General features: G+C 32.8%; 17 protein-coding genes across 17 annotated transcripts; 4 read left to right on the top strand and 13 right to left on the bottom strand.

Moving 5' to 3' along the window:
- Positions 1-1866: 1866 nt before the first annotated feature.
- HELRODRAFT_180933 (hypothetical protein) lies at positions 1867-2416 on the bottom strand (the record flags this gene model as incomplete). The annotated part of the gene is made up of 2 exons (XM_009030224.1): positions 1867-2180; positions 2281-2416. 2 exons carry the CDS (start codon positions 2414-2416, stop codon positions 1867-1869), a joined length of 450 nt encoding a protein of 149 aa, XP_009028472.1.
- Positions 2417-2998: 582 nt separating this feature from the next.
- Positions 2999-5201, top strand: HELRODRAFT_180932 (hypothetical protein; the record flags this gene model as incomplete). The annotated part of the gene is made up of 5 exons (XM_009030223.1): positions 2999-3002; positions 3328-3470; positions 3799-3909; positions 4690-4818; positions 5100-5201. 5 exons carry the CDS (start codon positions 2999-3001, stop codon positions 5199-5201), a joined length of 489 nt encoding a protein of 162 aa, XP_009028471.1.
- Positions 5202-8646: 3445 nt separating this feature from the next.
- HELRODRAFT_180931 (hypothetical protein) lies at positions 8647-11776 on the bottom strand (the record flags this gene model as incomplete). The annotated part of the gene is made up of 4 exons (XM_009030222.1): positions 8647-8930; positions 9404-9528; positions 9719-9788; positions 11701-11776. The coding sequence occupies 4 exons, from the start codon at positions 11774-11776 to the stop codon at positions 8647-8649; spliced, it is 555 nt and encodes a 184-aa protein (XP_009028470.1).
- A 1678-nt stretch (positions 11777-13454) lies between these two features.
- HELRODRAFT_194084 (hypothetical protein) lies at positions 13455-45786 on the top strand (the record flags this gene model as incomplete). The annotated part of the gene is made up of 77 exons (XM_009030221.1): positions 13455-13546; positions 13814-14034; positions 14197-14335; positions 14419-14528; positions 14621-14718; positions 16030-16177; positions 16281-16399; positions 16510-16756; positions 16858-17052; positions 17119-17145; positions 17237-17299; positions 17380-17439; positions 17579-17677; positions 17892-18218; positions 18369-18595; positions 18655-18915; positions 18988-19111; positions 19215-19523; positions 19951-20175; positions 20262-20485; positions 20798-20915; positions 21029-21228; positions 21495-21582; positions 21677-21964; positions 22635-22928; positions 23278-23568; positions 23630-23929; positions 23991-24115; positions 24494-24571; positions 24694-24781; positions 24923-25228; positions 25486-25779; positions 25847-26049; positions 26139-26226; positions 26298-26597; positions 27034-27327; positions 27396-27598; positions 28090-28177; positions 28251-28550; positions 28646-28939; positions 28997-29311; positions 29517-30197; positions 32738-32965; positions 33055-33505; positions 33590-33741; positions 33841-34017; positions 34132-34242; positions 34381-34593; positions 34818-35042; positions 35125-35248; positions 35640-35799; positions 35872-35931; positions 36027-36156; positions 36555-36643; positions 36725-36895; positions 36957-37122; positions 37208-37320; positions 37435-37591; positions 37753-37926; positions 38006-38115; positions 38215-38314; positions 38400-38530; positions 38601-38703; positions 39161-39283; positions 39530-39658; positions 40114-40278; positions 40504-40605; positions 40698-40835; positions 40940-41067; positions 41199-41316; positions 41472-41642; positions 41765-41875; positions 41950-42057; positions 42281-42478; positions 42603-42703; positions 45008-45209; positions 45716-45786. The coding sequence occupies 77 exons, from the start codon at positions 13455-13457 to the stop codon at positions 45784-45786; spliced, it is 13761 nt and encodes a 4586-aa protein (XP_009028469.1).
- A 3955-nt stretch (positions 45787-49741) lies between these two features.
- On the bottom strand, positions 49742-51549 carry HELRODRAFT_180929 (hypothetical protein; the record flags this gene model as incomplete). Its single annotated transcript, XM_009030220.1, has 2 exons — positions 49742-49968; positions 51012-51549. The coding sequence occupies 2 exons, from the start codon at positions 51547-51549 to the stop codon at positions 49742-49744; spliced, it is 765 nt and encodes a 254-aa protein (XP_009028468.1).
- A 2377-nt stretch (positions 51550-53926) lies between these two features.
- Positions 53927-55125, bottom strand: HELRODRAFT_180928 (hypothetical protein; the record flags this gene model as incomplete). The annotated part of the gene is made up of 2 exons (XM_009030219.1): positions 53927-54426; positions 54528-55125. The coding sequence occupies 2 exons, from the start codon at positions 55123-55125 to the stop codon at positions 53927-53929; spliced, it is 1098 nt and encodes a 365-aa protein (XP_009028467.1).
- Positions 55126-61169: 6044 nt separating this feature from the next.
- Positions 61170-62146, bottom strand: HELRODRAFT_180927 (hypothetical protein; the record flags this gene model as incomplete). The annotated part of the gene is made up of 3 exons (XM_009030218.1): positions 61170-61290; positions 61449-61558; positions 61766-62146. The coding sequence occupies 3 exons, from the start codon at positions 62144-62146 to the stop codon at positions 61170-61172; spliced, it is 612 nt and encodes a 203-aa protein (XP_009028466.1).
- Positions 62147-65774: 3628 nt separating this feature from the next.
- On the bottom strand, positions 65775-65960 carry HELRODRAFT_153203 (hypothetical protein; the record flags this gene model as incomplete). Its single annotated transcript, XM_009030217.1, has 1 exon — positions 65775-65960. A coding segment is annotated over one exon (186 nt), but the record flags the coding sequence as incomplete, so codon positions are not given.
- Positions 65961-69828: 3868 nt separating this feature from the next.
- Positions 69829-73165, bottom strand: HELRODRAFT_180925 (hypothetical protein; the record flags this gene model as incomplete). Its single annotated transcript, XM_009030216.1, has 4 exons — positions 69829-70019; positions 70122-70331; positions 72539-72670; positions 73087-73165. 4 exons carry the CDS (start codon positions 73163-73165, stop codon positions 69829-69831), a joined length of 612 nt encoding a protein of 203 aa, XP_009028464.1.
- A 9670-nt stretch (positions 73166-82835) lies between these two features.
- HELRODRAFT_180923 (hypothetical protein) lies at positions 82836-84591 on the bottom strand (the record flags this gene model as incomplete). The annotated part of the gene is made up of 5 exons (XM_009030215.1): positions 82836-83054; positions 83460-83763; positions 83835-83897; positions 84088-84191; positions 84544-84591. The coding sequence occupies 5 exons, from the start codon at positions 84589-84591 to the stop codon at positions 82836-82838; spliced, it is 738 nt and encodes a 245-aa protein (XP_009028463.1).
- Positions 84592-84979: 388 nt separating this feature from the next.
- On the top strand, positions 84980-91254 carry HELRODRAFT_180922 (hypothetical protein; the record flags this gene model as incomplete). The annotated part of the gene is made up of 9 exons (XM_009030214.1): positions 84980-85076; positions 85596-86002; positions 86061-86133; positions 86677-86816; positions 87428-87586; positions 88488-88663; positions 89361-89473; positions 90655-90779; positions 90973-91254. The coding sequence occupies 9 exons, from the start codon at positions 84980-84982 to the stop codon at positions 91252-91254; spliced, it is 1572 nt and encodes a 523-aa protein (XP_009028462.1).
- Positions 91255-95201: 3947 nt separating this feature from the next.
- Positions 95202-98493, bottom strand: HELRODRAFT_180921 (hypothetical protein; the record flags this gene model as incomplete). Its single annotated transcript, XM_009030213.1, has 7 exons — positions 95202-95321; positions 95653-95721; positions 95944-96057; positions 96499-96557; positions 97446-97560; positions 97796-97878; positions 98433-98493. The coding sequence occupies 7 exons, from the start codon at positions 98491-98493 to the stop codon at positions 95202-95204; spliced, it is 621 nt and encodes a 206-aa protein (XP_009028461.1).
- A 1541-nt stretch (positions 98494-100034) lies between these two features.
- On the bottom strand, positions 100035-103330 carry HELRODRAFT_180920 (hypothetical protein; the record flags this gene model as incomplete). Its single annotated transcript, XM_009030212.1, has 5 exons — positions 100035-100423; positions 100671-100752; positions 101030-101288; positions 101489-101736; positions 103172-103330. 5 exons carry the CDS (start codon positions 103328-103330, stop codon positions 100035-100037), a joined length of 1137 nt encoding a protein of 378 aa, XP_009028460.1.
- A 5703-nt stretch (positions 103331-109033) lies between these two features.
- HELRODRAFT_88758 (hypothetical protein) lies at positions 109034-112013 on the top strand (the record flags this gene model as incomplete). Its single annotated transcript, XM_009030187.1, has 7 exons — positions 109034-109113; positions 110340-110458; positions 110599-110754; positions 110815-110919; positions 110995-111207; positions 111562-111772; positions 111869-112013. The coding sequence occupies 7 exons, from the start codon at positions 109034-109036 to the stop codon at positions 112011-112013; spliced, it is 1029 nt and encodes a 342-aa protein (XP_009028435.1).
- Positions 112014-115076: 3063 nt separating this feature from the next.
- Positions 115077-115349, bottom strand: HELRODRAFT_153326 (hypothetical protein; the record flags this gene model as incomplete). Its single annotated transcript, XM_009030211.1, has 1 exon — positions 115077-115349. A coding segment is annotated over one exon (273 nt), but the record flags the coding sequence as incomplete, so codon positions are not given.
- Positions 115350-115702: 353 nt separating this feature from the next.
- Positions 115703-117781, bottom strand: HELRODRAFT_180917 (hypothetical protein; the record flags this gene model as incomplete). Its single annotated transcript, XM_009030210.1, has 5 exons — positions 115703-115873; positions 116085-116275; positions 116852-116959; positions 117101-117315; positions 117609-117781. 5 exons carry the CDS (start codon positions 117779-117781, stop codon positions 115703-115705), a joined length of 858 nt encoding a protein of 285 aa, XP_009028458.1.
- A 6002-nt stretch (positions 117782-123783) lies between these two features.
- Positions 123784-125789, bottom strand: HELRODRAFT_180916 (hypothetical protein; the record flags this gene model as incomplete). Its single annotated transcript, XM_009030209.1, has 2 exons — positions 123784-125654; positions 125726-125789. 2 exons carry the CDS (start codon positions 125787-125789, stop codon positions 123784-123786), a joined length of 1935 nt encoding a protein of 644 aa, XP_009028457.1.
- Positions 125790-135138: the final 9349 nt, after the last annotated feature.

The raw sequence follows: 135138 nt of genomic DNA, 5'->3' as shown, positions 1-135138 counted from the left end.
TAATAACGATACGATATTTTTAGAGTCTTTATTAAACCAAAGTCATTCAATTGGAAAAAATTAAATAAGTTTTAATATTTTATAATACTTTATTTTTTTACAATGTGCACTTTTACCATTTCCACACATTGAAATAATGGTACGAGACGAAAATTATGTCTTTCATTTTTTATTTCGATATGATAGACTTTCCTAAAAATGTCTTGTTTAAATAACGATAGGAGATCTCTGGTATTGTTATTAAAGGATACGAGATTTTTCGTATCGTTTTATAACGATACGAGATATTTTTTACCGTTATTATTTTTAAATCTCTGTCGATTGGTAACGAAAATAACGGTTCGAGACGCAGGTGCATAGTATAAGATTCTATATATTATTTTGTTGACATCATAATACAATTTAAAAATTGTACAGTATATTATATATTATCGAATATTTTAAAATTCTGTTACACTTTGATTTATAAATTAATTTTAATGAACTCGGTGAATTAAACAGGAACTGCAAAGAAGTATTGGACTTAATTATGGAAGTTTTTGGTCCTTGTTATTATCTCGCAAACAACCTAAGTGCACCACAGTTTTGAAGTTTCCTGTATTTGTTGTGTTACAACGTCATTCCTGCCTTTGCTTGTAGTATAGTTTATAATTTGATTAACACAAAATGGCAATACCAGAATAGAATACCGTGATTGTACTTTTTGGACTTTTTTAAATTTTAGATATTTTTCAGATTATGTTTTGAAACGGAATAAAATTAAAAAAAATACTTTTAAAATTATTCTGCATGTTTAAACTCTAGTGTTACTTTCGAAAGAAATGTTCATGTTTTAATTCTCGTGTTTTAATTCGCGGCACTCTTTTCTTTTTTTAAACGAGTTATTTGCTACAAATTTTTGTACCATATCCCCGTTTTTTGTTGGCTTCTCTAAAAAGAATTACATTTATACTAATATAAATTGTTTTAATTTCACACGTAGTGGTAGTTGATGACTCAACTTCCTTCATTGTTTTTTGGCCCAAGGTGACATAAAAATTACATCTCAAAACGGACCGGATTAGCGTCGATCCAGATGTTTATGTTTCGGCATTAAATACCGTCAGTGAAACAGCACGTTCAATCCAGGACATTGCTCGTCAATAGTTTTATTTTTCTGATGCTGCGTCACATCAGAATTTGTCAAATGGAGGCATTTGTCCATTGTTAACAGCTCAACGTAATCGACAAATTTTTAATGTTATTTTGGAACAGGAAATAGCGAAAGAGTAGTCCTGTTATTTCAAATCAGTTAAACCTGAAAACGAGAAAACGACGAAACCAAGTATTCATTTGTCATAACTATGGCGTGATGGCTCAATGGTTAAAGGCGCCTGGTCTTGCTATTGCATTGACTGGGTTCGAATACAAAGAGATCCCCGCCTATCATATGCAATGTGTATGATACGTGGTTTGCACGCGTATTCATATACGCTGTGTGTGTTGTTGAAACCTGAAGCAAACGCAAAAGAGAGAGAAACCTTTAACCTTTATGGTGAATATTTAATAACTTTCTTTTTCGTTGTAATGATATTTGATGCTAATAACATTCAACTCCAACCTGTGTATCAATCAACTTCGATATTGGGGTTTGTTTATGACATTTGTTTGTTACATTTTGAAACCGCAATTTTTTTTAACGTTAAATAAAAAAAGTTATAAATGTTTTAGTAAGTGAGTAATTAAGTCATACCACACACACAAACACATTTATATAAAAAAATGGATATATAGGTACATATATAATATATATATATACAAAGATATATTAAACAACAATGCATACTTTTTTATAAACTTTTTATTTCAAATAAAAACGTTAAAAATTTATTTCGTGCACTTTAGAGAATAAATGATATTTCTCTTAAAGTTCATCATTCCACGTTCATTTAGGTGGATGCCGTCAGGTCCTATATTATTACCTCCTCCCACTCTGTCAAGCCTCCAGAAATGAACAATGTTAGACTGGAATTGTTTCAATGAAACATTTAGTTTATCAACTTTCCATTTCTGAACGTCTTTTCTATAAACCAGGCTTAATATGATTATTCGGCGCGGTCTGATTTTGTTCTCTAACAGTCTGAGTAAGGATTCATATCTCGCGGCCACGAGTTCCGGGGTTTCAGTCGTCAAATCATTGCCTGGTATTTAATTTTAATGACTAAAAATTAAACAAAACTGTTATTATATTAAAAGAATAATGAACCAACATTAAACTATTTATTAAACAAATGAATCAACCTCCGATGTAAAGGATTATTGTTTCAATAGGAATGGCATGCTTCTGGAAGAAGTTAATCAATCCTCCGATCCTCCCACCAGGCTTTCCTTTTAATATGAAACGTTTATTACCGTGGGTAATAACGTCATTTTTCATTTTTTAAAAAAAATTCCATTCTACGCACATAACTGTCGCCAAACAACGAAATAGACATTGCTCGAACAGTTTTATAAATTTAACCTTGACAGCAAGTAACAAAATGCGAAACTTGTTTTAAAAAAATATATTTTGATTTTGCCTCTTTGGACAGTTCTTTTGAATAAAAACGGAGAACGAACAAGCAATAGCAAAGTTGAAAATTGTTTTAGGTTTATTAAACACCAATTGCTAAATGGATCGACAAATTTAAAAATAGGTCGTTTTGCGGAATTCTACTGCAAATACCCGCTTCTCGTAAAAGAAAAATAAAAACAGTGGTAAAAGAATGTGAGAAAAATTATTGGGGAATACAAAACCTTTCAAAAGTTATTTCAACAGCATAGTTACCGTTAAAATACCCACAATAATTTGCAACAATGATCAAAGTGCAAATGGCCACAGCAACATCTGTATAACAAATTCCAACATTCCGAGCAACAAATGCTATTACGAGCAAATAGTCAGTAGAAATTGTTACGTTGCCAAAAAAGGAAATGATAGGTTGTTGCTTTCGGATTTTCAGACTGTTATTGGAGAAAAATGGGTAAGTAGCGTTCTTTTAGATTATTTGTCTCACTGGTTTACAAATTCAATCTATATACCTTGTGACTTGTCCACTACTGTAATGTTTAAAAATTTTACTTGTTCTAGCCCCATCTTCCAATATTCTTTTAATGCTAATTACATATTTTTCTCACTCGTCGTCAACAACAATCATTACTGTTTAATAACTGTAGATAATCTAAACAAAATATTTTTCTACAACCCTCTTGGATCATCTATTTTGCAAATCAAACAATTTGAAAAAAGATTTAAACGTATGTCCCAAAGAATTAACAAACAATCATGGGAAAATTTCGACTTTGAAGCGCATTATGAACTGCCAAAGCAGATAGATGGCCACAACTGTGGAATTTTTATCTACATGGTCGTTAAATACACGTTAGATAAAAGCAAACCAATTGGAAACGAATTTGATCCAATAAGATGTAGATTAAAAATATTTGATGATGTGATTGCTAATTCCGATAACATGATAAATGAATGTTTATTTTGTTGTAATGAAAGCGCTGATGAGTTGTGTATATATATTGCCATAATGTGTATATATATTTATTTATTATTGATTTAATGTCTGAGTAAATCATTGCTGTATTTAGTATGGGTTCATTGTGGGCTGTTAAAGCTAATTGATCGGCCTTTTCATTGACAAGAATACCTATGTGACTTGGTATCCAGATTATTTTAATATAGCAGTTATTTTGTACAATGTTATGAATGTGATAATAATTGAAAAAATTTATTTTTATTTTTATGATTCTGCGTCAAATCAAAATTAGTCAAATGGAGGCATAAGTCCATTGTTAAAAGCTCAGCGTAATCGACAAATTTTTACTGTTAATTTGGAACAAGAAATAGCGAAAGGTATAGGCAGAGAAGAGTTACTTAAGGTGTTTTTATAACTAAAAATTGTACGAAGCCACAAAAATAAATGTTACGATAACTATATCTGTTAGCAATATTGATACCTGTAGCGTGCAATTACCAATTCATACACATAACATTATGATTTTCAGCACACACCACACACACACACACATATATATAGATATCATAATCCGTGGGCAAGTAATACTTGGTAAATATATATATATTTATTTATTCATTCGCTTGGGTTTGCACTTTTTTGGTGCTATACGTTTTTTTTTATTATTATAACGTATTATTATATTTTTTTGTGTTTTCATACATTGAAATTAAAGCTAAAACTTATATTTTATAAATATGCTATATTAATTTGTCTGTCGCAAAAACACTACAGTTTATTATATTTTACCTCGTATATATAGTTAAAATTTATACGCTTGTCAATCTGTACTATTCACATTATAGTCATCTTCATGGTCATCACAAAATTTTTTCCAATTTAAAATGTTTAAATTTCACTTTTTGCTGCAACTGCATTAGAATTTGTTAATTTTTAGCTAAAATAAAAAACATATTTTGTTTTTTTTTTGAATTAAAATGTTCACGCGTTAAAGAACTATAGTTCAATTACTGGGCAATGCATATTATTCTTTATACGAAATAACATTTTTATTAAATTACAGTCTAGTTTGAATGAACAGGGTTGGTTTGGGCAAGCTTGCAGGAGCCTATAACAGAGAAATAATTTCACCAATCGAAAATGTAAAAAACTAGTGATATCAATAAAAAATTGAAATTCACAGATTGACTTATTCTGGAAGAATAAATGCTTTTTAGGGTTAACTGAAAATGGTCCCAAAGGCAACGATGAATCTTTACAAAACCTAAAGAGCATAATAACAAGTAACTACAATGCTTTAGAAAGAAAAGAGGTTAGTTGCATGATGTAAACCAACTGCACGGTGCATCTATTAAGTAGTGCAGTTGAAGAAGAGGTGTACCAAGGTTACCGTTGACGCAAATATAGAAATGTATGGGTAACGCGTACAGACCAATATTTGGGGATGTGCACGAAACGGGAGATAGCTTTGTTATATATGTTATTTTTAGGAATAAAATTGTCTATTAGAATATGCAAATATTTTCCAGATGCACACATAAATGGATTTTTGGTGATTTTTTAACTTTCTCGTTACCGATGACGCAAATTTAGAAAAGTATGGTTAACGCGTTCAATCGAATTTTTGAGAATGTGCACAAAACGGGAGATAGTTTTGTTATATATGATATTTTTGGGAATAAAATTGTCTATTAGAATATGCAAATATTTTCCAGATGCACACATAAATGGATTTTTGGCGATTTTTTAACTTTCTCGTTACCGATGACGCAAATTTGGAAAAGTAGGGTTAACGCGTTCAATCGAATTTTTGAGAATGTGCAAAAAACGGGAGATAGTTTTGTTATATATGGTATTTTTATAAATAAAATTGTCTTATCAAAAAATGCAAATATATTTCAGATGCATACATAAATAAATTTTTGGCGATTTTTTTACTTTCTCCTTATCGTTGGTATCTTAATACATAGCGATTTTATGATGAAGTTTTTTTTATTGTTTTATGCAATTTTTAATCTGAATAAAGTTAAAATGTTATAAATAACAAAATAACAAATAAAAAACAATAATAAATCTTTTTTCATTTCATTAAACCTTTAAACATTTATTATTTAATCGGTTTTTTCATAATCCGCCTTTTACATATGCTTAATCGTCGCTGAGTTAAAACCGTCGCGAACATTACCTTCGTCGTTGTCATAGCGAGAGATTTTAAACAATTTAAAAGTTTATTGTTGCGTTAATTTGAATTTGCTAGAAATAAACGACTCAGCATTTGAAAAATTAAAAGTTGAACTATGTGATGCTCCTTTGCTAGCATATCCAGTTCGTGGCAAGACGTTTGTGTTAGATACTGATGCAAGTAACAACGGAATCGGAGCCGTTTTGTCACAGCATATAGACGGAGAAGAAAAGGTGCTAGCGTATTATAGCAGAGGATTCATAAAGCCCGAACGAAACTATTGTGTGACCAAGAAGGAGTTACTAGCAATAGTCAATGCAACAAAACACTTCCACAAGTACCTTTATGAACAGAAATTTCTTCTCCGCACTGATCACTCAGCGTTAAGATGGCTCCTCAACTTCAAGGATCTTGAAGGACAGATGGCCCGATGGTTGGAGCGTTTACAAATGTACGACTTCGAGATCGTGCACCGCAAAGGAGCAACTCATAGTAATGCTGATGCTCTCTCACGTTGACCATGTTTACCAGGATGCAAATATTGCTGTCGTCACGAGGAGAAGATACAATCGGAAGACATAAGAGCAACAACAATATCAGCGGATGACGGTTGAACACCGACGGATCTTGCTGATGCACAGTTTGCGGATGAGGACCTGCAACATTTTATCACATGGAAGAAGGAGGGCAAGCGACCGGACTGGCAAAGCATCTCAGAATATAGTGCCGTGTTAAAGGGTTATTGGGCTCAGTGGGACTCATTGTATTTGGAAGGGGATTTGCTGAAACGAAAATGGGAATCAGCTGATGGATCAAAACACCGCATGCAAGTTGTAGTACCAAGAAGTAGAACGACCGAAATTCTTGATGAAATGCATGGCGGCCCTTCTGGGGGACATTTAGGAGTGAACAAGACCCTTGACAAAATACGAGAAGAATTCTACTGGCTTCACGTTAGAGAAGATGTAGAGAGCTGGTGTCGAAAATGTAACACATGCGCTTCAGTTAAAGGACCCAAAAGAAGGCTAAAAGGAGCAATGCAAATCTACAATGTTGGTGTCCCCTTTGAACGGATTGCTATAGATATTGCTGGACCCTTTCCGGTATCAGATTATGGAAACCGTTACATTCTGGTTGTAGCGGACTATTTCAGCAAATGGCCTGAGGTGTTTCCAATACCCAACCAAGAAGCATGTACCGTCGCTGAGGAAATTGTACTCAATTGGATTAGTCGATATGGTGTCCCATTGGAACTCCACTCAGATCAAGGTCGAAATTTTGAGTCACAACTGTTTGGTGAAATGTACAAGCTGCTGGGTATAAACAAAACTCGAACGACACCTCTTCACCTACAGTCTGACGGTATGGTGGAACGATTTAACCAAACCCTGATTGAACATCTGGCTAAAGTAGTCGACGAAAATCAACGGGATTGGGATCGTCATATACCATTGTTTCTTATAGCATACCGGAGTGCTATCCACACAACTACTGGAGAAACGCCATCAAAAGTTCTGTTTGGGACTACCTTAAGAACTCCAGCTGATGTGAAATATGGCGTACCACCTGAACCACACCAACCATTAACAGAATACGTGGATAATCTTCGACAGCGATTAAACCATATCCACCGTTACGTACGCCTTAAAATTATGAAAAACACGGAGGTGGCCAAAACCAGATACGACATGAAAGGAAGCAGTGGCGGTTTTGCTGTCGACGAGTTAGTTTGGCTGTACAACCCACAGCGAAAGAAAGGACGTTCTCCAAAGCTCCAGCGAGGGTGGGAAGGACCTTATCAAGTCATCACCCGCTTAAATGACGTCGTCTACCGTATTCAGGAATATCGGAAGCCGAGAGCAAGAATGAAGATCGTTCATTTGGATAGACTGGCTCCGTACCATGCGGAGACCGGAACGAAAGCTGTTCGGGACGGACAGAACTAAGAAGGGGGTAATGTTATAACCGTGCTACCGAACGCACTAGATTCTAGCGTATGCTAGAATGTTCTAGTGACTGGAGCATTCCAGACTAGAGTATGCTAAAATCGGATCATCTAGAAGAACCTAGAAACGACGCTTGCGAAGAGTATATAAGCGCACGTCGCAAGAAGATTCGTGATTAGTGAAATCCGTGATTTTGTGATTTCGTGAATAGCGATTCGGTGAATTATTTAAAGCGATGTTTGATTTGTTTGTTGAAGTTGTCATAGCGATAGATTTTAAACAATTTAAAAGTTTATTGTTGCGTTAATTTGAATTTGCTAGAAATAAACGATTAGTTGATTTCTTCTGTAAATAAAGTTTAATAACTAATAACTGTTTGGAGTATTTTATTCAATCGAAGATTTGAACCCGTCGCATCGTAAATCGGTAACGACAGCGAGTATTATAACAATACGTTCACAAAAATAAATCATTACCAACCAAATAATTATAAGTGCAACACACACATACATATATTTATAAAACAAATATTAAAATAAAGGCATTAAATCAATCGTTCATATACCCATTCGTTACTGCCAAAAAATACCATACACAAAGGGGAAATTTGGATATTTGGAGAGTCAATCACGGATTGTGGGAGTCTATTCCAGTCTGCGACAACTCTGTTGCTGAAAAAATATTTGCTGACATCTTTATGAGACAGACCTGTAGATATCTTCATTTGATGCCCTCTTGTTCTTTCGTCACAACTGCGCAACAGAATTGAAAGATCAGCATCAGGATCGGTCACCAACATTTCATATAAAAAAAAATTAAGTCAGCTCTACTCCTTCGATATTTCGAAGAGTGCAAGTTCAATTTTTTAAATAATTTGTCACTATACTCTTAACCAAAACAAGAACGGATAGATCTAGTGGCTTTTTTTGAATCTTTTCAATCATGTTGATGAGATCCATGTGATATAGGTTCCAAACCTGAACTGCATACTCTAGATGTGAAACGCCTTGCTTCAGAACGGAGTTCTCCTATCGCTTAGGGCCGACTGACCCATGTTCAACTGCAGTTCACCCTTCTTCACTTCAGTCTTCAAAGTTCTCGTATGAATACTTGCTACTACCACCAAGATCTGCACCCGGGCTCGCGTCCAAAGCTTCCGTGCTACCGCCGCGGCCTGTCTACTCGTCGCCACATGGTTTTCGCTACCTTGCCTGTTGCGGCGAGGGCCCGGTATAGGCCCGATGCTAAAGCGCCATTCATTTTCAGGGCCATTTGCCTCACTATTCTTTAAAATGACTTAAAGAAACAAACAATTCGGGCTGATACGCAGTAAAATTTGAATGAAACAAAGAATAAAAGGTCATTCATTTTGTTTATGCGACGTCAGTGTTTTTGAAAACCTTTTGAAAAAAGGGTTTACAAACAAATTGTTAGTTGTTTTTTGTTCGTGCATCTCTGGTAAATTGTAATTTGCAAAATTTCTCGTTTAAAGAATATTTTTGTAAATAAATTAAATATAAAAAATTTTTTGTTTAAGCAAATTATGTTTTGAAGTTTTGGTAGGAATTTTGATATGAACCAGAGCAAGGTACCGGAATGTAATTGGATGCAAAAATGTAAATGAGTTAATTTAAACTATTTTGTGTTAACAGTTTTTTTTTACAAATTTCAATAAATAAATAAAATATGTAACATGAAATAAAAATCCCAAATGATGAACGACGAACAATGTGACGAACAACTTTCCGTGCCACAGTTCAGTCAACGACCACCCCCTGGCACGAACTCTCCGATTACTCCTATGCAGCCATCTTCTTCTTCGTACTTACCATTGCCCTTGTCCTCACTTTTCTCATCATTTACTCCCTTGTTAGGTCCAAACTGCTTAAAAAACCTAAACATTTAGGTAAGATTTCTAATAGATTGTTTGATTCATGTTAAATCAATTACTAAAATTTTAATTTTTGATCGTTTTAATTTTAATTACCAAAATAATGAATAATTACTTAGAGGTTCATTTTATTTATTATAGAACGTAAAGAGGTGCAGTTAGTTTAACTGCAAACAACGATTAACAGCCAGACCTTGGAGTCAGGAGGACTAATAAATTTGCTATCCATAGCGAACCTTCTTGTCCTTTTTTGTTGTTGGTACCTCTGAGAAATATTGAAGAGAGACTTGAATGACTATATAAATATATGTATTTATGTTTTTATTTTCAAAATTGCAATCGGTATGTGGTCCTATGAAACACTAACCCTCGAGTTAGTCATCTTACAGCATTTTGGAAGCGAGAACAACGTCACACATTTATTTCTCAATAAATCTCCACTTGTTAGCCATCTCGGTTAAGATTAAGTGCTATAGTTCATTTCCCATATTCCGGTTCCGTTGAGTTAAATTTTAATAAAACAATTAAAGCGGCAGTTTCAAAGCCAACGGGATGAACACATTGATGGGTTTAAACGTGATTGTTGTTAGTGTTTATTTCTGTAACGACAGCCTACCAATGAGCGAAACCAGCACACGTGAAATTTCTTTTTTATTATTGCAGAATATTGCGTCTTCAAAAATTTATTTTAAAAAATGTTTGTAAGATTGTTGGAAATTTTTGTTGAGGATTTAACACAAAATTTTTTGAACTATTGTTTCATTTTTAATTTTATTCGTTTATTAATGATTCGGCAGCAACTTTTTATATGCACTTCTTCATTGAGAAGCCCGGTGCTATCAAAGCAATCTTTCATTGATGAATGTTACCGTTGAATAATAATAATAATAATTTTAAATTATTGCGATCTATCTTGTGGCCGTTCAGTTGGTGTGTCGAAAGGATAATTAAGATTTCTCATTCAATTAACAACAACATGACGTAACTATCGTCGGTGCAAAACTAAAAATATGATTGAAACTGTGCTGCATTAAAATTTTAAAATTTATCCAACGATTAGTTCAATTCAATGAACTCCCCGACTGCACCATATCCCAGCGCAGCTGGTCTGAACAACTGAACATTTGTACACTCACACGAAATGTTTACAAACCAACAACACTTGCAATATATCATTATTTAGTGGATGCTTCTGTGGAGGCAACGAATTCTTTCGTATTATTCACTAAAAGTAACAACGTTACATTTCAATGAATTTAAAAACTATGTATTTGTATGAGGAAAACATGGTATTTGTAGGAAAACATGGTATTTGTATGTGAAGATTGTATTTGTATGAAAAGTTAGTTGGTGTTTGTGTGAAAACATTGTAGTTATTTTTATGAAAATAAGGTATTTGTATATGAAGATAGTATTTTGTATGAAATTGTTATTTGTTACTAATCTGAATATAACTGCCAATGAACGTTCACTGAAGTTTCCTATTATGTTAACGAAAGAGTTTTTAAAAGATATCATAAATTTAAACAATTTTATCAACAAGATTCAGATATATTCTATACATACATATATATTATTATGTCTTGGTAGCTTGAAAAACTCCTAGGTAACAAGTTCAGAAGTAACAAGTAACAATTTTATCAACAAGATTCAGATATATTCTATACATACATATATATTATTATGTCTTGGTAGCTTGAAAAACTCCTAGGTAACAAGTTCAGAAACAACGCCTGACCAAGCTGAAATGTTAGGAAATTTCTGCGCGTTGTATTCACGCACCTACACAAGTACATATATAATTTGTGGACGTGTTTGAATTGCTAGAGAAACTTTAGTTGAAGAAATTTCCTGGACAGCTACCATGGTTTGTAAATGATAACAGTGAAAAAGTGATTGCTTTCAATGTTCAAAATCGTTTCTGGGAGAAGTTTGTCAGGTTAATAGTGGCAAATATGATTAGTAGATTAGTAATAACAGAAAATATTAAATGTAAGGATGATTTCATAACTGTTTCAATTGAATCGATGATAATATGGATTTCAAATAAAAGGAAAAAAATTTATGATTTGAATTTTACATTCTTTAATGTCAACAAGTTGAAAAAAAATAATAAAATGAAGATCCAACTCAATTTTTGAATTTAAAAATTACATTAAAAATAATAACGTTCACCTTCGCGTTGCATCACTAATTTTGCTACATCAAGAAATGCCGTTATGTAAAAACATTTGTGGAAAGATCTAGACATTTTTTTTGGTACAGAAAGAAGACGTGTTGTTGTTAGGAGATGGAATGCGTGGATGTGGATACATACAAATAATACCAACGAAATTTATGCAGAGTAACACATTTACAATATTTCTGTAAATGTTTCAATTTAAATGATTAGTAAAATCTTGTTTTCCAAATTTGGGGATATTGCATACGAAAGGGCAAATCATAAAATTTTATGCGCAGCATTTGTTCATCGTGGAAATATCCTTCACTAGATGCTCATCATACAATAGATGGAATGAATTTATTTATTGCTAATACCATGCTTTATTTTTTATTGACAAACTCTATGTAAATTATTTGCATATAATTTGATGCTGCCACAAACATTCGAAAGCGTTCAATAACTGGTGTATTGTATATACATGTACAACTATTTCATACAAAAACAAAATGTTTCAAAAACAATTAAACACATCGCATGCATAGTGTCTGGCAAAATTGTATTAATGTTCATAATTCACATTCTGTAGGCACACACACACACACACACACACACACACACACACACACACACACGCACGCACATACACACACACACACATCACCATCTACTATAAACAAGTAAAATATATTTTTTTCAAAGATTTTAATGTATTTATATAATATATCTGGGCACATTAAATAATTTTTAAAGTAGATTTTGTATGTTGGTGATATAAGAAATAAAAAAATATGAGAAACATTAATAAAGCAATGGAGGTGCACTTCTCCAATAAGCTTCTCTCTGCTTCAAGCTGCTCCGGAATAACTTCAGTTCTGCTATATAGGATGTGCAAATTCTTGCATGCCTTATATTTACTAATAAAGGCATATGCCTACCTCTACGCTTTACATGTATACGTAATATATACATATATATATATATATATATATATATATATACACATACGTACAATCATACATATCTCTAATATATACATACATAGTGTATGTATATTATCAAAACGCTTTATGTGCATACTGCTAAAACTGTTTATATTCCATCGTTCTTTTCTATGTTTTTTACAAGGTCTATGTATATATATATATATATATATATATATATATATATATATATATATATATATATATATATAAGTATGCAAAATTTTAATACTTCTCATATATATCGAAAAATATTATATGTAAGGATGAATGTATATGTTACAAATATAATGTTGATGCAGACATACTTTTATATTGCTCCAGTTGATTGCCTGTATACTTTTAATATTAGCAAGTAACATTTGGTATAAATAGATTAGCGTAGAGTGATCAGCTCTATCGAATAGGCTTGTAGGAGGTGTAGCTTACCACTACCACTACCACCATCGCCACCGCCACTGGTTCTATGCGCTTTTCGACTTCACTTTATCGGCTTTCATTGGAATAAACATCGTCGTCGTCGTTGTTTTCAATAGTTTTTAAATCAGGTTATTTGCCATCTTTCTTGTTTTGTTGATGGATTTTTGCATTAAATCATGTTTAAAATATTTTACAATTTAAGGTGATTATTATATTAATTTTTTTGGCTTTAATTTAAAAATTCTGTCGAGTCAGCAAATGTTTATTGAAATAAATTTCACTTACTTTTAATTCTGAATGATAAGATTACAATAGAAATTATGAAACGTTGAAACTATTTGATGATGCAGCGCATAATAACGGACATGAGTGATCAGTACGAAGAAAATGTGGAGGCAGAGAGGGAACTGGCCGACAGTGCCATGTGGAAGGTCATCCAGAAAAACACATTTACAAGGTTGGAAGGTGCTTCTTGTGTTACTCCAATGCTCACAACATTCTAACTGCTTATCAAATTTATTCAATATTGGTATTATTGTTATTTTCGTTATTATTATTATATCATGGTTATTGTTGTTATTGTTTAAACTGTTAATATTAATAATATTTGAGGAAATATTATTTGGGAAAACAGGAGCGGCGAACACATAAATGACAAAAGATTTTTAATCAAGTTTTGATATGTAACATTTGAAAAATTTTAAATATTTTTATCCATATATAGATGGACAAACGAGCATTTAAAAGTTGCCAAACTTGAGATTAAGGACATGGAAAAGGATTTTGCAGACGGTTTGAAGTTGATAGCTTTGATCGAAGCTTTGTCAGGCAAAAAGTTCACAAAATACAACAAAAGACCAAGTTTTAGAACGCAAAAATTTGAAAATGTTACAATGTCGTTGAAATTTCTGGAAGAGAAAGAGGGCATCAAATTGGTGAACATAGGTTAGCTGCTGGCTCATAAATGATGTTTCAATAAATTTAATTTAATAACTGCTTCACTAAATTGATCAGATTAGACTGAATACGCTTTCGTTGGTCGTAATGGTTGTTCGAACATGATTAGTAGGATATTCATTCTCAAGACACTACATTGTAATTTTGCAGACAGTTCCGATATCGTAGACCAAAAGTTGAAGCTGATCATGGGTCTCATATGGACTCTTATTCTTCACTACTCCATCACCATGCCAGCGTGGGATGATGATAGTGGCCCATTTGGAAAAGACCAAACTCCAAAACAACGGTTGGAAACTTCAGATGTTAACATTATTCATTTAGTTTAAGATTGAAAATGTATTGATATAAAATTTAACAAATTTATGCCAGATTGCTGGCCTGGATTCAGAACAAAATTCCAGAAAAAAACATCACCAACTTCACTAGCGATTGGAACGATGGTACAGCCATAGCTGCCCTCGTAGATGCTCTTGCACCAGGTTCGTCGTAAAATCTTCCATTCATTTCTCTTTCACTTTCAAGGCAATCGATTCATAATGAAAATACAAAAATATCAAACATACGCTCTCAGGTTTATGCCCAGACTGGCACACATTGGATCCTAAAAATAAAGTACCTAACGCAAAAGAGGCAATGGATGCTGCTGAAAAATTCATGGATGTGCCACAGGTCAGCTAGCATAATTTAAACGATTTTTTATCAAAGTTGTTACGGGTCGTGTTACAATAATGAGGTGTTAATATTGCTATTGATTTTTGTTAAACTTTAAAATGTATGTTTTCGAATCGATTATGATTATATACATGGTAAATATATATAAAAAAAATTATTGTACCTACATTACGGCGATCACGTAGTTAATAATCACGGTGTTTGGTGTAGAAAATATATTGGAAATATGATATCCTATAAAAAATTGATATCCTATCTGATGGAGAGGAAGTGGTTGGTTCATTCTTGTAAAAAATAACATCAGTTTAAAAACTATATATTGTTTTCAATGCAATGACGATGATAATGAGGATGATGATGATAACGTCGATAAAAATTACTGCGGAAATTAAACGATGATGAAAATGATGATGTCAGAGATAATAGAATAGGAGCCGGATCAAAAACACACACTGAAAAAATCATGTGATGTTATATTTATGCATCTCTCGCTATTTTTTACGTCCTGATTTATTAGATTTGCAGCAAGTCCGGCGCTCTTTTAGAATTATTATCTTGCCATTCAAAAATTGTTTATAAATTTTTTTATATGGATGCGTTGAGACAATCTTTTTTATTATTTAAGTAATTAGCCAAATTGGGAAGAATATCAAAACCATTTTTAATTTTTTGTCGAACTGAGAATGAAATAACTGTTTCGCGGATTAAATTTTTTGTTTCCAAGCATTTTCTTAAAGCTTTGTTTATTATTGGTTCGAGGGTTTTCATATACGATTTTCTGGTGCCACCATACACTGGGCCGCCATAGTCTAATATCGATTTCACTCATGATCGTTAGATTGTTATTAACTGTTTCTCATGTTTCTGATGTTTTCCTATTATTATTATTAGTTTGAAACACATCATTCGGATATATAATGATACACTCAATTTTTTAAACTGAAAACCTAGTAAGCCTAATATCATACATTAAGGAAGTAAACATTTTCATTATCTGATTGCCCCGCTTTTCAAAAGATTCACAACAATGACCAAAGGCGTAAGATAGCCTATCAGTGCTAAAACGCCGCAAAACTGCAGAAGAAAAAATTTTATTGTCAGAAAATTTTATTGCTGAAGTTGTTAAAGCTATTTTGAACTGTTTCTAAATTTTTAATGATGTCTATTTTTAACTTTGAAGATAATTTTAAATTATATTAGGCAAGCTTATTTAAATCATGTTGATTATGGCAACATTTTGTTGCTCATGGTATTTAAACATAAATCAATCAACCGAAAAATAAATTTAACAATATTTTATGTAAATAGGTCATAAAACCAGAAGAAATGTGCAATCCCAACGTTGATGAACTCAGTATGATGACCTACCTCTCCAGGTTCCCCAGTGCAAAGTTGAAATCTGGAGCACCTGTCCAACAGAAGCCAAACGCTCAACGTATTAAAGCTTACGGTCCAGGTTGGGTGAAAATAATTTGATTTAAGTTAGAAATAGATGCGTTTCTAATAACTAATATGGAAAATAATTTAATCCAGTTGATTTAACCAGTTATAATTGACAGGTCTGGAACTTAATGGAAACGTAGTGGGAGCACCAGCAAGATTCATGGTCGAGACTGCTAATGCGGGTCCAGGTGAGCTAGAAGTTGTTGTTCTCAATCCAAAAAAAGCGCCAGAAAAGGTAAATATTTTTTTGCATTTTTCTTATTATCAATTTTTAATTTATTAAATTCTTTATAACATTATACTATGCAAACGAACGTTTTCAACAATTTTTTAAACACAACATAGGTTGAAATGTTTCCTAACAATGATCGAACAAAGTCCTTCAACTGTGTTTATACTCCGACTCTTGATGGCCAATACACTGTTTCTATTAAATGGGCTGGTCAACCAAGCACTAAGCAACCATATTTAGTTAACGTTGTTCCGAAAGCAAAATCTGGAGATCCAAAGAAAGTGATCGCTCAAGGACCCGGAGTTGAAAAGTCAGGAGTTCTTGTCAACAGGAAAACATATTTTGATGTCATCACTAAAGGTCTTTTAATAATTGTTTTTATATTCTTTCAAATAATGATTGACAAAATAAAACATTTAATTGATAACTTCAGCCATTTATAAACCACTTTGATTCTTCAGGCGCTGGAGTGGGAGTTGTTGACGTTGGAGTTTACGATCCACAAAACAGGCCAGTAAAAGCTATTGTAACCAAAAAATCAGATGATGTTTGGTATGTGGAATACACAGCCGAAGTTCCTGGCTTGCATTCCGTCAACGTAAATTTTGCTGGTCAGCCTATTCCAAAGAGTCCATATCCAGTCGGTGTTGGTGGAGGTTGGTCTTTATTTAGTTCAAAGAAAATAAATTATTGCTTTTTTAACAAATTTTAAAAATCTGCAGAGGGTGGTCCTCCAGTCGATGCATCCAGTTAGTATAAAATTTTAAATAAAATTTTAAATAATTAAGTAAATAAATTGATGACTACTAAAATTTATATTAACGAAATGATTTTCATTAGGACTTCCTGGAAAGCCTATTCTTGCATCTCCAAAGGACAACGCTGCCAATTCTTTGGCAACACGTAAATAATAAAAATTTCTTTAAAAATAACTAATTATTTCAAATTTATTTTTTAAATATTTACTTAAAATATACTTTCAGCTCTTAAGGCTGTCCCTGGCTCGACAGCACCAGTGGCTGAGCCAGAACAACCTCAAGCGAGTGAGTTTTAGTTTATTTTTATATTTTGTAAAAAATTTGGTGATAAATAAGCATATGTAGTAAATAAATTAGTAAATAATAGACAGTTATCTAACTTTATTATTTTAAATAAAAATGGTATTCAATAACGCAACTGCAGAGAAGCCTGTTGTTCCACTGCCTGATCAACCACAAGAAGCTGAAGCTGCCCCAGGAGTTAAACCAGTTGAACCAGCTCCAGGGGCTCCCAAACCTGCAGGTAGATAAAATTTAATTTATATATCGTATTAAATATCATGTCAATATGAAATTATATTCATCAGATAAACCTGCTGTTGCAACTCCTCAAGCTCAAATACGTAAGTTTCACTTAAACTAATGCTGTTTAGCAGAAGTAACGTAACAATTGTTTTAAATATTATTAAAATAATATTAATTTGTTTAAAAAAAATAAAATTATATTTTAAATACAGCAATTGACGCTAAAAAGTGCTGGGCAAGTGGAAGGGGTATCCAGCCAAAAGGTGTTCGTCTTGGTGATCTGGCAAGCTTTCTTATTCACACAGAAAATGCTGGAAACGCTGAACCCAGAGCTCTTGTCATGGGTCCAGGCGGTTCAGCCGTTCAAACTACTCTCAAAAAACTAGATGATGGCGTCACATATGAATGTGTATACAAACCGACAAAACCGGGTCTTCACATAATTAATGTTACTTTTGCTGGACAACAAATTCCAAAAAGTCCGTTTAAAGTCGACATTGGTCCAATGAAAAGCAGCAAAGTAGTTGCTTTTGGTCCAGGTTTAGAGTCTGGTGTGGTAAACCAACCAGCCAAATTCACTGTTCAACCAAACGGAGAAGGACCGATTGGTGGGTTGAATTTCATTTTAATATTTTCAAAATATTTTAATTATCTATAATAATATGCAATTCATTTGAACATCACTTTAGGGTTCAAAATTGAAGGACCATCTCAAGCAAAAATTGATGTAACTAAAAATCCACAGCAAACAGAAATGTACGTCACTTACTTGCCTACAGTTGCAGGGGAATATGCTGTCAGAATTTTATCAAATAACGATGATATACCAAAATCACCGTACATTGTGGACATTCGACCTGAGGGGGCACCTTTACCCGTTGCACCAAAGCCCTCAGCACAAATTGACGCTACTAAAGTAATAAATATAATTGTGCGTTATGATAGTTATTTATATAAACATTTTTTTAATCAAAGGTCGTTGCTTTCGGACCTGGTTTGGAAGCCGAAGGTAATATGGTAAACAAATGGGCGGAGTTTACTGTTGATGCAACCAAATCCGGAGGTCAAGCTCCTCTGCTTATTACGGCAACAGACAGCGATAAAAAGACTGTTGAAGTTACAATTGTTGACAACAAAAATCTTACTTTTTCATGCAAATACTTGCCAATAAAAGTTACAAAATATACAATCACTATCACTTATGGTGGAAAGCCGGTACCAAAAAGCCCATTTTTGGTCTGTTTATTTTGTTATGCCAAAAATTAATGTTTTAAACTTTATCCATGAAACATGTTTCTTGCTACTTAGGTAAATGTTAAAGATACTGGACTTGCGGCTTCAAAAGTCAAGGTCTATGGGCCTGCTATTGAAAAACCAGTTCAAGCTAAAATTCTCACTTACTTTACTATTGATTGCAAAGAAGCTGGTCCAGGTAGACTGTTCTTTAATGCAACTTTTCTTATAAAATTCAAAATGTTAAATAAGCAATTTAATATTTCTCAACATTGCTTTATCAAGTTTTGAAATAACTGCAGAAAATCTTTTAAATATTATAGGGGAACCTCAAGTTACACTGAAAAATGATAAAGGTCAACCATTGGTATTTATAAAGAAAGATCTCAAAGATCGCACCTACAGAGTTGAGTTTACAGCTCCAGTTGCTGGAATTTACAAGAGTGAAGTGACATTCGGAGGCCAACCTGTGCCAAGAAGTCCATTTAGCATTAACGTTCAGAGCGGGCCTGATGCCAGCAAGGTGAAAGTGTATGGTCCTGCACTGGAGAAACCAGTCAATGTCAATGAACCAACTCACTTCTTCGTCGATTGTAAAGAGGCAGGAGCAGGTGAAATATGTTTATTAATTTCTACTGTCTATCCAACAACAATAAAAAAAAACAGAGATGATAATGACAATTGTGGCTGTAATAATAAAATAGTTGGATTGGATAGTTAATTACATTTATCCTGATGCTGATATATGTGATATAATATATGACGTTATATAAAATAATATTTATGGTATAGAAAAATTTAACAAATATTTGCGTAAGTCTTGTGAAATTTACTTTATTTTGTGCTGATTGTTTTCAAATTAATTATTTAATTTTGTTTTACCCGTTTTTAAGCTAAGTTTAAAAAATGTAACAGTAACGCAAATTTGATCGTACAATCTTACATTGTTTTTACCAAATATTTGCAAAAAATTGCTGTTATGTGTTGAAAAAGTAAAAAATAAAATAATTTCAATTTGTATTTTTGATGACTAATAAGGTGAACCGAGGGTGGTGATAATTGGAGAAAAAGGTGGAAGTGTTCCCCTCAAACTTGTTGACCAAGGAGATCGTATTTTCAAAGTTGAATTCACAGCTCCAGTTGCTGGTGCATACAATGCCAATGTACAATTTGCCAGTGCTCCTGTCCCAAAAAGTCCTTTCCGTATAACGGCACAGGCTGCAATTGATATCAGACAAGTCTTTGTAAAAGATTTACCAGAATGTACGTACAATTTAAATAATTTAAAAAATTTCCTTAATTTATTGTTTCAAAAACGTAAAACACTAGTTAAAATAATCAATTTTCAGTTGTGCCAGTCAACAAAGAAGTCCCATTCGAAGTTGTGACGGCCGGGGCTGGTCCAGGTAAGGTGAAGGTCAATATTAAGAGTCTTTCTGGCAAGATGGTCCTAGCAAAACTGGAGGAGAAACCGGATGTCGCAACTGGAGTCAAATTTACTCCAACGGAACCTGGACCACACACAGTTGAAGTCTTCTTTGCTGATAACGCTGTTCCTAAAAGCCCATTCACGGTCAATCAAATTTTTATTACAAAATGTTTATTGGTAGATCGTATTATCATTTAATTGAATCTGTTTTAAATGTTATGTGGTAAAAAAAATTTAATTGAATTTTGTTAAATTTAGCTGAAGTTAAAAAACATGTTTTTAATTTTTTACGTGAAACCTTTTTAATCAAAACTTCATTCTAAATTGATTAAAGACTAAGATTCTACTGGTTATAAAAAGTTAATGTCAGTAACAGCTATTTTAAAATGAATGCAATAATTAATTATTATTTTATTCTTTTTTTGAATTTAACTGGTTTATTTTCATATTTTTTAGGTCACAGCTGAATCTGCAAAACCCGATAAGGTGCAAGTTTATGGACCGGCTGTTGAAAAACCAGTTTTTGTCAATGAAATCACTTATTTTATCGTTGATTTTAAAGAAGCTGGTCCAGGTAGTACACATGTAACTTTTGGTGTTATCCAAAATTTTGTTAAGTTGTTAACATTTCACAATAGACATTATAAATCACGTGTATCATTATCGTTTAACTCGTTTTAAATGAAGGCGAAGCCCAAGTTAAATTGCTGGATGAGAAAAGTGTGCCAGTTCCATTCAACTTGTTGGATCAAAAAAACAGAACTCACCGCATTGAATTTACTCCCGTGACGGTAGGAGCATATTCGGCTGTGGTTACTTACAGCGGCCAACCAGTTCCAAAGAGCCCATACAAAATTACTGTCCAGTTCAACATTGATGTGTCCAAGGTAGGCTGTTTTTAATTGAACACCATAAATAGTTCAAACCTAATTTTTAAATTATTCAAAATAACTAAATTAAAAAATAACAATAATGTCTTTACAACTGTGTTTATTAACAACTTAATCAAATACAACAATTACTCAAAACAGTCGGGTAAGCATTATTGCAAAAAAAATATTTGGCTTATTACATTCAAGTATGTTTATATGACTCATATAAAATTTAATCAAAGTTTTTAGTAAAAAAAACTTGGGTTTTTTTTGTTTGTCAGGTTAAAGTTTACGGACCAGCTATTGAGCATCCCGTACAATTGGCTCAATTGACTCACTTTATCATTGACTGCAAAGACGCTGGCCCAGGTATACGAAATGTTATAATTATGATGATATCAACGTCAATCACTATACAATATAAAAGATATATGAAAGTTTCTAAAATAAATTTAAAACTCAGGTACACCTACATTCACATTGGCAACGGAGGATGGAAGGCCAGTTCCTGCCAAATTTACTGATAACAAAGATGGAACATTCACCGTTGAATTCACTCCTGAATCTCTTACCCCAATCAGCGCTGAAGTCAAGTTTTCTGACCAGCCTGTGCCCAAGAGTCCTTTCAAGATTCAAATAAGTTCCGGATGCGACGCCGGTAAGGTTAAGGTTTATGGTCCTGCTGTAGAGAAGCCAGTGCCTGTTAAGCATGTTACTTATTTCATTATCGACTGCAAAGATGCTGGCCCAGGTTATTATTACTATTATTAAATATAAAACTGTTATTATATCATCTCTTTACAACAACAAACATTTTGATCAACAAAAATAACATAAATACTAATTGGAACTTTATTTTTTGAATTTGTATAGTTAGCTCCCTTTAAAAACAGTATCTCAAAAAAGCTTTCGAAACTAATTGAAATATCATAAATTAAGACACTATCACTTTCTTTTTTAGCAGTTTATGAACTTGAATCATACTTAGGTTGTTGTCGTTGTTGAATGTCTATTTTCTGATGCAAGTATAGTCACGAACTTTCTATGTTAACCATATTTGCACATTTGTCATCAATGCAGTTTAAACGGTTAAACAGATGGTCGGAGATCGTTAGATCATACCTATATTCCATTCACCCTTTTTTAAAGCGGGGTAGTGAGCTAAAAGCACAATCGTTTGAAAATGTACCAGACCACAAAAACAAAATTTATGTATAAAGAGTATGTATAATTCAATAATTGAACAAACATATTGTGATCAGTCGTCGACATTGTTTTAACTGCGTTGACAGCAGATTTTTCAAATTTTTGGTCAGCGAAACTTTCTAGCCAGAGTTTGTCCGCATCAGAAATTGAAAATTTGGTTAAGTGGATAAGTTTAAAAAAGATATTTTTTTAAATGGTGCGTTTTTAATTTTTAGGATCTCCAGCATATATGCTAAGTACGGAAGATGGGAAACCAGTGCCATCCAAACTTGTAGACAATAAAAATGGAACGTTCACTGTTGAGTTTGTTCCTGAATTTCTCATTCCCATAATTGCTGATGTCAAATTTTCAAACGTAGTCGTACCAAAAAGTCCATTTAAAGTTACCGTAACGAGTGGTGAAGTAGCTGAATCGAGCAAAGTGAAAGTATACGGACCGGCTGTCGAAAAACAAGTTGTTCCTAAGTTCACTACATATTTCGTCATTGACTGCAAAGAAGCATCTCCAGGTATATTTTTTATTTTTTATAATGCAGCTCTTTCAAAAACATTGCTGCTTACATGTTATTTTAGTCTATACTTTTCATTAAACTTTTGTGTCTAAAAGGTTTTACTATCCACACCACACGATACAGACATTAGGTATACATGCGCAAGCAACACATCTTACACGTATGATGGTTTTTGAATTTTGGGCAAAATGTATTTGAACCAGGTCATCGCGTAATAGCAGCGCGAGACATGACACTTGTAACGACTGAGCTAACTTGGTGATATTTAGTAACTCCATACTTATGCCGTATACGAATGTTTTTAAAATTTGCTCGCATATCTTGATTGATGAAATTATTTTAACAGGCAAACCGGAAGTGTTTTTAGTGGATGATAAACAGGCTCCAGTCCCTTTTATTCTTACCGACAATCAAGATAAGACTTTTAAGTGTGAATTTACCCCTGATAAATCAGAACCATTGACAGCTCATGTTAAATACTTTGGTCAGCCAGTACCAAAAAGTCCATTTAGAATTATTGTAGCAGGAGGAGCACCAGATTTATCAAAAGTTAAATTATCTGGACCAGCAGTTGAAGGCCCAGTTAAGTCTAACCTTCCAACCTTTTTTAACATTGATGCAAAAGAAGCCGGAAATGGTAAAATATTACTACAAAATTTTTATTTGTTTTATATTACTGGCAATTTGCTTGTTTACAGTTGGTAAACCAGAAATCGTTCTGGCAACAGAACAGGATCAAAAACCTGTAAAGTTCACCGTGAGTGACAACAAAGATGGTACTTACAAAGTTAATTTCACTCCCAAATCTATTCAACCAATTATTGCGCAAGTCAAGTTTGTGGGACAGCATGTACCAAAAAGTCCGTTGAAAGTATCAGTTGTTATGGGACCAAACGTCGATCCAACAAAGGTCAAAATATACGGACCAGCTGCTGAAGGTCCAGTCAAATCGAGCCAGCCAACATTTTTTATAGTTGACGCTAAAGAAGCTGGGCCGGGTAAAATTTACTTAATAGTTTTAATTTCACAGTTATTATAAAAAAAAAATTTATTTTGAAGGCGAACCTGAAATCATTCTTTCGACCGAAGATGGAACACCAATAAAACTGACGGTGACGGATCAGAAAGATGCCACGTTCAAAGTCGATTTCATTCCTGTTGGACATCATCCAATAACAGCACAAGTACGTTTATTTTTATTCATTTCTTGTTGGTCCTCGAGGTTGCGCAAGTCGTAAAATTTCTACGTTTGTCAGGACTGCGCAATGAAGAACATGCGCAGTTTAAATGATTAGACAATAAGTTAAGATGCATCATTTTTGTTAATTATTGTGGAGGGAAAAAAGATTTTGAAAATAACTTAATTTTCAAACATTACAAAAATTTTCCTAAACTTGCGACTGAAAACGTTTTTCAATGGTATAAATTAAAATGAATTAAATTAAAAGTATTTATCGTATCCAATTGAAATAATCACGCGTGTTTACAAAAATTGAGTTATTTAAACCAAAAATTATTAAAGTTATGTAAAAAATTAACTTATAAAATTATCTAACAATCAGGTAAAATTTGCTGAACAACAAGTTCCTAAAAGTCCATTTAAAATACCCATAGAACAAAGTCCTTCTGATGCCTCTAAAGTATTTATAAAACTGTTTTTTATTGACTTTGTTACAAGAAAATTTATTTCAATTTGATTAATTTTTTAACTTGCTTAATAAAAGTAAGTGTTAACTAATAATTTACCGCACATTAATTCTAGGTTAAATTGTATGGCCCAGCAGTTGAAGGACCGGTCAAATCTCACGAACCAACTCATTTTGTTGTTGATGCTAAAGAAGCCGGACCAGGTTTTAAACCCTGACACTTTTAAAGTTTCCAAATATTTTGAAAATACTTTTTGTATCTATTATAACCATTGAAATTTTTAAAAAATGTAACATAGTTTAAGTATAATAGGTATACAAATATTCATTAATATCTATCAAAAGGACACCCTGAAGTGAAATTGACGGTTGACGACGGCCAAAATACTCCGGTGTGCACCAAAGTCAAAGACAATCACGACGGCACCTATGTAGTTGACTTTGTTCCAGAACAAGTAGTGCCAATAACAGCCGAAGTTAAGTTTGCGGGAAATCAAGTTCCTAAAAGTCCTTTCAAAATTCCAGTTGAACTTGGCTCAGGAGTTAAGCCAGATGCATCAAAAGTTAAACTTTATGGGCCAGCTGTTGATGGACCAGTTCAGTCCAGTAAACCAACTCACTTTGTCATTGATGCCAAAGAGGCTGGACCAGGTAATTATTTGATTTTAAACTATTAATCAAATCAATTAGTTTGTATGGTTGATTAAAACTATTATTTTTTCAAAGAAAGATTTTCAAAAAAGTTTCATTCTTGATAGTCCTTAAAAATTGTTAATAACCTTAAAAACATTTATGTTATTTAAACCATCCGTTCAAAAAAAGAGATCAAACAAGTCTATCAAAAGTCCATAATTTTAATAAACTTGTTTAAATTTTTTAATAATTTTTAACATTTAAATTGAATGAAGGATTTCCTGAAGTAACCTTGACAAGCGAAAATGGAAGTTTGCTAAAACCAACTGTTACTGATAAAAAGGACGACACATATGTTGCTGAATTTGTTCCTGTTCTTGTTCAACCTATAACAGCTCAAGTCAAATATGCTGGACAACCTGTTCCAAAATCTCCATTTAAAATTTTAGTGCAGCCTTCATCTGATACCGATCCTAGCAAAGTAAAAGTTTATGGACCAGCTGTAGAGGGGCCCGTTCAAGCCAGCCAAACCACATATTTCGTTATTGACGCAAAAGAAGCAGGACCTGGTATTTGATCCATTTAAAATTAGAACTATTTTAATTTTATTAATATGATAATATGAACGTTTTAAAGGTCACCCTGATGTTGCATTGACAAGCGCTGATGGTAAAGTATTAAAACCTAAAATTATTGACAACAAAGACCACACATATACAGTCGAATTTGTTCCTGTATCTGTTGAATTAATTACTGCCTCAGTAAAGTTTGAAGGACAACCCGTACCAAAAAGCCCATTTAAAATAACCGTTAGTTCTGGAGTAACTAATCCTCTCAAGGTCAGTATATTTTATAGCAACATAAAAAAATCAACAATAAGAAAGTAGGTATAAAAAAAAACATTGAACTTATTTTAAATACTGTAAAGGTGAAATTACACGGACCGGCGGTCGAAGGTCCTGTTAAATCTCAAGAACCTACTTATTTTATCGTTGATGCCAAAGAAGCCGGCCCAGGTTTATCAACTATTTTTTGCCAATATATTTGTTTTAATGGATAATATATTAATTGTTCGATTTTTTTCTAGGTTTACCTGAAATTAAACTGGTTGCTGACAACGGAGCTACAGTACCAGCAAAAGTGAAGGACAATCATGACGGAACATACGTTGTTGACTTTGTTCCTGAAGCAGTCATCCCTATAACAGCCGAAGTCAAATTTGCAAATCAGCAAATTCCTAAGAGTCCATTCAAAATTCCAGTTGAACCTGCATCAGGAATCAAACCTGATGCGTCTAAGGTGAAACTTTTTGGACCTGCTGTTGAAGGACCAGTAAAAGCTAGCAAGCCCACATTTTTTGTTGTAGATGCTAAAGAAGCTGGCCCAGGTGAATGTTATGTTTAATGATAATTCTTAGCTAGACCGTAACCAAGATATTGATTTGCGGTGTTGTTTGGAGTTTTTCCTACACGAGGCAGCAATCAAAATAAGTTGAGTAGACGGAAATTTCTTTGCAATCGAATCCGGTTACAGGCACTTACACCACCGCGCCACTCAAACGGTATATCGTATATTATGTTTAAGAAATTGGGGGACTGAAGGCTTCTTACCCCTCTGGCTACGTTCTTTATTTAAATGTTTTTAATGATTTGTTTGCATGTTTGTTTGTTTTTATAACTTTAAATCTTTTTGAATATAATGATATAATATTTCAATTTTAATGTATAATAATTTAAAATCTATTTTAATATAATAATAATTATTATTATTATTTTATAATTGTTTGTTTATTATTTTAACATTTGATAATTTAAAAATTTTAGGTTTACCTGAAGTTTCTCTGCTTAGCGAAGATGGAACACCACTGAAACCAACAATAACAGACAATAAAGACGGCACATTTAAAGCGGATTTTGTACCAGTTTTAGTCCAGCCAATCACAGCTCAAGTTAAATTTGCTGGACAGCCGGTACCCAAAACTCCTTTCAAAATACCTGTTCATCCATCAGTAACCAGTGATGCAAGCAAGGTAAAGGTCTATGGACCCGCTGTTGACGGTCCAGTCCAGGCGCATCAGCCAACATTTTTCGTCGTTGATGCAAAAGAAGCTGGACCAGGTAGTACGAAATATATTATGACAAATTTCATCCAATTACTGATTTTTGAAAAACAAACATAAAAACAGGACAGCCTGAAGTTGCCTTGACAACAAAAGATGGCACCATAATCAAACCAAAGATCGTCGATGAACACAACAACACATACAAAGTTGAATTCGTTCCCGTATCAGGTCAACCAATCACGGCTGTCGTTAAATTTGCTGGCGCGGAAGTCCCAAGAAGTCCATTTACAATTTCAGTTTCTCCTGGAACAACCGACGTTTCAAAGGTTTCATTGTCTTATTTTTGTAATCACACACACATACTTTGTTAAATGTGTAGGCATGAGTGTGTAACTTATGTGTGTAACATTCCTTTCAACAGCCAGCATAGGGTGGTGCAATTTCAACAGCCAGTACTATGATGGTTGATGCTTCAACGTTTTTGTTCCCAAGCATTTATATTGTTTGAAATTTATAAATGTAATTTCAATGAAATGAATAAAATTAAATCTATTCATTTATTTTTTTTTACCCCTGATTTCTAGTTGTTGTTTTTTGTTGCATTAAAATTTATTTTATTAGTATTTTTCAATTTTTCTAAGCACATGATCTTTCTATTTATATTTTTCTGTGCATACATAAGTTTGTATGGGTGATCATTTTGTTTTTCAATCAAGAAAAAACTTTGTTATGAAGAAATTAATCTATTTTATATAATAAAAATATTACATGTATTATGATGTTGCTAAGAAAGTTTTAACAAAAATATCATAAATAGGTGAAACTGTTTGGTCCCGCCGTTGAAGGACCGGTCAAAACGAAGGAGCCCACGTACTTCGTCATTGACGCTAAAGAAGCTGGTCCAGGTATGGGTGTGAATTTAAATTTGAAAAGGTATGAATGTGATTTTCGAAACCATGTTACACCACACTCTATCAGGCCAGCCTGATGTGAAGTTGACTCCCGAGGGAGGAGCAGCAGTTCCGGTGAAAGTTAAAGACAACCACGACGGAACTTACCTAGCTGAGTTTGTTCCAGAAGCACTCGTTCCCTTAATTGCCGAAGTTAAATTTGCTGACCAGCAGGTTCCAAAAAGTCCTTTTAAAATTCCGGTTGAACCAGGATCCGGATTTAAACCGGATGCTTCCAAAGTAAAACTGTACGGACCAGCTGTTGAGGGACCCGTAAAATCCAACGTGCCAACATTTTTTGTTGTAGATGCAAAAGAAGCTGGACCAGGTTAACCTGAATAATAATAATAATAATGTTATGTTATGTTATGGCAACAATCAATGTATAATATATAACAGATACTACATAAAAACCTAATTTAGGTGCTCCAACCGTTAGCCTCGTTACTGAATCCGGAATTCCTTTGAAACCAATTTTATCTGACCACAAAGATAGGACTTTCAAAGTTGAGTTCATTCCAGTTTACACTCAACCAATCATATGCCAAGTTAAATACGCTGATCAACCGGTTCCAAAAACTCCTTTTAAAATTCCGGTGCTGCCAGCAGCTGGTACAGACCCATCAAAAGTTAAACTGTTTGGACCTGCCGTTGAAGGCCTTGTGAAATGTTGTGAACCGACATATTTTGTTGTTGATGCTAAAGAAGCTGGTCCTGGTACGTGTTGTTCATCACAAACTTTTTGTTTCGTTATTTTATAAACAGACAATTCAGAGTTTACACGGTCGTTTACGTTAGGTTTTCCGGAAGTGATTTTAGCCACCGAAGACAAATTGCCGGTCAAAGCCAAAGTTATTGATAACGGTGATGGCACATTCAAAGTGGAATTTGTACCCACCACCGGTAAACCAATTGTTGGCCAAGTCAAGTTTGCAGGTCAACAAATTCCAAAGAGTCCATTCAAAATTCCTGTTGAACCAGCTATTTGTGGAGCGGCAAATGTGAAAGTTTACGGACCAGCTGTGGAGCAACCCGTCAAACCTCATCAACCCACTTATTTTATGGTCAATGCTAAAGACGCTGGGCCAGGTTTGTTTGTCTGAGTTTTAAAGTGTAAAATCTTTTGCAAAACGTTTTCTTAAACAGCCCGAACGCTTAAGTTTAATTAAATGTATTTTTCTTTTATACGTGCATTGTAAATATATACATTTATTTACTATGTAATCAATAAAAACAAAGCGCAAGTTTTTTTATTTATTTTAAAGAAAATAAGCTTTAAAAATGGAAAATATAGGTAGTGTGACAGTAACTTTAGTAGAAGATGACAGCGCTCCACATCCCGAACACGTCCAGCCTCCTCAACCAACTATTCAAGGCCAGCAAGACGGCATTTTCAAAGTTGATTTCACTCCTCACACTCCTATTATTGCGCACGTGTCTTTTCAAGATAAGCCTATACTAAACAGTCCATTTAAGATTTCTTTTGTTTCGGAAATGGAAGAGCCCCAATTTGTTCCAAGCCAGGTTTTGCCTCAAGAAGCAGTTAAAGAACAAGAATTTCAACCACAACTTCAAAAACCTCTAGAAGTTCTGCCAGTTGTCGATATGACTCAGCCTCTTGCACCCCAACAGTTCCAATTTGTACCCACTCAGCAACCATATGATCAACCGCACCAACAAGCAACAGATCAACCATCGCAACAACAACCCACTCAACAACCCCCTCAACAACCTCCTCAACAACCCCCTCAACAATCCCCTCAACAACCTCTTCAACAACCCCCTCAACAACCTCCTCAACAACCTTCTCAACAACCTTCTTATCAACCTCCTCAACAACCTCCCCAACAACCTTCTGAACAACTTTCGCCTTTTCAACCTGAAAAAGTAAGAGTATATGGACCAGCGCTGGAAGGTCCAGTGTCTCCTTCAACGGGCACCTATTTTGCGGTTGACGCCAAAGATGCGGGTCCTGGTTGGTAACCTCTATCAATTTAGATTAGGAGTCAAGTGTTTTAGCTTTGCCTTTTATTTGCTTCTAATTAGTGACACAAGACTTATGCTTTTTTAATGAGATTGGTTAAAACCCAACCAAATGAATTTTGAGTTTTGTGAACTACACTTTAGATAGATAAATTTAATGCTGAATTGAAAAGTAGATAGATTTTTTTATTTTTGACTTAGAATCTCAAGGTTTTTTGCTGATAGTAGTATTTTCACGTGCGAATGCGTCCATTTACTTTTTGACTTAGAATCTCAAGGTTTTTTGCTGATAGTAGTATTTTCACGTGCGAATGCGTCCATTTACTTTTTGTTTGACATCAGCTAATGATAAAAACTTGTTACATTAGTAATCATGCTTGCTTGGTTCTTCTCATCAACTTTTGTACGTTTCACATTTTGATCAATTTTTATAGAATCATATTAACTCAGGTACAAATCTGAAAAAGTTTACATTTGCATTTGATTATCCTCATATTAGCAAACTTTTCGTCTATACAAGTTTTTGTCATGCTACATCTCGGTTTGATAAATTATTTATTTGCATTTAGATTCATTCTTTTAACTTATGCACCACTTTAACCATTTTGTATACTTTTTTTGTGATTCAAATTTCGGCAACAACCTTAAATATACGAAGCACGAATAAGTAACGAAACGTACAGTTTGCATTCCGAAGCAATTCTACCTCATAATATCACAATTTTTTAGGAATATGTGTGCCTGGTTTCTCAATTTTTTTATTTATATGAATAATTTTAGATTTTTTAATATGTAGCACCTTTTAATGTTTCAATTTTTTTCTCAATTTTCCACGATTCCATTTTTATATAAGTTAGATTTAATTATTTTTATACCTGTAAGGGTAATTTTATAAGTTATCAATATGCGCTAAAGAAATTAATTAACATTGTAGCTATAATATTAAAGTATAATCTAGCCGGTATATAAAGCAGCATAACATCTCAACATCAGAAGTATACTTTGCTGCCACTCGATGCACGCACAGCTCGTTGAAAAGTTTGTTGAATCCCCAATTAATTCAGTTTAATGTACTGAGATATTTCTCGCTTGCTGCAATACACGCCACACTGATGTTGCATAATAATTAAATAGATGCTTATTATCATACTTTATATTCATTAGAAATACGTTTATATGTTTTATAACGTACATAAAGAGGTTTTTTGGTCTAATTTAAAACCAGGTTTAGTTTTTTTTTATATATGTATTGTCATATATATATAAATATATACAAGTATGTGTGCTTATATCCATACCCACATATGCAATGCATTTACATATATACATTTGCACCTTTGAACGGTAGTTAAAATATTTCCTATTGAAAAGAACTTTAATTAAGTCTTTGAAATCCTCAGATGAAGGTTAAGTTATTAAACTTTGTGATTCAAAATATGCTGTGTTAATTGATGTCTTATTTAACACTTGTATGTAAATCTGTCGCACATTAAATATTACATGGCAGTTAAGTTTGGACGTAAATTTAACGTTTTTTGCTGTTTTTTATAATTCATTGTTTTAAATAGTAATTTTAATAACAGACTAATTTTATTTTATCCTTGGATTTCTTTTTTTTGAGTATGTGGAACAAATGTTCAAATCTTAACTTAAAGATTTTTGTATTTTTGTAATTGATATTGCTATTATGACACCTTATAACATGGCGTTTGGTGAATTCTCTCATTTTTATGTTGGCGGAGATTTAATATCTGTATAGTGTTATGTACGTTTGGCACTGTTAGTGCTTTAAGTGTCAATGATTTCGTTAGCAACAAAAACTGGTAGAAATAAACCAAATAATTTGTAGCAACCAGGTTTTAATGGATGTGGCTGCCAAATTTTCTGCCAGTTTTACTATCAATTGTTTAATTTTATGTACGAGGAATTTCTTTATAACAACTGAATTATAGCTATTGGACTTAACGTTGGTCTGATGCTCTAACGGCACCTGCGTCATGCTATCATCCACAACCAATATTCACCTCCAACCAATGCCGTCCTGTTTTCAAACAAAGCTTACAATTTGAATGCCATTTGGCAATTCCAATCTAAAACTTCATGTGTTATTTATATTTTTAATATTTAATATTTAAACAAATTCAGTGCATTTGTTACTGTTTGACAGTTTGCTTTCATTAAAATTAACATGTTGCATAATAACGAAATTTGTGAAAGTAGTCTGGTTTTTTTCTATTTGCAGTTCTTATTTCTAATGCTAAATTTTTTTTGAAATATAGGAGTAGATGCTTGAATATTTTTAAAAGTTTGTACCTCAATTTATGATGGGCTCATTGAAACTAACGCGTTAATGTTTAACTTTGTTCTAACCATCCATAAGTGCTATATTTGTACGCTAGATTAGTACAATACAATTCAAATCGGAATATAAATTAACTTACATTCTAATCAAAAACTTTACATATTTTCAGTTTTCAATTGTATATTTTACAATTTTAAAATGGCAACTACTGTCTGTCAACTACGTTGTAGGTGAACCAGCAGTTCAAGTGATCCCTCTGAAAGGTGGACCTGTGCCCGTTCAAAAGACTGACAACAAGGACGGTACTTATAGAATCGATTTCACCACTCCATCTGAAGTGGTTCCCACCATGGCCGACGTTAGGTACAATGGTACACCTGTTCCCGGCAGTCCATTCAAAATAAATGTTCAGCCTAAGTCTGAAGAACCGGCTGTTCATATACCTGATTTACCTCAAAGTATGGTGTCTTGTTTGGCGTTTTAAAAAATATGAAATATACTGGTTTATTTATTTATTAAATGGTAAAAAAAACTCTTTAAATTTCAGCGTTAACTGTTGGTCAGCCCACACCTTTCCATGTGAATGTTGCTGGAGCTAAACCAGTACCCGCCGCAGTTGAATTGATCACACCAAACGGAAGTTTAGGCCAAGCAAAAGTCATTGATACTCCCGAAGGATTCATTGGAGAAGTAGCTGCTCATGAAACTGGACCACACAAAATTGGAATAAAAATAGCAGGACAACCGATTCAAGGAAGTCCTTTTAATGTTGAGGCGGTTCCTGAATATTTGACATTCACTCCTACGAACAATGAAATTGATCCCTCAAAGGTTAAAGTTTACGGACCCGGGTTGACTGGTGGTACTACCAACAAGCCATGTGATTTTACTATTGATACAAGTGCAGCTGGGCCTGGCAATCTAGGCTTGACTATTGACGGGCCAACCGAAGCTAAAATTGAATGTTTCGACAAAGGCAACGGCGTTTTTGACGTCAGGTAAAAAATTTTCGATTTATTCAAATTTACTGTATAGCCTATTAGCTTGCATTGATAAATAATTTACCTATTTCTATTGCTTAGATATTTGCCGAACGAACCTGGAGAGTACACGATAAACGTCACATTTGAGGATCAATCTGTTCCTCATTCTCCATTCAAAGCTCAAATTAATCCTGAAATTTTGGTTGATGTTAGCAAAGTCAGAACGTTTGGTCCTGGCGTTGAACCTAAAGGTTGTTACATACACATTTGAATTAATTACATTTTGGTTGTTTACTTTGTAGTTTTTATTAAATAAATGTCCGTGAGAACATGTGAACTTTTTATTTCAGGAGTATTTTTGGATTCTGTAACCGAGTTCACTGTTGATACTGCATCCGTTCAGCCGAAGGGTTTGGGTAACGTGAAAGTCATTCTTACCAATCCATCTGGAACGCTGACAGAAGCAATTGTAATTAAGAATGAACAGGATAACACATACACTGTCTTGTACACGCCATTTGAACAAGGTTCGACCATATTTTATTTATTTAATTCGGTGGCAAACCTTTGATGGTAATTAATAATTATAGGATTAACAAAAATTGATGTCACATCCTAAATCTTATAATTAATAATTATAGGATTAACAAAAATTGATGTCACATACGATGGATTGAGAGTTCCGAGAAGTCCATTTGTAACTGATGTTCAACCCGGTTGCGATCCAACAAAAGTTAAAGTATATGGATCAGGTATTCAATCGATTAATCAATCAAACAAACAAACAATCATTTGTTCAATTCAATCAAAGTATTGATGATTTTGTAAACTGATGCATTTTTAGTGCAATCGAACGCACTAAGAATATAAATATTAAATTGAATATAAAGGAATTGTGAAAGGTGAGCCCAACAAACCACAAAAGTTCACGATCAACACAAGAAGCGCAGGAGTTGGTGGTGTTGGTCTTTCTGTGGTCGGTCCCACTGAGCCACATGTCGATTGTGTTGACAACCAGGATGGAACACTATCAGTTGAGTATCTTCCAGATTCTCCAGGAGATTATGAGATTGGTGTTACTTTTGCCGATCAACCAGTGCCAGGTTAACTTAATTTATACAAATAGTCGTAGGTAGAATTGTCAAATGTTTGTTTTGTGTTGAAATGTTTTATTTTGATAAAAATTTGACCATTCGTGTCTTTTATGTTTTAAATTCTTACAACGTCGTTATTAAAGTTTATTTCTATTTAAATTTTATATTAAAAATTAACCTAACTTAAGCTGTGTCATATTGATTAATAATTTATTTAAACTATCCACAAACAGGCAGTCCTTTCATTGTTCCAATTGTTGACCACAGTCAACCACAACAACAAATGCAGCAACCACAACAGCCCCAACAGCCAGGATTTTTTCCAGAAAGAGTGAAAGCGTTCGGACCGGGATTAAACCCACAAGGTGTTAAGAAGGATCAGAAAGCAATTTTCAGCGTAGTGACTGAACAGGCTGGCATCGCACCTCTCGAAGTTGTGGTCACTGACGTCAACTCAGGTCAGCTAATTAAAAATTTAACATCAAATAATAAAACTAATGAATTTTTCAGAAAATAAAGATGTATGTTAAAAAAATTAAGGTCAAAGAACTCCATCAAAGACAACTCAGTTGCCAAGTGGAAGTTACGATGTCGAGTATGAACCACACAACGAGGGGCCTCTGAAGGTTGATGTTCTGTATGGAGGGAAGCACGTGCCTGGCAGGTTTGTCATGCATTTATAATAATTTAATAAGTTATTATTTTATTCTAGCCGTTCTTTTTTACCAAATATGTACTAAGCAATGTTCATCTAACAAGAAAATTGCGGTGCGATTATGTCAAATAATTTTAATTTTTAAAAATTATTGTTAATTTATTGTTAAGCAGAAATTACTTTTTTAAAATTTATTTTTATTGGATAAAATATTTGAAATCGTAAATGAAGCTAAATGAAACAATTAACAAACTTAATTTGTATTAATTATTTAGGTATGTTGTAAAATTTTTTAGATGTTACATATTTGTAATAGAAGTTATAATTAGAAATATAATAATAATTGGAAGTTATAATTTAAAAAATGATAGCGTGAATTTAAAGAAAAATGATAATGCAGCCCGTTTAGTACGGTGTCGCGTCCATTTACTGATCTTTCAAAAGTTGTCGTGGGTGGTGATGGGATCAAACCTCAGGTGCCTGCCAGCTTACCTGTTGTTTTCTTCGTGGACACCCGTCAAGCAGGCCCTCATGATCTGCCTGTTGAAGTGGACGTCAAGGTAGGAACTTCATATGAACAGTAGACATCATGAACAATTTTCATTCAAACTAATATTTTATCACAATGTTAGAATCCTCAAGGAAGAGTAGTTAAGCCTGAACTTTTCCAAACCACTCCTGGAATAACTCAGGTATTCATGAAATTATGTTACTCTAAATGCCTTAATGTTGGCAATTTTTAATTAAACTTTAAATGTGAAATTAAAATGAAACTTTGAATTTGAAGGTGAAATACGTGCCTGAAGACGCCGGCGCACATCAAATTCAAGTTAAAGTTGCCAACCAAGAAGTTCCAAACTCTCCATTCAGAGTAGCTGCCGTGCCAACCGGAAATTCAGAAAATGTGGTTGTTCCGGGTAAAAATCATTTCAGAATTTTTGGTTTTATATCTAAACAAGCTATTTGTAACTTAATTTTGTCAAGAATCATATACAAGTCAAAGCGATGTTGAAATTGTTTTTATTGCTAAATGACTAATGTATCAAAAGCTGAAAATATGTTGGCTTTGAAAGTTGAGTGTAGTGCACAATAATTTTGATAAGTATTATAATAATGAAAATCATATCTAAAACATTTTGGATGCTCTTCATTAGAAAGGTTTTGATATTCTCACTCTGTGTTTTTGCAAAAAGTATTAATAGTTCAATTTATTTTATTATTTTGGATTATGAGGACGATTTGTTGAATAACTGGTTGGGTAAAATTAATTGTATTAGCTGTAAATGAAAATAACAATTCTGAATAAATTAACAAGATGTACCTGCAATGGCTCCTGCTGGCCAAATGTTTCAGTTCAAAGTTCAGAAACCAGCCACAACAGGTCTCGGAAACGTCACCTGCAAGGTCAGATGATACAAATTTACATCGTTTAAGGGTTAACCTTATTTACATAATTTCCAATAATTCAATAACATTTTTGCGTAGGTTTCAAAAGCCGGCCAACCTGGTTTCCCAGCAATTGAAGTTCCTTCAGAAGTTGTTGACAACCACGATGGCACTGTCACAATATCTTACCAAGTTCCAGAAGATGGAGTCCTTATAACGGAAGTTAAATTTGGAGGAGTGCTTGTTCCCAAAGGAAGATTCACACAAAAAGTCCGTTTAAATTCAACTAGGAAATTTACATAAAATTTATAATTGAAATTATTGATTATAGGTTGGTAAACCGGGAGAGCAGGGCCCTGCTAAACCAACAATCACCAAAGTTACTACGGGATCGGCTCCTCAATCACCACCCGGCCCATTATCGCCAACTGCTTCTCCCTACAAAATGGTTGAAGTACCATTTATTCCTGTGGGGCCAAACCTGGATCAAGTTTCTGGTGAAATATTACAATGATTTAACAGAATAACATATTAACACATATTTGTTTTTTAAATTTTTTAAACTCTTTTTTGTCTATTAAGCTGTCGTTGTGAAACCTTCTGGTGAGAGTGTGCCAGTTGAAGTTGTTGAGAACGGCACAGGTAATGTTAAAGTAGTCTTCCACCCAACAGAACCCGGACCTCACATATTAAAAGTTTGTTTACATTTTTGTTTTACCTCAATCTGTCAATTGACAATATTTTACTGTAAAAAAAATTTTAAAACTCGGTAGACAATTTATATAAAGGCCTAATTTTGTTTTTCGAAGGTTTTGTACGCAGGGGTGCCAGTTCCAGGGGATCCGTTCAGTTTCTTCGTTCATGCTCCCAAGCCGGGACAGGTTACAGCATATGGACCAGGGTTGGTGGCAGGAGTGGTCAATCAACCCTGCGTCTTCACTGTTGTCACTAAGAATGCCGGTCCAGGTTGAAAAAACTATAATTTTTACATATCTACTTTCAAGCACACATCAAGATACATTTTAACTCAGACATGCTATTGCAATAATTTGAATGTAGAGCTCCTGTTTTTATTAAAGATCATTTTTATACTATTTTTGCGTTCACTGTTTAATATAAATTTTTAGGAGGTCTTGCATTGGCAATTGAGGGTCCATCTAAGGCTGAAATCAAATGCAAAGACAACAAAGATGGCAGTGCTACTATCACATACACACCAACATCGCCTGGAGAATATAAGATTCTTATCAAACATGCAGGACAACCAATTCTTGGCGCTCCATTCATAGCTAAGATAATTGGTCTGTTTTTAGGCTACAAATAAAATATTTCCATTAGAACAAATTGAATGAAATCAATAATCAGTTGTAAACAATGCAGGTGAGGACAGATCTATTTTTACCAGATCAGTTCTGACGAGCAGTGAACAGTCTGCCATCACAAGACAATCACATGTTACTGTTGGCAGCACCAGGCATTTGACTATTCAGGTTAATGATTGCCTTCTAACAAATGTGTATTTTAAAAATTGGCTATAATCTATCCAAGTGACGCGCCTGTATTGCAGTTTTAATAAAATATTTTTACAGGTGACTGAAAGTGACCTAAGTAACTTATCGGCAGTTATCAGGTCTCCATCTGGACATGACGAACCATGTGGACTCAAGAGACAGCCAAACGGACAACTGGGTATGTTTATTTCTAAGGTTTCTTGACCTGTCAGTATCCGAATTAAATAAATTGAATGAAAAGCCAGTATTTTTTGTTGTTCCAGGCATTTCCTTTACGCCGAAGGAGTCAGGTGAGCACCTTGTGACCGTATTCAGAAACGGACAACCAATCCCTGGATCCCCGTTCCGTATCGTCATTCAAGCGCAGGAAGTTGGGGATGCGGACAGAGTTAAGGTCCGTAAATATTTTTGCGTATTTTTCGTATGAAAAAACTAAATTGTCAATTTTTTTAATTTCATTGAAGGTTTATGGAAGCAACATATCAAATGGCAACGCAAATGAATTGAATGAATTCATTATTAATACGAAAGAAGCTGGAGTGGCTGGCCTGTCTATTTCGGTGCAAGGTGAATAACTTTAAGTTACTTTTTATATCATATTGCCTACCTGAGCCATATTATCTTCGCCTAATATTTTAAAATAATTTCCACTTAACATACAAATCTCATCATAAGAACTGAAAACATTTGCGAAAGTAAATGAAGAGAAACTGTTTGAATAGCTAATAATATTAATAATATTAATAATAACCGTAATAAACATTTTATAAAATTTGGAAACTCTAAATGAAAATCAACGTTTGTTAAAAATAATATACGTCTTAGGTCAAAGTTTTGTTAGAGAAAAAAAACAGCAGATAACTTGAAATGCTTTGAAACAAATTTAAAGTGTAATATTTGAGTTGGTTTTTACTATAAGGCTTTATAAGATGGTTACAAAGGACGGTGAGGCCAATTTCAAAAGTTTTCAGTGTTTTTTTATAATGTAATTTTTGCAGAAATGTAATTTCTTTTTGCTACCAAGGTCCGGGGAAAGTGGAAATAAAATGCACAGAAAACGACGATGGCACAACTAAGGTTTCGTACAAGCCGACTGAGCCAGGAATCTACCACGTGACTATCAAGTATGGAGACAAGCCTGTTCCTGGTTGGTTCCGTTATGTCGTCTTGTTTCTTTTCAAGTTCAAAATTGTTTGTTGCTAATAGTGGTAGTGCCTGAAATTCTGACAGACAGATTTTATTATTATTACTGGCAACGCATATTTCAACATTAGTTGAATAAATGTTGGATAAATGTTCCAACCAGTGTATGTATACATCAAATTTAACATGCATATAATTTTGTAACGTTTAATAACTGTTATGTTAACTTTTTACATACTACCACAAACAGGAAGTCCTTTCAACATCCAGGTGGCGGGTATGCCATCAGGGCGGGTAAAGGAAAGGATTGTAAGGCAGCAACAAGCAGCTACCATCACCTCCGTTGGAACGACATGCGAACTCAACATCACAATGCCAGGTTAGGCAAAGGGAACTTATAAAAGTTAATTTGATTAAGGAATGTTCGTTTTTTCAAGTTGTTACACGAATTATTTGTTTTAAAACTTTTGTTTAAGCAACTATAATTTAACATTTTAAATACTTTTTGTGAAAACGTTTCTTAGGCTCATACAAATTTGTTTTCTCTCAAGTTTATTTAGCTTTGCTTCTTTTACCTATTTTTAAATAATGGAGTTTTTAACTGAACTTTAGTTCAACAACTAATAATATTTATTCTTCTTCATTTGGTCCTTTAATTTTATTTCTAGAAATGCAGCATACTTTGATTCTACTAAAAAAAAATTTGCTCAAACATCTTGCTGATATATTAAAAACTACCAAAGTTAATAATTATTTGTTGCAATTAAAATAAATGAAAAAGTTATTGAATTTTTTTTCGTTAATAAGCAAATTAACAATTTTTTCAAAATACAGGCATTAACGTCAATGAAATTGAAGGACAAGTAACAAGCCCATCAGGCCAAGTTGACAAATGCCAGGTCGTTGATTTGGGTAACAGCAAATTTAGAATAAGCTTTGCTCCTAAAGAATCTGGCGTACATTTTGTTAGTTTGAAGCACAAAGGAATGCATATCCCCGGTTAGATTATGTGTGTTGAAACAAGGATTCTGATGTTATTTGTTTTATAATCTGCAAAATTGATGTGACTTTATAGCGCTAGTTGAAAATTAAAAATTTCTCAAAATCTGCTTAACAACTATCCATTCGGCAAACACTCAAATTTTAATTAAAGCGTGTTGATATTTTCAGAACATAAACTGATCGATGAATTATTTTTATTTAAAATTAACATAAACTTTAAAGGAAGCCCCTTCCAGTTTACCGTTGGTCCCATTGTTGGAGGTGGACCCGAGAAGGTCAGGGCTGTAGGACCGGGACTTGAAAGAGGAGAGTCCAACAAACCTTGTACTGAATGCTTTTCGTTAATTAATTGTTTTCAACAAAATTAGCATTGAAGACTTTATTTTATTCTCATCAATGCAATTGTTGACTCTCAGGCCACTTCACAGTAATAACAAGAGAAGCAGGAGCTGGAAGTTTGTCGTTGGGAGTTGAAGGACCGAGCAAAGCCATCATTGATTTCCAGGATAGAAGAGATGGAACAAGCGACGTCAATTACGTCTGCTCAGAGCCTGGTATGCATTCAGGAATTTTTGTCATGTGTGGCTTTTTAATTCACTTTAAAAAAATAAACTTTTAGATGTTGCGTGAGTAAAAATGAAAAATTGATATTTTCAAGGCGAATACTTGGTCTCAGTTAAATTCAATGGTCAGCATATTACAGACTCCCCATTCAAAGTTTACATCTCGTCTACTGGTGACAGTCAAAAGTTACACGTTCAAAATCTTCAACAGCAAGGCCTCCCGGTTGGTCAAACCTGAAATTTAAACTTTCATAAAGTAATTAATTCACTTTTCAAACAATAAATTCTTCATTACACATTTCAACACTGAACGTTTTCATTTACATAACATTTTTTTTTCAAAATTTTATCCAGGTCAACACTCAAACAGAATTCCTCGTAGAATTCAATGGAGCACAAGGACAGCTGGATGCGAAGGTCGTCGCTCCATCTGGCATTGAATCCGTCGCACAAGTTCAGGAAGTTCAACCAGGTTTGTTAACTTTTTAGCCCTTTGTAGCACATGTGTATACTATCTGTTGCACGTGATCGAAATTAGTGATAACGCCAAACATAATTGTTAGATCATTTGATATTTTAAATTCAGATGAGGAAATCGAATCCATATTTTAAATATTCATACATTAGGTCGTTTCAGCGTGAACTTTGTGCCGAAAGAAGGAGGTGTACATTATATTCACCTGTTGTTGAATGGCAACCACGTTCCTGGATCCCCGTATCCTGTGCAAGTTGGAGTAATCAGTGCAGATCCCAGCAAAGTCAGAGCTTATGGAGATGGGCTTCACAGTGGACAATCTGGTAAATCTTTCTCACGACTTTAAATTTTTTATTCCTTCTAATGAAAATAATATGAATCTTGTAACGAGTGAATAAAAATATTTTTGCGATTTTAACGTTTACTTCATTAAATAATCATGCAGGCCAAGCTTGCAAATTTATTGTGAACACAACACAATCTGGCCCAGGAGCGTTGTCTGTTGGAATATCTGGTCCCTCTAAGGTTGAACTGCAAACAAAGGAAGTTGAAGAAGGTGTGAACAATTTTCTTTTCGAAACTTATTTTAAATTTGATTGTTATTTGAGAAATTCTATTTTTTCTCATCAGGTTATGAATTCACCTACACGCCACTTGCACCTGGTCCTTATTTAATTAACATAAAATATGCTGGCAACAACCATATTCCTGGCAGCCCTTTCAAGGCCCAAGTTGGAGGTTTGTTTTAATAGGCACCTTCTTCGTTAATTATCATTAATAATTTTATAATCATCTGTTATCATTAGTGTTTTATCTTAAATTGTAAAAAGAAGAATAAAAAATGTTAGTAATTCAACAGCCCGCAAATCTTGATTTTACACGCGCGCACACATACGCACAACATAGACACACTTACACACTGTGATATGAATAGACTGTGATATGTAAATGAATGTATCAGGTGTAGGCACACCAGCGGCATACACTGAGCAGTCACGAGTTGTCGTAGAAACGGTAACGAAGTCAACAACCTGCTCTATGACTCAACACCTCGGCGAATTTGTTAGTGACTACACAAAGGTCGTTGCGACAGGTAACGGACTGAACCAAGCATTCGTCAATCAAGAAGCTACTTTCTTAGTAGATGGGTCGCAAGCAGGTTTGCATTATAATCTAATTTTCAATTTTATACAATTCCAGATATAAGAATTTATTTTTATATTGAAAATGTTGTTGCGTTGGAAGCATTTTTTCATTAATTTTATAATTTGATATTGCTCCAGGTTACAACTTGTTTTGGGTTGGAATAGCTGGTCCTCACGTTCCTGCTGAAAAAATTCTGGTAACTCATCTTGGTGAGCTGCGTTATTCAGTTCGCTACCAAGTCAGTCAGCCAGGCACCTACAAAATCTACGTTAAGTGGGGAAATAAGTTAATTCAAGGATGCCCATACACCGTTGAAGTAAAATAAAAATATTATTTATTGATTATTTTGTTCTATAACTCGCTAAATTTTGGTTGTCCACTAAAAAAAGTATTATTTCACGTTATATATTATCATTTTGTCAAAATGACATTTGATTTGTGATGAAAGATGCAAACTTTTGAAAATAAGCATTGCTATTCATTAACTTTCATGCGTTTTATCTTTCTCTTCTTTATGTTTTATTTTCAAGTGTTTTGAGTTTTTTGGTTGCTATTCAAATGTTGTTTGTCTACAGCTTTATCAGTTTTAACTAATTTTCAATCTGCATTTACAAATTGTGTTTTGTGTATTTATTTATTAATTTATTATATAATTAATTTATTATTATTAATTTATTTAAAATTTTCATTTTGAATCTCATTCTTGCACTTCATATGATGATGTATCTACTTTTGATATGCATAAGAAAACAAATGTAAACATACATGGTACTATTGATGTGTCAATTTCTCTGACGGCGATCAATGTATTTTTTGTAATTCAAAAAATTCAATGCAATTCAAATGTAATTCAATGTAATGCAGTGGAGCTTGAATAATTTGGACGCAAGATATTATTATTATTATTGTCATTAATGATTAATGTTATATATTTCGGTCAGTCAGTCACTCGAATATTTCGAATTATAAATGATTTGAAATCGTTTTTATCGCTTCTCATATTAAATTTTTAAACGTATTTTTAAATGTTGTTTCTCGATCTTTTAGTAAAGTTGAAAAAGGCGGACATGAATGCAATGACTTCGACTGCAAGCCGAGATTGTAAGTCGAGTCAAGTGTATAAAATGTCAAACAAATTTTTCAATAATTTAATGTAATGTAGCAAATGAACATAATTACAAAAATTTTTTGTAGCATAAATTCTTAAAATTTTATGCGTAAAAATTTTTTTAGGTCATCAAATTACCAAAAAATTGTTTTACGTGGATATCCGTAAGAAGATATAAATTAAACAATAATGAAAATTATCAAGAAAAATATAAGTCGCCGTCTTTGCCAACGGTCTCCAAATCGACTTTATAAATTAGGAACAAGCAGACTATGTATTATTTATAATATGATTTAATTTACAAAAATTTTAGCGAGTGGATTTGCTTGTGTAAAAATTTATTCATGCAAATGTAAATCGTAACTTACAGATAAACCCCATAGATTTAATTAAAAATATTACCTGGGTAAGAAACATCGGTTTATGTTAAAAAATAGATTTTTTATCTGTTTTGCCTGAATGAATATTATTGAACGTGTTTCAAATCAGGAAGTAACTTAAACTGTACGACTTTGTTCATAGTTAAACTAGTACTATTAGCATTGTTATTCTAAGTGCTTCTAAAGATCGTTATTTAGAGGCACGCTAAAAGTATCCAACACTGTTCTATCGAGTACATACCACCGAATTTAGTATAGTCGAGACCTGTGGCACTTAAACTTGACATTAACGGGAAAACATTGACGTCATTACGCTACAACTCACAATCAATATATTCACCCTCCAATTGATGATTCCCTGCATAAAATTTAATGTATAGCGACAATGCTGCTCCAACATAATATAATTGCAACAATACGATACAAAAATTCCAGTCAGAATTAATAAATTTCTGCAATGAAGACTTAAGGACAACCGGATTAATATAAAAAGCGGAACGAATAGATCAACTTCTCGGCTGGATTATTAATTCTTGATCTCGGTCAAATTTTCTGAGCCAAAAAAATCTACTTTTATTTGTTTCACCCCTTTATTTACTTTCTTAATCAATCTTTTTTAAGGGGAACTTACCAAGTAGAAATAAGAATAGTTCTGAAAGTTAATCAATCAATAAGCTTCTTTAATCCCTAAAAAAACCATTGAAGCAAAGTACATACTTATCGATTTCCACAAGCTTTTCTATCTTTGGTCAATTTTATTAAATCCAAAGTCCCCGCGCCAGTCCATTCTGTTATGTCAATTACATCAAACTACTAGTCTACAAATCACTACGCACGGCACTTCGCCCACTCAAGTCCAACACTCTATTACAATTCTTCCTATTATTTTACCTGATTCTAAAACTCTTGATGTTCCTTGCTGTTTTAGACTTCGATTGCAAATATATTCCCGTCTAGACTATGTACTGCGTGTGTGTTATTGCCCCTGAAATATCAATCAATCAATCAATCAATCAATTAGCTTATAAAGCGCTATTTCCGCGATGTTCAACAGCGCTCTTCAATGAATTTTGAAAACAGATGGGTCTTGAGATCAGCTCTGAATTTCGCAAGTGATGGAGAAGTAGTCAGAGAAGTAGGTAGAAAGTTCCAGAGAAAAGGACCAGAAAAAGCAAAAGCAGATTTGGCAAAAGAGTGTTTAACACGAGTTAAGAAAAATCGAGAAGAAGAAGACGATCGTAAACCGGGGCGTTTAGGTTCAATTAATATATCTGATAAATACTTAGGAAATAATTTAGATTGAGACTTATACATGAACGTGCAAATTTTAAAAATTATTCTATATTTTATAGGTAGCCAGTGCAACAGAACAAGATATGGAGATATATGAGAAAAGAAAGGGGCACGAACAACTAGACGAGCAGCAGAGTTAAAAGCTTTACTTAAAGGATATAGTATAGATTCAGAAGACCATAGTAGAGCGAGTTACAATAATCAATCCTAGATAAGACTAACGAAGTAACAAAAAGGAGAAGAGTAGGATCATCAAGAAAAGGCAAAAGTTTTTTTATTCTACGTAGATGAAAGTAAGAGCTTCTAGCAACACTATTAATCTGAGAAGAGAGAGACATAGTAGAATCAAAGATAAAACCTAGACTACGAAACTTATGAGAGACATCAAGAGTTTTAGAATCAGGTAAGATAATAGGAGGAATAGTAATAGAGTGTTTAGATTTATTAAAACAAATTAATTCAAACTTAGAAGGATTAAGTTTAAGACACATAGAGTCAGACCAAGCGATAATTGAAGAAAGACATAGAGATAAATTATGAAGAACACTATTGAGATTAGATGGAGGAAAAGAAGTATAAATGTAAGAATCATCAGCATATAGTTGACTAGAGAAAGAAAAGTTATTAATAATACGAGGTAGTTCAGAAGTATAAAGTATAAATAGAAGAGGGCCAAGGGTAGAACCCTGAGGTACCCCGAAAGTAAAAGTAGAGGAGTTAGAAGTAGAATTATTGAGAACAACAGAAAAAAAACGATTACAGAGATAAGAAGAAAACCAAGATAGACAAGAATCAGTAATATTAAAAGAAAGATGCAGCAGTCTCAAGAGAATAGTATGGTCAACAGTATCAAAAGCTGAGGAAAAGTCAAGAGCAAGAAGAAGAGTAAGATTACTATTGTCACTAGAGAGAAGGATATCATTGTGTATTTTAAGTAAAGAAGTTTCAGTACTGTGAGCAGGTTTGAAACCAGATTGAGATACAGGTAGCAAAGAGTTAAAGTCTAAATAGGATGACAGTTGATTAAAAACAACTTTTTCTATTATTTTAGAGATGAAAGTAATACTAGTTACAGGTCTATAATTAGATAAAGAGGTAGGATCTAGGGATGAGTTTTTAAGAATAGGAATAACAATAGAATTCTTATAAGAAGTAGGAAATTTAGAGGTGGAAAGAGATAAATTAACTAATTTGAGAATGATTGGATAAAATATTGAAGAAAATTCTTTAAGTAAATTAGAAGGAAGTAGATCTAGAGAACAGGTTGTAGACGACATAGAATTAATAATTTTAGTTAGTTCTAAAAGATTTATTGGAGTAAATACAGAGAAAGATTCAGTAGTAAGTTTAGTAAAGTTATGAGAAGAAAAATTAGAATTAGATGTTCTTAAAGAAGTAATTTTATTTACAAAAAAGTCATGAAACTGTTGAGCAGAAAAAGATGAGTGAGAAGATTTCAAAAAATCTCTCCGAGTCGAAAAAAGTGTTAAAAAATTGTAAAAATTGAAAGAAATGAATTTGGTTGTTGGCGTTTCTCCTAAATAATATTTGTCATTCTGTTACGTTTTATTCTGGTTATTATTATGAAAACGAAATACCGCAAGGTAAATATCTAGCTGCGAACTTAATATTGCTATTTTTATTTTCGAGGTCTTATTTGATACTAACGTTTCATTTCATTTCATTTCGTTGGGTGAAGTAATGTGATGAAAAATTGTATACGTATGTAAATGATCGAATGTTTTAGTGTTAATAGCTTCGAATTTTCATTTAGTAAGCCTCGAATTTTCAGTTCTCATAGGATTAATCCAAATAATTTCATTGTTCTTTGGTTTATTATATTAAATCACAGTACAGATGTTTAACGTGCCACATCTAGGAGTATACGGGATGACCAGGTTATAGTTGTAGCTATTTACAAGCAAGCCTGGTAGCTAATTAGTCAGAAATCAGCAGCGAGTCCAAGCAGCTTACACAGCTGTTATAATTGTTTATATCAACAAATAAACATTGCATGTTTTGAATTTTATAGAGAGGTGTGTGTATGTGTAAGAGTGTATATGTGTGTGTGGGAGAGAGAGAGAGAGAGAGAGAGAGAGAAAGAGAATGTGTGTTTGTGTGTGTGTATGTGTATGTAAAAATATATAACATTTAATAAATACATGCCTTTTTATATATCTGACCATCAATAATAATAAGCAGTTCATACACATACATTCAATATATACGTACATGCATGGTCATCTTTGTTAACAAAAATGACCAAATTTTGTGTGTGCGTGTGTTTGTGTTTGTGTGCGTGTGTTTGTGTGAGCCTACGTTTACCTATTATATATTCATATATATATATATATACATATATATATATATATATATATATATATATATATATATATATATATATAGAGAGAGAGAGAGAGAGAGAGAGAGAGAGAGAGAAAAAGAAAGAAAGAGAGAGAGAGAGAGAGAGAGAGAGAGAGAGAGAGAGAGAGAGAGAGAGAGTAGACATTAATAAACAATGTGCGTAACAAAATATCGATAAACTTAACCATTAACTGATCAAAGGTGAAAAAGCGGTAATATTTTTTAATAAGACACATAATTATATATCATTCTAATATGGGAAATTTATGAAATATACATTAAATTTGAAGTTAGCAAACGCCGAACGTGCTACGATTTTCATCAATAAGTGCATTCCTGACAGTCTTAATGCAATGTATAATATATATGATGAAACGTATGAAATTGTATACAAATACATAAAGATACTTTTGACTTTTATGTATGTAATGTATAACCTGATGTATAATATAGACACATGTGTATAATATGTGAAAATGTATCTAGAAATATGTGTATCATATATGAAATGTATATTGATATATGTGTATCATATATGAAAATTTATATAGATAATGTGTGCCATATATGTTCATATGAGTTTAATATGCATATATAGTATAGAAATGTATACGATTCACATGATATCATTGTTCATAGTAGAACTTTTATTGTTGTTGTGGCTGTTGTTAAATGACCAGAACGTAGTAGACAAAGACGTAGTTGGTTTATAAGCCCTCCGATAGCACGAGTCTGCCCTTCTCTACTTGCAGGAAAAGTGAATGGCGTCGAGCGTGTTAAAGCTTTCCTAGAATGAGGTCAAAAAGGTATGAATTGAATGATTTGATTTAATAAATTAATTTTTGAGTAAATAAATTCTATATGAATGAATTAATAATTAAATGGATGTACGAATTAACGATTTAATCTTTAATGGGTTCTTTACGTTTGCATTTCGTTTGCTGTTGAAAATTAAATTTTCTAAATAATGAAACGAAATGAATGAATTAATGCATCAATATTTGAAGGAATGTTGATTGAATGAAAATGTATAAACGAATTACGAATTAATTAATGCATTCTTTACAAATCATTTAATTAATGTTAAAAATTAAATTTTTTTAGTAACTGAATGATTTTGTTGTTTAATTACAATGTTTGTCGCATGTTTCTTTCCGAATTGTTTCGTATATTCAATATTGTTGGTCGACTTGTTTGATGGTGTGTTTGACGTCTTATGATTTTTAGACTTTTGTTTCGCGTTTGTATTTTTATGAGACTGAACTTAGCCACAATGACTGACCTATATAATTTTATAAGCAATCTTCGATGCCAATTATACACATTTAAAAGAGATAAACGTAAAAGAGAGGGCACAGCAAGCCTGCATGCATATGCGATATATGTTATATTATGTTATATGATATGTGCTGTTTAAGTACCAGCTGACATGTAATGAATGTTATTATAAGCTTATATGCTATATTATGTTATGTTATATGCTGTTTAAGGTATGCATATATACATGTATATATAATTATATAGTTATATATTGATGCCATAAAAATATATAATACTGTAGTTGTGTGTATTTGATAATCCTATCAATTTCTATTATTTTTTAGTAAATTAACCCATTAATGCATGACATCTTTGATTTCACACCACATTGATGAACTTTGTTAACATTAGTAAATATGTTGTCAATTGAGGATGATGATGAGGAAGATGAAACTCTTGTTGGCAGATTAATTAACGGAGTAAAATTGTAACTTGAAAGAATATTTTGATACAGTAAATTGTTATTACTAGAATTGTTGTATAAGTCAACATTAAAATCACCAACAACATAAGAAAACAATTTACTGTTTTGAAAAATTGATTCTAGGCTGGAAAGAAAATCTTTAAAATTTGAATTTGGTGGTCTGTACACTAGGTATATGACTTCAGAACAACACATGCATGGCATACCATCAATTGATGACTTTTTATTGTAAAAACACAAAACCATATCAAAATTATTAAAAAGTTGAAAAATGTCACCCACTAAACATTTTAAAGTTTTAACCCATTAATGCATGACATCTTTGAGAGGCCGGTGTGTGATTATTGATTGGAGTTGGAGTACTATGTCATGTGTTTTCTGACTGCTTCAAATCACATTTAACCCACTGCCTTGGTGGTGGTGCAGTCCTTTTTTTCGACGATTGTTGTAGTGGGGTTGTTGCACATGCTGAGCTGTTGTGAGTGTTTGTGGCAGAATGTCTTCGCCGCTTTGATCTACTGACGTTAATTTCATCTTTATCAACTTTCCGTAGACTTCAACCATGGAATTCTCGATAGTACTACTGGAAACCAAGGTGATATTTGCGCGTTGACCTTATTAGGCCATTGGTTGAGGTGTTTGCAATGTAATAACAAGACGAAAATCGTGGTTATTTAATAGTTGTTTATTTATGCATAAAATACCATTAAAAATATATACATATACATATAAATTTATTCATTTATTTAAAAGATATCATTGAAATGTACATATAACATAATACTATCATGTTTATATAAAACTAGGAAACAAATGAACAAATAGAAAACTGTTAAAAACAAATTTCAATTTAATTTAGTTAACTTTCTTTTCTTACTAAGAGATGAACCGTTAATATTTTCATTTACACTTTTAACAAAGTTTTTTGTCAAGCAATTAAAAAACCGTTCAGCAATCATACGTTTACATCATGACTTTTAACACAGTAATTATTATCAATGATAATAGCATCCTCAATGACAAGCATATCAACAATTTTGCAAAAGACTCTTCTGGTTGGATGAAGTGAGAAAATTTTTCATGATGGCCTCAGACTGTTTCATTCCTGCAAATATCTTCCAACAGTCTATGCATGTCATGAATAGGTATTCCGATGGTTTTATTAGCGCTCCCCTGTTTACATCATTGAAAAATACTTGCTCTTTTAAATGGTGGACATCTACACAGATGGATTCATCATCAACTAATATTTCCTTGCAGTCATCACATCGTGTAGTATGAAGCACACTCAAATGCAGGTACCCGTCATTATTTAAGCCGCTATTTACTTTTACCTTCTTCGTTAATTTGTTCAATGTGTTTACTGATGGTAGGCACATAATATTCAATTCATACAACTTAACATAAACTGCATGACTAGCAGCATATAATAAATAGTTACTTTCACATGATCAGTTTGCAAATTTTTAAGTCTAGCCATCACATTCAATAGCTGATTCATGGTGTCAACTTTTTTGTTGATGATGCCTTCAACAAATGATTTTGAAACTTCTCGACCTTTGTTAAACAGGGATATATTTTTTTTGTTCATCTATGGTGATAGATGATTTGATATGAGGGCAACAGTTGTCAAAATGTATTTCATACAATACCAAACTGTTTTCGAAGATTTGACATTGGTATCCACTTGGAGCAGATGTTTCCTTTTTTAAACGATCTAGAATTTCTTCTAAACTCAAATTTATTATCTGATCACTTTTGTTGAATTCATTTTCAAGTTCATTCATTCTTTTTATTTCACCTTCTCGACGACACGCAGCAGATGAATTTGTTGCAGGTCTCGTTAGATGCTCGATTGTTGATGCGTATGATGGTACATTAAATATTGTTGGAATTGTTCCAGGCTTTAATTCTCGCTTGATTCTGGACTCACTATTGCTTGTTTTGTTTTTATATCTTGTTGAATTTGTATCAGAATATTTATCAACAAAATCCGAAGGTCGAAAATGCAAAGAGCACATCTTTGAATGTCTGCTTGGAATAAAATCCCTTCGTGGATTTGCCTTATTCCACTTTGCACAAAGTTCAGAATCATTGACTGGGTAGGAATGAAAAGACACTTTGTTTTCAGCATCTATCGCAGCATTTGATTTGTATCCTCTTTTGCAACCATAGGCAGCACACTTGTTCACCATTTTAGGTAGTAGTTTACTGTAATTGTAATGTTAGTTTAAAATCATATTTAATATAAATCTTGAATAAATGTAAAATTTAATATATTATATTCTCAAGTCGCCCTGGTTATGATGTTAAAACTAGAAATCCAAAAGAAAAAAGATTATATTCTCAAGTCGCCCTGGTTATGATGTTAAAACTAGAAATCCAAAAGAAAAAAGATAGCGGCAAGTCCACTACTGCATTTAAACTTAAACAGGTTTAGAGTATCATTTTCATTCATTCATAAAAATGCTCAACCTCATTTTTTTTTGTGATAATAAAATGGACGTCAAAGGAGAAATGACTAATGAAATATTCCTTAAATATACATATTAATTTTAGTAATTAAAAGTTTTAGGCAAAATTTACTTTACTTATCTTATTCTTAATACCTTAAAAATTAAAATGTTATTTATTTATGCAAAAAAACAAATCAAATAATAACCAATATTAGAAGTGCGGGTACAGATCAATAAATAAATTGTTGTTTAATAAATTCATTCATCTTCAACTTTTTAATCCAGAAATAGTTTTGTGTAAATTTAATTTAAGAAAATAAACCAATATATATAAAAATTAAATCTAAAATAAATGTTCTTTCTCTAAATAACTCCTAACTAACTAACCGACTGTGAAGAAATAATAATCTTCAACTTTTTAATCCAGAAATAGTTTTGTGTAAATTTAATTTAAGAAAATAAACCAATATATATAAAAATTAAATCTAAAATAAATGTTCTTTCTCTAAATAACTCCTAACTAACTAACCGACTGTGAAGAAATAATAATCGAAATTGCACTTTTAGCAAAAGTAAAAATTATATTGCTCCAAATTTAAAATGTTACGGAAATTTTTAAAATAATTAAAAAATGATTTAAGTTTGTTATAATACCTATTTTACACGATTTTATCACCAAAATAAAATTAAAACATTGGAAAATAGCAACAATCAACAAGAATATATAGGCATGCACGATCGGAACCAATAAAGAAAATTAAAGGAAGTAAAAAAAGATTAACAAAGAAATTTAACATGCTGCTAGTTATTAAACTACTGGAATTCATAGATGCAAGTAGACTATCAACCTATAAACTATATAATATGTATCTAATATTTATGTAATATATGTAAGATTGTTTCTAAATAAACCTGATTTATTAATCTGTAAAACAGTTTATTCAAACAAATTAAATGTCATATAATCAAATAATATAAAATAATACAGAGATATAAATTAAAGAAAACATACCTGTAAAACAGTAATCAATTACAGGCTTATTCATACGAAACTCATAAATCAAATAAATTATAAAATATGTCAATCACGTGGTGCAGCACATTTATCGAAGCACATTTATCGAAACCCAAACAAAGATCAAACATATATCAAAGATATTGAATATCATAGATATGAAATAAATACATAAATGTGGTTACATTTACATATATTATAAATGTAATAGCCTAATATGGTCAGAGTTGAAAAACGTTATGTATCTGCTTTTTTAAAATTTATTTGAGAGCAAAGTTCGTGAATCCATCTTTGACAAATTTGGCATTCAACCCATTCATCTGTTAATTGAGGAGTGCTAGCACACCAACAGTAAAGACATGTCTGTCTGTCTTGTCTGTCTAGTCATGTCTTCTGATGATTGCAACACCTCTTGTTGATAAGTGTAACGTAGATCAGCTGGATCAAATGTTTCAGTTAACTGCTGACCAGAATCTAGCATTCTTAACATACGAATTAAATATATGCCACAGTTCCATGTGTCTCTTTGTTCATATGATTTTGGTTGTGGTGTAAATATCCAATTAGCATTACAATTGACAAAGCTGTAGTAACATTTTAGAAATGAAAAAAACAGAGATTGCAATTTTTCATTACAAATATTTCCTGTAATAATCGGATTATAAACCGTACCCCTTTCAGCATCAGCAACAAAACAACAGTAGTGGTTATCGTTAAGCAAATAAGGCATGAAGGTGTATTTCTTAGAAAACAAGCATTGATATTAGGGTAGCATGGGGCAAAAAGCCACCTCTAACGTTTGGCGGTTGACCACACCCAACAACTCGAACATTTTTTAAAGTTTAATGTTGCCTTAGCTAGATTGGTATGTCCACTACCTAATTCTACAATTTAAATTATTCAAAAATACACTTTCTGTGTTTTATGAGGAAAACTATAGGGGTCTATCAAAAGGCCCAAATTAAGAAATTAACAAAACAAGCTGTGATTACAATGGTTATAGCTTTAATAGAAACAAAATGCATGAAAAAAAATGCTTTATTATTTTTAATGAAATGACAAAATAAAATTTATTAAAATTTTAATGTTTTGTTTGTAATTTTAATCATCACACTCAATACAAATAAAAATGTCATTATAATCCTCTTCTAATTTTTGGCATTTGATCCACTGACGCCCAGTTACATCTTTACAAAAAATTTGTGTGCAAGTCCCACATGGAGTTGTATCTTTGGTTCGTTTCACCGTTTTACTTTTTATATCTAATAAATCTTTAGAACGCTTTATCTTTTTACAATTTTGATCATCTTTTTCTTGTAGCAATTTTTTGTTTGGTGAGGACGTTAGCAAGGTAGCTCTTTCAGATTTTCTTTTTCTACCTCGTGGCGTTGATGATTTTATTGGTCCAACAATTGACTCCAAAAGGCTTTTTGAAGAAATTGATTGGTTTGGGTCATCTTCAACCACTGATTCAATGGTTTCAATCAATGAATTTGAATGTAAATTCAAATCTAAAGCAGATGATGGTAACGGTTCATCTGTCAAATTCGAAGGATGAAAATCTTCATCTGAAAATACGTTCATATTCGGTGGCCAAAGACCTGTAGAAGCAAAACCATTTACTGCTTTGTCAATGGTAACACTTTTGAAATAAGCTGTTGTCCACGTTCCCCGCTTGTAATTTTTCCTATTTGTCTGGAACCTTTGCTGCCAACAATTTTCACTGGTTTCTGAACAGTTGAGATTCCAGTTTCATCCACATTCCATATTTTCATAGCATTGTAATTTCCATTGTTGAGAGTTTCAAGATATATGTCGAAAAATATTTTTACCTGCTCTTTATTGAAGCCAACTAACCGTGATAAATTTATCGCTTCCGGCTTTCTAATAGATAGCGTTGGATGTCTTTTTAAAAAACCATACATCCAGTCTATCCCTGCCATTTTCATTTCAACCTTGAATGGATGGCTTAATTTCATTTTTTCGGCAAATTCAAAAGCCACTTTCCTGACGTCTGTTGTGGTCATTCCGAAGAGTGATTTTTCCATACTTTTAATAATTTCTACTAGTTCTAGTTCTTGGTCCTTTGTAAAAATTGAGTGAAAATGTCCCAGCCTAATTTTTCCAGGAAATTTGGTCATGGCCATCTGATGCCTTTTTAAAGTTCTTGCAGGGACCCCATATTTTTTGACAGCCGTTTTTAGTGGCATGCCATTCGTTACTGATTCAACAGCAATTTTCAATGATTCATCATTATAAGACGAACATCTGGTGGATTTTCTTATGTAATTTCTTACCATTTTCAATCTTCAAAAATTAAAATAATTTTAATTTAATTTTAAAAACTTATACAAAAACAAAAGTTTGAAAAAATTTTAAAAATATAATTTTAATTACAATTATTGGCTGCCTTAAGTGAAAATATCTAAAACTTGACAAATAGTTAAAACAATTAAAGTTAGCCTTCTTGCCCCAAAGTAAAAGAGGCGTTTTGCCCCAAAAGAGAGCGCGAAGAATAAATTAAATTTTAATTAACAAAAAATTGTTCTAACCAATTTGAAGTTGATTTTCTATATGTAAAAATGATTTCTCCTCACAACAAACTACTCCTAATCACAAAAAATTATGTTATTTTAACAAATTTTAAAAGAAATCGAAAAACAAAAATTATAACACGAGCGATATTTGACCTACAAATTCTTGAAACTTTTTTAATAAAATAACCAAAGCTCAATACCACGCGGTTTTTTATTATAAATAATGTGGGTGCGTTCTATTTTTCAAAAATTAATTTAAAAATTTTCGGACTTGAATTAATTCGGAGAAATTTGAAAAAGTGCTTTTTGCCCCACGTGGCGTTTTGCCCCACGCTACCCTATAGAACATTTATCATTAAAATCCTTGTTTAATACAGCGGTACTAATCGAAATTTTCATTTAGGTTTTTTCCAGTAGAATATTCTTTTTCATTGAGTGTTCGGAAATCTTCAAAATATATTAGATCACCAATTTTTGCCATAGCAGTTGCGTTGTCACCAAGATTGTGCATGTAAAATTGTGGATCAGAAACCAGTTTGTTTATTTCACTAATATTAGGAACCACGTCATTTCTCATAATTTGTTTAATTTTGGAAGGCAACAAGCATGTGTGTTGATTTTTTATAAAATTTTACGTCAGAGAGTTGTACTTCCGCTTCCCGAATGTAGTTATTTTTATCGAGGATTACGAAAACTGATCCTTTATCAGCTCTGCGGATGATAATGTTTTCATTGTTGATCAGAATTTTTAGATGTAGGTGTTGTTTTTTGCTGATGTGTTTTTTTGTGTTGTTGATTAATGTGTTGTTATTCGTGAAGTTTTTTGTGATGTATTTTTTTGTGATTTCCTCGATTTTGGTGATGCATCTGTGGGATAGTATGTTGTTGTGTGGTGTCCATGTGGATTTGATATGTTTGTTTAGTGTGTTGAGAAATACGTCGTGGTGGTTGTTGAGCTGGTGGGTGTTTGCAAAATTTCTTATCTTCAGGTCGCGAATGATCTTGTTGATGCTGTCTTCGATTCTGTGTTTGTGTATGATATTGTTGCTCGGAACGAAACCTAGTCCGTGGTTGAGGATGTTGGTTTGTTCTTCTGTGAGTGTTGCTCTGAAGAGGTTGATATTAGTGAGGATGTTGTTTAGTGTTCGTTTTTGTTGTTGTGCCTTGTTTAGTTGTTTTGGGAGTTGTAGTCGTGTATATGCTGTGTCATCGTTCGGTTGTTGAGTTTGTTGTCGTGATTGGTTTTGTGTCGGATGTGTTGATGCGTTCGTTGTTGTTGCTGTTGTGGATGGTGTTTGTTCTTTTGCTTTTCAACTCTGCGTGTATAACATTGTTAGTTTTTTTGGGGTTGGCGTAAAAGTTCCATGATGTGTTTTGTTAGTTTGCTGTTGGGTTGTAGTGATGATGATAGATTGTTTCCGTTTAAGTTGAATGTTTTGTTGATTTCCTTGCTGTACGGTGGGGTGTTGCTGATGATAGAGTTCATGTCAAATTCGTAGAGTAGATTATCATCGTCTTGATTTAAGAGGGAGCTGATGTTGGGGTTGACGTCGGTGGTTGATGGATCAGAGTGAGGTGTTATGTCGGTGTTGTTCGTTGTTGTAGGTGGTGTGTCTGGTTCCGTTTCGTCGATCGAGCGCTTGTATCTTCCGCTTGTTATGAACATAGGCTTTGCTACCAATGATTCGTAGATGTGTTATCTTAGGTTTTTTGTTAAACCACACTTCATACGGTGATTTTCCTTCTACAGAAGATGGTCCAGTTCGGTTGAGTATGTAAGCAGCAGTATTAATTAATTCAGACAAAGGGCCTGAGGCAGTTCTTCATGAGCCAGTCTCATGGCTCTTGCTGCTTCAACTAGCGTTCGATTATCACGCTCACTGCATCCATTCTGCTGAGGTGTATAAGGCATAGTTAGGCGTTGTCTAACTCCTTTTTGCAAAATTGATCTGACTTCTTTGATAAATTCACCTCCATTGTCACTTAATACTTCTGAGACTTTAAGACCAGCTGATCTTGACTCTGCAAGCATTTGTCTTAGTCTTTCTGGTACATCTGATTTTTGTTTAACAAAGTAAGCAAATCTGTAGCCTGTGAAATCATCTTTGAACAAAACAAAGTATCTGTAATTTTGAAATGAGAAGCAAAAAAGACCACATACATCTGTGTGAATTAATTCTCCTGGTCTCCGAGTTCCAAATTTCAATCGATGTAACTTTCCATAGACACATCCTTCACATAATTCACTGTCTACAGGTATATCGATGTTTAGTTCACGTTTCATGACCATTTTAACATGTTTCTTATTCTGATGTCCCATTCGTTCATAGTATAATTGCAATGCATCTTGATCGTTGACAAAGTTAACTTCGACTTCAGAATTTAGCGGTCTAACAATTTTTGCAACAAGTTTGAACAAACCCCCATTGTTGTTTCTTATTCCAACAACACTTATCATATTGTCAATAAGTAGATGACAACTTCTTGAGGTTGAAACAAAAGAGCTATTTCTGTTCTTATCTTGAGTTGCAAGTACTGAGAACAAATTTCTTTTTACTTTTGGCACATACAAGACATCTGTAAGTTTAACAGTTTGCCATTAATTTTTCGCTTTCTCTTGAAGATGAATAATTCCTTTTCCAAAAGCTTCTACAGTATCACCATTTGCAACATATAATTTACTCGGTTGAGATTTCAAAACTTTGAAATATGTCTCTTCGGAAAGTTAGATGACACGTTGCACCATTGTCAAAAAACCATTCACCAGTGTACGCTGACTCATCAATTGCAAAAATACTTGATTCCATAGCAACTAGTGATTTCTTATTATCTCTCAGTGTTTGATTACTGGCTGACGTGCACAAAACTACATTTGATGTTTCATCATATGCTTTTCTTGGTGTCGAGGAAACATTTTTGGAATTTTTAGAAGGTCTTCCATCACTGACCTACTTTCTACCAGTGATATTTAACTTGCAAAATTCATTCTACTTAAACTTTAGTTTTACTTACACAAAAATCATTTTACTCAAGTTTTACTTTTAGTTTTGGAATTCTTTTTACTTATACTTATACTTAATTTTAGAGTAATTCTTTCTACTTATACTTACATTTTACTTTTACTTAATTTGCAGTTACCAACTGGTTTTGTTTTTTTAGTGAAATCTCTTGATTTGTTGAAACTTGGCTTTTCAACATTTACAACTAATGCGTTCTGCCTTGATGATTTATCGATTGTGTCGAAAGTCTTTATCTCTCTTTCGAAAGCACAGAGATGAGTGATTAAATCATCTATCGACTGCTTTTCTTCACCTAGCATTAGCCAACTTATTTGAAGTATTGGAAACTATTTGGGAGAATCTGCATCGCTTTGCATACTAATAGCAGCTCTGGTAGTTTATTTTCTCCCGATGCCTGAAGCCCACTGTTTAATTTGTTCCATAAAGTCTTCAATCTTGCAATTTGGCCGGATACATCTACATCCGCTACCTAACTGAAATCGAAAAAATTGCTACAAACTTGGAACAGTTGGTCCTTAGTTGACGCTTCAAAATTTCTTTTTAATTCCTCCCAAACTTCAAACGCTGTGTTCTTGTCCATTATCTTTTGGTATGTATCTTCTGTGACTGCATTTGCAATTACTGATTTGGCATAACTGTTTGCCTTTCTAAACAGATCTGATTTATTTTTAAAATCTGTTGCCTGTTGCTGTTTGGTTTTCTAGTAATTCTGGTTTCGACAACTTCCCATCAATCACATCAATTGCGCCCTCATGGTAGTCCATGAAATCTCGAACACGACGTTTCCAAATGGGCCAATCGGCTGCGACAACTTCCCATCAATCACATCAAGTGCGCCCTCATGGTAGTCCATGAAATCTCGAACACGACGTTTCCAAATGGGCCAATCGGCTGCGCAACTTAACTGTTTTATTTGAAGCTTTGAATCCATTTCTTCCTTGTCTTTCAATTTGACCTTTTAATTGGAAGCAAAATATCGAATTTTAGAGAATGAAGAAGCACGTGTTTTTTCTTCACTTCATTTTTCACAAACACAAAGGAATCTTCTGATATTTTCTTCGTCAAATCAATTAATTAAGAAAAACGATATCTGGGCCTCATAACCTGTTAAATTTCTTGTTACGTAGATCGTTTAATTAATTGATATACTATTGAAAGACATTAAAAGAAGAGAAACAAACTAAGCAACGTTCTCGACTTGTTTATTATCAACCGGATCAACAGAAAAGGAAAAAGTGAAGTTACATACAAAGCAAAGAACATTTGGTCCAAAGAAAAATTAATTTATATTATAAATCATAATGTTTTAATATAAAACATAAAACTTAACACTCTTGAATGCCAACTGACTGCTTTGCAAAGCGGCATAGTTCACTAACTGCAGTTTCATATGATGCAGCCTCTGGCTCTTGCCGTCTAGTATCATTCCAAGCACACGTTAGGACAGTGTGCAAGCGATGACACATGCAGTCAACTCGAACCCCACACTTCAATGCAGCAACGATATTTGAGTCGTGATCAGTAGTGAATGGGACTTTATCAATTGGTATTTCATATTCACTAAGGATGTTGCTCATGACAGTGTATACATTTTGTGCAGTGTGTGAAGAGGTTCCGAAGTGACGAACGGCAAGTGCTGCATGGTGATTTGTAAAGTACCGATCAATCCAGGAGCAGTGCACATCTAGGTATGACTGTTTACGAAAGTTGTTTACGATGTTGCATCACGACTCACGGTTTTTCTTCCCACAACAACGTCAGAAACATCAAACTTTCCATATTTGGCACCTAACTCAACACAGCTCTGCATCAAATTGAGAAGCCCTTTATTTTCAACAGATTTGTATGAGTGGTAACCATCAACACAGAAAAAGATCTGCCTATGCTTCAACATCGTTAATTCTTGAGGGGACAGTTGAATTTTTCGTTTCAAGCATTGCTGGATTTTCAACTGTGACTTTAGCAAGACTACAGCACAATGTTTAATATGTTCTTGCTGATTTTTAGTGCCAAAGTTTTTACCTGATGAATCTTTAAACTGATATACCTTATTGCACTTAATACAAGCACAATAGTAATTCACAGGAATTTCGCTTTCATCATTTTCCTTTTTTTGAAAAACCATGCGAAATTTCTGCCAGATTTCTGATTTTAAATTTGTGGGTGCTTTTAATTTATACCACCCTGTTTTTTCTGGAAAGAATATATATTTAAATACTTAAGTATGTTCAATCAATCAATTAAATTTATCTAATGAATGTGATTTCTAAACTTCAACAGCGCCCAACTAAAATTTGAAAAATAAACCTTTTCTAGGTAGAAAAAAGAAAGAAAATGAAACATGAATATCAGGTAAATAAGTAAAATGAGCAATTGGGAAAAAATTCTGATATCTGTAAAGTGTAAATGTAAAGACTGAAGAGATTTGAAATTATGAAAAATAATTAAATCTTTAAAGGAATTAAAACATAAAAAATGTAAAAATGTTAATGTGAAATTTATTAGATTTTTTACTTTCGCAAACTTAGCAAATTTAAATCACACAAACCTCTCAAATGACGCTGAATTTTTTCGGATTCTGCCATACTTGTAAATAAAACTAATTTTCTCGATCGGAAAGAAGTTAACTTTTGCTCAACTCAATAATCACAAAAAGAAAGTGGAAACGATAGACCAAAGATACAATAATATTACAGCGATATAAAGTACACCGATTATTAACTAGTTAAAATGTTCGTTTAAGAATAAAAAAAATACAGAAATTATTTATAATAAAATTTGAAAATTTCAACCCAACCCATGTCCACCTCTGTTGTTTTTTGTATTGTTGTTGCTGTTGTCGTTGTTGTTAGAGATGACGGCTTTGATTATTTCGATTTCGTTTTTTATGATGTCATCTATATTGTTTCTGTGGTTATGAAAATTTTTTTCTTCTGGAGGAACCTGATGTGATCTTCGATTGGTTTTGTGTCGTCTATTAAGTCCATGTTTTTGTAGTGTATGGTGTTGTAGCTGGAAAGTTCGTTGTTGAGATGATTGATGATCGTGTTTTTGATGGTTTCATACGTGTTGTCGAGTATTTTTGTTATTGCTTGGTTGAATGTGTCGTTCTTGTTGAGTGGGTTGATGTTGTCTTTCAGGTTGTTGATTGTTGTTTTGAGGACCTTCGCCTTATCCTCTTTCCAGTTGTTGATGTGGTGGGTAATTTGTGTTTTTTTGTAAATGAGTTTAGCGGTTGTTGAAATTTGTTGTTGTCCATTCGATGATGATGATGTACGGTTTTGGTGTTGTTATTGTTGTTGTTGTTTGGGTTGCGTTTAGTGTTACTTTTCGTATTGTTGCTTTTTTTGCGGTTGTCGCCTGAGATGATGGGGTGTAGTGACCTGTATTTGAATTGAGTCCCTGGGTGATGGAGCTGTATTATTGGGTTGGTAGATTCGGCAGAAGTGGCATTCTTGTCGTTCCATGGCCCGACGGCAGAAGGGCGTTGTAGGGTGCGTTTTGATGTGTCGTGGAGAAGCCTCGAGGAAAAATAGTTGTTGTAGTTTGCCCGACGTGTTGTAGGTTAGGAGTAGATGTTGTTGGGGTGGTCTGGTATGGGAGGAATGCGTAGGTGCAGGTAAGTTTTTCATTAATGCATTTTTGTAGTTAAGCGGATTCGCGGGTCCATGTTGTATTGCGTTCTTCGTTGTTTCATGCCATTGGTCAACCTTGGCTTTAAATTCTTCAATTTGTTGAACCAGTTCGAACACAAACACATCCATTTTTTTGAGTTATGTTTTAATAAAAGCAAGACACAAGACAAGTAGATTTTTTAAATTTTTTCATATAATTTGTTTGTTTGAAAAAGTAGTAACAGTTTTGTTTAAGTTTAGTGGTAGAATCACATTGTCTTTTGAATTTAATTACATATTTTCAACAACCTTCACTTCACCAATATTAGGAACCACGTCATTGCTCATAATTTGTTTAATTTTGGAAGGTAACAAGCGTCCACTAAAAAAAAAATCTTTTTTTAGTTTTCTTTTACCCCACTTTTCTTCAAAAATGTTTTGCACTTTTAACTGTTTTTTTGCATATACTCGTTACTCTCTTTTTTCTAAATCAAAAAATCTACCAGCTTTAACGTTTGTTTTACCTTCAAGCAGGATAGTTTTGACGTACCTAAAATTGTTTTCAACAAGTGCATTAGATAATCTAGTTTGATCTGGATTCGAATAACTGCACCATAGTGGCAAGTAAGGGAGATATTCGCACAAAAAAGTCTCGCCGAACGATTTGCTAAAAACTGGGTTTACATCGTATTTATCTGAATCGTCCAAGTCATTTTTGAAATCGTCGTAATATTTTGCAAAATGTTTGTAAAAACAACTTTTTTGATACAGATTTTCGTAACGCCCGTCGTCATCAAAAAATAAATTTTCTTTTCTACTTCCTCATTGTCATCGACGCTTGTAATCGTATCGTCGCTTCAACTTTTGAAATATTTTCAATAACAATATTTGTTAATCTAAACATGTAATAGTGACTTTGTAGCAAATTGCAGTGATCCAAAAAATTTGAGTACTCTTACATTTAGTGTGTTTAAGCGTCTCTCTGTTTACCATTTTAACAAAATGACAACAACACAATTTCACTTGTACAATTTCAATAGGAAAGACGTCACTGGTTGCCCATTTCATTGCATATTGCAAATACGTCAAAATTTCCATCATGATAAACCTTTCAAAACAGCCTCAATAAGTGCCATAGAAAAATCGGTTACAACATTCGAATACAATGGCCATTCTTTCAATTTTCTGAGACGCAGTCGATCATTGGAATTATTCTATTATCTACTGAAATAACACCAGAGTAATAAAAAATTCTCGTCTGCTTTGAGCTGGTCCTTCTTATCACCGATCCTCTCGAATGTTAATACAAACCTGGCAATACTGGGGGTCTCGTGGCCGAGTGGTTAGCGTGTCCGTCTACCACTTCCACGACCCGGGTTCGAATTCTGCTGTTTCTACAGATTCATCCGGGTAGTCAATCCCCGGTCATCCCAGCCGTCCATTTTTTCGAGGTTGGTAAATGGGTAGACGACGTAAGTTTTCGCATGTTGGCCGGCGAGATGGCTCAGTGTTTCAAATGCGCGCTGAGTCAAACATCTCAATGGCTATCATATACTCAGCGTATATGATGCGGTGCTTGCGCGTGCACATAAATACATCGTGTGGAAAGGATGGCTGCTTCATATCACAAGGACTAAAAAAAATACGTTCTTTTTTTGTTTCGTTTAGCAACTTCAACCTGTTTGTATGAATATAAAACGATGCATAACGGATCACTAACATGTTGTATAAATCTATCACTATCTGAAACAAGTAGTTCTTTTCTTAGCTTACGTTGTATGTTATGGTGGTAGAACCATTTCGATTGGATATTTGATGCATTCGGTCAGCTATGGTCGCTAACCTTTGTAGCGTCTCGTCGGTTGAGACTGCTAGATGCATTTGTATTGCGGATGGTAGCTGGTCCAACCACAATTGTTTCAAAATGCTTTCGTCTCTATTGTTTGCCCTCCACAGGCTTTGCATGTGCCTCAATAGTTGTGATGGCGTTCTGTCTTCCATGGCCACGCCTCGGAGCAACGTGCGCAAATTTTCTTCGTCTGAAACCGAATATCTCTGCGTTAATACGCGCTTCAGTGAGGTGTAAGTTTGTGCCGACGCCAATTCCGTCTCCACATCTTTCAACCAACGTGGGGTACCCTTCATCTTCTTTTGAGAACCCTCGGCCCTTGAGCACATTTTCGAAAGATGTGAACCACGCTTTGGGGTTCGCCGTGCTGAATGTGTTTAGCTGGGGCTCTCGTCGCTGTTCTCTTTGTCGTGGTTTTGCAAGCCATTGCATTCGGGGTCACCAATTTGTTGCGAATTTCTTTAGATATAAGAAACAACAAGTAAGAATGTTTATAACGTATTTACGTAATGCAAAATAAATGAAAACGTGTTCGGCAATGCTATTAGACAAAGAGAAGTTCGATCGTAAAATGTCGCTAGAAGAAGGGCTGTTGTCTTTGTTTTGAAGCTATATATAGGAATTCGTCACATGCCTAGATTAGGAATGTGCGGTTCAACAATTATTACATTAAAAACGTCATCTTTATCCTCATCGTCAACACTCAATGACTCAGATCTAGCTTTAGCTAAAACGTCATTTGTTTGTTTTTAATATAATTGTTTATTAAAGAAACGTTAATTGAAATATTAGAAGACACGTTAGTCGACAAAAAGCGAAAAGCATACACGTGCAAGTTAGTCAAGTTAGCAATATACATATATTATTATTTCAATATTCAACACACATGGATTGCAAACAGGAAACAATAAATTTAACAGGAAATGGTTTCTAAAAACATTTGTTGAATTTATTAAAAAATCCCCATCACTTTTATGTAAAAGTTTACGTAATCAAAGATACAACATTCGTAACCTGATCTTTCTGATCTAGCAAACGGAAATATATTTGGGTCAAAAAGTATTAATGTTTGTTGCACTTCTTCAGTTTCCATCTTTAGCCTCTTGTTTATCACACTCATAGTTTATCACAACATTGTTTATCCATTGGTACTTCACTTCATCCGTAACATTGAATAACAACTTGTTGTCTTCACCTCGGTCAAAAAAACAAATGCTCGTACATTGTGAATTAATGTAGTACTTATCACCAAATGTTTTACACAACACCGCCACTCAGTCAGAAGTCATCGCAGAAAAATCATTCACCACACTCCTACGCTCGGTAACAGTTACTGTCGTAGAAGGTTCAGTTGTCTTATCAGGCAGCTTCAACTTCCACATCTTACTGATTTACGCACGCATCAATGAATGAATTTTTACTTGATTTGTTCAATTCAAGCAGTTGTTTCTAAGTTCTTTTTCCAAAAATCATAAAAATTACGACCACGATTGAGCGTATTTTCTTTTTTTAAAAAAAGGTAAGCCTGGCCATAGATCGAATGTTTTCAGTAGAGACCGACCGAAACTGTTTTTTTTCTTTCGGCCGAAACCGAAACAAAGCCGAAATTGAAATTTCAGTTTCGGCCGAAACCGAAATAAGGCCGAATCTAAAAAATAGGTTTCGGCCGAAACCGAAAAAAACCGAAACTAAAAAAATATTTTCGGCCGAAACCGAATATTGAAAATTTTAATAGAACATCATTTATATAACTTTTTACTTTAAAAATTTAGACAGTTACTTCAAAACATTTTTTTCAATGAAATCAAAAATAAATATAGCAAGTGTTATAAAAATAATAGCGGACACAAATGTTTATTCAATGCAAGAAAAAAAACAAAATACAATGAATCTGAAATATTGTTTGAAAGTGACTGTTTTGGTTTAATATTTAAATCCAAATATACGTATATTGTATGCAAGAAATAAAAGCTTCTCAACGTTTTCTCCAAGAAGATTGCTACGACGATCTGCGTAGATTTGTCCTGCAGAGCTGAATAGCTGTTCGCTTGCAACACTTGTTGGAGGTGCGGATAAGTACTTTCGAGCAGCAGGTTCAAGGCAAGGAAATTGGCTGCAATGCCAATAGGCAAAAATGTTAGCTGTTCTATTTATTCGAGGTTCTTTGAGATACGATTGCATTTGACGCTCATGATCAGGGATATCTGTATCAACATCAACGTCATTTTGTTTAGCTAGGCTCACTTTATCGTGGCTATCCCATAAAGATAATGAAGCTGAACTTTTAGAAACATTTTCATGAACCTTGATTATTTCTTTGGACTGGTTGCTACTTTCATTCAGTTCAACAAACTTTGGCTTTATAAATCTTAAAACTTCATTTTTGGCCTCTTCTTTTTCAAACTCGTCAAAATACATATCCTTAAAGCGTGGATCAAGCAAAGTTGCAGCAAGAATTTCAGGGGTTCTTTTAACAAATGCCAACCGTCTATCTATTGAATCTCGGAGAGCTGCCTTCATTTGAATTAATCCACGATCTTCCGAAGTTGTCTCCAATTTTGTTTTCAACATGAAAATAATTGGGATGACTATTGAAATGCAAGCATTATCGTGACATATTTCAATTGTTGCATCATAAAATGGTTTCAAAACAATACCCAAACGTTCTATAAGTTTCCATTCTTCTTTTGACAAAGATTCAATGTTTCCATATTCAACTGAATATAAGTTTATTGCTTTTTGTTGCTCATTCAACCTAGATAACATTAAATATGAGCTGTTCCATCGCGTTTCGACATCTTGAATCAGTGAATGTTGTGGAACATCAGTTGATTTTTGAATTTGAGAAAGATGTCGACAGGCTTGTTCGCTGTGCTTAAAATGGCAAACAATTTTTCTAGATTTTTTTAAAACAGTTTCAACGGAAGATTGGATAAAAATGGCATCTTTCACAACAAGTTGCAAATTATGAGAAAAGCATGCAAAATCTTTTATTCCGGCAATACACATTGATCTGACCATGTTGGATGCATTATCACGAACACCTAGATGTATCTTATCTTTAATATCCCAATTAGTGATTGCTTCATTTAATTTTGACGCCAGATAAGCTCCGGTATGATTTTCTTCTAAAACCATAGCATTTAATACAATTTTTTCTCGAGAACATTCACGTATCAAATGAGCAGTGAAACTAAGCAGTGAGCAAGTTTTTGTTGGATTTGTCCATCCATCTGTTGTAAAACTGATCCATTCTGCTTTTTTTAAAAGTTGTTTAACATGATCGTAAACTTTGTTGTATGTTGCAGGCATCAATGTGGTCCGAAAATATTTTTCAGTTTTTAAATGGTACCGGTGAAAGTCAGTTGGATCAGCAAAATTCAATCGTTTAAATGCCTCACCTTCTACAGTTGAATATGGTAGCATATCAACAATAATCAAATCCATAATACATTTATCGATTCTTTGAGTAGATTGATGATTGTCTGGCCAGATTCTGCGATTTTCTTGAAAATCCGAAATTGTTGGTTGAATTGAAACATCTGAATGTTTTGAATGAGATTCATCTAATTTCGGTTTTTTGGCTTCCCTCAAAAAACTATTTTTTTCTTCAATATTTAAAAGAAACTTTGAAAACAGACCTTTGTGATACTTTTCAAGATGATTTTTCAAACCACAAACAGTCTGGTTCTTCGGCAGTGTACTTCCTAAAGAGTATAACTTGTCACATTCATTGCAACGTGCTTTGCTTTTGTCAGACTGGATCTTTGTAAAATACTTCCATATTGGATTTAACGACATTTCAACGACTTTTGTTTAATTATTCAAATTATTGTTTACTCGATTTCAGAATTAATTTAACAAAGAAGTTTAAAATTTTTTTTATAGACAATGAAATGTTATTCTTATTATACTTGTGCGTATATATATATATATAATATATATAAATAAATAAATATATATATATGGTGAGAATTTATAAATTATATCTTGTGTGTATGTGTATATAAATAGCGCTGAACTATGAAAAATTGAGTCGAGCTTAAGTCCATCTCTGCATAAATTATGTTGATGTGTTTATCAGGCATGGTCAAATTTCAATAAAGATAAACTTTGTAAATTTTAGAGCCATATATATATATATACATATATATATAGACCACCCAATACAATAAGGATTATATATACATTTATATGCACTTATATATATGAGTGTGATGATTTATAATTGCGTTATGTTGTATGATGATATTGAAAGCTTTTCTTTGTCTATATGCAAATCTTTGCAATTTTAAGTAATATATATATATATATATATATATATATATATACATAGGTGGTAATATATAAATGATGTAGTTTTATATAGTTATTTAAGAATATCAAACATTTTCAGCAATAATCCACTTGTAGTTCAGTTTTCCTTAGAAGACATTTATCACTTTCATGTAATTTACTCAAGTATTTTTGAAAAAAAAATATTTTCGGTTTTTTTCGGCAAATATGATTTAGTTTCGGCCGAAACCGAAAAACGGCCGAAACATGAAATATAACTAGAAAAATTGGCAGTTTCGGCGCCGAAACCGAAACCGAATTTCGGTCGGTCTCTAGTTTTCAGCGGTAATTATTCTCAAACACTATTTTTAAATTATTTGGTAACAAAAATTTAAAAAATGCTTCACAAGATAACATGTTGGAATACATAATTATCTTCAACGTTTTTGCAAAAAGGCTTGGCAAATTTATTTATTTACAAACATACATACGTACGTACATACATACTCGCACGCGCACACACATATATAAAGATATATTGGTATGAATGGGAAAATTATAAACTGTAATCATTGGTTCAGGCTTAATGCATGGAGAACCAATAGCACCGCTTTCATCTAACCTAATGATGAACTACGTTGTGCGATTAGCTACAATAAAAAGTGCACACATACACTAGCGCACACCGCTTAAAATTCAATAGTAAAAAACCCATCGATGCTACTCAACTGAAAAAATAGCACAACCAAAAAATTCCTCTTGCTGATGCCCTAAGTTTTTAATACATTCTCTCAATTTATTCTCTCTAATTTTTGAATTAATAGGAAATTTTTTATTCCAATCTTTGTGTGATGTTGTAAAATGTCTTCTAACATTATACTCTTTAACCTTTGCTATGGCTGTGGAACATATCACACATACAATTATATTTACAAAAATGCAAAAATATTGTTCTGACCAATCGTCTTTGAACCTTCCACTTTATTCTTTCCAGAACACCTCGTTTCATTACTAATTTTAATAGAACTACTGTTTTCATTTGTATCTTCAGTTATTTGAAGTGATTCATTTATGAAAAGACTCACATAGTGATTTTTTTTCTCCAGAATTTATTTCTGTGTAACCTAAATTCATAGGTTTAGCATCAAAACTTTTTTTTACATTCACTGGTCGTTTAAAGTAGCTTGCTGCTGCTTCAATTATGATTCCATCACCCCAAGTATCATCTTTACTCATCATGGTCAAATAATTTTCTAAACTTCATTGTTGTGCTAACTACTTAAAAAATGTAGTTAACTACTATAGTTAACTACTTTGAAAAAATCTAGTTAGTAACTACTTTTCAACTACTTTGCACAACAGTAGTTAGTAACTACTCTTTAACTACCACCTAGTAGTTAACTAGTAGTTAACTACTTTCCAAACATTGCCATTTAAAAAGAAACTGGTGTTTACAACCTTTCGATACCAAATTATTAATTTTTGCAGTAGTTAACTGATAAATTTGAAGACAAACTAACTTTTATTTGAAAGGTTTTATTCATAAAAATTATATGTCAAATTAATAACTTTCTGAGATAATCTCTCGAAAAAATAATTTTGTCTAGGTGTTCATCAGACAACTTGCAGCATTTATTAGTAAAAATTTGTCCGGCAACACTGAATAGCCTTTCAACAGCAGCTGAGCTTGGTAATGTCGAATTTATTTTTAAAATGCTGCACACACTGCTGGATAGCAAAATAAATGTTCAACATTTTTTGCCTGACTAGATAAATAATTGTTGAGTTGTTCAGCTAATTTGCAAGAACTTTCACTGTTTTCCTCAATATAGTCATATAGATTATTGCATTCAGGAGTTGTGTCTTTGGAGGTCGCTAATATGGGATTTTGTGCTTGATCTGTATGGGATAGAAATGTAAAACAATTTTACAAAAAAATTCAATTTATAAAATAAACAAAATAAATGAAAACCAATATAGTAAAATAAAAATTATTATCACCTGGTTTTCCAATTTCTTTTTCGACATCTTTTATGTACGTCAATAATTTTTCCCTAATTAATAACTTCTTTTTATCATCATTTAAAAAATTCAGTTTGAATTGAGGAATTAATGCTGATGCTAATATGTATTCTTCGTCTTCTAAAACTTTACCAAAACGTTTTTTTATACCATCAGCAAGTGCCTGTGAGAGTGGTTTGACAAGTGTATCTGTAGATGACAGAAGTTTTTTATTGATACCAACTCCTTTTGGCATTGACAAACATTCATAAAACCTATGTCAACAACTCTTTCAATTGAATAAAATTCGGAGCACCATCTTGTAACATTTGATTTAATAAATGTTGAGCCAGTTATGTTCTGCACAATTTCAGCATTTTTAACACTCCGATGAACAGAATTTGATAATGACACAACTTTTGCTATAGCTCTATCATAGAGTCGCTTGTATTGTTGGTTGTCTCTTGCTGCCAAAGCATCAACACTTGCAACTAGATTTAACGTGTGATTATCACATCGTTTGTGAGGAGGTAAGAGAAACACCTCATCTGAGTCATCCATGTTTTCTTGCACATTCTGTATTATATCTGCTATGTTCTCTCCTAATAAATCGCTGTCACGATTAGGTGCATCTTCTGCATCATCCTCTTCACAGTCTTCATCTATAGATTTTTTATCAACAACTAATGAGAAGGCTTTCACAAAATTTGTTGCATTGTCCGCGACAACGTTTAACAATTTTTTTGTAATTTCAAATTCATCAAAAATTTCATTTAATTTCTTTGCAATGAGTTCTACAGTATGAGATCCTTTTAGTCTACGACAAGCTAAAACTGCAGATTCCATCTGCAACGTTTGTGAACATACGTAGTGTAATGTTATGCCAATGAATGATCTCTTGTAGGATGACCATATATCCGCTGTTGCTGACATCCATTTAACATTTTTTAAACTTTCGATGAGTTGCCTTTTACTATTATTATATATGTCATCTATGTTTTGATTTATACATCTGCGAGTTGGAACTTTATGTAATGGTAAAAACTTTGAACAAAATCTGTTGAAACCTTTTCTTTCTATCATAGCTACAGGTTCCATATCTTCGAGTATCATCTCTGCTATTCCTTGATTAAATTTTTCCTGTGAGACAGATTCTCACCCTATAAATACCCTCTAAATATGACCCTAACTCTTATCCACCCTGTTGTTGTTTGCATTGATAGTGACACTTAGTAACATAGACTCGTGCTTTTTTAAATTTAAGGCCCTGTGGCGCCACCTAGAGTGACAGCATAGCAATGATTGTGGGATGGGACGTTCAGTAGTTTGCCCAAAAAACAAAATTATTCATCTACAAAAATTATATAAAATGCTTTAAGAAGTTGGATGAATTAGAGACATTGCCTGAAATTCTTTTGTTGCATGTGAAAGTTTCTGTCATTATCTTTTTTTAACAGCACATCAACAAAACACGATTTAACAACTTGGGTGTTCATATCTTATTTGGAGTTCTAAAAATTGTTCAAAATGTCAACCACAAACACTCACTAACTTCAACACCAAAAAGAAACGGAAATTGAATTATGCTGCTAAGCTACACGCAAAAGATCATAAATGAATAAAGACTAGGATAATATTTTTATCCTTGTTATTATCGTATGCAACGCTCGCACACACATGGACATTCAACCAGCATTTGTTTATCAACAACCAATAGATATATGATACAATACAACCCATGGGATTAATATGATGAATTAATGATACATTAGGTCATGGACATCCATGATTAAGTTGTCTTAACCTTGTATCCCCGCAGACAACTACATAATGCAATAGGTGTATATAATATGTATGTATATTATGTAAAATGTCTATTATATGTGTTCATATACAATATGTTATATATATAAATATATATGATATATTGTATATATGTTTTGCTCATTGTTGTATACAACCATTTGTTATCCAGCATGTGATATGCAAATGCATATTAGATGACCATATCTGTTTTCAACAGTAACACAACAATGCATGCACACAAATAGAGGCGATCAAATATTAGCTTATTATTATAAGTAGTTATGTAAAATAGTTAACTACTGTAGTTATTAACTACTAAAAAAAAGTGTTAACTACTAGTTAATAACTACTTTGAAAAAAATAGTTATTAACTACAGCTTAACTACTAGAAAGTAGTTATTAACTAGTAGTTAACTATTTGTAGTTAATAACTACACACCACTGCCAAACTTCCATATTCAGAAAAAATTATTTTAATATTTTCTTCCGATTCAACCTTCATTTATAAAAATTTACTGTGAGACATCATAATTATTTCTTTTCAGCATCAACTTTTATTATACTATTCATTACATTGATTTAAAATATTAAAATCATACCAAAAAACTGACTTCGAATATGATCAACAAGATCTTTTCTTACAGCAGAAGCATTGGATATGGGAATACTAATCTGGTCTGCAATTGCAGAAAATAAACATTTCCCATCTTCTGGAGTATTATTTACTGTATAATCGTTGAACTCTTTTTGACAATTTGTCTAACCTATATTCACAGAATCGAATCATCAGCAAAATAAAATGTGATTAAATGTTGAATATAAATAGATAAATATATATATCAATAAAAAATATTACTCCTTAAAAAATAAAGTGAAATTAAAAACGGTTTTATACTTTTATATAACAATTTACAGTTGGTACTCCAGCTACAATGCTATATTTATGCATTTTCAAACCATTAAATGTCATCAAAGTTCGTCACTCTAATAACTAACTCTACTTTTTTAATCTTTTTTAACGTTCATTTTTCCACATAATAATGCAGGTTAGACGCTTCCCCAGAGCTCATCAACAGGTGTACATTGACTTTTCTACGGATTCCTTCAACATTATGGGCAGTATCAAAAGTGATCTAAAAGAAGTGAAAATGATCTGTACGTTCCTTTCCTAAATAGGAACCACCCTCAATACCGACAGTTTTAGGACTAATCCAGGTCCAGGCAGTTTTAGGACACATCTAGATCTACCTATCAACCAATCAATCATCTAATTCTAAATTTAAAACATTTAAAAATTTTAAAAAACCTCTCATTTTTTTTAAAAATTTTGCCTATTTTGTTTGCAGGCCGCTTCCTTTTAATTCTTTTTAGCGTAAAGCAGACAAAAAACAAAATTAAAAAAATTCACGAAAAAACGAAATTAAAGATGAGCTGGAAACTGCATATATATATATATATATATATATATATATATATAATAGAAAACAGCATAGAAAACAAACCATGGAAAGCTGTTTGTGCTAAATTTTTTTGTTTGATATTGAATGCAAATTTTAAAGATGTATAGGACCACCTGAGGGCCACTTACCATAGATTTTTTTGAAAGTGATAAGGGCCAAAAAAATAGCGCAAAGGGCCACTTTTGGCCCGCGGGCCACTGTTTTAGCACCACTGGTCAAACTGCTTTGCATCAGCAAGAAGAGACTTCACATGATCCAGCTGACTTGACAATGATTGCAAAAAAAAACTGGCTATTCCAACGAGTACCAAAAATTATAAAATTAATTTATATTTAACCATACATACATTTGGTCATTTGTAATATTTAGACCGTCGATAATGCAGGCACCAACCTCCATCATTGGTAGAACAATAATTTTCAGCCGAATGATTTTTGGGTAACATTAGAAAGGTTCGTTCGGTTCGATTCGTAATCGGCAATTTTAAAGTTCGGGTTTGGTTCGGTTCGGCCATGAGCAAAGTTCGGGATCGAATCGGTTCGGTTCAGTCATGCCCAGAGTTCGGGTTCGGTTTGGTTCGGTCACAAGTAGGGTTCGAGTTCGATTCGGGTTCGGTTCGATTCCCATCTCTATGTTCAATACATCATACAATCATTGTTCATACATACATACGTTACTTAAAGTTATAGAATACATACTTTGCATACATTTCAATGATCAGTTAAGGATTCATATAGCTATACAATTATTAGTAACACGTATGAACATCTGCTGTGCATTAAGCAGATGGTCCTCTCTTTTTTCGCGATCTCTCCGCGCACATAATATATAGGTCGGTCGTTGTGGCTGGTGGCTAAGTTCAGTCTCATTGTATTTTTTTATTTTGTATGTCTTTTGATTGTTTGTATATAGTTTGTCACATGTTATTCACATGCTTGTTTGTGTTTTGTCTAATCATTTATTTGCTGGTTGTATCTTAATCTGGGAGTGTTTCTTCAATGTTTAACTTTTGTTTGTTTCCTGATAAGTATGTTTGTCTGTGTTCCTTTGTTTGTCGGGAGTATGCTTGTTTGTTTGTATTCATTTGTTCGTACACGGCTGAAAATGTTTGTTGTATTTCGTCAGTCGTTCACATGTTGCTTGATTGTTAAATGTGAAATTCGTTGTTTTCTAGATACATTTGTTACATATTTGAAAGATTATTTCAACAAATATGAAAATATTTTCAGACCTCATTTTATTTATTCATTCAGCTTCCGGCTATATAAGGCGAACAAAACCGAAACGGCTGGCAACAGTGAAGCCACCACACGTACCGATTCGTTTCTCGATGACTACAATCGGTGTAGGATCCTACACATTCCCGGCTGACTGAATTCCATGAGTGCTACGTCTCTGAGCCAAAAGGGCAAGTTGCAGTCATAACGATGAAAAGTATGATGATGAAGTTGAGGAGAATGGATATGGAGTTGACGATTACTACGACGGTTACCATAATGATTATAATAATACAAATAAAGTCGGGCGTGAAAATGGTGATAATTACGATGGGGATGCCACGGTGGTGAGGTTAGGATAACTTAAGATAGGTTGGATAACTGCTTGCTAAAAGCAAAAGAGAACTCGTCATCTTCATCGTCATCAAAAACCAAATGGGAGACTACAAAGGTTTCATCTCTATTCAAAAGAGCGAAACACATCGAAAGTGTTCGAAAAGAATTCTTAAAAATTTCTTCATCAAAAGACGTCATCGACGACATCAGAAGATTGTATAAACACTCAGGATATGTTCGAAATGAATTCTTGAAAAATTTCTTCAGCAAAAGAATGCCTTCTTGCTACAACTGAATGAGAAAGCCAAGGAATCAGAGGCATGACAAGCATGCAACTATATATTTCACTAACAAAGCCAAATTCTTAAAAATCAACAAGCAAGTGACGTCATCGACGACATCAGAAGATCGTATAAACACTCAGGATATGTTCGAAATTTTCGAAACGAATTCTTGAAAAATTTCTTCAGCAAACTGTAAGAGGAATCTGAGGCATGACAAGCAGGTAACCATATATTTCACTAACAAAGCCAAATTCTTAAGCCAGAAGGGGAAAACAACGCCCAGTAAATAACCTTAACTTTTTGTTACATCAGAAGTACCAGTCACAGCAGAAATAAAAGTAACAACAGCAACAGAAGCAACCACAGAAGCCGTAATCGCAAGTTGCAGTCATAAAAGTATGATGATGAAGTTGAAGAGAATGCATATGGAGTTGACGATTGCTACCATGATGTTGGCCATTACTACGACGATTACGATAATGATTACGATAATGATTATGATGATTACGACGTATATGATTACGGAGAAGTTGAAGACTTTAATAATTTATCTGTGACAGTTAAACACAACGAAGACCAAAATGATGATGTCGGTGAAAACAAGAGTGATAATGTATTTAATAATAATTATAATAATAATAACGATGATAATGATGATGGCGAAACCAGCAAAAAAGCTAATGATAATGATGTTGGTGACGATGTTGGAAGTACCAAGGAACATAGTGACGTAATAGTTAATGTCAGTGACGTAATAGTTAATAACAGGCTAAAGAAGAAGATGATGAAATTGCCTAAAAACTGACAGCAAGTGCGGCCTGCAAAAATGACATCTACATATTCTTTCAATGAAGAAAGGTCTGGATGACGTCAAGTTGCCGATTACCTCATCCATCGATGAGACCAACAAACCGAAAGTAAGGACGTTCGAAGACGGAGAATTATATTCTAAATGTACTTCAACGGCGATACGTTTGACGTTACTTGCATAGAACACTTTCTGGAGTATGTTAACAAAGTACTGTTGGGCAGTCGACAGGGGACGATGCGATTAGTGAATCTGTCGCAGAATCAAGTAATTTATTCGTAATTTATTCGTACCGGTGAACGTGGTGGCAGTCGGCTTGAAGGACGGTCGGATCGTTCTACACGATCAGAAATTCGACGAAAGCCTCATGGTTTTTAAGCAATACTGGGGGTCAGTTACTAGTATTTCTTTCACAAGTGACGTCGACTACATCATGGCGGGTCAATCACATGCCTCCACTGTATCGAAACCACGCCCACCATGCTCAGGTCGTCCAATGATAATTCACTCAAGATGTGGATTTTTAATGAAACTGAGGGCGGAGCTAGGTTGCTCAGTCAGATAAGAGGCCATTCGAAGATGAAGATGAAGAAGTACCAGTCACAGCAGAAATTACAGCAGCAGCAGCAATTCTTGCAGATGTATTGAATGTTGGAGTTTTTAAACAAACAATCGCAAATAACGTTCTTGTTGATTCATATTGTGTCTTAAACAAGAAAGGACTATTACATCCCAAGACTAAAACTAAAAATCAAAATGAGTTATCTTCCATCCTTCAGAGCCAGAAGGGGAAAACAACGCCCAGAAAATCTTCTTGCCTACTAATAAAACACTTTGCTACATCAGAAGTACCAGTCACAGCAGAAATAATAGGAACAGCAGCAAAAGAAGCAGCCACAGAAGCCGTAATCGCAAGTTGCGGTCAGAACGATGAGAACGATGATGATGAAGTTGAGGAGAATGGATAAGGAGTTGACGATTGCTACGACGATGTTGGCCATTACTACGACGATGGCCATTACTACGACGATTACGATAATGATTATGACGTATAGGATAATGATACGTATGAAAACAGCAAAAAAGATAATGATAAGATAGTGATGATGAATTTATCATTAACAATAATAATAACGACGAGATAACGATAAAACCAGCAAAAAAGATAATGATAATGAACAATTTGTAATTATTGACAACAATAATAACAATGATGATGATGGTCAAACCATCAAAAAAGATAATGATAATGAATTCAAAAGATAATGATAACGAACAATTTGTAATTGACAACAATAATAACAATGATGATGATGGTCAAACCATCAAAAAAGATAATGATAATGAATTCAAAAGATAATGATAACGAACAATTTGTAATTATTGACAACAATAATAACAATGATGATGATGGTCAAACCATCAAAAAAGATAATGATAATGAATTCAGTGGTGATGACTTTGTTATCATTGACAATAATAACTAACGACGGTGATAACGATAAAACCAGCAAAAAAGATAGTTATAACGAAGACTTTGTAATTATTGACAATAATAATAATAAAACCGACGACGATGATGACGAACAAAATGATGGTGAAAAAGATGAAGAAGATTACGTAACGCTGAAGATGACGACGTCCTCTTTATAACTCCGACAAGTCATAACAATAAAACGGCGATTTATAATGACAGCACTAGTAGTTCTCAATGCCATGTAATGTAATGAATATGATAAAAAAAACCAGCAGTGTTGGCTTATCTTTGTATGTTAAATGGTTGCTAACGAGCTTGTCCAGCTGCCTTTATATTTTTGTATCTAAAAAATCAACCTGAGCAAGTATGTGGATGATAAGAAACCACCATCATCATCGAACGAATTACCCATATTGTCTGTTCAAGATGTTAGCGAAAATGCTGGTGTAACAAGTAAAAAACGAAAAAAAAACTAACATACAATGATGACATTGATGATGATTTAACGGTAAAAAGACAGAAAATACACCATACTTCCAGCACGTGTCTACAAATCATCGCTCCATTCATATCCAGCACCTTATGTTCACTCTACAATCACTGCTTGATTCACTCATTCATCACAATGGAAATCTAGCACAATTCATCCAATTCCTAAAACAAAACACCCATCATCACCAAAAGATTATCGCCCAATATCTATCACCCCCATTCTCTCACGTATTCTAGAAAAATTCATCGTTAGGTCATTCATCTATCCATGTTTCAACCATTCATCCATCAAACCACTATTACAAGACCAGTTCGCATTTCGACCAACAGGCTCATCTACATCCGCTATCATCTCTCTTACTTCCACAATAACATCTTTCCTTAAAAATAATCTTATTGCCCTCGATTTCTCTAAAGCTTTTGACACTTTCAATCACTTCTCACTTTCAAATAAGTTAGCCTCTCTTCCATTACCTGACAACATTTACAATATCATAATTAATTTCCTATCTAATAGGAGTCATTCTACTCTTTTTAGCTCTACTCTTTCATCTACTCTACCTATTAACTCTAGCGTAGTTCAAGGTTCTGTCCTTGGTCCATCTACCTTCATCATCAACGCTTCTACTCTCAAAACTTTCCATAGCTCAAATCAAATCATCAAATACGCTGACGACACCTACCTTATCATCCCATCATCTAACTCAAACACCATCCAATCAGAACTCGACTCATTAACCACATTGTCAAAACGATGCAATCTTTCACTTAATCTCAATAAATCATTTGAACTCATCATTCACAATAGCCGTAAAAAAAATAACATTATCTACTGAACACCCATCAATCACTCGCACAAATCAACTAAAAATATTGGGCATCACATTCACCTCCACACTCAATATAGCACCTCATATCAATTACATCATCACAAAAGGCTTTCAAACATTTCACGCACTCAAAACACTCCGTTCACATGGTCTCAGAGGCGTCAAATTATTCGACATCACCGAATCACTCATCATCTCACGCATCAAATATGCAGCTCCATCCTCGTCTGGTTTTGCCACGCAACAACAACTTCAGCAGCTACAATCTCTCATCAAAAAATTAATTCGCTTCAACTACCTACCTGCATCATATCCTACCATCACTCAGATATTCAACACACTCGATTCAAGGCTGTTCACACTCGATTCAAGAAAATAGAAAATAACAACAACCACGTCATCCATCCTCTACTACCACCAATCAAAACTACAACACACAACCTTCGTCAGCGCAAACATAACTATCAAGTCGTCGCCCAATCTACATACCAGGAAAAGACCTTCATCACAAGACACCTCAAACATATTAGCACTTAAGAAAACTTCATCGTTACTGAACTAGTTTTTACTTATTGATCCCTTCACTTTTATCGATCACCTCACTAAGTCATCATTTAGTCTATTAATAAGTCATCAAATATATTAATACTCATTAAACTTTTTCACACACAGGCCTAGCTTTTATTTATCGATCACCTCACTAACCCACTAAGTCATCATCTAGTCTATCAATTTGCCGTTACTTCATTTTATATTCCATCGTCAATTACCTTTCTCTTATTATTCATTTATCTTTATTTTTCATTTTATTTTTATTTTTTATTTTATTTATTTTATTTATTTTTTATTTTTTTTTTCATGTTTTATCATTTCTCTTCCTCACTTTTTGTATTTATTTTCTCACTTATTTGTTTAATTTTGTTTTGTTTTTTGCATGTTGTTACAGTTTCTGCGTCTGTCAGATCCTGATTTTTAAAGAATAATAAAAAAAAAATTATGAAACCTGCTGGTAATTTTAACAGGAGATTGATTGCATCCGCGATGATAATGCGAATGATGACGATGTTAATCTCGATGTTTACACGGGTAACAACACAAATAACCAAGCCAAGAAGGCTCTCCTCTCATTTGAAAACTGCAAATGGCATGATGGTGTGTGGGACTGCTTCATTGACAAGCACGTAGAAATATTAGAACATCAGGCTGTAATACTAAATGACAAAGATTACATTTTAGCAGCTGAACAGTCCTCAAAAATTATTTAACAAACAGCCTTTTAATCCTAACATTTGTAAGTTTTTTTATTATTTTTATAAAAAACATACAGATATTTGATGCTTTGAAAAAAGTTTGTGAATTAAAGCCATCAGATCTACTGTTGCTAAATTTAGTACTCTCAGATGTTGACAGAAAAGATTCCAGTTCATATAATGCAGAACTTCTTTTCAATTATCTTGATTTTACTACTTGCAAGGACGATGAAAAAGCATGGGTTCTCGCAGATTTGCTGGTCAAGAACCTCATCAATGACAAGTCAGAACTTAAAAAAGTTTCGTGAAAACCATCCAGACTTGTTGGTTGTAAAGGGTAGATTGGCAGTATCATATTGTACATTCAAATGATATTGTACGTAAACGTCGAACTCAATCTAACGAATAGGAGGTTTTAAAATGTTTTGTTCTACTATGTCTTTGTCTTGGCAAGACGAAAAAATAGCTATTATAAAAAAACTAAAAAATTGTTAAAACAAACACTTGATAAACCTCTTTTATATGATATGTTTATTAAAATTAAATCTGTAAATATTTGTATATCAGCATTAAATGTAGCTTTATAATTTAAAAAATTTTTGCATTTTTGAATTATGTAAGTATATTATACCTCTTTGCAAAGTTTTTATAATGTTTTATTTGAATTTTTGAAATTTTAAATATGGCCTTTCAAAAGTTCAACATGAATATTCACGTCACCAACAAAATAACATAATATGCTGAAAGCAATATTTGGTCAAATGTTATGAATTGAATGACGACTTTTAATTGATTGATTTAGATTGATTGATCTGTCATTAATTTTATTATTATTACTGTATATTTCGTGTATATATTTTGTTATTAACGTTTTAGTTAGATTTATGTTTTCTTAAGTTTCTCTATTGAATGTTTTTATTAAATAATTTAATAGATGTATAAAATCTAAGTTTGATTCATTGATTGGTTAATTGATGTGTTTGGTTGATTGATATGGCCAAATTAATAATTGAAAATAAATAAGTTTTAAGCTGACTTCGAAATTGTAAATATGGTCGATCAAAAGTTCAACATTAATATTCACGTCACCAATATAATATGCTAAAAGCAATATTTGGTCAAAGACAGATGATAACTCATCAAAAAACAATGGTGACAGAATGTAAGACCCAGGGCGATAAATTGCGAAAATGGCAATAGACACTGCTAAAATAAAATTTTACAACTATAGCTTCAAATGTCTTAAATAAAGGCAGTGAAGTACTAAAAAATTAAAAATGAATAAAAAAAAACAATTATTCAACCGTGGTGAGGATCGCCAGGACTTAAAAAATCTATAAACACAAAATCAGGTGGAAGAACCATGCCGGAATTCCGTAACAACAAAAATATCAAAATTATTAGAGAACAAATCACGAACTGTATTAATTTTATTCATAATTGACCTAATGTTTAACAAACCTAATTGTAATTTTAGTTCTGTGTCTTTTTCGGTAACTTCATGATTTCCGGGGTACCTCTGATCCAAAATAAAAAAGCTGGATCGGATACTTCGCTAGCTAGCGAAATGGTAACTCTGATCGTGAGTCAAATCATGGTTTATTTTATTTTGACCTTGTTGTTTTCACCATTTAGTAATTTAATTTTATACAGTGGACTAAGATGGAATTGTTTGGTGTTTAAGGAATCAAATTTAATGATTTAGGGCGAGGTGGTATAGCTGATTCTAACTTTGCCTTGTCAAAAAATCTTAATATTATTTTCATTATATTTGTCACCTAGTAATGCTTTATAAAAGAACAAACATTATTTTATCGTCATTAAAATTAGTTTGTTCTGGCAAGTTAAAGAGAACAACATTGTTTTCACGTTCTTTGATATTATTCGAAGTACTTCACCAGCTACTACGTCAAAGTTCTTTTTGACGGTATCCGTGTAGGACGATTTAAGCTCATGGAGTAAATCGTTGATAGTAGACTTAATGTTATATTTGGAGGAACTATCGCGGTTGAGATTCATTGACGACTTTAGTGTATCAAAAATTCGATAATTGCATTTCTGACAGTCTTAATCCAATATATATATATATATACATATATATATATATATATATATTCATACATACATATAAACAAATTTATAAAATATATACAAATGTTCTTGGAATATAATGATTAAACCATTGCGGTAGCATAATATAATTTAATATAATAATAAATATAATATATTTGTGTATGTGTGTTTTTGCGTGTGTGTGTACATTTACTGATAACAAAACATACGAAATCAACCATTACAAATAAATTATTCTCTACTTTTTTAAAACTTTATTTGATTTGGTATAATTAACCTAATGGTGTCGTTCATCAGGTCAATCAATCGTTAATCAACATTCATTCATTCAATTAATCACCAATCCATCAACAATATCCAACAAGCCAACTGTTCATCATAAAGCAATCACCAATGAACCAATCAATCAACGAACCAATCAATCAACGAGCCAATCATTATTCTTAAACTTATTAAAAACCTTCCAACGCACGCCCTGAACCTCAACGACCCTTCTTTTATTAATATTATAATTATAACTTAAAAGAACATTATAACTACAATTATTATTGATAAAATCATTAATATTATTACCACTACTCTCGATATTGTCCCCAGTATTACTATTCTTTCTACTGCTGCTGCTACTACGGCTACTGTCGCTACCACAGTGACTACCATAGTTACATATTAACGACGCCATCATGAACTGATTGATGTGTGATCCCAGCGCGCCAGATTGGGAGTAACTCCCGGGTGTGTAAAGTGATTGAGATCGTAAAAGGATCCGGATCCGGTATCGAATAGCGGTAATGCGATACCGAGTGTCCGCATACCGACTTCGAATAGCTGGCTTGGTGTAGTTAGTGTAAGTCTTCGTTTAGCTTCGGCAAAATCGGTCGATTTTTCGTTTGTCGGTTTCTAGGCTGTCGGTTTTGTCGAATACGGTTGGTGTTGCTGTTGTACATTTCGTTGCTGTTTCTGATTCGTTAGCAATGTTGTCGTTGTTTGTGGTCGGTGGAATGATTCTTGCGGAACGTAATTATTATTATGGTTATTATTATTGTTATTATTATTATTGTTGTTGTTATTACTTGATAGTAAGTGCTTCGACCTTTGGATTATGTCTGATTCTATCTTGTTTTTGTTATCATCGTTGTTGCTGTAACCAATGTTATTATTATTATTTTGGTTATTATTATTATCATTATTGCTACCCTCCTCATTGTCTTCATCACTGGAGATTAGTATCCTCAGCAACTCGACATCATCAATCACTTCAACACTCCCGCGACCGCCATCCTACCGGCCACCAGTGTCGCCAACCTTCACCTTGAACTTTCGACCTTTGAACCTCACCTCATTATAATTATAACCACCATCATCACTCAAAGCCTCACCGCCAAATCTTAAACACTCTAACGTAATGGCCAGATCGTAGAGACCGAACAAAGAGTTCATGAACCCATTCAGCACGAAGGTCGATGGCACAGTCGGGTATTTTTTATACCATGAAAGCTTCCCGAACATAAAAGCCAAAACGCCGCCGTCTTTCCCGGCCACTAGAAACGGCGTCGCTGTTCGAAATGCCGCTCTTAAATAGGTCAAGTCGCGGCTGGTTTCGAACGACCTAGATAGGAGAGACATCGTGACCTTGACCCATTGACGAGTACCAGCCCGGTTTCAGTTTCTTTTTTAGACCCGGGAATTCCCTCTCTACAGGTATCGGTCAGCCGCCATATTGGTTCTGACTGGTGGTACTGGCTGGTGGTAGTGATGATGATGATGTTAAAAGTGATGAGATCGATCGATTGATCAAATGAAGAATGAATGACTGAATGAAAGTACGACAGACAGATATAAATTTGAAAGAAATCTTAGCGATAAAAACAACAGGCTCACTTTTTAACCAGTCAATCAGAAACTTGGAATACAATCTGAGAATGAATGTCACTGGTCAGTTTCAAATTCAAGACCGGGCCACTGCCTCTCAACTCGAGGCCCGATAGGCTGAAATTGACGTGTCGCGAAAACGTAACTCTCACTCTTTGGAAAACTCTTACAAATTTTAATTACTATGAGTATAATTATAACATTACATTATGATTATACTATCAATATAATCGATAATTATAATTATCGATTATATTGATAATATTTATTGATATTATTTATATTGATTGATATTATTATAATCATATTTATAATTATAAAATTATGACGTAATTAAGGCGATCGAAATACCATTTTCATTTTTTTCAATCACCTAATTAATTATAGCGTGGTTCAAGCAAGTGTTGGACATTAAAACGTCGTCAGTAGTTTGCAAAATTCATTGAGGAGTGCTGCTGAACATAGCGAAAATAGCGCTTTACAAGCTAATTGATTAATTAATTGAGTAGTAAACTACCAGTACTATCAATATGTAAGGTGTAAGGTCAAAACGACACACAGCCATACTTAGTACTTACACGTCATTTGACATCCACACACACATACACTTTTAATAACGAATTTGAGGTTCATATTCCATAAGAAGCAGTAAACACTGGATCAAAGTAAAAATATGTTTATTCCATTCCATATATTACTTTTTAGTATATATTTATAGGGCATAAGTAAAAAGATAGTAATATATAATTATATATTATATTCATGAATATATATACATATCCATGATTATATTATAATATTATGATTTTAAAAGTAGATTGACATTTGATAAACAAAAAATGTTGCGTTGCTTTTATTTTTATTTTATTTTGGCTGTTTGGGATCGGGGAAATGATCAAGTTTGATTTTTCTTTCTTCAGATTGGGCTTTTGAAAACACTGCATGAACAGAAGATGGATGTTCGTAGACTTCCAAAAAGACATCCTTCAACGGAAAATCATCCTTTGATAGCAAAAGATGACGACGACGACGATGATTCCACTTTTCACTGTTTGTTCATCCTCCTTTTTTAAAATTAAAAAAAATTTAATTTAATCTTGTTTGTATTTTTTCCATGATTTTGTTTGATTGAACTCGTTTTTTAGTCTACTTTTTTAACTAATAAAAATAAATTTCATTGTGTTATTTATTAGTTAATTTTTAAAATAATGATAATATAATAAATAATAATAGTAATTATTATTAATTAACTATTAAATTAACTGATAACAAGAACAATTAATAATATAATAACAACCAACAAAATCAATGTCAGCAACAATCTGCAATCAATATAAGACTAGCTAGAGACTAACATAGACTAATATGGATAAGCATTACAACATATTTTTTTAATTATACATGAATTTGTCTTGTCCTGTTCTTATTTTATCTATAAATTTTATAGTTTATTAGTGTTTGCTTCTTTTTTTTATTAATTATGATAAATTGTTGATAGCTGATTCAATTTACTTTTTAAAAAATTGTTGTTGACTTTTTTATTCAGCTTGATATTTAAATTTTGCACAGGCCATACTGAAGTTTTTATTAAACCAGCTTCCCCTCAGAAACGTGTTTGCTCAAAAAATAACATCACAGCAGAGAATTCTTACAGTACAAATAATCTTCCATCCACAAACAAAAATAAAAAGGAATTAACATTAACATCTGCCAACCATAATGGGACAGGCCTCTATGAAACAATCATTGAACAGCTGGCCTGTCGACTTTCCATGAATACAATGCTCAAGAACATTGTACTGACTCCATTCAAAACATGCTCTCACCAGAGGCGGTCAAGAAGTTGGAACAGATTGAGAAATGAATCAAAGGAGAGGAGATTGTTTGGTGATGACAGTGATTGCTGCAACGAGGTCAACCATTACTCTAATAGAAGGAAAGATGAAATTGAATTAAATCAATTTACTGGGATTAAGGTAGTTTTTTTAATTTTTACTTTTAATGCACATCTTTTTTTGATAACATTTAATTTAGGCAATGGTCAGAAGTCATGGCCACAAGTTTGAGTATGTGATAATGAACAAGGCCACCTGGTGTGACAAATGTGGTAGGTTCATACTCAGATATTATCAGCACTGCTACCAATGCATGTGTACGTACTTGCATTCATTTGTTCTTTGGAACTGTTTTTAACAAAGATATTGTAACATCGTAAATATGTTATGCGAATATCAAAAGATAAGTTTTTTCATAATGTAGAATATATTTGTGTTTTTTATTTATTTCCAAAATTATATGGAAATATAAAAAATGGTTTTATCATTACAAAATCTATCTTATGCACCAGCATTGTCACCTGTACATCACTACAGCATTGGTTAGTCAGTTGGCTCAAATGGTAGAAGTGCCACGTCACATTCTTTATCATGTTATTATGGGATGACCCGGTTTGAATACTCTCCAAAACTCAATGTTTATCCATCGCACACTTTGCTTTTATTATGATCCTCGTTTTTATCATATTTAATTAAAAGTTGTTGCATCATTCTAGACATGCAGTATGTTTCAGTGTATCAATTTTTTATATTTTATTTTGACAATTAATTTAATGTTAGATTACTTTGATAAATTGGATGAATAATTTGTGCAGTCTGCTTGTACACTTGTCACATAACGTGCAAGAACATGGTGACGCTGAAGTGTCCCTCCCTACAAATCAACAACCTCATCATCAACGTCAGGAAGTGCAAGTTGGAAACTGCACTCAGTTTGCAGCCTAAATTGTCTGTTGTTAGTTCTGCTGGTTCATTCTAAATTATCCTCTGTGTTTTTGTTGTCAATTCATTTTAACAAATTTATGACAAATGAAATTTAATTGAAACTTTGGAACTAAATAGAATTTGCATGTGTTATGTAATCGTGAAAAAAAACTAAAAGACTGTAGAGCGTTTAGTGTCATAGAAAAATAAAAAATGTGTTTGATTGAAATTCAACTTTTAGATAATATTTATAATTTAAGCTGGGTTAAACAAAACACAAAACTATTTTTAGTTGTTGATTTAATTCTCATAACAAAAATATGCTGAAATAAGGTTTTGTTATTGACACTGAAATGTCTTTGCGCGCACACACACACACCACACACACACACACACACACACATATATATATATATATATATATATATATATATATATATATATATATATAAACACACACACATAAGTATATAAACATGTGTTTGATGTTAATTGTTATTGAAATTGTTTGTAATTGTTTTATATGATGCTGAACAAGTAATTAAAGTAATTAAGTAGTCCAGTCGTGTTTGAAAGTTTTTTAATTACTCACAAATATAATTGAAACAACTTTACTAATTTTCTTCTCATATTTCTTAATAGACTTCCTACGACGAAGAAGATAACAGCATCAACACGTCTAATGCCTGTGATTCTAAGAATGGAAGTAGCATTAAAATTACATACAACAAGATGTTAGATTTTGAAGAAAAAGTCAAAACATTCAATGAGAGCAACAAGTTTGGTCTCTTCTTCCGACTGGTAACAATCATTCAACTACATTTCATATTGCAAAAATTTTAATTCTGAACTTTATTAGTTGATCAAATGAATTATCTTCTGGGCTTATTAGTCATTAATATATGCTATTTTTTCTTAAGTGCTAACATCCATCATTATAATAATGATTTACTTTTGCCAGCAAGTTCTGCTTTAGTGCTACTCAGACTGGTTGATTGCAGTCAATTACGTTTCTTACAGAGATTAATCAAATGAACGGTTTTTGTACAAATTGTGCTTTCTGAATATCATCAGAGCTGTATTTACCAATAAGCTAAAAAGGCTGGAGTCCATGGCGGCAAATTTTAGTGGGCGGCAAATTTTGATGTTAAAAAATAAATAACTTGAAATCTTGTTTATGCAAGACGCCTAAAATTAATATACGGTCATTTATGAAATCCTAAATTTAGCCTACTATACTGTATAGAAGGCTTGCATTTTGTATTACCAACGTTCTATTGATTTTGTATTACTATATTTTACTATAAGCTATAAAATTTTTATGTCGGTTTCATTTCTTCTGACTGGATAGGTTGTACAGTACAGATGTTATTAAACCCGGAGCACTGCAAGAACGTGAAAAAGTTGAAACATAAAATATATAATTCGTCATTTAAGATTAAATAAATAAAAATAACTTTATTTTGCTAGTACATTTGTTAAATATTGTTTGTTAATAATAAGAAAAAAGTTAAGTAAATGAGGGGTGGCTAAATCTTTTAAGCCTAGAGCGCCAAATTCTTCAATCCGCCTCAGATTATCATTTTAATTAGATTTTACAAATAACGAATAATTTTTGTGCATTTGTCAACTGGGAGGATGAAAACACTTGTTTGAATGGTTTTTTGTTACCAACATTATATTGATCATCCGACCGTTGTAGATGCCAACATCGATGCAAGGTTCAATAAGAGTTCACATGAATCTTTGCCGACCGATCACGATGCTTGCATCAACTCCACCTCCTTCGTTATTGTGCGATGATCTGAGCCAGTCAAGAGCTTACAAGACATCATTTCACATGCCCAAAGATACATCAAAACTCATTTATATAAACGAGTTAGTTTTAAATGATATCCATACTTTATTTAAATTATTATTTTAATACTATGCACCTTCGAGTTCAATATTTTTTGTCTTCGTGTCCAGCGAGTTCGGGCATCATACAACCTTTTTGACGCACGAAAGTTTGATAGTATTTAAGCAATTAATAAACAAACACTCATATAAAAACTATGATGTAGACAGCTTTGTGTTATGTCAGAACTGTATCAAAAAGAAAACATTTTTTAATGAGCTTCACTGTTGTTTGGTTAGTTGTGTTTACAATTTAAATAAATTGTTTAACGCAAACTTCCAAAATATTTATTTATTTGCTGTGTCATTATAGATCATGTGTATTGTCAGCGCCATTTTGGAGTTAAATTTTGTACTTATATATTTTTGCTTCTCCGTATGCTCTACCGTCGTTTGTTGTTTAGTCGGGTCACCCAAATATCTATATATTTAAAACTAAAGTTTCAAATAATCCTCAATGGTTCAGCGTCAAAACAGAAAAATTAAAGGGAAATAACTTTAACTTTTCATTAATCAAAAAACTATTTTCACTAAAATTATTTCACCGCATCTGTAACCTTTAATATTTTAGTCACTAAACCGCTTAGAATCAACTTTATGGTTTCAACATTTCACCTAACAGTTAGTCTAATTACTATACAATAAGTTACAGGCTATTAAATTTAATTTTTTTAATTAGTAACACGACAGCAATGGAAGTAGTTGAACTGCTGTTGAAGAAATTTTGCATCGTCGAAAGTCCAAAGCAATTTTCTCTCTACCAGAAGACAATAATCCACGATGATGTTCATAGTGAGTTCTGGTGGTGATAGTTGTTGGAGTTGGAGTTCATGATCACTTATGATATGTAAATTGTAATAATGAAGTACATGCTAAAACATAATAATCATAATAATTATAATAATATTCATAATAGTGGGAACATTCTTTTATTGACCGAAAAGATAAAATCCAAATGAAATCAATCGAAAATTATTAATTATATATCAGAGTGTAAATAAACAAGATGTAAAATATAATGTACGATCCTCTCATGCTCTTTGATCAACAAGTGCTTGAGAGTAAAAGATATATTTAAAATCGGTTAAGTAGAGTTTCTGTCACAATATATACTATATGACGAGCTAATTACCGCGTTAATCAGTTTTTTCATCAATAGATTTCGGCCATAATATTTTAAACAAAGTTAGATTAAGATTGTTATAGAAACCCAAAGGTGATATTTCAAATGAATTAATAATTAACGTACAGTTATTATAGATTGAATTTAAGTTTAATTTCAAGATTTTATATTTCTGGCGTTTATATTCACGTGATGAAACTAGGTTGATTTCGTGGCAAATGGTAAGCTCTAAAATTTCGATTTTGTTTTTTTGGAGAGGAGAATGACAATATCCGGCCGCAACTTGTCGAACAACTGTGACATTGGACGTACATTTTCTGCATTAAGTTCGGCAAATATGCAACAGTTTGATGGTGCACAAATCCTTAACCAGTTGAAAATCAACGACATCAGTTTGTTAGCAATATAACTAGCAATCAATCAATCAATCTTCGTTTTGATGTCCAGAGCTTCTGCACCCCGGTAGAAACATTTCGAGCATTTTCATGTCGGTTCGTTGAAGTTGTTGTTCCAGTTTGGTTGTCATTGGCCATGTTTCTGCACCATATAACAACACCGGACGTATCACAGATTTATAAAGTCTTGATCGTAGTGGTAGTGGGATGTCACGCCGCATCAATATAGAGGCAAGGAGATGCCATTTATTCCAGGCTGCACGTATGCGTGCTCGAACGGCAGCTTCAGCTGTTCCAGTCCAATCCAGAACATCCCCTAGATATTGAAACAATGTGACTTTCTCTATTTTAATGGCTTCAAAAACAGTGCTATTTCGAATTTTTTCGAATAATAATAACTGAATATTTAAATATCTAAAAACGATTTAATAAATTGTGCGACTGAAAATTGCTAGCCATGAGAAAGTTGAATGAGAACGACCTACCGCTTGTCCTCTGTCTTCATTGGTTCTACCAGGGTGCAGAAGCTCTGGATTCCAATAAATTCATTCTTCAGGAAACTGATGCTGGAGATATTAAGGTTACTTGGAAAAGTCTTGAAACATTCGTTTAATTTTGTTTGTCAAAATATTTATATACTGATTTTGTCTGCCAAAATAGCCTTTTCTTAATCTTTTTATTTATTTGGATGTGTCTTGCATTAAGTATTTAATTATTTAATTTGTTGTGATACTCAGGATAATTTCTTAATAATTTAATTTATTTCTAAACAGTGGGATATCTTCAGTACTCCGGAACTGGAAAACTTCCTGTGCATGTTGCACAGGGAAGAGAAGGAGCACGAGGAAAGAATCAGAGGGAAGAATAAGATGATGAAGCTTCACATCCAAAGAAGACTCAAAGAGATCATAAAGGAGAACAACTTGAGGGCTAACAACAGCGGCAGTAGTGGTTTTATATCCAGTTTTAGCAGTTGTACCAGTATTGAAACGTCTGATGGATTCGATCCTAAGCTTAAAACTCATTCTTGTACTAATATGTTAAATTACTTGTGACGCAGGCATTAATTTTAAGCGTCATACCAACCATACCAACTTGTGTTAAATGTATGTATTAATTGTATATTCTCATAACCTACAAACTATTAAAGTTAACAGTTCACTTTGTCTGAGTGGTGTTGACTTAATAAGTGTTAAATATCGGGTTTTGTGGTGGTCGATTAGTCGTCAATGTCCTGAAAGAATAAGGCACCAAAAAAAAGAAGTTCACTTAACTTCATGTGTCACGCTATTCTTATAACCTGCATACTATTAAAATTAACAGTTCAGTTGGCCCTCGATAAATTATTTTTTATGATTGAAGGAAAATGCATGTAGGTACTTTCAAACTTTATAAAAAAAATCGGTAACTTTAGAACCACCCAAAAACAAGCCCTATACTCAACTTTGCCAAATTCTACCATTTTCCATCAGCTACCCAAGGGTGTACGTACATCTTTCAATCAACTATCTGTATCTTCGTTTGACAGAGGACTCAGTAATACAAAATCATGTCGGCTTACCAAAAAATTTAGCGGTTTCATATAAGTATCCGTTATCTTTTTTTTCTCTTTACATACATTATCAACTTTAAATGAAACATTTGGCACGCTTAGGAATATTTTGAGCATTTACTAAAGGCATAGGTTTGCCATCAAATAACGATTGGCCCGTCTTTATTTAAGTTCCTTGCTGTAAATATCTTTCGCTATATGGAGTTTTTCATATAGTTGTTTTTTCTGCTGTCGAACTTGGATGAATGACGTGAGTCGTTAAGAAGTAAGTAGCCAATGGATATAACAAAATGAAGATTAACAGCACACTAAACATTCTGGCGTAGATCGAGTCTTCTTATAGACCAGCCTGCACGCGTGCTCACGATAGTATGATAGGTCTGTTATGCAATATTGATTGATATTAAAGCAAAAGAAAATTATTTCATGTGCTATAACTATCATGTCTATCGTGTTATAGACTCTTTGCATTTTCGGTTACACACGGTTACAATGTACTAATGTATTTATGCCTGCGTTACAATTTCATTATTCTCCCACTGGTATTATTTGTTTATTGATTTCAGTTTCAACATCTCTACATTACATATTACTTGTTAGATTGAACGTTCCACGTCATGCATCCATCACTATTTATATATTTTGTATATAGTTAATTGTTTCACTTATCTACCAGACTGTCTCAGTTAAGTATTTTTGAAAACTTTATAAAATCAAATATATTTCAGGTATAACTATGTAAAGTAGTTTATGACGAGTTAATGTTGCTCTAAAAAACTCTTTTCGTGCGGTCATATTTTGCATGCACAATGTTATAAAACTTGTATACAACACATGGATTAAAAAAATGTTTTAATTAATACGTCAATTCAACAAACTCGTGCGCATTTTTGCATGTTCAAATGAACCGATTATCATGATTTCAAAGGTAGATCTCTAGTTGATTTGTTTATGAATTTGTTATCGATCATTTAGATTTTTTAAAACCAGTTAGTCGCTACTTCTATTCGTATATTGATATAAACACAAAACCAGAGATATTTGTTTGACACAATTATTTCGAAAAAATAGCATAAAAAACACGTACACACTCGGAATTTTTTGAAGGGCCGGAGTCGGACGGAAAGTGCTAAGAATTTGGAAATATTTTTTATTCTAAAAATTTTAATTTGATTTTTTTTAGAAGATATTAATACATTGATACATGCGTGTAGCGATATGCAATCATGTTTATGCAATCAAAATAAATGCTAATAATGTGAATAAAATAGCATAATTTACTGTCTGTATGTTTTAAAGCATAAATATAAAGTAATTTTCTAAAAAAGTTTTTTTTATAAACTTTTTTAGAAACTGATTTTTAAAAAAAACTTTTTTAGAAACTGATTTTAAGTTTTTTCCTAAACTTACGATGCAAAAGTTGAAATAATTTTCCGATAGTCGAAATCCGGGGTCGGAAGTTTCTACCCCGGAGTTGGATGTTTTTCATGTTGAACGGCTTAATTAAAATTGAATTAAATTCCGTTTCATGGTAACAAAACATTCTTACAATGAATTACAGAATTGTTTCATACGCAAACATTTCACTAAAATGTACCTAACTCACTAATTACTTATTCAATACATACCTTCACGCTAGCTAAAGCCATATAATTTATGTTCTGATCTATAAAATATCATTCCAATTTTAACGCGATTCGCCATTACTTTGAAATCAATCGGCTTGTTAGAACTGGTCCATAGATGATAAAGTCACGTTTATCAATCTAAATATATTTATTGCTAGAGGTCAACGGAAATAAAGCTATTAACGGGCAAAAACTTCCGCGGAAATATAATAACGTTCAAGCAAAATTACTGCGAAAATTAACGTCGTTAATCGCATAATTACGGTTACATTAATAACTCGAACATTACGAATAAGGCATCGCGATTGATAAAAAGTTAAACTTAATTATTATTACAATGATTGTAAAAAAAAATATATTAATTTAACAATCGAAAAAATTTCAAGTGCTGAATGAAAAACAAACTTGAATTAAACAGTAGGCGATTCATGTCTATCCAGCATGATAATATTCGAGATAACATTCAACCTCTTGTTCAAATTCAGTCGTCTCAACGGCCATGATGTTCAAAATAAATTTCCCGCTAATAATATTTAACAATTATTTTTCTAAAATCCCTAAAACGGTTGGGCATAACGGAAGTTACACTATTTGGCTAATCGGCCTTAAAATGGTCGAAAACGTATGTCAAATAAAGTAAACAAATCCGGACCCCAGAGAACTAATAGAAATAATAACCACAGCATGACATTAAAATAATGACTATCAAATGAAATCCTCTAATAAATAAGGTAAATTATATAACGCTGAAACGAGGACGTAGTTCATAAGCTTAACATCTTTAATGCTTTAGGACTTTGAATATATATCAAGATTTTCAATCAATCAATCAATCATCGTTTAGCGTCCAGAGACCCAGTTCTCCCGAGGTAGAACGTTGTTTTCTTTGCCATCAATTTTTTGCGCCAAATTAGGCGATCAGTTGTATCCATTTCATTTAAATTTAGAGCTTTCATGTCATGTCATGGGACGTGTACCAGGTACTTCAACATCTACAAGAGAAGTTATGGCACTTTCCACTTCGTTTGACATGGCCAAACCACCTCAGACGGTGTTGCCGGCATTCGTCCTTTATATCACCTAAACCAACACGACGCAGGATTTCGGTAGATTTTATGTGGTCCTTCAGACTAATTCGTTGCATCCATCGGAGCATTTTCATATCAGTTCGGTGAAGTTGTTGTTCCAGTTTGGTTGTCATTGGCCATGTTTCTGCACCATATAACAACACCGGACGTATCACAGATTTATAAAGTCTTGATCGTAGTGGTAGCGGGATGTCACGCCGCATCAATATAGGCAAGGAGATGCCATTTATTCCAGTCTGCACGTATGCGTGCTCGAACGGCAGCTTCAGCTGTTTCAGTACAATCCAGAACACTCCCTAGATATTGAAACGATGTGACTTTCTCTACCTTAATGGCTTCAAAAACATTGCTATTTCGAATTTGTTGTTGTGGATTGATGCAAGCAGGACAAATAAAATTGGACACTATAGATAAATTACCAATTATTTTTGAACAACATTTTGGATATATATATATATATATATATATATCGAGTATTTATTACACGCAAATAAATAAAAAATGTGGCTTTTTTCAGAATTTAGTTGAGAAAGAGGTGTAACTTTATTATTTACGTTGATTTATTCGAAAAAATAAATCAATATCACGTCATTTGAAAAGTAAAACGAGTGCCAGACGCCCTCCCTCGTATTAATGAAACAAATAACACTAACAGGGTAAAGATGATAAGTCACATCAAACATTAACATCAAAACAACTTGATGGATAACGTAACATGACAAAAAAATACAGTTTCACAATCTGTTAAATGGCGTGATGTCTAGCAAGTTGAATGCGTGGAGGTAAATGTTGCGTATGATGGTGATCAGCGATATGCGGGCGTGCATCACCGGCCACTGATGCTTCTCATTCACCTGTCGGCGGCATCATCATCGTCTTTATGAATGTCTCATCATAGCCGTCATTAGTTTATCATTAATTATCATTAATTCATCAATATCTCAATAGTCTTCGTAACATCACTACCTAATAGAAATTTTGATCTACCAATTTATAGTTAAATCAGGAGGTAAAATCATTTTGCTATACCGTTATTACATCCCTAAATAATTCAAACGTGATGGCTAACGCATGAAGCGTACGCGCGAGAAACATCGCGAAAGTGGGAATGAATTAATTAGATAAAATATAAACAAATAGATAATGATAGATAACTAATGTTTGAAAAATGGAAAGAATGCTTACGAGCAATATCTTGGTCTTGCTGTAATACTTACTGAAGCAGGCTGATAGACCGCACAGGAATTGACACAGCTGCATTGAAGTTCATTTGTTAATTTGTTTATACATTCCAGAATACATTTGTATACTTATTCATTTTCCAATTAAACAACACAAAATAAAATCATTCGTCCGTTCATTCATTTAATTCATTCACTCATTCATATTTTATTATCTCAAAGTGTTTGATAAGAATCTAGTTTGAATGAAGTTGTGAACACATGCATATATACACACGCACACATGCTTATGTACCTTATGCGTCTGAACACTCATCAGGCGGTTGTCATCAGCGTCATCAGTCATAAGACATCTTCTCAGCACAGATGGATATTCCACAATGTATTGAAACAGCAACGTCCATTCCATCTGTCAGCAACATCAGTACATTACTCGTTTGTTTCTTTATTTACTTATTTATTTGTTTGTTCGTTTATTGTTTATTACATTTTATATTTATTTATTTATTTATTACAATCCAATCATATTTTTTCTGATATTCATATACCATCTTTTCTTCAAACTCATTGAATTAATAATATAACGTTTATATTAATGGAATGATACTTTTTAAAATTTTTTTAACGAGCACAACAAATTAAAAATATTAAAAATGATATTTTAGAGGTAATTAACTCTTACAAGATTATAACGAAAAGTTGACAGAATAATAATTTATAATCAAATAGTTCAAATGAACTAAAATGTGTGGTGATGATATGAGGGGAAGCGGCAAGTAAAATAGAGATTATTAAAGTATAACATAGATGACGGTGCCAAACATTCAAGGCGTTCATGCATTCAACTCACATCGACTTTGAAGAGGGAAACATCGATCTGATCAGGTGCCGGCACATCCGTGCAATCAACTGAAAGCAACATCGTTACACATTATCAGCATTATAACAAGTTTTAAAGAAATAATGAAAAATTAAATATTATAGATTGAACAATGGTAAATACCAAGATCCTTAGTGGCTATTTTGCTCCAGTCACTTAATAGTTACTCAGTTACTAAATTTCATTCTATTTTTTGTATTTTTCGCAATTAAAATCATTAATTTTTAAACAATAGAAACATATTTCTAATAAATTGCCTTCATAAGCTCCAATGTTACTTGTATCTGCTGTACAAAAATTGCATCAACTGTCCCATGCTTTTTTGAAATAACATCAAAGCAGGCAGATCACTTTGCCTTGTACTTATTGTGTTCGTTTCAATTTGTTCTAATATATCTGTGCTTATGATCTCATCTTCTTTCTTTATACAGCCCACCACATTCTCGACCTCTACAATCGTCTCATGACAAAAAAATTTCTTCTTTTTTCTTTCACCCCAGTCCCTCAATAGATAATATAAGCACTATGCATCAGGTACTCTACCTCTGCCTCCACTATCTTATCTACACGTAATGTAACAACTGCCATGTCTACTTCTGTCTCAAACTTTCCAATTTATCAATCTTTCCGATTTCCCAAACGTTCCAAATTCCCAAACTTCTTTGAGGCTCATTAGGAATTTGAATTTCCGGATTTCTCTATTAAACTATTAAAGCAAAAACTTTTCTCGTCTACCAAACTTCAGGAACAAACATTTTCTCAACCAGCATTCATTCAGTAACTTAATCTTATTTTGACTAATTCACACTTCACAGTTTACAGCAGATGTTCTAACAATATCAAAAAAGAAAGAGAGAGCAACGACAACAATAGCAATAATGCGATAGCAACATATAAATTAGTTAAGTTGTACAAACATTCAAGAACATGATGTCTGAACTTGTCAAGAATTGTGGAGATCCTGGCATAATTGTAGAAGACAAACATACCGGAAGACTTGCTGCTGAATGATGAGCCTGTATATGCGTTTATCTGTCAGTGTTAATTATGTACTGTGTTGAAACATCCAGCATTGTATGAATCGGGCGACAATTTGAAATTTATAATTTAATGTTCAAACCACAAAACTTCATCACTAGGGCTGACAGACAAAAATAATGTAAGAAAAAAGTAGTTACCTGATATATATATATATATTATCTTAATTTTTATATAACACACTAACCACATATTAAAATAGACATTACACATAATAATTGTGTATCACCTCTCGTGTGCACCTGACGTCCAGCAGATCAAACTTCAACGTATCCAGGGCGAGGTTCAGTTGAGTTTCCCGTGGGAGCGCGCCTGAACGATGCAGCGTGTGCATTCCAGTTAATCGAAATATATATTTTCAGAAAATTCATTGAATGCTGTAGAATGTAATTAAAGGAACCCAAACGACGAATTACGCCGAGTGAATAGCGAGGAAATCAGACCTAAGTACAAATTCCAGCAATAGAAAATTAATTAAAAAGCGAATAAAGAAGACGTAGAATTATAAAGGTAAATAATGAAAACAATCAACATGTTGTGAACACAAAATTGCTTCTATAATCGATCTATTAAACACATTTAAGCGATGCAGTTTTCTGAGGTTATCTATCGCTACTCAACGAACCGGTATGTTGAAATTCACTTTACACAATGTCAGTCAGTGACTGAGATTAAACGACAATTGAAAATACAGTACATCAAACAAAATGACCAGACGTACTTAGCATAAGAAAAACTGTTAAAGCCTTAAAATTTTAATAAAAAATTTGGAAGTATATAAGTGAATAGATTTGGAATAAGATTTGTGCATAAATAAATATTCAGCAAATTACTTTACTTCCAAGACAATCAGCTAATGAGCTGACTGTTTACATGGAAGTGGTAAGAAGTTGATGGTATCAACCGGTTCAGGGTGGACCACAACATATTAATTTGAGAAAAAAATTAGAGATAAAAATAGGACTTGAATAAAATAATTGATGACAAATCGCCAACATTTAATTCAACAAACGATGACAAATTAATTCAAATTACTTTGTATTTATCTGATAAGAATGAATAAATGTATTTTGAGTATAACAGAAGCAGATGATGATGATGACGGTGGTATTAACGAAGCTGAGACATAAAGAAAAGGAGGAAGCTACATACTTGAACGGTTCAGATATTCTACATGTTGCTCTTTCAAACTAGGAATCAATCGTTAAATATTTTATTAACTTCATTGGTTACATAATCACATAAGTCAACAAAAAAAAATAATGAATAACATCAGGTGATATTATCAAGTAAAACATTTCATATTGATCCAGAATAAATGTACAAGTGAACCACGATGTATTAAAATAGGTTTATTGATTTAAATTCAGCAATTCATAACAAATCACCAATGATTATCTCAACAACAGATGATGGTTAAAGACGCTAGGTCCTGTTTTATACTGACAAAGTTCGAATGTTAAGAAATTCTCGCCTGCCGATCACATACAATGTGTCCAATGCATATTTACATATACCCTGTGTGTTTGTGTGTGTTGTCGTTGATACCTCCAAGAATGTTAAAAAGGAAATAATTGTAAGAAAAACATTTCAAAATTAAGCGTGTAATCAGAAACTGTTTACATGTTTGCAGTGCAATTGTTCGTAAATCCTTTCGCCATTATGTAGACCACTTCCACTCCAATAATATCCGGACCAAATAAATATTCATAAAGATGCTGAAAGGATGCACCCAAATAAGATTGTTTTGTCTTATTAGGTAACAAAAGGTTTGCCGACATTTAATGAACGTTTGCATAAATACAGGAAAAGTTGCAGACATATACACTTCCTAAGAGTATCAAGGAACAAATATTACTTAAATGTGACTTTCATGTACTGTACATAATATAAGATGCATGGCATTTTTAGATTGATTGGAAGAGTGATTTAGGATTAGGATTAGCTTAGGATTCAAGGAACGTTAAAAATTTTTTTTAACAAACAATTTTTTGAAAACACTACATATCGTGAGGTGATTTGAAAGTCATTCTTTCAATTCAACAATCCTATTTCATTAGAGAAAAATTAATATTTCACATGAACGAATTCAAACAAATAAACTTCTGAGCCCAATCTAACAAGAAAACAAAAAGTAAAATTAAGTATTAATTTTATATTTATAAATTTATTCTGAAAATTTTTTATATGTATACCAGCAGAGAAACATTTTAATAATTAAAACCAACAACTAATATGGACAGTGAAAGAATAAATTTTAATAAAGCTGACGGAATAATAAAACAGCTTGTCAACTCCGAATCAGGAAGAGCAGTGGACGGGAGAAGAAAAGAATAGTAATCGTTTGGATAGGCTGGACACGTGTTTCGTCCTTACCAGGGACTAATCAGCAGCTCGAACACCTATCAGAATGGTTATCGCAGTTTCTTATAAAGCCCGCACAAATCATTTCGTTAGCTCGTGGTGTTTTATTTATTATTGAAGATTGTTAGTCTTTTAGTCGTTAGGATTTCAATCGGACAACTCTCACCTCTCCTCAATTGAAGTTCCCATTCTATTGCGTACATTGCCATACAGGAGATGAACCTTGGGTATGATAAAAATTTCCAGACATTAAATGTTTCCACAAATGAAGAACAGTATACTGAAATTAAATAAATGCTTGCACCAATGAGAAACCAGACAAAGCAGTATCGAACCTGATGAATGTGTTTGCATGTTTCATCCACCATTGTCCACAAGACGTCATCCATCTGCTGTTGAAGGTAATGATCGGTGTCGACTATGTGAATGCACTGCAATGTCATGCGAGAGGGGCAGTCTTTTTCATTTGTTTCATCGTGGGACTTCTGGACACCTTTATGTGAATTTGTAATCAAACGTGGAATTTAAAAAAAAATATAACAGACTACCATCTATTTAAATTAGGACAAAGAAATTGTGTTGCCTGAACATAAAAAACCTTGAATATGAAAAAAATTTAGAAACAGCATAAAAAGAAGCCATAGAAAAATAGAGATAAATAAAACGATCTATAAATATAATAAGCAGAAGCACACAGGCACATAAAATTAATGCATACAAGTAACTTAGTCTAAACAGACCTTTCACTTTGTCAGACAGCAACTGAACTTGATGCAAACTTATGGAGGGTAGAGGAGGAACTGAATCAAATGAGTGACTACACTTATAACAAAAAACAAAACAGAAAATTGCACAAAACTTAACACCATTACACCGAAGTGAAAATTTTTCACATTACAGTATAAAAAAATTGCCTTTTTATTTATTTATTGATTTTTTAATTCATTTATTTATTTAACATCAGGAACTTGTTTAACTTTCATGGCAATATCATTGGCATTAAATTATATGACTAGAAGAGCAAAAATTAAATAAATGAAGTTGGAAAAATATTGAAGTTAATTGAAGGAATATTCATAATATTACTTGTTAAGCTTACAACATTGGAAGAATATCGATGTGACATATTTGAACTGTCAATATAATCCTTCAAATTTATTTTTAGGCATCCATCATCCAAAAGTTCTGAAAACTGGTTTCTTTTCAGAACATCCATAATATCGCCTGCATAGTCACAAATTCTTTCAGAATTGGAAACATCTATCTTCGAATCATTGGAGTCACAACCGGAAAAGGAATTTTTCAAGTTCCTCAAATGATCATTATTTGGGAAACTTCCAGTTGTGAAGACATCGAAGCTGTTGCATAAATATTATGTTCAACAACTTGGGCTTCAAAAAACCATTTAAAAAAACTGAAAAAATGTTGAGCAATTAAAAAATGTAAACTTGTAAGAAAACATTTTAACTCTGTCACTTGATTTAATTATGAAAAAAATTAATAAAAATAATAATTGTGAATTTATAAAATTGTTAAAATTATCCGAAAATTAATTAACCCATTATATTCTAATAATTTTACAATGAAATTTTTGACGACAAGGTGTCTTAGTGCCTTCAAATCAAAATGCTGACTGACGTGGAGGGAGGAGTTGACAATGACGGAGCAGTTTCTCTTTTGTTGCACCTCTAACTCATCATACTCTTCAACTGGAGGCGCTGAAAATAAAACTCTGAAAACTTCACCCTTTTTCAATGTTATGTGATATTTGTCGTTGATCCTCTTTACGGATTCAACAAAGTTGCTCTAGATTTGTAAAAACATGAACAAGGAAAAGATTAATCATTATTTCATGAAACAATCAATGAAAATTTGTTATACTTGGCTGCAAAAAGACCAAATCAATAAAGTTAAAAATATTTTATTATTGATCAGCAAAGAATGTTGTTAGAAGAGATTTTATTTCTAAAAAACTGATAAACAAATTTTTCAATTTCTATAAAAAATTTCGGTAGAATAAAAAATTTAACTTGGTTTTGTCAAAAATATGAATCTATCTAATGTATTTATAATTGGGAAATGACAAAACATTACACATTACTTGTGTTCCATCTGATCTCTACACCAATTTAAAAATTAGTTTTTAATAAAACCAAAATGTAGATATGTTTTTATAAAAAATAAGTTAATGTTACATTTGCATGAATATAAATAAGTCAGCAATTGTTTAAAATTTGAATTATCTATTACTATCGTTCACTTTTATTTCATTTTTTAAATGCTTAATTTTGTTCCAACAATTTATTTTAATCATTATATTTAATTTTTTCATATCTTTTTTTGACTATTCATATTTTTCTTGTTATTTTAATTAATACATTTAATCATTGGTTATTATTCTATTTCACTTTTTAAATTAACTTATAAATATTTTTAAAGCGTCATCAACTAATTCTAATTGTTATGCAAGCTTTTTTTACTTCGTTTTTCTCAATTTTCTGGTCATTTTTAATTGGCAATTGCCTGTTTTTTTGCATCTTTTCCAATAGTTTTCATCACTAGTGCTTTACGTGGAGTTTAAGGGGAAGGATTTATGATTTAAAGAATTTTTGTCTTTTTCAATTTCTTTTTATGCAACATATTTTGTATGTGAATAACAATAAATTGTTGTTTTTTTCTATAATGTTGACAATACAGTAGCCCTATCACTATCAGAAATTCAACAAAATACTCTAAATAATTAATTAATTAATTTAACAAACACAGAGTCATAAAAAAAATTTAAACGTATATAACAATAATTAATAATGACAATGATATATACTCCGACCCATAACAGATGGAGACTGTAAAATAAACGAGGATTGAATGATGACAATGATTTAGTGATAGCAATGAAATTGGTGATAATAAAAAATATAGGGATGCTAGTGAAGATCCTCTAAATAAAAATAAATCTAACTAAAAATATAAAGTAAATCTAAACTAAATATATATCATGTCAATTGACAACCGTGGCTCAGAAGTTTAATAAGTTTTTAATTTTTAAATGGGAAAAACATGTAAGCAGCTCCGCGCTGCATCATTTCAATGCTTTGTTAAAATTATAAAAAATAAAAAATGCATGGTGATGAAGAGTAGAAGGCAGTCACATTAGCTTTAGCATTACTTTTTTTTTAAATTTAAATTTAATTTTTTTCAAGTAATTAAAATTAAATTATGGAAAATTTAATTCACATACCTCAACATTGTTTACGATTTCACTATTGTAAGCTATGTAATCGGTGACAAATACTTCAGACGACGTGCATTTAACTAACTTTACGTTGCCGAGAAAACTTTTTTTTAAAGAAATCTCTATATAATCCTTTATCTCCCTTCTGTAATTTAATAGATCCATTGTTTATTCAAAGAACTATCAAATTCCACCGACATTATAATCTGTCAAATCCCATAATGCGAATCTGGTGTTATTAATTAGTTTCATCTAAATTTACAAGTTCCGTAATTTTGTAAGTTCAATAATAATTTTCACTTGTTTTTAAATTTTATCTAATTCTTATTTTTTAATTTTATGAATTTGCATACTTCAGCATCAAATTATCAAATTATAAAAAAAACTTCAAAACTTTTTGCCTGGTGTAATGTTATGTCGTAAAGGTGACCATAAGGTGACAGAGTAATCCTTTTATGTTTGAATTAATAAGTTTTACTACATTTATATTGTTTATTACTCTTCTATCATCTTACCTGATTCTAAAACTCTTGATGCTTCTCATAAGTTTCGTAGTCTTGGCTTTATCTTAGTTTCAAGCAGATTAATAGGGTCGCTAAAAGCCCTTACCTTCATCTGCGTAGAATAAAAAAAAACTTTTGCTTCATCTTGACGATCATACTCTTCTTCTATTTGTTTCTTCATTAGTTTTATCTAGGATTAATGGAAAACATTCTACTATGGTCTTCCTGATTCTACAATCAATCCTTTAAGTAAAACTTAAATCTAGATTTTTCATTGTTTTTGATTGTTTCCTTTTCAAAGATGGAACACATTTTGTAGTTCAGAAAGTAGGCTATATTTAAAAAACACGACTAAATGAGCTAACAATGAACCCACTTTTTTACACTTTACAAATATTTTTGTAAGATTTTGATCACAAGTATTATTTGAAAAATCATTGCATTTATGTGCTTTAAATATTCATTAATATTTACAAATTTAGTTAAATTTAAAATAAAGATTTATTAAAAACTGACAATTTTTTTAAATCAAAAATATTGTTTAAAAATTGCTACATTGGTTACGATTATTTTTATTTAGAGTTAGGATTGAAAATGTCACGATTTGAGGCACAAAAATAACAGTTTGGAAAAACATAAATTGAACAAGAACTTCAAACTATTTACTACTTTTGTTGCTTTCTGTTGCTTTTGATACCTAATAAATAATTATATAATTTAAATAATATGAATAAATTATGGCTAATTTTTAAAAACTAAAATAATCAGTTCGAAAATTCAGTAAATTTGTCCTATTGTTTTTATTTTTGAATAATGGATAAATTCGTTTAAAAACTTCCAAAAAAGGTTCTTGTAAATGTAAAAGAATCCTCTGCACTGTTTATGAAAAATGTGATATTATAATTGCAGCAAATATAACTTCTGCTGAAAAAAGATTAGGTGATAAAATTAAAAATGACATTCCCAAAAAATCAGCAAAGCAAACCGTTGGAAGACAACTTCAGAATTCATGACTAGAGTCTATGACTGACAATAACAACGCGACAACGTATCTTTTCTCATATATCTCCATATCTTGTTCTCTTGCACTGGCTACCTATAAAATATAGAATAATTTTTAAAATTTGCACGTTCATGTATAAGTCTCAATCTAAATTATTTCCTAAGTACTTATCAGATATATTAATTGAACCTAAACGCCCCGGTTTACGATCGTCTTCTTCTTCTCGCTTTTTCTTAACTCGTGTTAAACACTCTTTTGCCAAATCTGCTTTTGCTTTTTCTGGTCCTTTTCTCTGGAACTCTCTGCCTACTTCTCTAACTATTTCTCCATCGCTTGCGAAGTTCAGAGAGGATCTCAAGACCCATCTGTTTTCAAAATTCATTGAGGAGCGCTGTTGAACATCGCGGAAATAGCGCTTTATAAGCTAATTGATTGATTGATTGATTGATTGATTGACAAGATCTTTTGCAAAATATGCAAGGAATGTAAGCTAAATTTGTTTAAATTTAGTACAAAGCGTGACATGCTTTTTATAGATGGGGCTTTTCAAATTGGAAACACGCTTTAGAGAAATTCCAAACCCATGATAAATTTTGCAGCCAGCGCGAAGCAGTCATGAAAATGTCTCACCTCCGCTGTTCTTTATTCAAAATTTTGAAATATGTTTTACTAAGGTTCAATTTTGATATCAGAGATTGCCGAGGACAATGTTATGACTGAACATCTAACGTTTCTAGAACTCATTATGGGGTACAGGTCAAAGCCTTAGAAATAACTTTGTCTGAAATATTTGTCTATTGCAACCACCACAATATTAGTTTGGCATTTCAAGATGCAATTTTTATGATGGTAGAGTGCAGAGGTGCAATCCATAACGCTTTTTAAATAATCTCCTAAACGTTTAGCTTGTTTTTTTCTTTTTTAAACAAAGTAATGCTACAATTACATCATTGCGCCCATTATGTCCAACAAGGTGGACTATGATTATATGTAGCATCAAGAGCGCGTTAAACAACTGGACATTTTTGCTAAACTTTTTTGAAAATCAAAGTTTTGTCAGAAATAAATATGGCGCCAAATGTGCTGGTTTTCTCACAAAAATGACTTTCATAATTATTTTGTGTTGCGCTGTTTGGTTCTCATATATGAATTGGAAACTACGACGAAAGCTTTGCAATGTCCAACACTGTCTATGTCAAAAGTACGGAAACTGGTAGAAAGTCTAATGTTATCGCTTCAACTGAACCAATCCGATGATAACTTTTCGTTTTTTTGGTTAAATATCACTAATGATGCAAAAATATTAAATATTGAAGATCCAAGTTTGCCACGGCAGCGAAATCGTCCGAAGCGTTTTACTGAAAGTAACTCAAACGTTCATGTATTTGACACTTCGCAATTATTAAAAAAAATGATTTAGAGATTGAAGATGCAGCTATTTCTTCACTTGACGCTAGATTCAATTCTGATGGTTTCAAAAAACTTGCCAATTTGGAATTAAAAATTTTACATGCAGCAACATCTGACAGCATTCACTTAAATTATATTGCTGAATTATATCTAAAGGTGTCAAAAGATAGATTACATTTACATTTCAACATGTTTTGCGATATTTGTAAGCAACGAAATTTATCTATTACCCCAGTCACAGACATTGTCAACGTTTTAAAAGATAAAAACTGACACGGTTTGAATGAAATGCTAAAAAAAACTTTCTCGACTTATTAGAATATTTCTTACAATTCCTATGACAACATGCAGCTCAGAAGGATCGTTTCCCGTCCTTCCGGTACGTTCAACAATCAGTCAGCTAGGATTAAACCTTTTGTTCATACTACATTGCTATAAAGAACGCGCCCACAATCTTTCAATTGAGGACATAGAATTTACTTCTCGGAATGATTTGCGCAGAAAATTATTTGCGACATGACCATGGATATAGATGACCATGACCATGGATTATATATATCCATGAACATGACTGTATTTAAACTAGATTTTTATGAAGAATATTATTGAAAAATTTGTGATCGATGATATCAAACAGTTTTAAACTCTTCTCGCTGCGCTAGTTGGTGATGTTGATAGTGGTAATCAAAAAGATTGGGTTAAAAAGTTCAATAAACTACCCAGTAATGCACAGTACCACATCGTAAAAATGCTGCAAGATGAGTTCAAATCGAAGTTACGATCGGAATGTTCAGTAAGTTGCCAACCCTATGATAGCAGTTTTTGCAGCGGGGAGATCATAAACGAAGACACTTACCTGAAAACAATTGCAGAAAACCGCAGATATATACTCCTTATGCTCAAGGAAATGTTTCTAAATTCTGAATGTCTGATATGTTTGAAGTCGTTTATGGAAGAAAAATTTTCATGAACAAATATTCCTCAAATTTATCAAATTTTACATATTTGTAGTTTATTAACAAATATTTATTCATTTTTTAAACATTTTATTTATTTTGGCTTTTCAAGTTTAAGAATATTTTCATGCCTTAAGATTTAATAGTGAATCCATGAAAATATAATATTTATTTATTTTATTTATTTATTCTGCAAATAAGGCCATATTTTGATTCCGAATGAATCATCATCAGTGCTCCTTGCTGTATATATAGGGAAATATTGACTTTATATATATATATATATATATATATATATGTGTGTGTGTGTGTGTGTGTGTGTGTGTGTGTGTGTGTGTGTGTGTGTGTGTGTGTGTTGGTAATAGACCATAATTTTTACAATATTCTATAAATTCTACCAAATGTTTGGCGTTAATATGTTTGTAGTTCGTTTTTTCAATTTTTCTCACTAAAGTTTTTTGGTGAACGTTTGGTTTATTAAAATTCAAAATAAACTTATTTTCCGATTTCATGCTGCAAATAAGGCCATATTTCGATTCCGAATGAATCATCATCAGTGCTTTCTGCTGTTTATATAGGAAAATATTGACTTTGTCAAAATGGAGATTAACTTTGTCAAAATGAACTTAGATATATATATATATTTAAGTTATTAAATTTTTTTAGTTTTTTATAATCAACGCAGAGTTGCTTATTATGTTATTCGATATAAATAATCGTAATTAAACTTTCATGCTACAAAGGCTGTACTATCCATATCCCATGACACACAAACACATTATGATTATGTATATAATATATATATGTATACTCAAGCGTACATCATACGCATATAATGGTCTTTTGAAGTTTTAAAAAACAGTATCTGAACTATTCTTTTTCCAATAACCTGGCTCCGCCATACCCAGAAATACATTATCGCATTTTTTGTCCAGAAAAGAGAATAGTTCAATAATAAAAAATTGTTTCAACAACTATTTATTCAATAATGATGAAGAAAAAACAATCCATTTATTAGTTAATCGATAAAAATAAAAGTTAACAAAATGTTTCATGAAATGCATTATATTATATTTTTCTCATCAAAATCAATTACAAAATCCACACAAGCTTCTGTCACTATCTTCTCATCAACATATTCCAACTCATCATCCAGTAACAAATGTAGTGGCTGTCCTGGTCTTGTAGTATAAGTACTCCTGCATTACTGCACTCAGCGCTATGGCAGTGACTAAAGCCGTAATGCATTTCAAGTTTTTTTTCTGCATGTACAATGCAGAGATGAACACAGTTGGGTGCCTTTGCAGTTGCAACATATAATTTTCATAGGTTCAGTAGGTGCTGGCTTCTGTCGCATCTGGACAGGGATCAAGTGACCATTTTGAACATGTCAGCCCCAGTTAGTCAGTTTCAAGGCCTTTTGACCTAAAGTGCACCAGGTCACTGTCGGCAAATGTCTTTGAGCATGCTGCAAAACGCATATCTTTCAAGTTGTTTTCTTTTTTCACTCCATACGTCGCAACCACTAATGCTGTGCCTACCATGCATACATTCTTTTTTGTTGACTCAAGACTTTGCAGAGTTACAACATGTTTTGTCATCTGTTTGTTTGCGCAAATTTTCTCAAACAACTTGCCTTTGCGATGCATAATTATGGCAGATGTTGTGACACATCCGCCAAAAGCGTGCAAAGCCAAAATCTGCGTACAACTATTGACTAAATTAAAAAAAATTACATATGAACATTTCTTTTGCGCACTTCCTGTTTCAGTAAAACAGGAAGACTGGACAATTCTAGTTTAAAATTTCTACTGGCAACAATGGTTCAAGATGTGCAAGAGTGCGAGATCAATAAGGGTCAAGTTTAGATATGTTGGAAACTTCATATACACTTTAGACGCATGAGGTCTAATTTGCAATTTTATTAGGGCATTCTGCAAGTTGTTTATCGTTAGTTTTATTTTATCAAATTTAATAATTTGAAGGAATTAAGACCATGAAGCTACCAAAGTTACCGAGATATATTTGGGGCCTAAGTGCCGTGGGTACCGCGGTAGGCTTCTATGTACTCTTAAAGTGCGGACATCAAGTTTTTTTATTTTAAGATTTTAATTTAATTTAATATTATTTATTTATAACTTTATGTTTATTTAATTATATTTATAATAATTTATAATTACAACTGGTTTATCTTTATTAATATTTTAATTTAATAATTTTTATTTCAAATTCTTGTTACAAACAAATGAAATGGTTTCAATCATATTTCATAAAAATTCTTTACTCAAGGAAACTTTTGCTGTTTTGGTGTTCTCTGTTATTAATAAATGTTATTTAAGAAAAATATTAATTATTCTTTTTGTTACAAACAGATCAATTTTTCAAATTGTACTTGTTTTTATGTTATTAAGTAAAAAGTTGTCAAAACTGAGATTTTTTTATGAAGTTTTGTTGGCTTCCACTTTTTATTACAATAAAACCTTACACCATTTGACCAATCCACGTTATGTTAATAATGTATATATATATATATATATATATATATATATATATATATATATATATATAAGACGCTAACAATGTAAAAGTTGATTGAATGTTTCACTTCAATCAAATCATATCATGAAAAGTTTGTCTGAAAAAATATATATATATATATATATATATATATATATATATATGTATTTTATTAACATTTGAATAATATACAATTTTCCAATTCATTCTTGAATGTATAGAACCTATCTTGATTTTTCAATCATCTTCAGCACCTATTGCAGTTTATCTAGAGAATTTTGTATAACTCAGTACTGCTGCAGTTCATACAGAGAATTTATATAAATATATATAAATAGATATACTGTTATGACTTATTTAGCATTAAAGATTAAATGTTCTTTCCAATGGTATAAGACTTGTCTTATATTTATATTTTTAGAAAGTACTTATACAATGTCATATATTATAACTTATAAAATACAATACTTATTAGTCATTTTGGTTTTTATTTATTTGATTTTTTTCTGCCCTTTTGTGAATTCATTGTTATTTTCACTCACTTTCTTGAAATATTGCTCTTAAAATGTTTTAAAGTTGCCACCTTATAAATATAATTGATAGTAACAGTTAAACTTAGAGGTATTTCCATGATAGAACCACGTATGTATTAGACTTGAATAAAATTGTCATTGATCACTAACAAATAACCCAAGCATATGTTAATTGTTAAAAATAACTTGCAATTTAATATGTTTTCAAATCAAAAAGGTTTACTGATAAGTGATAAGTTGAACCAATTTTAGGGATACTTCAGGAGGCTACAAATATGAAGGGCATGAGAAGTTGGTTGGAAAAACGGTTGTAATAACAGGTGCAACTTCAGGAATTGGAAAATCTACAGCTGAGGACCTTGCAATTAGAGGTCGGATCAGTTTATTATTATGTATTTGATAAAGCTAATTAAAACATAAGTAGATATATAAGCAAGCTTTGTTTTTTTCTATCAATTGAATGGATTGTTCTAACACACGAACTGAGGTTTTAATATTTTTTTTTATGTAGGAGGGCGCATCATAATGGCTTGCAGAGATATGGAGAAATGTGCTAGAGTCAGTCAGGAATTAATTGCATCAACATCCAATGTTAACATTTACTGCAGAAAATTGGATTTGGCATCATTGCAGTCAATACGAGAATTTGTTCAAAGCTTTGAAAATTGTATGTAATAATTGTATTTTTCTTTTTTACTATCAACAATTTTCATAATTACTTATGCAGCAGAAAGCCGACTTGACATATTAATTAATAATGCTGGTGTTTTGTGTAAAGATAGGAGTGTCACTTCTGATGGTTTTGAATTGACACTTGGGGTCAATTTTTTAGGTAATTGAATTTAGTTTTAAACAAACTTTTTGTTTATTAAAACTGATGATAAATTGTTCAAACAAAATTTCACAGGACGATTTCTGTTGACTAATTTGCTTTTGAACAAAATGATAAATAATCCAGAACCCAGTCGGATAGTTAATTTGCTTTGCTTTGGTTACAAAGATGCCAGAATTGATTTTGATGACTTTAATTCTGAATTAAATTTTTCTGCAAAGAATGCTAGTAAAATAGCAACATATGCAAATGTACTTTTTACAGATTCTTTAGCCAAAAAACTAAAAGGTTACTAAAAATTGTTTTGATGATGTGAAATTTTTTAAAAGATATTTATTGAACCAATCTTTTGAATTGTTTTATCTTTAATAATTTTTAACTTAATATTATAAATACACCAGTCGAATTTGAATGCATTCCATGCTGTTTATATCTAGCTGAAATATATATTTTCTAGTGATGTTTATCTGGTAAACTCTGTTGAATCTCCCTTTCTCCTTGTTCCACACCCTCTGTTCCCAGCTTGGTGGCAAGGGGTATACTTTAATGAAAAGTAGCATAATTCTCATTATTATATTGCACCAATACAAAAGTTGACTTGCATTTATGTTGATCAGTTTTTTAATTCATTCTTATTTATAGGAAGTTCTGTTAATGTGTTTGCTGTAAATCCGGGACTTGCGGAAACAAGCTTAAGGCGGGAGTTTGGAAGTCACAAGTCTTATATATCGGGGTTCCTGTTAAAACCATTATTTGTTACGTTATTCAAAAGTGCCAGACAAGCAACCCAGACTGTAATATATTGTTCCCTTGACTCGTCATTAGGTGCACAGTCTTCCGGAAAGCTCTTCTGGTAAGTTTTCACAATTATTTTTAACACTGTTACCTCAATTTATATTGAATTTTTGGTTTCATTTATTAACTTTAAATGGCTTATAATTTCATTTAGTGATTGCGAAGAGGAATTTATAGGTTCTAAACGTTATAACGAAAAAATTTCAAATCGACTTTGGGCTACTGCCGAAGTTTGGACTCAATTGAAGAGTATAAACATGTTTAACACAAACAGTGACACAAATTTAAATAAAACATAACAGCTTTCAAAGTAGTGCTTTGTGTTTAAATTAAAAAAAAATATTAAAATCCAACTTATTATTAATTTGTTTTTACGTCTCTGTGTTGGATTTATTTTGATGGACTCAGGACTATAATAAAGTAATGAAACCGATGATACTCGTATGCACTGTAATATTAAGTAAATATTGAATTAAAAAACATTTCTGTAAAAGTGCAATTTATAAACCAAAAAATGCCAATTGTTACACGTTTATAATGAGTGCTTTGGCAAACAAAGACGACAACAAAGTTGGACTTGACTTAACAAACACTTTTTTAATTCCTGCCAAAGATTTTTATGCTGCCTCTGGTTTTGATTTATTGATCCTTTCTGTTTTTTGAAGCGGCATGCTGGCCTAGATTTTAAGATCACCTGGTCTTGTTCCGCAATATATGCATTGACCAAGTTCGAATATGACAAAAAGATGCCCGCCTGTCACTAGTGGCGGATCTAGACAAATTTGACAGAGGGGCCTAGATTTCAAAAATTATTTGACGATCGGTGGCGGAATTTTTGAAAAAGTTGACGACTGTTCAATTTCATACAATAAAAGTTTATGACCGTGGGGGTGATTTTCGATAATTTTTCAGTGTTCACGGGGAGGCCAACTTTTTGGCCAACTCAATGTCAATTTTTTTTTCACTTCAAAAAATTACTTTTCACGTTAAAACAACGCTAACCATAACATTCACAACAGGGGGCCGGTGTTCCCCCGGGCCCCATCCCATGATTATCCAAGCTTACCCGTGCCAATGTTTTTTTTATTTCCATTCATTGCATTGCTTTAGTAAAGTACTATGCATTGTACTGCATTAATCGTTCGCACCTCTGAGAGCTTTTCAAACAAACTAATAATTATAATAATACATGGTACTATTAACAACTAAAAAAAATGTCATATAGAAATTAGGTCTTAAAAGGGAGGGGTCTTAAATGGGAGAAAGCATATTTACAACCAAATAAAAAAAAGGTGCTCAAGATGTATACATTATTTTTTATTAGTAAGTGTACACTGCATTGTATTATATTCATACAATATATAAATTTAGAAAAACTATGTTGTATTGATAAACTCAAAAATTTAATTTATTTTGTGAGGAAATGAAGTGGAGATTGAACAACTGATGACTTTTTTCTAACATGTTTTGTTTGAATTTGACCATGAAAATTTTCCAAAAGTTCTGGAATGCCTTGAAATTCACGAGACAGTGCAAAATGAATCAATTGTTGAGTAGTTTTTGCAGCAGCAGTATAAGAAATCACTGGTTCAATTATTTCATCATTTCCATCTTTTTGTGGGTAATGGCCTAGTGGTTAAGGTCGCCTGCCGCTGTTTCGCAGTAACCGGGTTCGTATATGACAAAAAGATTCTCGCCTATCACATGCTTCCTGTGTGATGCATCGTTTAGCATGTATTTATATACGATGTTTGTGGCGTGTTGTTGAATCCTCTGAACTTTGGAAGAGTGTAATTGACCTTTAACCTTTTGTGGATCTTTTTTCAGGCTGAATATCCAAGTTATCTTCCTCTGTTTCAGCACAGGTTGGGACTTTGTCATCTACTGCAGCAAACTCTTCTAATGTCATGCCATTGAGGAGCTTGACTTCATTTGCGGCGTCTCTTTTTCTACTTCAATTTGTGCTACATCATCCGAAAATTATTGTTTACATATTCAATATTTTTTGCTTAGGAAGTTGAAATGGGGTTTAAAGAAAAATAAACGTTTCCCAATTACATTTGAAAACAAAAACTAAAAAAATTAAAACAAACATAAAACCAGAAAATGATTACCTTCGATGACATCAGTTGTCGATATCCTGAATCCACATTTCAAAAAACACTTGGAAAATTTTGCAAAAACCGTAAGTTTTACGTTTTAATGATAATTTTTGTGTTTTTTAAGGTCGTTGGTTGGGATTTGGAGGAGGTCGTAGATCGGGAGTGACGCTTAATTTGAAAACAATCCGTCAGAAACGGAACGGTCGGGAATGATAAAGAGTCGTAAATGAGGAGGTCGTTCGGGAGGAGTATTACTGTAATAATAACCACCACTGCCTATCTTACGCTTCGTGTGTGACTCACATACGCTGTTTGTGTGTTGTTGATTCCTCTGAGCCAAGGAAGAGTGTAGTAGATCTTGTATCCGTTTGAAACTTAAAATGATTAACGATGTACCGTTAGAAAAATCGAAAAACCATCTAACACTGAACATGTGATTTTATCAATAATATAAAAGTATATATATATATATATATATATATATATATATATATATATATATATATATATGGGTTCAGACTGTCGTATGTACAGTTATTAAAAAATATCACCGCATTTTCCGCATTGTTGCGCAATACGGAAAATAAAAATATATATACCTACATATATTGGATTAAGACTGTCAGAAAGGCAGTTATTGATAATAATCACAGCATATTCGGCGTTAGTTAACTTCCAATTTAACTTTTCGATTTTTCAAGCTTTTTTTCGGTATTCCTATACCATCTTCGGTGTTCAAATTGATATGTTGTGTTTGTGTCCAGATGCATGGTGAGTCTTCTTGATAACTTGGTCGTCATCATACCAATCTATTCAAAATTATGGTGCCCACATTCACCAATATTACATTTGAACAAATATATCAGATGGATATGATCCATTATCGATTCTTGTTTACTAGTGCAGTTGTTTTTCACCGAAAGAGATGACGTTCTTTGGTTTGGGTAGTATATTCGTAGTTTAATACTATCGCTTTTGTTGGTTGCTTGGACGTTATCTTTTATGATTCTTTTCATGATTTTTTCCTCCTGTTCGAAAGCAGTGGCGGATTAACCTTTTTGCCGCCTAGAGGCACACGTGGTTTGCCGCCCCAATTTTAAATTTTATAATGAATTTAGAAATTAAATTCATATAAACGCAATATTTTTAAAACATTTTTATTAAGTACATTCTTTAATAATATTCATGTAACGTAATATTATCAATTTTAAAAAATAAATTTTCTTTCATTGCAGTTTATAATAGTTATTTCAAAACTTTACGACGTGCCTTCCTGCGCGCTAATTCATCAATAACGAAATTAATGTCTAAATCTTGCAAAATTGTTTTTTCGATGCATTGAATTGCAAGATAATTTAACCTTTCTTCGGACATTGTCGAACGCAAATAGTTTTTAACGCGCTTTAAACAAGAAAAAGATCGCTCGGCCGAGCAGTTTGTAGCAGGAGTACAAGTGTACATCCGAAGTGCAATGTCTACATTTGAATATACACATTGCAAGTCGTTCAATCTTATCCATTTACACAAATCAATTGGAGTGTGTGGAACTGCACTTCGGTCTAAGGTAGCCAAATGAGACTTTAAATGCAACAGTTCAATATTTAAGGTGTCGTCTAGATCGTTTGGAAATAAAGATCTTAATCCATCCGCTGCAATCTCTAACTCACCCATTGACAATGTTTTGAACTGTACTATTGCTTTGAAGTTTTCATTAATTTCTACATAAGCGTTTCGTCTCTTGTTCATTTCAGAATTTAAGTTATCCACAATTACCAAAAATATGTTTACACGAAAATTTTCTCGAGTGGTAAATTCTGTTTTATTGTCAACTGATTCGTCGTAATGCCGTTTCCGTTTTCTTAATGGCGGTACCTTGTAGTCATCAACTAAAGACAGGACTTTTCCTTTTTTTCATAATCCTCAAATCTTTCTCTGAGTGATTCGAACAACGTTAAAAGTGAGTCGTAATTTTCGATTACAGTCGATAGATCAATGTCTACTTTTTGAAGTTTGACGTTAGACTTGTTCAGACATTCTAAAACAAAACCCCCACAATTCTACCATAATTCCGGTTTCAAGAAAACTCAAATTAGAAATAATTCCTCTAGCCTCAGCACGAGTTTCTGGTTTGAATCTTTTTCTAAAAATTGTAGTGATTCAATAACCTGATTTCATCCATATTTCAATGCTCTAACTGCGTCGTCGCGAGCAGACCACCGGGTAGTGGACTTATCAAATTAAGTAAAACTGTGTGTGGTTTTGGACAACTTCCCACCTGGCAGTAGAAGCACTGAAAAAGTTGTAAACATGTTGGATCAACCAAAAAAAATTGCAAGCTTCTGCACAGGATTCAGCTGCATTTGTGCCAACAAGGTTAAGTGAGTGAGCTGAGCATGGTATAAATGCAACTTGATGATTGACTTCCTTGATTTGCGCCTGAAGTCCTGAATACTTGCCAGCTATGTTTGAAGTGTTGTCGTAAGATTGTCCGCGACAGTTTTGAAAATCCAGGTTGTGTGATTGTAAAAAACAAATTACAGCGTTAAATATTTCTTGCGATTTGTGGTCAGTGTTTGGTAGAAACGCTGAAAACGCTTCGTAAGGCGTTCCGCTTTTTTGAACATATCTGATTACAACGGAAAGTTGATTAACTTTTGCTATGTCAGGCGTTGAATCAACAATTATTAAAAAATATTTGCTAATTTTGATTTGGTAGACGAGTTCGTCTTGTACAGCATTTGTTAATATTGCTACGAACTCTTCTACAGTTGTTGATGACAGATAAGATGTATTACCTTTGCCACGTTTGCCAAATCTTTCTATATGATGCGCCATAAAAGAATCAAATTTAGCAATAAGTTCAAGCAGCATCATGTAGTTCCCACTTTCAGAATTTCCAAATTTTTCAACGTGTCCACGCAAAGGTAGTCCTCTTGAAACCAATGTCTTTACAATTTCTACCACGCGAACAAGAGTCGATTTCCATTAATTTATCTCAGTTTCCAATTGATCATTTAACTGCGAGTTTATTTGACCTATAGCACGACCTCTCGTTTTGCAGGCATGTACGCAGTCTCTATGAGATAATGAATTTTCATGTTCCTTCAGCGCATTATAAGCATTCTTCCAATCATTAAAACCTTCTGATGTTAATTTTGTTTGTACATTCGATTTCTTTAAAAACAAAACACAAATTTCACAAAATACAGCTCCAGTGCTTTCTGAATAAACAAGCCATTCTCGCGACATTTTTTCTCCGTTAATAAGAGTATAGTCAAACATACTTTGTGTGAGGCTGCGTATTTTGTCATCACTGTACTTCTTTTTGGATTTACTAAAGTCCATATTTTCATTTCGCTTGAAGCCATATTTGGCCACAAAATCGCGCATCTCATTATTTACTTGCCATAAAGCAGGGTCATCAAATAAACGGAAACATTGCTCCACATTTTCTGAGAGACATTCATCAGACAATTTTGTTAATATCTCCATGGAGGCCCTGTACAAGAAAGATATTTATTTAGGTGAAGTAATTTAACCAAAATGTTTCATTAATTCTTATTTAGATTTTTAAAAAAGACAAACAAACCCATCATCATCTGAGACATTTGATTTATCATTTGTCTCTGTCTTAGATTCTTCAACCGCGAATGATCTCTCTTTGTTACATGCTAAACTGGTCCTATAGATAGACAGCAATATTATTTGTATGCGAAATTTTAGCCAAATCAATTTTTAAAAACAATATTTTCAAAGAAATGTCTTGCACTAATGAAAAACACATCGACTAACTTATCTTCAGTATCATTTCGTTCTTCCAATTGATCTCCACTTCCACTGACCGCCGACTGAAAAAACTTGTTGATTTTCTTCGTTCTATCCAAGTCCGTATTGTTTTTCAATTCTTTGTCTTTTCGCAATTTTGCATATTGACTCCCACTTAATCTTTTTTTACCATCGCTCATTTTAGCTCTTTTTATGAAACTACAAATATGGCCTTAACACGACAAGACAAGAAGGCGAATTTAAAAAAGGGTCTATCTAATTCAATGATCGAACCACATAATTAAAATTACATATATTGGAAAGAAAATATTATCGCCCACATATACTACGTACCTTTACTTTACTTATAAGTTGTACCTTTATCTTTAGATTAATAATTAACGTTTAGTAATCAAATAAATCATAATACAAGCTCATCAAACTCATTAACAAAAACTTTTGTAAAATAGTAAAGTAACTTTTTTTGATCGCTAGAAATTATTTAGTTTTACGTTTTTCATTGTTGCCGTTATGTTTGAGTTTGTTGGGTCATTATTAGTGAATAGTTAACATAATTAACTGCGTTCAAATTTTTGTAGCTGTGTACACAGTTATTGTGAAAAACGTGACCATGGAAAAAAAAGGTAATTGTACATATTGTTACAATTTAGCGCCACTTGTAGTCATCTCGGCTATATGTTCTGATACATGTATTTTAAATATATTATTAGAACGAACGGCAACTGTTAATCGATTTTTTAAAGTTTTAAATTATATAAACTTGAACACCATAATTTTTGAGTAAAGTATCAATTTCAATAATTATTTTTATTCAACTTGAACATTTTTAAATAGCTAGTTTTCAAAATTTGCCGCCCCCCAAAATTTGCCGCCCCAGGCCGGTGCCTGTTGTGCCACTGTTCGAAAGCGGTTGACATGTTTTTCTTATAATATATTACTATGTTATTTTTGTTACTATTGTTGGCTGCATTGTTGTTGTTGCTGATTTTTTGTTTTTTGCTTTCTATTATTTTCTGGACCGTGGAATTTTTATATCCATTATTAATGAGTAGTTTAGTGATTCTATCTAGTTCTGTTCTCCTGCTTTCTATATCAGAAGAGTGAGTGTTGGCTCGGTTTACAAAGGCAAAAATCTCTGGACATGTTTGACAATGATCATTATTGCTATTGCCTTTGTTTGTTGCTTTGGTGTATACTGAGGTTTTAAATTCATTTTGCACATTTTGTATTAGTACGTCTAGGAATGGTAGTTTATTGTCTATTGATTTTTCCATTGTAAACTTTCATTTTGACGAGTTTAGTCGTTGTAGAAGTTTTGCTATTTGATCATCATCTTCATATGTAACAAATATATCGTCAACATATCGGCAATATATATTAGGTTTTAGATCTGGTTCTTCTTTAAACAACAATTCTTCGATATATCCAACACAGAAGTTTGCTACACCGTCTATTTGCTGATATCGTGTGTTACTCGGGCCAACAACAGCTAAACAATTAAAGAGCTAATAAAAATGCTTATTACGGTGTGCGATCTCGTTACCATTTTTTAAAAGAAAAAAATTCCAAAACACAACGTGTTAATTTTTCTTATAGAGTTACCAAATATTTCAAATATAAGTTAATCAAATAATTTCAGTTTTTAACCCTTGTATATTGAATTTCAAAGTAAAATTGCATAGTTTTGTTAAACTTTTAAAAAAACTTTTAAAATACATTAAAAATGGAATGTTTAACATTGGAATGTTTTCCAAAGTTGTAAACCATAACTTTTTGTGTTGTTTAGGCCTTTGGAATAACATAATCCCAAAAAGGTTTTCTTATTTTTGGTCTCAGGGTAAAGGAATATTTCTTCGTTGTTATTTTGTATGGAAAATAATATTTTCTTGTTGTGGTTTTGACAGGAAAGAATGGTCTTTTTGTAGTTTTGTAGGGAAAAAATGGTCTTCTTGTTGTTGTTTTGACCGGGAAGATTGGTCTTCTCGAATTTATATTAGGGAAACAAGGTCGTTTCGTAGTTTTGTAGGTGAAAACAGGCCTCCGTGTAGTCCATTTTGTAAGAACAGGTTTTTTGGTCGTGATTTTGCGTGTAAAAAAAGGTTTTTTTGTTGTGGTGGTTTTTGGTATCAAAATAGTTATTTTTTGAGTCTCCATTAAAAAGGTTGTTTTCTCTGGTTCGTCTGTATGATTGTGATTTCTATTTCAATTTTAGTTGTTACTTTAGGTGCACCGATAGATGTCTTTTCCACTTCTGATGTTGGCATTTGGGTTGTGGTGGTAGGCCTTCTTGTATCTCTCACACAGGTGATAATTGCTGGTTGCCAAATTGTTCCATTAGGACAATTTTTTTCAAAGCAGTTTTGAAACTGGTCTTATTGTACAAACTTTTCTTCGTCATCATGGGCAAAATAATACTTACCCTGCTGTGCGTTCTCTACAGTGCATGGAATTTTGTTTACGCAGTTATATCTCGGGTAATTTTGCGAATTTTCTAAACCATTGCCTGGAAAATATATATTTTTTTAAATTTCTTTATAGTTATTATCTAGTGCATAAAAAATAAGTAAATAATGAACTGACTTGCTTGTATTATTCCAAACTTGAAAAATATCAGGATCACATATAAGATTTCGAGTCTGTGGGCTGACCTAGAAAAAATTTGCCATATTTCTCTTTAAATAAGTGGATGATAAAACAAAGTTAATAAAATTTCGTTGTAAGTTTGTTAGTTTGATAATATCATGGAATCAATGATAAGTAGGTTTTAGAAGACATTAAATTGTAGGTATTTGAAAAACGGTATCTGAATAAACATTGCCAGTGATAGCTTGAAGAAAATTTACTAAACATTAGTGACAATCAACCTGCATCATTTTCCTACAGTCAAGTCTTTAGAATCTAGTAATTTTAACTGTGATGGCATAAGCTTCTTTATATAGGCTTTCTTAATATCCTTCAATCATCAAAATTCAATTCTTGTAGACTCAAGTACCTACCTACAGTTTTCAACCCTATCTTGAAATATAAGATGAATAACGTTAATTAAAATGATTCACAAGTGGATGTTCGTAGAACGGTGAATACATTTTATTACATACAATAAATATTTATAAAAGAAATTATTTAGAATGCGACCAATTATAAAAAAAATTCTTTAGCAATTTAAAATTAAAAAAATTATTTTGAAAGGTTCTTCTATTCTAAAAAACTTAAAAACTAGTCAAGTCAATTAAAAATTTATCAACTGCCATAAATTATTCGCAATATATTAGTTTTTTATTTCCACAGTAAAGAACATATTGATTTTATTTTATTTGCATATGAAATAAATCAGACAATTTGTTACAATTTTTAAACTTAAACATTTTATTTCAAAGTTTAACAATGTTTTAAAATTTGATCGAAAAATAGTATAAAATAATAATGTAATATTTATTAATAATATTTATTTTGCGTTGGTATACATTAAAAAAAATTTAATTTAAAAAAATGTCAATTACGAAATGAATAGACGCGTCCAATTACACTTAAAATCAAGTTCATTGTACCGTTCGAATTTTCGACTTCAATAAAATTACTACTTGAAATTATTTATTAAAAATTTGCGTTGGCAATAAAAATTGTCCCCCACTTTAAGCCAACAAGTGGATGGATTTAATCATCACTCTGAGCGTTATTTATTGCTTAATTTGTGGGAAGCTCGTTTATCATAGATACTCGTCACAATTGACGCAAGCAAATCAACATTTAACAATTCCTAAATAATTAATGTGTGTTGAAAAGTTAAATTGCAACGACGCTGAAATATTGTTTAGTATTTATGTTTTAAAAAATATAATTATGTATATGATAACCAACTTGTGCTATTATAATGACGGTTTAATATTTTTAAAAATGCTTGAGAATTTCGATAAATTTTATTTTAGACAGAAGAACAGAGTCCTCATTTATTTCATACTTTGATATACTAAGGTTGAGCAAAATTTTTTCCGGGTAAGAACTGCTCAAAATTTGTCAAAAGTTTCAAATGCTCATGCATGTTTTGATCCTTGACTTGTACTATCGATATCACACGACATACGCAGTTTTAAACCGACAGCATTCGAACCAGGCCATCGCGTAATAACAAAGTGAGACATGGAGCTTCTACCGGGAAAACTGATACATAAGATTTATATCACATCGAAATTAACGGAAAAAATTAACTTTTACTCAATAAAAATTTAATTGATACCTTTTTATCGATTTAAAAGTAATTAATGTAATCATATCAATCAGGTGGTCCAAGCGATGCAATCGAAATTCTTCTCGCTTTTTATTTTGCATGTATACAGCGCAATACATTAGATTCAATGCATTTTTAATGATTTATATCTAATGTGTCTATTAATCAATACATTCTCGCAAATAAATGTGTATAAGCGTGTATACTATGTGTATAAGCGAAAATACATGCATAGGTACAAATATACGCACAAAAAATATATATCCAAACTTAAGTTACAAATTTGAAAAAAATCCAAAATCCGGCCCAATTTTTGTCCAAACTCGGATTTGAAAAATAGCCGGATTTGATGAAATAACTGAATTTCCGCCAAAGCCGAATTTTTGCACAGTCCAGTTTGGATCTTGTTCGATTTATAGCACTTTTTGGATTATTTGTTTTTGAATTTAACCCCTAATTTTTTAGTGCAATTTATGATTTTTCTTTGTTCAGCTTTTTTAACCAGCTTTTTTTAAACTGTTTCTCCTGTTTCTTTTATGTGGGTTTAATTATTTTACTGGAGTTTTTTTGAGCATTTTAAACAATGCATACATTAAATACTAAATTTTCATTGATTGATTAATGGAAAATAAAATTCTTGACTCAACTGTTGTTAAAATAAATAGAAAAACTTGAAAAATATGAATTGAGAAACAGGCGGAATCGTTAACGTATGGCAATTTGTTATTAGTAGAGTTAATTAATAGTAGGTTAGAGTAGGGTGATTTTTAATTTTGCAGCATGTGTATAAAATGCCCTGCTGTCAAAAACAACGATAATTTTTATATTTCTAAAAAGCATGTGCCCAGGCTTTCACTTTAGTAAACAGTTGATTGATTGTTGGTTAATTTTATTTAGTTTAGAAAATAAATTAGAGTTTTTTATTTTTGGACTAAAGGATTTCTTGTTTGGTACATTATCTCATTATTTTATTCACTTCACTAGTTTAGGGTGCTTGTTATTTAAATGTTTTCAATAGTTTTATTCTTTGAATATTTATGTATATTTTTCTTTCTTTATTTATTTTTTCATTTTCTTTCAATTTCTTTATTTTTTGTGCTTCTTCGTGGGTGTTTTGCAGTTTTAGATTGAACCCAGTTAATTTTTTTTAAATTGGGCTGTATAAACCTAATTGATTGATTGATTGATTGATTGATTGATTGATTGATTGATTGATTGGTTGGTTGGTTGGTTGGTTGGTTGGTTGGTTGGTTGGTTGGTTGGTTGGTTGGTTGGTTGGTTGGTTGGTGTTGGTTGGTTGGTTGGTTGGCTGGCTGACTGACTGGCTGACTGACTGATTGATAGTGTACACTGGCTTTAATTGCTGACATTTGAAATATTTAAAATTATCATGGTCAACTTAACTTACCGCCACAAAATTTACTTTTAAAAATTTGTCGTGTATTATGCAGATGCTATTTAGTTTTGTGATAGTTTAAATTATGTTTTTAAGCAATAATTTTTCATTTCTCTTAATTTACATTACAACACATTTGAGACATGAACAAGTTTTATTAACTAAACTTAAACGTTTATTCAGGTATTCAAATAAACAATAAATTAAAAGTTATCCTAAATTAAAATTCAACAAGGTATTGATCAAAAAGTTAAAAAATATCATATTGAATGAATAAGGTGAAACGCGCTGAAATTGTTAATATACTTTTTCTTGTATAAGAAATAAATTGATAAAACAAATCCGACACAATCAAACGCATAAATCTAAGTTTATATATTAATATATTAATACATAAATTAAAATAAATATATATATATATATTTATATAATATACGCGATAGATAAAACAATGTCTGAATGATAATTTAAAATAAGTAATGTTTTCAAAAATAGACATCATCAGAATTTTTTTAAATGTGCAACTGCGCATTACAAATTCATTTCCATGCCAATGTTCTTTATTCAGTTGGCAGATCTTTGGCATCTGCTACATTTTCATTTTCTTCTTTATCATTTTCACCAATTTTTAACTTATCTTCTGTTTTGGTCTCCATGTTGTCAAGCTGCTTATTGCTCAGTTCCTCAACTTCAACGACATCAACTTTGTCACTATCAGCTTTGGCTTCAACTTTGACATCAAGAACTATGGCATCATCAACTTTGGTTTTGTTATTTTCTGTTTCATCATCTTTTTTTTCATCAACTTCGGTTTTGTCAACAATTGCCTCATCAGATTCTGATCCTTCAGTTTTTACCACATCAGATTCTGGTCCTTCAACTTTTTCCACATCAGTTTCTGGTTCTTCAACATTTTTCTCATCAGTTTTTGGTCCATCAACTTTTTCCTCATTAGTTTCTGGTTTTTCAGCTTCTTTTTCATCACTTTTTGTTTCTTCAATTTTTGGTTTTACGATGTTTTGTTCTTCAAATTCTGTTCTTTCAGTTTTTGTTTCATCAACTCTTATCTCAACATTTTTGTTTTTTTCATTTTCGTAGCCTTCTTTTTCTTCGGCTTTTGAAGTTTCAATGACTTGTTCTGCACTTTTTGTTTCATTTATTTCTTTGTCATCTCTTTCTTGGTCCTGATCCAATAGTTTTGTTTCTTCATCTTCGGCTTCATCAACTGTCTTATCATCATCACTTTTTTTATCATCATCATCACCATTTTTATCATCATCATCTTTTTTATCGCCATCCTCTTTTTTATCATCATCATCTTTTTTATCATCATCCCCTTTTTTATCATCATCTTTTTCACCATCAGTTTTTACGACTTGGTCATCATTTGACCCACTTTTCATTGATTCAGAATCGTCAACTTTTTCTTTTTTTTCATCTGCTGGATTTTTTTCTTTTGATTCATCGTTTTCTGTCGTTTTTTCAGCTGGTTCTGACACCCCCTGTTTGCCGCACGATGAACTTGTATCATCAGTTTGTAAATTTTTTGGTGCGGCAGTTTCAGTTTCATTTTTCAGCTGCATTTCCAATGTTGTTTTTGTCATGTTTTCAGATTTTGTAATCTGTTCACTAGAAGGTTTTACGGTTGAAAACTCTGTTAAAGAAACTGGCATAAATTGGGTTGTTGTATCGCTTGCCTGTTGATCACTGTCGCAACTTCCAGTTTGTGGTTCTGCTTTTTCTTTTGCATGATCACTAGATTCAACTTTTGCGCTTTTGTCATTTTTTATTTCTAATACACTTGTATTTTTTTCACTTTCCATTTCATTTTTTGGTTCAACGGTGTTTTCTGAGTCTTCAATGATTGTTTCTTTTGTATTTTTCTCCAATTCACTTCCATTCTCAGCAAAGATTGGTTCCGATGATTCAATATTTTTTGTTGAGGCTTTGGTCTCCGAAACTTCATTCTTTAGATTTTCATCATTTGTCGTTGTTATTTCGATGGTTGAGTCACATAAAGGTTTCATGTTAATATCGGTTGAAGTTCTTTCATCGCTAGGAATTAAAAACGTTCTGTCATCAAGCATTTCTTTACCGATCTCTGGCGTGGTATGTTGTGGTTTGCTCACAACTTCATCATGTTGAGGTTTACTCACATCTTTATCATGTTGGGGTTCACCCACATCTTCACCATGTTGAGGTTCACTCACAACTTCATCATGTTGAGGTTCACTCACAACTTCATCATGCTGTGGTTCACTCACAACTTCATCATGTTGTGGTTCACTTACAACTTCATCATGTTGGGGTTTGCTCACATCTTCATCATGTTGAGGTTTGCTCACATCTTCACCATGTTGAGGTTCACTCACAACTTCACCATGTTGACCCTCACTCACAACTTCAACTACAGTTTCCGGAATAGGAGAACCTTGGGATACATTGAATATTCATAACGAAAATTTTATCAGATTTGAAAATTATAAACGCAATAAAACAAACCATTTGATGAGAACGCCTTTATCAGGAAACAAACCAGCAAACCAAACGCAAAATTAAACTTCATTGCTTGAAATAACTTTTCTAAAAAAAAATAAATAATTAATATTTATTATTATTGAGCGATCAGTTTTAAAGATTGTTCAAAACTATATAACTATCGCAGCGTATGATGGTTTGTATTTATAGGGAGAGACTGCAGCACAAACAACACGCTCACATGGAATACATTTTTAGTTAATGAGAAAATAACCAGAAAAAGAGCAAAGGTTTTAGTTAGTTATTCTATTTAATCAAACCATAAATAAAAATTGAATTGAAGAAAACGATAAATAAAATTAACTGAGAGTGGCAATAGTTAAATAGAAATAAAATGATTTGACGTTTGAACGTAAATTAACATCTTCACTAACGACCAAGACGAACGAAAAGTAGAGTTGGTGCTCATTGAGATTCAGAGCAACATTTATACACTCGCATAATACACGATTCCAATGCAATAATGTATATATGAAATCAATTCAGTGAGAAAGTTGCTATGATATGCAGAATATAAATCATACAATTTTCAATGTAATTGAATTTGAAATTAAGTCAAAATTACAAATGTATTTTTGATAAGAACGAATTGTTTGCATATGTTGAACAGAGTTTGTTTTCAATTAAATTTATCTTCAGGTTGTAATTGTTTCGATAAGGATTTTCGTTTGACTGCGAGGTCGTTAATGATTCAATTTAAAAAAAATTTACTTTAAGTGACTTCAGAGCGTGTTAGTGCAAATGTTCATTGCATTTGAGGTCATTCGTTAAAAATTTAATAAAGACGCATGTCTGCATCTATCTCTGAAAGTTGAATAAAAAAAACTTTATTCGATTAAAAACAAATTATGCTGAAATGTGTCGGTTACAATTTTCCTCATGTATTCTTTCTTTCTTTCTTTCATTCATTTTTTTATTATTCATTTATTTATTCCATTCATTTACTTGTTGGCTTAAAAGTTTGTTTTGTTTGTGATTATGTTCACAATATTTTTCATTATTATTATTACGATCCTCTTTTCAATATTGTTGTTATAATGTTGATTGTTGTTGTGATGTTGATTGTTTGTTGGGATGTTGATTGTTGTTTTGATGTTGATTGTTTGTTGGGATGCTGATTGTTGTTGTGATGTTGATTATTTGTTGGGATGTTAATTGTTGTTGTGATGTTGATTGTTTGTTGGGATGTTAATTGTTTGTGGGATGTGATGTGTTGTTTAACTAGCAACACATAGCGTTTTTTATTAAATTAATTAAGATATTTAAAATAAACAAGGTGATTAATCAGATTCACTACAACAACACAGAGGTCTGATAAACTCGGTGAGGACTTTGATGAATTAGTGTTAACTGGAAAGTAAGAGAGTAGATAAGAGATGTGATTGATAATTTATTAGCAAGACATCGCTCGCTCGATTGCAAAGTTATTTATTATAACTCGATGAAGGACAAACATGCTGGTATGATATCGCGCATCATCAGTGGCTGATCTAGACAACTTTGACGAGGGGGGTGGGGGTGGGGTGAAAAATTTAAAAAATGTTTAAACTTTTACGGGGGGGCAAAATTTTCACGAGGGGGCAAAGGGTTTTTGCTTCTCACGTCCAATTTTGGCCGATTTTCTACTTGAAACTGTCTTTTTTCGGTCTTTTATTAAAAAACTGCTCACAATTTTATAAGATTTGATGTGATATTTTAATTATAGTATATGTAGTGTTTTTATAAGTTGATTCATGTATATTCATTACATTATATTACGCTGTTGGCTCTAATTTTATTTAAATTGATGTAAATCAAGTAAACTTCACTATAGCATTTGCAATAAAAATTAATAGTGATGAAGATGATAATGATGATGATGATTGTGGTGGTGGTAGCGATGATGGTGATCAATAAAACGACAGTCATGATGACGATGAAACAAAATGATGTCAACTCTAACCACATCATCACTCTCATCTTCTCTCTGAATAAATAATGATTTCAATGCAACCGACCCAACTCCGCATTAAAGCCTGTACAGACTTGTTCCAATCAATCCAATCACTTTAACTAGGTTCCATTTTTTTTATTACTGAACGTTAAACCGATATTTTTTTCGTTTAAAAATTTTAACTATTCTAACCAGTCTAATGATTACAAATATTTTTTAACATTTGATTGTATTTTTGACTCAAGCCAGACATTTTGTGTTCGTTTTTTAAATAAAATGTAACTATAAATCGATAATTAAGAATATTAATCAAATTAATATTTATATCTTCAATCTGGGATTTCATATTTTATTCGTATTTTGACTTTTTTTTAGATCAAATCTGTATAATAATAATAATTATAATTATTATTGGTGTGTTTGTAAGCGCCCTTGTAAAGATCTCAGAGGCGCTAACGGTTATTGCAGTACATTGCGTATCACTTTATTAAGGCAACGCAAAGAATGGAGAAAAAAAACATTAGTGCGGGAAAGCTTGGACAAAAAGCTGGTGTTTCAAACTTTTAAGAAATTGTATAACAGACAACGAACTCGAGATCACGATGGTCCCTAGGCAAACCATTCCAGATAGCAGGACTCATAACGGACCGATTATAGTTTAGCCAAACAGGTCGTCTATTTTTAAGTATAAGATCAGTTGGGAGACATATCTTGGTTCAGGCTTGAATGTTTGATTACTTGCCGTATGTTTGTATGCATGTGTGCATGTGTATGTATGTCTGCATGTCTATAAGTGTGTATGTTTGTGTTCAAGTATTTTTCTAAATAGAAAGGTTTTTTTATAAGTACGTTTATGTAATATAAAAATAAATATATAAATAATATGCCAGCGTTTTTCTGCGTGCTTTAATGTATAAATATTTGGTATATGTGCGTGCTTTGGATGTTTTTTTTTACGTCGGGATTTTTATGAATTTTTGCTTCATAAATAAATTAAATTCATCGGAATTGATTTTGGAGCGAGTTGTTTAATTTATTGCAATCAAATTCTATCTTTTTGTTAAAAGTCATTCAATTTGGCAATCGACATTTTTTAAAAAGTGTCTGATAACATGAATTTCAATAAATCTGCTTATCGTTTTGATGCCCGGTATTACTTATCGATGTCATTTTAATTTGGTCCTATGGGTGTGTCCTATATTTCTCTCTGTGTGTATGTATGTATGTGTGTGTATATCTGTGTGTGTATGTATGTATGTATGTATGTATATATATGTTATGTGTGTGTGTGTATGTATGTGTGTTTGTATATGTACGTGTGTGTGAGTGTAAATATTTATTGCTTGATAAAGATCAGTTCTGATGTTCATTTCTTGTTTTTTTAGGTTCATCACACACTTAACTACAAATACGTAAGTATCTTAATAAGTTATAATTTGTTTAAATTCATATATATTCAGATATCTAGAATTGCTTCTTGCATCCTACCTACCTGCCAACAAACTAACCCACTGATTAGCTAACTAACCAACCAACTTATTGATCAACCAAACAATTGATTAAATAATTTCTTTTTAAATTTTTGTAGTAAAAATTATTCATTCGTTCAATGGCATAAGTATCATTTATTTCTCAGTAGAAGTAGAGATATTTGGTAAGTGGGATAAAATGACATCAAAAAATAAATACAAAATTTTTTTATTCACATGCAACTTTAACGCTGTACGAATGATAGTGATGATTTAATTATTTAATTATTTATTTATTTATTGGTGTATGCAGTTTAAATATTTTTCAAACGCTTTCCTTGAAAAACTGGCAGAAAATTGTCATCTTAGATAAGTTTGTGTTATTGTTTGTAAAATAGTGTGTGCTGTACGATGCGGTACTTGCGCGTGCACATACAATGTGTATGCAAGTACGTCGTGTGGTGTGGATAGTGCAGCATTTGTGGCACGAAAGTTTAAGTATAAGTAAAGAATATATTTGTGAACGATATCTTTTCTGTATCCGATAGATGCACTGTTGTTGTTGTTGCCCCATTCTGGGGGACCCCTAGGGTCCCAATCAAGGCCGGAGCCAAACCGCCACTGCAATTGGGTTTCTCCAGAGGTCTATTGGTTGTAGTTTTGTGGTGTTTTGTGGTCAGCTAAACAGATGCGGTACATCATCTGTATGATTGTTGCAGAAAGGACAGATGTTGAGGTGCCCACTGTCGATTCTGTTTTTGTAGCTGTTTAGAAGAATACTATGGCCAGAACGGAGTTGGGCTAGGGTCCGTCTGATTGCCCTGGAAAGTGATTCTTCTGTTGGATCTATTTTTGGTGTAGGTGGAGGCCATCCGTCAAGCAACAACAACGGCGACTGATACGTCTCTGTGGCGGCTTTGATGGTGTTATTGTGAAATGTTTATAAAGCGGACTTCAAAGAATCGCTATTTATGGTTGTTGGTAGAACCGCATGGGTTGTTGAAGCCCATTTGGAGAGGAGGGTGGTCTTTATGTTGCGGTGCGGGTGTTGTTGCGTGATGATATGATGGCACGGGTGGCTAGGGTTATGGCATAGGAGTAGGAATTGTGATGCTATTAGCTCCGAATGCTGCCTTACCGTTAACATCTGACATTCTGAATGAAGGTGTCGTTCTTAAGCGATCACATGGCAACCTGTAATCATTCTGGGAGCGTTGAAGACGTGAGAAGCTTGAGTCTGATGTCAGTGATGCCCAGGCAGGACAGGCATACTCGATTGTTGAACGACCGATGGTTTTGTAGGTCTGTAAAAGAGTTTCCTTGTCCTGGCCATAAGTTGTACCACTTAGTGCCTTTAAAATATTATTCCTTATTGAGGCCTTGGATGCTGTTTCTTTATGGTGTTGTGAAAAGAACAGCATCGTATCTAACGTGAGGCCTAATATTTTTGGATTATGTTCGAGTGGTAGTAAATTGTTATTTATTTTTATTGCTGGATGATAGTAATACTGTGAAGTGTGTGTGGTGAAAAGGGTGACTGTGGACTTGGAGGTGGAAATCTCCAAGTTTCTGCTATTGAAGAAGTCGTAAAGCTTCGGAAGGTAGCAATTGAGCCGAAGTGTCAAATCATCTGCATTCGGACCTGCAGTGTAGATTGAAAAATCGTCTGCATAAGAGATAACCTTGACGTCTAGAGGAGGGCTTGGTATTTTGAAGACATAGTAGTTAAACAGAGTTGGTGACAATACAGAACCTTGAGGCACTCCTGAGCGGATGGTGCGTTGTTTTGAAAATTGTCGACGGAACTCTGTTGATGCAGAGCGTCCATGCAGATAGTTTGACAACCAGCGGACGATTGACCGTGGAAGCGATGATGACATGAGGTCGGAGATTAGGATGCGATGGTTAACGGTATCAAAGGCCTTTGTGAGGTCCAATGCTGTTAAGATTGTTCGGTGAGCTCGCCTCTTCTGATTTTGGTCGTTTGCGATATCGTTGACCATCGTGGTGAGAGCTGTTGTTGTAGAATAAAGTGGGCAAAAACCATGCTGATGGCTCGCTAAGGTTAGGTTATTCGAGATGATCGGCAGAATGCATTTTTCAAATACTTTAGCTGCCGGGCATAGAAGAGATATGGGACGGTATGATTTAGCGTCGTTAACTGGATTGCCGGGTTTTAGTAGGGGAGTGATTTTTGATTTCTTATAAATTTCAGTAATCCTACAGGTTCGTAGTGATTTGTTAGAAAAAAAATTCCCTTTGGGCCGAGGTGTTTTAGGTGAAATATTGTCAGGTTGTTTGGTCCTGTTGCCTTGGACGGTTTAGAAGTTTTAATAGCTTCTGTAACCTGATTGGGGGTTAGTGTAGGATAGTCGTCAAGCGGAAATTTCTTAACAGCTTTGTTGGTGATTCTATTTAGTTTGTTAGATGAATGTTTCGTAGCTGATGTAAAAATTTTATTGAATGAGTTGGCTATTTGCAGGTTGTTGGTTAGTGACCTGTTGTTGAAATTAATAGCGATGTTGGGGTATTGAGTTGGTTTGCCGCTAAGAGCTTTTATGGTGCTCCAGAGGCGCTTGGTGTTGGTTATTCTGTTGAAAGTGCCCAGTAACTCCTTCCAACGCGATTGTTTTAATTTGTTGATTTTGTGTTGAATTATTGTTGATGTGGTTGCTATGTCCTTAGATGTTGGATCTGTAGCTCTGATGTCATCCCGTCTTTTCATTAGGTCGGTGATTTTTTTCGATAGACCTGGAGTATATGAAATTCGTCTACCGGAAGGTATGTTGTGGTCACTTGCGTCCTGTAGAATACGACGAAACGATTTCTCGGCCGCTGATAGGTTGGGAGGGAAGACTTGATTGGAAAATCCGGCTTTCGTGAATCTTTCGTGAAACCATCCCAGTTAGCTTTCGCGAAATTTATGAATCTGATTTTTGGGGTTAATATGTTGAATTGTTGTTTGTAAGCTGATGTGAATGGGTAGATGATCTGATGAGAGTGAGGTCATCGTGGACCATTCCATGTTGATGATCAACGTATCAGAGGCGACAGATATATCTGGATAGATGCACTGTGATGTTATTTGCTGACGATACCAGTATTTTTTTGTCAGGTAAGAGAATTTTTTTTATTATTTTTTTGTCACGGAGATGAATAGCCAGCTTAGTTTGATTTATGATTGGTTTTTGTCCAATCGGCTGACAGTGAACATATCCAAGTCTTGTTATGTCATCTTTGATCCCTCGATAAAAAACGAACAAAGTGCCCCTGAGTGGCTTGGAGCTGATTATCCAGGGCATATCTCTTCCAAGGGTTCATTCGGTAAAATTTTTGGGAATTGTTATACAAAGTGATCTGAAATGGAATGAGCACATCGACATGATCGTCCACAGGCTGTACCGTGCGGTTGGGTTTCTGTTTAGAGTGAGAGACAGGTTGAATGTCAAGTCAATGATCTTACTTTATTATTCTTTTTTTTATCCACATTTGTTATATGGAAATGTATTTTGGAGATCCGCCAGTAAATATTGGATCAATAAAGTTTTAGTGATGCAAAAACGTTTTATGCGAATAATATTTTTTTTGAACTTTCGCGATCATAATGATGACGTGTTTCGTAACCATCAAATTCTTAGAATAGAACAATTACATAATTTTATTCTGCTGGTATTTGTTTATAAAATATTTATTAATAAAGATTATGAGCAGTTAAATTTTTTTGATAGGGTTCGGACAACTACCAGGCAACGTGGTCAATTGTTGTTAAAAAAATTTAAAACTTCCACCTACCAACGTAGCTGGATAATAAGGGGTCCAAAATTATGGAATGATTTGGCCATGGATGGTCAAACACATCTGTCTTTGAAGGGATTTAAGCTATGTGCAAATGACGCTGTGATGACATATGGGCGTGCTAATTGACTGTTTTAATGCGTTTTCGTGTATGAAAATAATGTATGGCCGTTCGGTGCGAGCGTTTAATGAGGGATCCTGTGTTTTGTTAGGTTGTTGTATGTTAATATGTTTGTGTCATAGGTTTGTTGTGTGTTTGCTCTGTGTGTATGTCTGAAGTTTAAATTTAATCATTTGAGAGTTTTTGCGTTTGAAATGATGACAAGGATATGAATCAACCAATTAATTAATTAATTAATTAATTATAGCCAGTTAAACAAAAACGTGAACGCAACGTGGTTGAGAACGTGTTAATTCATGGGTGTTTGTTTTGGGATTATTTCAATACATCGGTGTTGACTGGCTCATGTGTTAGATAAAAAGGTTTATTTTATATTTATTCAAAGTTTTGTTTAATTAATTAGTTTATTTATATCCTTATCGTTGCTTCAATAATCTTATTTTAAATTCATGGTTTATTACTGATTGATGCATAAGTACTTACGTATGTAAATGTGTTCGAGAAGTGTACATGTATGTGGTGTCTCTCTCTCTCTCTCTCTCTCTCTGTGTGTGTGATTCATTGTGGTTTCATTTTTTTCTCCGCCTCAATGTTAACCAGTTTTTTCGATTTACAACCTAACCTACAAAGCTGAAAAATTTTGTTTGAAAGGGGCCAGTTATTGGAGATGCCTATTATCCTGTTGACCTGCATTTCGGGGACGTGAGCGTTCAAAAGTCAGCCACCCCTGCCATCGCATTTCAGAAATTAAATTTATGGCGATTTTCCAATACACGCGTAGGTAGGTGCACATTTTCAGGTGCACACTCGCACGAAAAATGGACAGGTTTGTTTATTAACCAAATAACTCTATATCGCTAAAACTCACGTCACACTAAATAATAATTATTATTATTATTAACGGGGTTTAAAGTGGTTCAGAAAACTATGGTCTGTGTAAGAATCAATACTAATTAGATCTCCTAATATCCTATCTGTCCGAGTTTGGCTTTGAAGCTGTTGAGTGAATTTGCAGAGACTGCATCATCGCTTAGCTCGTTCCAGGCGTTGACCAATCTACTGCTGAAGAATCTGCTCTTTATTTTTCCATCCGAGTTTTTGAAAATCTTAAATCTGTGTCCTCGTAGTTTATCACTGTTTACTAGCCTGAAAAATCTCGAGTATGGTGTTGTTTCCCTATTCGTGATCAATTTATATGTTTGGATTAGATCTCCTCTACATCTTCTTTTTTCCAATGATGTCAAGTCGCATTTTTTCAATCTCTCATCGTATTTCATTTTTCCGATTCCTCTAATCATTCTTGTGTCTCTACGCTGTACTTTTTCCAAAACTTCCTTATCTTTCTGCATATATGGGCTCCATGCTTGAACACAGTACTCCAGATGAGGTCTACCAGGGTTTTGTACAGTTTCAGTTAATATGCTTCTCTCTGCTGACCATTGTTCTTCTTATAAATTCCAAGATCGTATTGGCTCTGGCCGCTGCAGCTGTACATTGTCTTGACGGTTTTGTGCTTTGATGAACAATGATTCCTAGATCCTTTTCTTCCTCTGTCGATCGTAGTTCTCTTTCACCAATTTTATATTCCTATCTAGCGTTCTTCCTCCATAAGTGCATGACTGCACATTTGTCAACGTTGAAAAGCATTTGCCAGTCCTTGGACCATTGGTACAGTCTTGTTAGGTCTTTTTGCAATATTTCTGCATCTTCATCGTGGTTGACTTTCTCACATAATTTGGTATCATCTGCAAACTTTGAAATCTTGGAGACTATTCCTTCGTCGATGTCGTTAATGTATATCACAAATAATAGCGGTCCTAATACCGATCCCTGAGGCACGCCACTTGTTACGTCTATCCATCTCGAGTTTATTCCTCCTATCTTTCAGCCAATTTTTTATCCATTGTAGCAGGTTTCCTTCTACCTCACATGCCTGTAACTTTTTGGATAACCTTTTATGTGGCACCTTGTCGAATGCTTTTGCAAAATCTAAATATATTACGTCTACCGAGTTATCCTGGTCTAGGTTAGCATAAACATCTTCAAAAAAATCCAATAG

The sequence above is a fragment of the Helobdella robusta genome (assembly GCF_000326865.2).
Source record: "Helobdella robusta unplaced genomic scaffold HELROscaffold_66, whole genome shotgun sequence".
NCBI lineage: Eukaryota > Metazoa > Annelida > Clitellata > Rhynchobdellida > Glossiphoniidae > Helobdella > Helobdella robusta.
The sequence above is the reverse complement of the archived record's forward strand: the minus strand, read 5'-3'. Positions and strand labels throughout refer to the sequence as shown.